Below are 122,014 nucleotides of genomic sequence, written 5' to 3'. Positions count from 1 at the left end.
ATGTTAGACTCATGTTGATAAAACAGACACCCATGGTACTTTCTCGAGTGCAGCCTGAAGACGGCTGATGTAACTCCTAGCGTCACAACAGTTTGTTTTGCTTGAAAGTCGTAAAACATTTTGTCTCATGCCAGTGGGTTCACTTCTAAGAAAAGCCTAAAGGACTCTGTGCTGGTCATATGAAATGAGCTTTATAAATACACTGGATCTGGCGTGACTTCTGAATGTGTGTGACTTGTTTTGATTCTGTGAAATGTGTGCACCCAGCGAGACAGAGAGGGAGTGACAGGATGTATCAGGTTTGTTCCTGCAGAGGGAGTAAACACAGGCAAGAGAAGGTGGAGGAGAGAAAACAGTCTAAGAAGAAGAGAATAAGTGAACAAATGCAAGAAAGAGGAGAGGAATGAGAGGGAGTTGGAGAGATGGATGGCAGGGATGACAAATCTGCAAAATGAGAGAGAAGGAGGGAGAAAGAAAAAAAGGCAGCGAGCAGGCGTGGAGTCGGTCCCCCCGGTAAACACGGCCGGCTGCCTGACAGGGTGACCTCTCCCGCAGCAGCCACTCACAACACATGTGCCTTATTAGGGGTGTCTACAGGAGCGGAGGCAGGGTGAGGAAGGTGGTGGTGGGGAGGGGGGGGGGTATATGTGTGAAAGGGTGAGAAAAGCATCAGACAGATGAGGAGGGAGGAGGGTGAGCCTGTATGTGAGCAAGACGGAGACAGTTCAGAGGCGCGAGGTCACATTTCAGATCCAAGTTGTTTGTTTTCAAAGATCCAGACATCGGGCAGACGGGTCGGTCTCACCTGAGTGGAGGGAAAGGCCGGCATGTCCCTGTGCTAAAGAATGTGTAGCTTCACACTAGAGCTGGGCGATATTAAAAAAGATGTTATCACGATCACATTTTCATATCAGTCGATAATCATGACGATAAATATCAAATCATTATTTCATTTAAATTCAAACACAGATTCTTGCTTCTGAGTTAAAGTTGAAGACAGTTTGTTAGCTTGAATTTGGAAGACCTAGTTTTCTGATAACCTTCTTGAATCCATCATTTCTAATGGTGCCAATCATCCGCCCCTTCCCGTTGTACGGTTCTGAAGCCAAAAAATCCCTCTCCTGGGCGCCGCCATTGTGCAGCCATAACCTGTGAGGCCACTGTAATAAGCTCTACCCTACAGCGTGACGTCACAAGACGCTGTGTCCTTTGAAGTTTCACTCCACGGCGGCTGTGAATCAAAGGAAACCAGGAAGTAAAACCCTGTTTTTTAAACTCTAATAACTAACGAAGAAGAAACTTTTCAGGAAAAAGAGGCCTTGAACACAAAACACTCACATACTAACTACATATCACCACAGCATACGGATGGGAGAAACATTCGTACCACGTGTATTTATTTTTTAAAGTTTGACTGCTCCCCCATTCAAATGAATAGGGGAGACGGATTTTTTGACCTATACTGCAGCCAGCCACCAGGGGGCAGACACACTGCTGAAAGCCTCACCACCAGCCGAGGGAACTTCTCCCTTGGTGCCAACAGGAAACAGGTCTTTTGTGTAAAATGAGAGTTTTAGTTTGTAGATTCTTATTTTTCTCAGGTTGAGGTTATTTGCATAATTTGATTTAAATATCAAATGATATTCTGTGTATCAGTTTATAGAGTATTGTTTTGAGTTATGCTCTCCCCTTTGACATTACTAAGGGTTTCAGGCAGTGATATTGTTTCCCACAGTGCAGTGAATGCATCACGGTTATTCAGTTGTCCTGCCGTTGTAGTGGACATTAAACATGTTCACAGCAGAAGTTGTCTCTGTGCTCTTCCTTTACCCACATCCTGTGAGTATATTTAATGAAGTGTATGAAGTTAATAGTTAACTCAGAGTCGACTCAGTGTCAGACTAACGTCTCTGCTTTGAGCTGATAGGTTTTGAGTTTTCTTCAGTGTTGCTTGTTTCAGCTGTGTTTACATTACGCTCCAAATGTCTTTAAGCCCCGCCTACCTCTCACCCTGCGACATGATAGGCTGTTCAATGCAGTTTTCTTCTTCCGTCTAATGTTTGGTGGCAGCTAGTGTTTAAGACAAATTATCCCCCCTCCCTTTTCAGTGGTTGGGGGGGTGTAATTACAGGTTTATTTATATTGAGAAAAATTAGGTGCCCAGCCCTACTTCACACCTAGGAACATAACAGATAGGTAAACACATGTCCCATGCAACATTACTTTTAAATTAATAAAAAATTGACTTCAGCCTTTATTTTGGAGGGTGGCGTTAACTCTGCTTTTTAATGACATGACTTTTATTTTGAAAAGCGGAAACAGAGCAGACGATTAGACGGATTCATTGATCACTTTTTTTTTCAAAGACCTGTTTATTTGAATTTTTACACATTACATATAAAGATCAATGTAACAATTAAAGCAAGTGATGTTTTTTGTATAAAAAATACAGTAAATGAATGAAAGCAACCAATGATAATAAATGATGATTACATAAAATTAAAGATAAATAAATAATAAGGAAAACAAATAACAGTGAAAATAAAATAAGATAAATAGGTTTATATTTAAAAGTTAATAAGTGGAAAAGTAAAAAAAAAGCAATAAGAATAACAATGAATAAAATAAAAATATATATTAGAATAAAAAAAATACATTATTATTATTATTATTATTATTATTATTATTGTTATTGTTAATATTATTATTATTATTATTATTATTATTATTATTATTATTGTTATTATTACACCAAACAAAAACTGAGAAATACGATTAAAAAAAAAAATGGATCACTTTTTAAAACATGGACATTAAACCCAGGGATGACACTGGTGCCCTCTTTCTCTCAGCAGGCTTTAAGTATTTGTTTATCTCACAACAAGGGTCAGAGCGACTGTGGTGTAATGATTGACCATGTGACCGTTCGGGCAGCGGACGCGTTAACCTGCAGTGCCTCTAATAATCACACTACCTCATGTGATGACTGAGACAAGTGGGATTTATCTTCTATTAGATAACACTGTGTCTGCACCCACTGTGTGTTTACCTCTGGGTTTGAGCCAACCTGTGACAGAAAACTATAAACATATGTGTAAAGTCAGGAAGAAGGGCAGATAATAAGACTTAATTATAGCTTTATCATATTTTAGGTACGTCATTTTTCTGGTTTTGTGTCAAACATTTCATAACATTCAAAAACATGTTATCCATGAAGCCTTCCTTACAGGCGGATCTAGAATCCAGACAAGTTAAAACCTTACCCCTGTAAAGCCTGAACCGTCAAATAATTACCAGATAATTCTGATTCTTTGAAATTAGTGTTTTTTGCACCTTCTGACAAATAATGAAAAAAAAAAAATTAAATAGTAATTTGATATGAGTTTTAATTTGTATCATATTTGATACATCAGGCATTTTGGTGCATTATTTTTGCTTGAAGTTTCTTCTTTTTAAATAAACTAAAACGTATAAAAATAACATTTTTAGCCAGTTAAACTTTGAGTTTCCTTCAAATTAGTAACCTCGAACCTAGAAATTATTTTTTTCCATGATGCACGACAACGTCATACATATTTTGTATCTACTACTCTGCAAAAAAAAAAACTCATTTATTGTGTATTTCTTCTCTGAATTGTTTAATTTTAAGTGGAAATCAATGAGCAAAAGACAAGTATTTTAAATATTTACTAGGGAGTCATTGTGACATTCAACCAGTCCTCAATCATCATGATACAGCAGGTTGCATATATAAAAATACAATATACAATATAAATATCATATGTCTACTCTAAATATACCTCATTATGTCATTTAAACATGGCATTAAATAATAAAAAGACTGTATGTTGCTTTATGGAATGCATAATGTATAAAATGTAATAAAATGATGACTGACAGGTCTGAAAATAAATGTCCTTATATACCTGCTGTATCTATTTTGATTCACATAATTTCAACATGGTTTGACTATAAATTAAGTAAAGAAATATTAATTAGTCTTACATTGCATCAATCCATTAACTATTCCTTTCAGTAACAATTTTAAAGTTTTTTTCATCCAAACTTTTTCAAAGTTGGTAATTAGAAACATAACACATGATTTGCTGTGATGTCTAGAATCTTATAATCTAGAGAAGTCGAGCTGCTCCAGAAGAAGAAGAAAGACTTCACAGCAACATGCTATCGCTTTCATGCTCATGCAATGTGTGGCTTTAGTCTTGTGAAGTGTGATTGGCTCCTGATGTGTGTGTGTTTTCAGAAAAACCATCTGACTTCCAGTAGCCCTGGTCTGGACCCTATACCACCCCCTGCAGCCCTGCTGGCACCCTCCTCCAATCCTGTCCCAGCGTTTTTATCATCAAGGCTAATTTCTGCCTGTAATCTGATTAGGGCTCTGAGCTGCTTTAGCACCCTGCTGTGCTGTCTCTCTCCCTCAGCTCCCTTAGCGGACACACACACACACACACACACACACACACACACAGTGACATGCACACACTCAATCAGACAGGCAGGAGCTCGCCGTGTAGCCGGAGCAGTCACTCTTGTGCTGTGCTTGTCCCTGTGTGTGTGTGTGCACGGGGTCGTGTCACCGCCTCCATCCGTCCCTGCCTGTCTGCTGTTTGCCGGTAGCAGCCCTCGCCTCCACCGCTGCCGCTCCTGTCGCCCACAACAATCAACCAGCGCTGTGACCGGAGGAGAGTCTAGCAGCGGGGCATCCTTCTGTTCTTCTCCCCAAACATGTTTCGAAACCCATGGATCTCTAGTTACCATGTAAACCATGTGCAGCCCTGTGGCCAAGGTAAGGCCTGTGAAGGGGGAAGGTTTGGTCTGGCTATAGGATGACTTACGTAACCCACCGGAGTACCCTTTGCTCTGACTGCATGAGGGACTTGGCTCATGCGATGGAGCTCCTTGCTGGGATAATCAGAGTGTTTAGATGCTTTTGGTGATACAGTGGTCGTGGCGAGACAGAGGGATTCAAGTCACCTGTCTGACTCCTTCTTTTGCTTCTGTTGCTCTGCTGGATTGCGTAAACACAGATTCATGACATAAGATTGGAAGAGTTACTCATCCTCATCGGAAGTATTCACGGCTTTGGAGATAACTCAAATAGATTAAACCGATTGAAACACCTTGACTGCGGGCGTGAATGTTGGATGATGAATGAGCTCATCCAGTGCTGCATAATCAACAGGTGTGTGCTGTTTCGCATTTTCCTGTGTCCTGCTCTCTCATGATCGACCTTTATCATCTCCCGTTCAGATGAAGAAGAACTACTCCAAACAGATTGTGTGCAAGCAGAGGCTAGAGAGTCTATTTTGCACCTCTGAATATTTATAGAAAATCCCTCTCCTCACCGCGCTCTCTTTGGGACCGTCAGCAGCCTAAGCTGCTCTCTGGCACTGCCAGCCTTGAGCCTTGTATGCTGCTTGTTTTGTTGACAGCCTGCAGGCGTTTCCAGGGAATGCCGAGCTGACTTCTGTGCAAGGGGCTTTCCAGAAAGAAAAATAGAATGATTCAATTCATTTGACCCCACAGGAGGGTCGCATGCTTCAAAAACCTTGCCTTATGTGTTCAGATAATGAAAGTAGTAGGAGAATCACAGTCATCGTCTCGTCGTTTTAAAGGAAGAGTCCTTTAAAGTGAAAGTGTGTGACACAACATCGTAGACTGTATAAATAACGGACGTAGTATCCGTGACATCACCCATCTGTTCCTGAGCGCTGTTTTGAAGCCAATCAGCGGTGGCAGCCATATTGGAAATGCCGAACTCAACCAAAAGAGTGTGATAAAGAGGCGGAGTTTGAGCCTCCTAGCCAACAGTTATGTGTTCCTGTCTGTCAGTCAAGTCAGTCATGTCCTTATGTGAGCAAAAACTCGGAATCTTAATATCTTCTGAACCGTCACGTTAGAAAAATATTCACCCCCGTACAGTGTGTGCTGATAGAGAGATGATCTATCCAGACTACACTTGTCTTTTGAACCAGGCTGTAAACATGTTTCTTTCTGCTGTAAAGATCGTCTTCTTTGAATGGGTGTGTATGTGGTTTCTGGTGTTTCTGCAGCCAGACTCAAGCGGATTCTCCATGAATTGCAGTTTATAACACTTCGGCATGGGCTTCATATTTTGAGACCAGAGGTTGCTGCTTGCACAACACAGATTTTCTGAACGTGCATACATCTCATTCTGATTGTTTCATGCATCGCACTTTTAAATCCTTGAATTTCACAGTTTCTCTTCACAAAACACAGCGCAGCTCTTGAACTTCATTAAAAGAGCATTAAGTGTGTGTTTTCACTTCCTCAACGTCTTCCCCCGCCAGACGTTCTCGCTGTGTTGCCACACAGTCTTTGGGGGGGCCAAAATAAGACGGAGGTGTTCTGGAGGCGTCTGGAGCAGTAACAGGATCTGTCTCCTATACCGGGATACAACTTTTACACAAGCTGCTGTTGCTGTGACACGAGAGGGAGAGGGTCAGCTATCAGCTGGGAACTGGATGTAAACCTTCGGAGGGACTTGTTTTTGGATCTCACTGAGGCTGAAAGTTTCCTGCCAGAACTTAGAGGCACATTGTTGATGTTTACCTTGACGGAGGAACAGTGACCTCTCTTATTTAAACCTGAGCTAAGGATTTAAGTCAAGTCAGTCAGTGTATTTATAGATCACATTTAAAACAACAAGATAATGCAGGACCAAACTACTCACATTAATCAGCTGAGTTGAGAAATGTGTTTTGATTGATACGCCTACAGCAATATGAAGATTTTATATACATATATATACCTATATATGTATTTATTTTGGGGCTTTTTTGCACCTTTTTCAGAGAGGGGAGGAATGTGGATAGAGCTGGAAACAGGGAGAGAGTAGGGGGATGACATGCAGGAGGGGGGCCGCAGGCTGGAGTCGAGCCCAGGCCAACCGCTTCATGGGCGCGCAATTAAGCCATTAGGCCAAATCTGCGCCCAAGGTTTTTAATGATTTACAAAAAAACAGAATTTATTGTTAGCTTTTCTGGTGACAGACTTTTAGAAGTTGTAGAATCACTTGCAACCATGCAGAAATATGGGAGTCCACATTTCTTTTACTCTGTGATGGCACCTGACAGCTCATACAGATCCAAAGCCCCACAATGAAAAACACAACATGCTAAACTAGTGACGACAAATTACTGAAATAAGATTAAAGAGGCCCAGTTTGGGAAACACATCTATGAGTTTAAAGGCTTATTCCATGCCCAAACACTGCACAGCAGTTTATAATGCTATTAGACAGGATTTTAAGAGTCTCAGCAGCAGTCATTTTATCCTCCATCTTGGCAATTAGCAAAATAAACAGCAACACTGCAGTTAATGTATGTCAACTTTGTACCATGCTACTGAATCCAGCAAGGCTAGTTCCCTAACTCCTGCATTGTGTACATGCAGAGCTGTGATAAATCAGGGGTTCTTGTTTGTACAGTCGTCCAAACACAGGCGTACTCTTCCATCTTTGTGAGCAGCTACACTTTAAACAGCTTTGTTATGAACCTCAGGGCCAAGTGCAAAAAGTAAAGAGACCGTCTAAATGTCAGAAATGTACTTTTACTTTGTCAAGAATAACATCTTCCAGAACTCCAGCTCAGACACACAGAGAAAGGCCTTTCTGGAGTCAAGACTAATATCTTGTTTCTCTTTTCAGGATTTAAATCTGAATCTCCGACTAGACTCTGCAGCTCAGTCTCTCTACCGACAGAAACCTTGAGGTGAGTTTGTTTTGTTGTTGCGTAACCTGGACAGACACGAGCCAGATGGCGTGGAGTAAAAACATTCCTTTAAAGCTCACTGATGGACTCGTGTCACAAGGACTGTCAGTTTTAGATTCACCAATATGTCGTTTCACTGAGACCATTTACAGCATGCTGCTTTAGCTTACCGTGCGTAGTAAGCATTAAAGGCTGGGGATGCCTGGAGGGGCTTATCCTAAGACATGTTTTGTTCACATGACATTATGCTCCTAATACGTCCTCCAGGAGCACAAAGCCCCCTTTTGCAGAAGTTTGCAGTTAGCCCAGCTTGTATAGCATTTAGGTTTAGCATACTTCACAAATGATATAACAATATATCCAATCCACTTGATTTGTACAGCACATTTAAAAAAACAATCCAGTTTAGCAAAGTGCTGCACAGTGAGGTAAAATAAGTTAAAACACACAGAACATAAAACACTGTCAGAAAATAAAATAGAATAAAATAGAAGAATCATAATAAATCACAAAATAGTTAAAAAACACAAAAATTAAAATAAATACAGTAAATACACAAAAAACACACAAAAAAACAAACAAAAAAAAAAACATACAACACTTAAAAAAATTGTTTGAATACACAAAAAAATAAAACAAAAGAATGCAAAAATAAATAAAACTAAAGCCGCAAGCAGCGATGAACAGGCCCTCGCACAGCCGCGGCCGCCGCCTACGCGAGCCGCCGCCACATGTAAACCGTCGCCTGATATTTACCATCACATGATGCGAAAGCAAGATCTGAGAGTATGTACTGCCTCAGGTGGTGCAAATGTTCCAAGTTTTTGGCAGATTGCCAAGAAAACCTCAAAACTTGACAGTGGGCCACGCCCACAATTTTAGTCTGAACAGAATTCCTTTAACAATAATTTAATAGTCAATATGTCTGCTATAGAATGTGCCTTGTGTGGACTGAATCAGAGAAAAACTCTAGGAGGAGCTCTCAAAAGTATGCACCCTTATTTGGGCGTCATTCTTCACATTCAAAGCTGTATGTGCGTTTGATGCCCCGCCTCAACGCCTCACACGCCAACATTTTTTGTCTGATCAAAATTTGTTCTGATAATTTTTTCTCGTCAAGGTGTCTTCTATAGGTTGACCTTGGTTTGGACTGAATCGGAGAAAAGCTCTAGAAGTTAATAGTGAAAGTATGCACCCTTATTTTGGCCCCGTTTTTCATGTTCAAAGCTAGGTGGCGCTCTTCCTGTTGAGTTTGGGATATGGGTGCAAGAGGCTTTTTTGTGCGTCCTGATGCCATGAATATGGGTAAAATTTTTCAGGCATGTAGCTCAAAATAACCCCTATGGGGAGGGGTTTTTGAAAACTGTAGGGGGCACTAGTGAGCACATTTTTTCGACTTTTTTTGCGAAACCTATAAAATGTCGCAATTTTCCCAGGACTGATGAGTGTGTTGGATGAGGTGAGATTACGTGCATTTTAAAGTCACAAAAATCAATTTTCCGCCGTTTTTTTTTTATGCCCCGCCCCAAAGTCCGACACGCCCACAACTTTTGTCTGAACGGAAAGCCTTTACTTTGTATTAATCGTCAATGGGTTTACTATAGAATGTGCCTAGTTTAGACTGAATCGGAGAAAAGCTCTAGGAGAAATTAGCAAAAGTATGCACCCTTGCACGGACCCATTTTGGCCCCATTTTGGCCCCATTTTTCATGTTCAAAGCTAGGTGGCGCTCTTCCTGTTGAGTTTCAAATATGAGTGCAAGAGGCTTTTTTGTGCGTCCTGATGCCATGAATATGTGTAGAACTTTTCATGCAAGTAGCTCAAAAAAACTCTCTTCCTCTGGGGGGCGCTTCTGAATTTTTTTTTGCGAGACCTATAATAACTTGCAATTTTCACCAGACCCGATGAGTGTGCAAAAATATCTGCGCTTTCATTCACGTTCAGGGGTCCAAAAATGCGTTTTAAGTGGCGGAAGAAAGAACAATCCTTAGGGTTACAATAGGGCCTTCGCCACCAGCGGTGCTCGGGCCCTAATAATAACACTAAGAACAAATAAAAACCAAATAAGAACAGACAGAGACCACACAACTCTCATACTGGGTTAAAAGTCAAGGAGTAAAAATATGTTTTAAGACGGGATTTAAAAGTCATTAATGTTGGGGACAATCTAAAATGGGGGGGGGGGGGGGGGGGGGGGGGCAGCTTGTTCCACAGTTGCGGGGCTACTGCCGAGAAGGCACGGCCATCCCTGGTTTTCAGCCTGGTCTTAGGCAGGGGTTCCCAAACTTTTCATCCCGCGACCCCCAAAATATAGGTACCAAAGACTTGCGACCCCGACTGTCCCTCAAAGTGATTTGATGTGGCTTCATTTAACTGGTCTGCAGAAAGTTAGCCTACCTATATGAGCATATGGCTGTGTTTCCTGTGCTTTTATGAATGAACCTGCTGCTACTGATGCTTTTGATAATTAACTGTTCACTAACCCTAAACTTAGGAGTCATCTGGAAACTAAGAAAGGCAGAAAACTCATTACATTTTATATTTTCAAGGTTTTATTTCAAGGTTAGCTACTATTCTGGAAGACATCTCACGACCCTCCATTTGTGTCTTGCGACCCCCCAAGTGGTCCCTACCCACACTTTGGGAACCTCTGGTCTTAGGGACAATCAAATCTTAAAATTAATCCTAAAATGAACAGGGAGCCAGTGGAGGGAGGCAGGATTGGGGTAATGTGCTCTCACTTACAGGTGCCAGTTAAAAGTCGAGCAGCAGCATTTTGGACTAGCTGTAGGCGTGACAGGGAGGTCTGGTTAACACCTACATAAAGTGCGTTACAGTCCAGACCAGTCGAAAAAAGGCATGTATCACTTTCTGAAAATCATTCAAAGAGAAAACCAATTTAATCTTAGATAAAACAGACAACAGAATTGATCTGTTTATAGATTTAAAATCATCGTCCATTATAACACCAAGATTGGTTAATATAAAAGTAATAGACATGTTGTTTTATACATTTAAGGGACAAGAGATTGATGATAGTGATCCAATCAGAACTGAGGCTGAAGAAACCATTTCAGTCTAAAAGATCACAACAACTTCATACTGTGTGTTTCAGAAGCTTTATGCATGAGAATAATTGATTAGAAGTACTTAAATTAAATAATAATTGAAGTGCTACAACTTCAAGATAGTCATTCAATTGATTAAATATTCAGTGAAGCTTTTTTAAATTACAAACAAACGCCTGTTTTTTTATCCTCATGCAAGCTGTCGATTGTGACAAGAGGCATTAAGAGAAGAGCTTGATTGTCTGTTGCCACTTGGAGGAAAATCAGGACTCGCTGACCGAGTTCTTAAGCTGGATCCCGCTGGCGGTGACACCAGCTGAGCATCACCTTTACCTGCTATCACCTCGTTAAGACGCAGTGTTTGAGACAGAGTGGTTGGCGTGGCTGAAACTAAGCTCTGTTATTGTTAGAGTTTATCTGAATGAGTTGAGGAGCAATGGACTCAAACGCAGCACATGCTTGTTTTCTTGTAGGTATGTTTTTAAGAGGAATTTTACTAAGTTTGGAAATATGGATCATAACATGTCCTTGTTCAGTTTTCAGGGTGACTTCTCCTTGGGTGATCATACCACCTTGGTCAAGAGCGTTTCAACCCCAGATGCCAAACTTCTAGCAGTTCTTCCAAAGGGTATGCATGAGTTTTAACCACCACAGAATACAGCAGTATCGCCTTTTTACACATTGTATGATATCATTTGTACATTTTATGTTTTAACATTCAGTTTCAGAGTTGAAGAAATACTTTGAGGGATCCGTCACACATTCAGGAATGAACAGGTAACCTCAGGTCTCATTACACTATAGTTATACCTAAAGACATCTAAATGTTCTTGTAAAGTACAACAGCTGCTTACTGTTGTTTCTGAAAGGAAGGAGAGGATAGCCCGGCGTCTGGAGGGGATGGAAAGCGATGCTCCGCCTGCACTGGTGCCTGGTGGTTTGGTAGCCAACAGAATGCTGGAGGAGGACCCGCCTCGATACACCCGCGCCTCAGATAACTGTGAGCCATGTGTGATGGGTAAGCATGGCATGATGCACTGCAAGAGTTCTCTATATAATGCTGCTTTGATTGAAAGTTCTCATATCTGTCGCTATAATTGGAAGAAATGCAGTTGGTTTGAAATTAAACTTATAAAATGATTGCATGCTTTTGCATTTTGCAAAACGTTTGTGTTTCATTAGAATATATCCACGTTTCAGCAATGTGGGATTGAAGCTAGCAAACCTTTACAACATTTACCCAACTGTGAGATATCAAAGTTGGTTATGTGTGTAAAAAATACCATGCACTCTATATAACACTAAATGCATTTAGTTGATTACTACCCAATACCAAAAGTTCGGGCACTGAAGGAAATATTTTATTTTTTTAAGAAAAATATATGCTCATTTTAAATTTGTTGCCAGTTACAGGTTTCCAAAGAGTTAAGACAGACATAAGACATACAGACAACAGACAACAGACTTATGTCTGTTTTTAATGCAGTGACTTCAACTACAGTGATGTCTGTTTTTAATGCAGTGACTTCCACTACAGAGTCATGTCTGTTTTTAATGCAGTGACTTCCACTACAGAGTCATGTCTGTTTATTATGCAGTGACTTCCACTACAGAGTTATGTCTGTTTTTAATGCAGTGACTTCCACTACAGAGTCATGTCTGTTTATTATGCAGTGACTTCCACTACAGAGTTATGTCTGTTTTTAATGCAGTGACTTCCACTAAAGAGTCATGTCTGTTTTTAATGCAGTGACTTCCACTACAGAGTCATGTCTGTTTATTATGCAGTGACTTCCACTACAGTCATGTCTGTTTATTATGCAGTGACTTCCACTACAGTCATGTCTGTTTATTATGCAGTGACTTCCACTACAGAGTCATGTCTGTTTTAAATGCAGTGACTTCCACTACAGAGTCATGTCTGTTTTTAATGCAGTGACTTCCACTACAGTCATGTCTGTTTTTAATGCAGTGACTTCCATTACAGAGTTATGTCCGTTTTTAATGCAGTGACTTCCACTACAGAGTTATGTCTGTTTTTAATGCAGTGACTTCAACTACAGTGATGTCTGTTTTTAATGCAGTGACTTCCACTACAGAGTCATGTCTGTTTTTAATGCAGTGACTTCCACTACAGAGTCATGTCTGTTTTTAATGCAGTGACTTCCACTACAGAGTCGTGTCTGTTTTTAATGCAGTGACTTCCACTACAGACTCATGTCTGTTTTTAATGCAGTGACTTCCACTACAGAGTCATGTCTGTTTTTAATGCAGTGACTTCCACTACAGAGTCATGTCTGTGTTTAATGCAGTGACTTCCACTACAGTCATGTCTGTTTTTAATGCAGTGACTTCCACTACAGAGTCATGTCTGTGTTTAATGCAGTGACTTCCACTACAGTCATGTCTGTTTTTAATGCAGTGACTTCCACTACAGAGTCATGTCTGTTTTTAATGCAGTGACTTCCACTACAGAGTCATGTCTGTTTTTAATGCAGTGACTTCCACTACAGAGTCATGTCTGTTTTTAATGCAGTGATATCCACTATAGTCATGTCTGTTTTTAATGCAGTGACTTCCACTACAGAGTCATGTCTGTTTATAATGCAGTGACTTCCACTACAGAGTCATGTCTGTTTTTAATGCAGTGACTTCCACTACAGAGTCGTGTCTGTTTTTAATGCAGTGACTTCCACTACAGAGTTATGTCCGTTTTTAATGCAGTGACTTCCACTACAGAGTTATGTCTGTTTTTAATGCAGTGACTTCCACTACAGAGTCATGTCTGTTTTTAATGCAGTGACTTCCACTACAGTCATGTCTGTTTATAATGCAGTGACTTCCACTACAGAGTCATGTCTGTTTTTAATGCAGTGACTTCCACTACAGAGTCATGTCTGTTTTAATGCAGTGACTTCAACTACAGAGTCATTTTTTTTTTTTTTTAATGCAGTGACTTCCACTACAGAGTCATGTCTGTTTTTAATGCAGTGACTTCCACTACAGTCATGTCTGTTTTTTATGCAGTGACTTCCACTACAGAGTCATGTCTGTTTTTAATGCAGTGACTTCCACTACAGTCATGTCTGTTTTTTATGCAGTGACTTCCACTACAGAGTCATGTCTGTTTTTAATGCAGTGACTTCCACTACAGAGTCATGTCTGTTTTTAATGCAGTGACTTCCACTACAGAGTCATGTCTGTTTTAAATGCAGTGACTTCCACTACAGAGTCATGTCTGTTTTTAATGCAGTGACTTCCACTACAGAGTCATGTCTGTTTTTAATGCAGTGACTTCCACTACAGAGTCATGTCTGTTTTAAATGCAGTGACTTCCACTACAGAGTCATGTCTGTTTTTAATGCAGTGACTTCCACTACAGAGTCATGTCTGTTTATAATGCAGTGACTTCCACTGCAGATACTACTACTTATTAACATTTCACACAGTGTCCAAACTTTTACTGAACTGGGGTTGTACGTTGATTAATGCTTTGGCTAATAAAGGCATGCATATTATTACCTGTCAGGGCACCTCATTATTATTATATTATTTAAAAGGTCATAAATCAGACGTGGACAGTTCTCCGACGTGACTTAGATGTGGCAGAGTAAGTTGTTTTTAAGGAACGTAGTTGATAAGTGTCTCTTCTTTTTAACACAGTAAGGCGCTACAGTCGAGAGGAGCTGGAGGCCCCAAAGAAGCAGCTGTCACCTCAAGACAGATCACAGCAGGTCAAAGGTGGTGTTGGCGGCGCCCGTCCAGAGCCAGTGTTGGTGTATGTTGACCCAGTGACTTTATCCACCACCTCTACACCCACAACCGGCCCCACAGACCCCGCCAGCCTTAGCTCCAAGGCTGAACGCATAGCACGCTACAAAGCGGAGCGGCGCCGCCAGCTTTCAGAGCGTTATGGCATCCAACTGGACCAGGAGCTGGACATCGATTACAAACCACGCTACCGCTCACGGCGTGATCCAGAAGCTTCTGAACGCCAGCCAGCTGCCAGGCGAGACAGGGACAAACAGGAAGTAGAAGAACAAGGGCAGGAGCTAAGGGTGCCGTACCGCTCGGGAGTGGGCCGGGTTTACATGAGGACTCACCCAGATCCTACCCCTGTTTCCACTTCAAGCCCCGCCCACTCCTCTCAAGCTCCTCCTCCAACGCAAGAAAGAGCAAGGGGATTTTCAGAAAGGGAAAGAGAGATGAACATAGAGAACTACCGGCGTGGTGGGGCACAACAGCGCTCAGCCAGATCTAGAACCCAGGAGTACCATCCTCTCCCGACACAGCAGCAGCAGCAGCAGCAGCAGCAGCAGCAGCAACTCCCCCAACAGGATGCAACCCGCCAGGAGCCAAGCCCCGCCTCCACTCGGGATTACAGTATCGCAGCAGTGCCCAGCTCTCCTCGCACTGCCCGCCGGAACTCCCTGCCCTCCACTCGCTATGGCATCTCACCTGGGGATTTATTCATCGAGCAGCAGGCCCAGAGCATCCTCAACAGGCAGGGGTGAGTTCACCTTCCTACTACAACTTTCTCTCAGACTGTGGATAACACAAGATGTCACAGTGCTGATTTTGGACTAATGTTTCAAGGCTTCAAATGTGGCTTTTCATTTTAATATAGAAGAATTGAGAGGAGAGGTGTGACTGGTATGCAAACCATAAATCATCAGCTAACACTAGCGCTAACTTTGCTAGCCAGGTGAGTCTGCAGAGCGAGGTAAAAGAGGTGCTAAGTTACCCTCGTATGAACACAGGAGTCCCGAAAGTGCTTTTAGTGAAACCGAACACTGGACGTAGCTATCTTCATGTGGCGGTGGTTTGACTTTGGGATCATTGAACTTATACTCTGCTTTATTGTCTTATAAACAGTAAATGATGATCTGCATTGTAAGGATTTAAAAAGTGTTTACTGATGTGATGGATCAGGATAGAAGTGGGCTCATTTTCTCATCTGCGTCTAGACAATCAGATGTTTTTCACTACAGCTGCGCCCCCTGCTGTCCACAGAAAGAATGCAGGTTTAAAATTGTGATGGGCATTTCAAGCCAAAATCCAATTCAATAATCACTGGCATCTATTTGGCGTCTATTTGGAATCAAAACGTTGCACGGTACTTCCACTAGATCCACTACAGTCCGGCTCTGTGCTTTCTCGTCCGTCAAAACCCACCGGTTCCGTTTTTTGACCGCTGGACAGCTGGAGTCATGTGACCAAGGTCTTCCCTCAGTTATGACTGAATCAAGGATTCTCCTCCTCCTCTCCTCATCCATGTTGTCTTTCTGGTCCTCTGAAAACCTCTGACCTGTTGACTCCAGGCCTGGCTCCTCTCATCATGACTTTGGTTTGTTGTTGTAGTTAAGTGAAATAGGATCTGGTGATAACACAGAGTGTTTTATTCTGAAAATTTACCGGATGTTTTCATTTTGTTTTGGTGAAACCTGACTTCCTGTCCCGCTCCATCTGCTCTGTTGAGATTGATGCGTCGTGCTCCGGCATCCGGCAAAAATAGAAGTCTTGTGTATCTGATCCGGAGGACTCCGACCTGCCGGATCAGAGACGCAGAAGGAACGCAATGGAGTGGATCCAGTGGAAGTTAACACATTGACTAGAATAGAAACCTATCAGATCTGGTGCTGTGACGGATCAGAGACGGACCGGACACGGATCTGGTGGAATTTGGCCATTAAGTTGAGACAACAGTGACTCACTAGGACGAGGTGCAGCTAGTAGCGGGCACTGGTAGCGTCTGTTTCGACCTTTATGTCGGTGTTTCTGTGACACAGTAGCATGGCGTGTGTGTTTACATTTTAAAGCCATGCTCAGTCTCAGTCAGACTGAGTTCTCTTCTTTTGCTATTTAATGGAGTAAGCATTCTTCTTCTCCTGTAACTTAATTGCGGTTAGCTTTAATTCGCTCTTTAGCAACCTTCTGATGGGAATATAGTATTACAACCGGGCACAGATGGAAATGAGATAATATTCACATTAACTCTTCCATTTTTAAAAAGGGAACGGATATTTGTGCATTCGAAATCATGTCCCATCCCTAGTTTAAAAGCACTCGCCTAGAGACACAAGCTTGTATTCCTGCACAGGTGTCTTTCTCACTACATTATAAACCCCCACTTTGGCTTTGGTTCGACTCACTGGAGGCGTAAGAGTAGCTCCTCATAAGTACCAAAATAACCCAGATCATTATTACAAGCCATTAAACTCCTCTCCAGGTTGTTCTGTCTGCTGCGTATCGCTGCCCGTAGAAAGCTGGGGCGGTATTTTTAGATGAATTGTTGTCCCAGAGAGGATTTAGACGACATGAACCCTGTATTCCTCACCGTGCTTTTAATCACCTGGTTTAAGCATTGGACATTTTCACCATTGCTACTCTTGTTTCTGAATGAATAGGTGCAGTTCTGGCTTGCTGCTAAGCTAGCTTGCCTGCAGCTTTGATTGAAGTCCCAACATGAGGATCTTTCTAGACTGTAGGTGCAGCTCTGTCACGCTTGCCCTGCTCCGGTTTCACATAGAAAGGCGTTCTGGGGAGCTCATCAGGGGAAGGTTGCAGGGTAGATTGCAGGGTTGGTGTTATGAGTTGACGTGACATATCTGCCTGTCCCCTATAACCCCTATTTAACAGCAGCCTGATACAAGAAGACGAGGATTGTAATACTTCTAAAAATGATGAAGGGTTATATTTATCAACAAAGACAGTCATTTGGTCTTAAAGAGAACACACTTTTGAAGAGCATGCTCAGAGAATCCACACCTGATCCCCTCCCTCAGTTATCTCTCTACATGTGCAGTTTGTCTTGCACTGAAGTTTCCCTCACACTGTCCCCACCTCGTCTCATAGCCTGGCCGCCCTCTCAAAGAGCGACTGGTCTCTCAACACAGACCCAGAAAGAGACGGTGAGACAGTCTTCAGCTGCCCTGAGAGGTACTGTGACAGGTTGCCGTCAGTGTGAAGACCTTACACATCTCTGAAGTCCACCGGGTACGTGTGTTTAAACTGGCAGCATCAACGTCATGTTCAAGAGACGTACTGATTCATTCTGCCTTAATCTCATGCAACCTTTTTAATTCTTCTCTCTGATATCTCCACTACTTAATATAGACTCTACATGTGTGATATGCCAGCCTTTAAAAACACGTCCTTGGTGGACTCATCCCAGTAGATAAACCTCATAACTCAGAGATCTAGTTTGAATTCCCTTTCCTTACTTGTGTTGTGATCTCCCGTCTAACAGGTGTTTAAAGTTTGTGGTCCTGTCATCACTAAGGATACATTCACTAATGTTCATATATATACATCCGTCATTATTACTCTCATTTATTCTGAGGTTATCCATACAATTAAAAAGGAACTCAGCTAAAAGAACCTCTTTATAGGACCCTCTACAGAGCATCTTCGTCACAGCTGCTGACTTGTATGTCCGGTGTGACTCAACAAACTCAGGATAAAAATGATTTGAGATATCAAGAATAAAGTTGTGATATTAAAAGATAGCTGTAATAGTTGAAGTTGTAATAGCACAAGATTGAATTCATAGTATTATAAGAATAAAGTTGTAATGATGAATGATTATAGTCATCATATTATAGGAATAAATGACTTGTACGACAGAGGAGTAGGGCCACATTAAGCATTCAAATGATTTGAGATTTCAAGAATAAAGTCATAATATTAAAAGATTAAAGTCGTATTATTATAAGACATATAACATTCAGTTGGAAATATAGGAAAATAAACTTGTAAATTTATAAGATTAAAATTGAAATGTATGTGACAAAAATATTGGTTATGTATGAGAATAAACGTATAAATGAATAATAATAATATTTGTAAGACTCAGAGTGCTTCTCTGGGTACTCAAAGTCACATTACATGAAATGCAAAAAATAGATAAAATACTGAAAACAGAGATAGGGAGGCAGTAGAGGTAAATAAACCTGTAAATTAACATAATTTAAGTTGTAAATTTACAATAATAAAATCTGAATCTTGTGAGGATAAAGTTGGAAATCTAAGAAATGTTAATTTAAAAGAATAAACCTGTTAATTAACGTGATTTAAGTTGTTAATTAAAAAGAATAAACCTGTTAATGAACATGATTTAGGTTGTTAATTTAAAAGAATAAACCTGTTAATTAACATGATTTAAGTTGTTAATTTAGAATAATAAACCTGTTAATGAACATGATTTAGGTTGTTAATTTAAAAGAATAAACCTGTTAATTAACGTGATTTAAGTTGTTAATTTAGAATAATAAAGCTGTTAATTAACGTGATTTAGGTTGTTAATTTAAAAGAATAAACATGTTAATTAACGTGATTTAGGTTGTTAATTTAAAAGAATAAACATGTTAATTAACGTGATTTAAGTTGTTTATTTAAAAGAATAAACATGTTAATTAACGTGATTTAAGTTGTTAATTTAAAAGAATAAACATGTTAATTAACGTGATTTAAGTTGTTAATTTAGAATAATAAACCTGTTTATTAACGTGATTTAAGTTGTTAATTTAGAATAATAAATCTGTTAATTAACGTGATTTAGGTCGTTAATTTAAAAGAATAAACATGTTAATTAACGTGATTTAAGTTGTTAATTAAAAAGAATAAACATGTTAATTAACGTGATTTAAGTTGTTAATTTAGAATAATAAATCTGTTAATTAACGTGATTTAAGTTGTTAATTAAAAAGAATAAACCTGTTAATTAACGTGATTTAAGTTGTTAATTAAAAAGAATAAACATGTTAATTAACGTGATTTAAGTTGTTAATTAAAAAGAATTAACCTGTTAATTAACGTGATTTAAGTTGTTAAATTAAAAGAATAAACATGTTAATTAACGTGATTTAAGTTGTTAAATTAAAAGAATAAACATGTTAATTAACGTGATTTAAGTTGTTAATTTAGAATAATAAATCTGTTAATTAACGTGATTTAAGTTGTTAAATTAAAAGAATAAACATGTTAATTAACGTGATTTAAGTTGTTAATTTAGAATAATAAATCTGTTAATTAACGTGATTTAAGTTGTTAATTAAAAAGAATAAACCTGTTAATTAACGTGATTTAAGTTGTTAATTAAAAAGAATAAACATGTTAATTAACGTGATTTAAGTTGTTAATTAAAAAGAATTAACCTGTTAATTAACGTGATTTAAGTTGTTAAATTAAAAGAATAAACATGTTAATTAACGTGATTTAAGTTGTTAATTAAAAAGAATTAACCTGTTAATTAACGTGATTTAAGTTGTTAAATTAAAAGAATAAACATGTTAATTAACGTGATTTAAGTTGTTAAATTAAAAGAATAAACCTGTTAATTAACGTGATTTAAGTTGTTAAATTAAAAGAATAAACCTGTTTATTAACGTGATTTAAGTTGTTTATTTAAAAGAATAAAATCAGAATCTTATGAGGATAAAGTTGGAAATATAAGAAAATAAACTTGTGCATTAACTAAATTAAAATCATTATTTTTGTGTCAAAAAAACTATGAAAACTAGTGGATTAAACTTGCAAATTAACGTCCCCAAAGTTGTAAATTTAAAAGAATAAAGTCAGAATCTTATGAGGATAGCGTTGTTATTTTAGGCTGCAATTAATCCAAACGTAAAATAACATATAGCAGGATATCAGAGGAGCAGCCACCTGCTCTAAAACAAGGAACATGGATCATGTTTGAAGTAATATTTGAAAGCTGAGGATAAACAGCGGTTTTAGAAGCGTGCACAGACTGCCTCCCTTCTTCAGAACAGGCTCAGCTTGTTTCTAAATCTTTTCAGAATCCTGATTCTTATGGCACCATGGTGCTAATGTGCTAAAAGATTGAGTATTCAGTTACTTATGAAACCTTTACACTTAGAACCACACATTTAGGTGCAGGCGGCTGGCTGCTGTCCTGATGGTCCCCTTCAAATTACCATGTAAGCTAACCATAGCCTAAAATTTAAAATAAATCTAATTTCTTTCTTTTATAAAGTGGCCCTAACACTCCGTCTTACTTCTGAGTTTAAAATCAGAGTAAGGGTCTGTGCTAACTCTGAAACTTGTCTCAACAAGACCTTGAACTTGTTCCAAAAATAGGCACACCTGCCCTCGCTGATGTTACAACTTTGTGACACATAAGAAGGATCTGGATCAATTAGCATATTATCATAAAAACACAAAGAAAGGAAGGAGTGCATTCAGACTCTAAGTAAAGACATGGTAATGTTTGAGAGACAGCACTCTCACCCAGAACTCTGTAAAACCTGCAGCACCCCCTCCACCTGCACCCTTGTGAAGTTAACAGGGCTGTGGTGGGTGGCCTGTGCTTCCTGAGCAGTATAGGGTGGTGTTAGTGAACCAGAGTTGATGGGGTGACAACATTAGTCAGCTAAGTGCCCTGACCCGGTCAGTCTCAGACCCACCAGCTCAGCAGCTGAGACTGCACTCACATCCCCCCTCCTCAGGTTCAAGCGATGAAATGACATCTGAGTCCTGGACGGTCAGTGACTTTCACAATGTTGTTACATAAGACATGCTTTTCTCCTTTTCCCTGATATGATGTGGTGCTGAGAGGAACATATACGGGGACGGGTTAGAGGAAATCTTTGATATTCTCTCATAGGCCTCGTGGTGCTGCAGGGTTTAGAGTTTCAGGTCCTACATGTACTTTTGGTGGCAGACGCTGGCCCAGATACGTGACATAGCTGGTTCATTGATACCCTGTGAGGGGACGGGTGTTCATGTCCAGCCTTTGATGGGTAAGGAGAGGGGACATTTATGAAGGTTTGACTTCCTCAGTCCAACAGAGAGTGTTCATAAAGCATGCATTATCCATCCGCACACACAAAAAGCTTGATTCAGAAGAAATCAGCTCCGTCTGTTAGCTGGTGGCCGGGCATTGCAAGTCCTCCATGCCGTGTCAGATAGAGCGAAGGCCCATCAATTATGTCTGGCTTAGTGGTCTACAATGAGATTAGAGCAACCTTTGGCTACCAGAGGTCAGAGGGTTGGGGATGTAAATAGTTCTGCTTCTGTTACTTTTTTGGCACGCAGTCATCAGAGAGAGAGAGAGAGAGAGAGAGAGAGAGAGAGAGAGAGAGAGAGAGAGAGAGAGAGAGAGAGAGAGAGAGAGAGAGAGAGAGAGAGAGAGAGAGAGAGAGAGAGAGAGAGAGAGAGAGAGAGAGAGAGAGAGAGAGAGAGAGAGAGAGAGAGGGAGCTGTTTGAACCAGGACTCAAATTTAAACCCAGGACATGCCGCCACTTGACCTTGTTGCAATCTCACTGCCATTGGACTTAGGATCTCAAGTTGGCCCTCAATTTTTATGCAACAAGTGGTTTCTGGATATACATTCGGAGTGTGTTAATGCTGAGATTCTTGATTCGTCTGGCTGAAATTTGTAGCGTAAATCAGTCAAATTTGGCGTGTCAGGTTTGGATGTCAAAGGCACTGTGAGGAGTTTTAATGTTTTGATTCTGGGGACCCCCTTTGGATGAAATCAGTCATTTCTTTCTGGGATAAAGACTCTGTTTCCCATGAGCACCGTCACTCTCTGTGGGGCTCTTAAATTATGGAAGCAAATGACTTTTTTTTAAGACAACTTTTCGCAGGATGCAGAGTGATGAGGTCATGGAGCAGACGTACCGGTTTTACGTTACCCTTAACAGCCCCGGTGTCAGGATGTGAGCTCTGGCGTCCCAATAGATGTCTGAATAATGTAAATATGAACACGGTTTGACTCTTCAGTCCTCATATACCTGGGTTGTATTTCCGGGCTGGTGCTCAGGCTGGTTCGGAGCTGGATAAACTTGCGAACCAACACGGCACCCGTTTGTTTTTCCACCCGCTTGAGCCCGTGGAAGAGGCACGCCATGACGTCAGATTTATATGACCGCTTTTCCCAGCAGCGCTAGTGCAAACTTACCCTCACAACAACAACGATGGTGGACAACGTCAGCTTGTGTATTCGGCCGACCACTGCTTTGCCTTGGAATCCATTAGTCTCTTTGATTTTTTCACTGCAGGACAATGGAGGAAACACGTTTGGTTTGTGTTTTTGATCACAGCAACCCCGCCCTTCGCCCCTGACATAAGCGGTTCGTGGTTCTAGAACAGCAAAGAGTTGGAGCCGCTCTGGAACCGGTTTTCCCAGCCGGGTGCCGGTTCACTCGCAGTCGAAACACGAAAAAACAGTTCTCAATTGAGTGCTGGCTCCGAACCGGCCCTGAAACTGCCTAGGTCCAAAAGGGGTAAAGAGCAGTGAAGCATTCACATTTAATCCTGATCATAGACATTCAGCTCTTTTAGCTAGCAAAGCCCTGTACATCTGTTTGATAATCCTGCTCCAGTATCAGCCGTAAGGACGAAACATCGTGTCAAAGGATGATTATACGAAGGAGAAAAACTCCTCCTACTTGATAGCTTACTCCAACGGCCAAACATCACCAGCAGAGCTCTAAGCACACACCTCAGGGGGAGGGAGGAACATCAACTCAGCCTTATACCTGCAGAAAATCTGAATGTGAGTGAGACTATTTCAACATCAGTGAAAAACTCCTCACAGTGCCTTCAAGTTTGACGTGATACCTACACAAATAGGCGGTCACAACTCTCCAATGAAAGCATCTAGTTGAGCAGTGGAAATCTGTCAGGTTCACTTTATCATATACCAAAAAATAAAGGTTCATGCTCCTCAGTCGTCCCTCGTCTAAGTTCAATCAAGAGTTCAGAGAATGAAGCCGGTATCTCAGTGACCCTTATTCATTCCTTTCCCCAAGAATCCGTGTAAGAGAACGATTGTCAAGAGATGAAACTGCTCAGAGGCCTCCTGACTGGAGTCCAGACAGGCACCAGGCTAACAGGCACCGCACTCAAGGGAACGCTGCTCAGTATGCCGCGCAGTGCTCAGAACCCAACCAGCAGAGGACTGTTCCCCAGACTCAGCCGAGCCCCAGTCACCATTCTGCCCACGGCCAAACAGCCTCCGCTCCCTCTGCTGCTGGGTATCAACACACTGGTCCTGCTGTGGACTCTCAGCCCTACATGGCCGCCCCCGCCCCAGTGGCATCCGCCAGATTGTCAGGACCTCCTGAGGTACTACCACGAAGGAGAGTCAGTGCTGATCAAATCCACGCCGCCCACAAGGAGGCGAGACTGGAGGCGAGGCAGGTCCTGAAAGAGGAGGCGCATACAGAAGGTCTGCTTAAGAGCAGGAAAGCTGTGCTGCCCTCAGAGATCCGTCGAAGGGAAAAGAGTGTGGATGACCCCCAAAGGGGCACTCATGAAGACATGGACTGGCAGAACTACAGCCCAGAGAGGAGGAGAAGGAGTCGAGGGGAGGAAGACTGGGATCAGGAGAGGCCGAGGGAAAGAGGGAGGGAGAGAAATGTTGAGAGGATCAGAAACAGAGGCAGAGAGCATCTCTCTAGTCATGACAGCCAAGAGGAGAGAGTGTTTAGGTCTGTGCAGCCTCCCCACAGCTCTGTGACCCAGCAGCCAAGACAGCATCAACCATCAGGGCATGTATATCACCAAGAGCCCCAGAGTCTGCACCAAGAGCCCCCAAACCAGCAACAGTACCAACCAAGAATGAGACAACATGAAGCTGAACTTCAACAGCAAGATCCTCAGAGGCAGAATCAGTACCAACACCTGAGACAGCCTCAAGAGACTGTGAGACCCCATCAGTCCCAAAGACAGCTGGAGTATGACCTCCAAAGACAAGAGTCCACTAGTCAGCTGCAAGACTATCAGAGGAGACCCCGTGAACCCCAGCAGGACAAAGATTCAGCCCTGCAGCAGGATCCATCAGTGCACCAGAGGGCTGACTCAGCCGTCTACCTCCAGAAAGGCCACTCTCTGCCTCAGGCCAGACAGAGGAGCACTGAGGCGAGCGGAGGTCTCAAACCCAAGGTACGAACCCGCTCCATGTCAGACATCGGTCTGAGCCAGCATTCTGCCACGTACCGCATGGAGAGGGCCGCGGCCAGCAGGGAGGCGTCGAGGGCGGCGCCTCCATCGGGGGCCGCTAATGGAGAGACGGGCGCCCTGGACACCAGAGTGTCCGTTGCACAGCTGAGACACTCTTACCTGGAGAACGCAAACCGGAAACCTGAGCTGTAGGTTCACTGGCATGGACTCTGCGTGGAATCGCTTAACTACTAACTGTGCATGTGCTCGCCTCCCCTCACATCCAAGACAGATTGACCTTCATCAACAGGTTTCATGACTTTACAGGGAAGGAAGCAAATTAAGATATTCTTCTCTATCGATGATGCTACTAAAGTCTAGTGACACTTTCCAACTTATCTTTACTTATTATTTTTATTGTGCAAGAAATGTGCTTCACAAGAAAAGGGGGACCAAAGATTGTAGACAGAATAACAAGTAAAAAAGGCACCAATAGAGACAACATAAAAAAACAGACAAACAAAGCAGTGATAATAATAATAATAATAATAATAATAATAAGAAGAAATATGATAATAACGATAATAATGATAATTATAATAATAATAATAATAATAATAATAATAGTACAAATAATAATAATAATGAATATGATAACAATGATAATAATAATAATGATAATAATAATAATAATAATAATAATATAATAAACCATGTGATAATAATAATTATTATAAGAGGAAAACAAAGGTAAAAACAAAATAAAAGAAACAGCAACAACAAAACAAAACAAAAACCAGACAAACAAACAAAGAAAAACAATTGATGTTTATATAAAAATAGAACAGAAACAACCTATAAAAAGTAAGCAATGATAGAGGGAGAAAAGAAATAATAATAATAATAATAATAATAATAATAATAATAATGATAATAATAATAATAATAATAATAACAATGATGATACTAATAATAATAATAATAATAATAATTATAATAATAGGAAAGTAAATAAATATATTATATCAATAATGTCAATGAAACATAAACGGCTGAATGACAGTTTCCTAATCATTAATTTTAAGGGGTTAGTATGAAATACAATACAATTAAATAAATAAATAGGTAGATAATATATATAAATATGTATACAAATAAATAAATTAATAGGTAGATGATAATATATATAAAAACATGAATATGAATGAATGAATAAATAAATACATAAATAAATAAATAAATAAATAAACATGTATATAAATGAATAAATAAACAAACACAGTGTGTCTTGTCCGGGTTAATGTTTGTGTGGGAAGGTTGAAGTTATTAAGGCTTGTGATTTCCGATGTATTCCAAATATGAGAAGTGGAAAGAAGTGGAATTTTTTTCTTATAATTTGTTTCTATTCATTGGTGCTAAACATTGATGTCTTATTGTTATTGGTGTCAGAGGCTTGATAGAGAGGGGGGAGAGAGAGGGAGAAGGAGAGTAAAATAGATTGAAAAAGTAAGACAGGAAACAAACAGAAAAGAAAAAAAGATTAACTAATTATTTAATTCAAAAAATGAGAAAAAACTCTAAAAGTGTCTATATACATATACATAATATGTACATGTATATAGACACTTTTAGAGTTTTTGCTCATTTTTAAATTGTATATATATATATATATATATATATATATATATATATATATATATATATATATATATATATGTATATATATATATGTATATACACAAAATAATATAATAGCTACACGAATAATAAATAACTAAATAATAATAATAAAAAGAGGGAGGGGGGAGTCTGATGCCTAAATTATGATTGTTATTTCCTGATTTCTGCTCACATAACATGACGACCTGTAACACCTTTTTTTTTTTTTTTTACTACAACACTAAACAAAAACAATCCCATTTGAAAAAGGGAGCTAAAAGCAGCAGGATCATGCATTCACAAGCTTTTGAAAATAACTAATTTTTGAATCAACATAATGCTGTTTGAAAGTGACTCTGTGGCATGAAATGAGGTGATGTGAATTGTTTCCATATCTGTTAAAGACATGTTTATTTCAGTGTGTGCTTTTCTGTCAATGAGTAATACTTACGAGCAAAAGTAAACCTGTTCTTAAAGTTTGATCATCATGTGCTGCTGCATGCTCCTGAAAAAGTCTGTGTCTCTAACGATATGCAAACGATATGCAACCTTGTTCTATCTAATGTTTTCTGACTTCCTCTTCTCGTCGTCCTTCTCCATCTTTCTCTTTCGTCTGTTCTTGTTCTAAAAGTGAGCCCGCTAAGGTTGAGCTCTCAGCGATGGAGGCGGACCCGGCGGGCAGCAGCGATCGGGACAGGAGCGCTCGGAGGCCTCGACGCTACATCACTCCAGGAGACAACCGCACGTCGGAGAGGTTTAGGACTCAGCCGATCACGTCTGCAGAGAGGCTGGAGTCAGATCGGTAAGAGAGGGGCTGCAGAAGATGGAAGATGGTTGTAGATTTATGTTAAGATCATGTTAATCATCTTTTCATGCTTTATGTGTATTTGTGGTTTCTGCAGGTCTCGTTTGAGCCCAACACAGCTGCAGGATCCTGAAGGTAAGCTCAAACTTTTTCATGAATGCTCAAAGTATCTGCATGCATTTTTGTTTTTATATAAGGAACATTTTGTGACATTTTTACATAAAGTTGAGGTAAAAGATTAAGTTTCATGCAACAGAATTCCCCGTTTTCCACTCATTAGATGGAGAAACACTGGATGACAGAGCCAAGATGAGTGTGGCTGCTAAGAGGTCTCTCTTCAGGGTAAACATTTCATCTTAAGATCTCTTTCAGAAGACATATTGTGCACCTGCAAGTTTAATTAGATACCTTTGTTTTGGAACTTGAAATATATCTAATATGAGCTTGATTTTTCAAAAAGATAATATTTTCCTGACATATTCTTGCAGGAGCTGGAAAGAACATCAGAAGGAGGCGTTCCCAAACCACGCTCTCGAAACGCTGCGATAGAAAGACGTCTGAGGAGGGTTCAGGATCGCTCGCACACACAACCGGTCACCAACAGAGAAGTGGTCAATGCCTCAAGGTAGGTGATACAATTGATATATCCTCTTCTCCTTTTCTTCCCCCTCCTCTTCATGCCATCCTCTGACCCCTTTGTCATCTTCCTTTGAGTCTTAACCTTTCATCACCTTCTGCTATTTTCTTTGCTTTGCATTCTTAATTCCACCTCCTCCTTACCTCGTTGTCTTCACTTCAAAGTGACCCTGCCACATCTTCACAACCTTTGGCCCTCAACACTAATGCAGCTCGTGTCCCGAGCCCCACTGGTGTCAGCACCAGTATAAGGTACAGTACAGCAGGGCTGCTTACTTACTGTGTGTTTCTGTGCTGTGTATGTGTTTGTGCATTCATATTTAGTTTGTGTGCATCTTATTACATCAAACCATCAATCAGACTTTATTTATAAAGCACTTTAAATACAGTGACATTGTTACACAAAGTGCTGTACATAAAAATAGTGCAAGTAATATTAAATAAATACAAATAATATATTTTATTTATATAGCGCTTTTTAAGACACTCTCAGACACTTTACAAATCACAATAATAGTTATGAAATATAATTTTGTTTTAAAAGAAGAAGACCAGACCCAAAGCCACCCCACAATCCATATGGGGGTACACAGAACATGATATATAAAATAATAATAATAATAATAATAACAATAATAATAATAATAATACTAATAATAATAATAATAATAATAGTTATTATTATTATTATTATTAATAATAATAATAATAATTATAATTTATAATAATAATTTATAATAACAATAATTATTATTATTAATAAAAACAATTAATAATAATAATAATAATATAACTATTATTATTATTATTATTATTATTATTAATAATAATAATAATAATAATAATAACTATTATTATTATTATTATTATTATTGTTATTCTTATTATTGTTAATATTATTTTATTCTTATTATTTATTATTATTGATAATAAAAAAAAATTCTTATTAATAATGATAATAACAATAATATAATACAATTAAAAATAAGAAAAATTTGATCATTATAACAAAAACAAAAACAATAATAGTAATGATAACAATAATCCTAATAACTTAATAATAATAATACATATTTTAAAAAATCATAATCATAGAAATTGAAAATAACTAAACAATAATAATAATAATGATAATAAATAATATTAAGATAAATAAATAATAATATTAAATCAATTAAATAGATAAAAAAAGAAGTTGCCGATGAACTAAAGAAACGCTGTCATTAATGAGGAAATACTGGAGTAAAATAATATGTTAAATCTCAATATTGGAAATGAAACTCACAAAAATTAAATAGATTTATAAAATAATAAAACACTAAAATATTTAACCAGTAAAAGAAACTAAGATGCTACGCTGAAAGTAATTATTAAAATAAATAAAACAGATTAAAACAAAATAAAATATTAAAAAATGTGGATTGAGAATCTGTAAAAATCAGAAGATGAAATTTCATCTAATAATCCACAATAAGGCAAGGCAAGGCAAGGTGACTTTATTTGTATAGCACATTTCATCCATGAGGGCAACTCAATGTGCTTTACATTAAAACATTAAATGCATTGGAAACATTCAGACAGGCATAAAAGAACACAATTAAAATGACAAATACAATAAAACAGAAAAGAAAAGGAAAATTGGAATATATTAAAAAATTACATTAAGCAAGTTAAAATGAGCTAAGATGAGAAAAAAAAAGTCATTAATAAATGAATAAATGAAAATCAGAGATAATCTGAATTGATAATATACATATATGTGGAAAATAATTTAAAATATCACAGTATATGACTAAGATAAGACTCAGATATAGGCTCACATTTTACCACCCATGGAACGCAACAGAATCTGGATCAACTTCATTTCAGTATCAAGGCTCTTCAGTGAATATATTTCTATTGTTTTTCAGAAACTGAGCAGATTATTTATGTTTTTTAGACTCTCCTCTTAATGAATCAAAGTTTATTTTTGAGTGGACTCTTTGCTCTCACACCATAGATTGAGAAAGCAACAGAAATCTAGCACCATGGCCACTTCATTACAGACGTACACTTGTTTCCTTCAGTGAACTCAATCTGTCCTCTGCACTAATCCTGAACTATGTAAATGCACCTCCAAGATATTACACTCTCTGTCTCCCTCTTCTGGCCGCAGTGCTGACCTGCTCCTCCAGCTCATGTTACCTTGTTATTTCTGCCCCCTCATGTGCCGCTCCTCAGCCGTGTGCACCTTATAGGGGAAGGAAGTTGGTGTTTACACAATAGCTCATCGAGCGCTCTCCATGTCCAGTTTACAAGCAATCCTTCTGGCAGTGTATCTCCCGGGCAGGTCACAGGTGTCAGCAAAGAAATAGGTGACAGATCTTATGAAAAGGTCAGAGGTCGAGACAGTTAAAGCCCTCTTCTTGTCATGTGTTCACGTGTCCTGCAGTTTTTTTACCACCCCTGGTTTAGCTTTGCACACTGCCTGATGATCTCTGATACCCCCCCTGCAAACATCCAGGATCATCTCTGTCTCTGTGCCTGGAAGCTGACAGAGCTGACACTCTGTATGTGTTTTTGTTTGATACCTTGAGACTCCATGTATGGTCCATGCTTTAATTGATGACCCTGATGCTGTGATTGTGAGTGGAGACCATAGACTTTATATTAAAATGGATGCATGAATGTTCACTGACTGTGGAGCCAAAAGAGTTAGAGCTCCCCCTGCTGACGGCAGTATAGATCATAAACCCCACCTCCTACATGTTTTTTTTTTTTTAAAACTTTATACATAGAAGGTTTTCAACATTTTAGACAGATACACAACATAAGGTATAAAAATATAGAATAAACATCAGTTGTCACATCTGAATGTCAACTCCCTTTCCCACCCAACACCCATTACAAGGCCATTTAACAACAAAATGATGATAATAATAATAATAATAATAATAATAATAATAATAATAATAATAATAATAATAAAAAATACATACATAAATAGATAATAATAAAATAAAATAATGATGATAATGAAAAATACATAAATAAATAGAAAAATAAAAAATGAAATAAAATAATAACGAAAAATAAATGTTTCTTTTTTTTATTATTTTACTTTTAACTTTTTAGATAATTTAACAAGCCAAACAATGATAATCAAACAAGGGCTCAGACATGTAATTAAATAAATAATAATAATAATAATAACAATAATAATAATAATAGTAACAATAATAATATAATAATGATAATAATAATAATAATAATAATAATAAAAATAAAAATAATAATAATAAAAAATAATAATATAATAATGATAATAATAATTATAATATAATAATAATAATAATAATAATAATATAATAATAATAATAATAATAATAATAATAATAATAATAATTATTATTATTATTATAATAACAATAATTATAATATAGTAATGATAATAATAGTAATAATAATAAATAATAATAGAATAATAATAATAATAAAAAAAATAATAATAATAATAGAATAATAATAATAATAATAATAATATTATTATTATTATTATTATTATTATAATGATTATTATTATAATGATAATAATTATAATGATAATAATTGAATGAACAAAATAAAAAGTTAAATAAATAAATACATAGAAAACACACGAAGAACATTTTAAATAGTAAAAAAAGATTAATTGAAAAATAACTTAAATTAAAATATTAAATTAAGAAAAAAATTATATAAATATACATACACTGCCTCCTCTATATTAACAAAAAATAAAACAGAAATACACGTTGAATATTGAATATAGTTTCTGTCATTATAGTTTGATCTTATCAGGGCGATTTATGTCCAAGTGTTCATTTTTCTGAGAAGTTAAGTTTAAATTATTTAATTGATGTTAAAAAAATATTTGATTGACAGCTCTGTTGACCAATGATTCTTCAGCAGCGTTCTGTACTAGATTAGCAGAGGAGAGGAGCCAATACAAGAGTCATTAAACCCTCCAAAGCCATGAGTGTCTGTTTCAAATCAACTCAAGAATCAGGTCTGCTGTGGACTGGACCCACCTGAGGGATTTGTGAAGTGTTATCTGTAATTTAAATGCATGTTTTGGTTAGCATAAAGGATTTGACGCTCCACCAGCAAGGTATCTTGGCTCTACTAGCGCAATATGTCAGCGCCAGTGGAGGCGGTCTTTTGGCTTCACATCGAGACATAGAGACAGGTTCAATGTCTTAAAAGGTGGAGGACTGAAATGATAGCATGCTGATTGTTCTCCTTGAAATGAAGAGTCTGTTATACTTGCCATATAATGAGAACTAAGTAAAATGCCCATGGGATTTTGCACATTGTTCATGGCATACAAGAGTCTTATTCTCTATAATACTGTCAAAAATCTTCTATCTTAAAAACTAAACTTCCTATGTTTACTGATGCACTCCAAGGAAACAAAGACTCTTTCATATTCGGGTCCAAACGACACTTCAACTCTGAAATATCTGCTGACCTAAAGCTGCAGTGTTGACAACATCGCATGCTTTATTGCTTAGAGAGGATTTTAAATAAAGTACTTTGCACATGTTTTTCATAAGCCTGATGCGTAGGAGAGAAGAGTCCATCCAAGAATGCAAGTCAACTCCCACACACTGTCTAACATGCAAAAAGAAATAGACTCATCGGCACACCAGGTTTTCATGCTGAAACAGGAAACCAATCAACTGATGCTTGTAAGATAGACAGTGTGCATGAGTTTACATGCATCATTATTATTTTTAAGCAGCTGTAAAAATAATAATGTTTGTTCAACACATTGTCCTCAAGATGACTTTCACCCTGACTTACCCGCTGATTTCACCTCCCAGCAATCAGGCCTCGTCCCAGCCCGGCTCAACCAACCAGGACCCGGAGAAGGAGACCCACGAGCAGCAGCAGCAGCAGCAGCAGCAACAGCAACAACTAGCTCAAGCTTTCCCTGCTGGGCTGGAGGGCGACGGGCATGAGCCACTTTCTGACGAACCCGACCTCTCCACTCTCAGCTTGTTCGAGAAGATGGCTCTCTTCAACCGCCTCTCTCTGACGACAGGCAAGCCTGCAGAGGGCGCTCGAGGAGACACCCGGCAGCGGAGGGCTCAGACCCGCTTTCAGACTCAACCCATTACACTGGAGGAGGTGGAGCAGGTAAAAACAACGATGTCATGTCTCAACAAAATCAAAAAGATGAGCAGTTTATTTGAATAAAATGAGAAATACACACAAGATAAAGTAAGATCTTTTATTGCTTTGTGGACTCTGAGGAAACTGACAGTCAACACGGTGAAGGAAAGAAGTTTCTGAGGCACATTTAGACCCACTTGCTAACTTTTGTTGCATTTGTCCCTAAATCCCCAAATAAAAGTGACTTCATTTAAAAGATGTAATGCTTTCTAGGAGAATAGGAAGTGCAGGAAGAAATGATAATAGGAAGTGCAGACACAGACATTTAGCGTGCTGAATAATAAGCATCATAAGAGAGTACTGATGTAGTCTGGTAGAACAGATGTGGGGGATACGTGCCAGAAAAAATTTAGATTAACAGTCCTGCATGTTAGGATTATTCTGATGTTAGATCTCGAAACAGGCCCGAAGCAACAAACGAGTCACTTCCAGGTCAGTTCCATCGCAGCCAGGGTTAGGCAGTGCACCAGTTTCCTCTGGAGCGTGAGGGATGAACGGCATTGTTCCCTTTGCAGCTGGACGACTCTTAGATTCAGCAAGTAGAGCAGAGGTCGCCCAGTTTACTTTACTTTTGCTTTTTGATTGACAGAGACGACAAAAGATTCATATATGGAAGCTCAAGTGCAGAACCGTCAGAGATCAGTATTCAGGACAATCCATCCACGTGTTTCCTCATTTTGCTGCAGTTGATGACGTTGTTGATGGGGGATAATCATCTAATGTGTAATCACCTCACACAGATTTATTACCCTCTATGCAGAAATTGCATTTATCATAAATTAACTCTATAAGCTCTTAGACTTAGACAACTTTGAAATCCTTAAAGAGACAATTTGTTGCACAAACACATCAGACAAAAAAGGTCTATTTCAACCAAGAGTTCCAGAACTACTTTCCCCTGAACTAAAAGGTTCCTGTGCCCCCAGCGTTGTCTGCGTTTCGCTGAAGTCCCGGGTAGATTGTGTAAATCAGGCCAGTGACGTATGGAGAAAAAAACAGTAAATGCACTACACCACCAGACCAGTAGAGGGCAATAAAACAAAGAGGAATGCCATTCATCACAGATGACACCATAGAAGCAGACGGACAGGCAGGTATCATTATAAGCAACACAACAGTTAGCCTGTTAGCATGAAGAGACTCAGCTGGTCTGTTTTAGATGGTGCTATATTTCATCACAGATGGATTCACTGAATCAACACGTGAGAGGAGATAAGCGCGAGTAGCAAAGACGTTTCAACACGGCTTTAAAATCCTTTTGAACTCAAAAAGCCGTGGCAGAAATCGCCCCGTGTTTTGGTTTAAACAGCGACCCTGTTAACTGGAGACTTTCAGCCGGATGCATCCCTCATAAACGTCTTTAGACAATCATTAAATATCTGATGAGGATATTTTGAAATCTTAATAAAAACTAAACTAGTTTGCATTCCCAGGAACTCCCTCTGTGTTTCAACAGCTGTGTAAACTCCACAAACACTGACACGTTCAGCTGAAGGTCTCCAGTTTACAGGGTCACTTTTAAAAGCGGAACACCGGGAGAGACGCATTCATGGTGGGCTGAGAGAAGACTACTGTTACAAGCTGCTAAATCAAGAGAATCACAGCTTCTTCTTTTGAAAAGTACACACACATACAAAAAAGAACGAACAAATAAAAACTAATGAAAGAAAGAGAAATCAAGTGAATCACAGATGTGTGTGATGTTATTGTGGACGGAGGGAGGAATAAAAACACTGCGGTTAATCTACCAATCAGACACGTTCAGCATTGCAGGCCCTGCACCCTGAAAGTCCCGGGACCTTTGAAAAGTACTACGCCCCTAGCAGGGGCTTTTTAGGGGGGAGATTATCTACCCCTGAACTAAATGTAGACCCTGGGGTCACCAGTCAAAACGCAGTTCCTGTGGTTGAAAAACGCCTAAAGACACATATCCAAATAATCCACAGCAGCTGATTAGAGTTGATACCCACTGTAAAATAAGAATTGAATGAACTGAATCTCAAACAGATGGAGTATTAGATGTTTTTAAAGGTGGATGTCTTAAACAGTAAGTTATTAATCACCGCTGTCCACACAGGAGGCTGAACCGCCAGTTACCTCTGAAGTGTGTAACGGTGACTTAGACGCCAATCAGAGAGGACATGTAAGAGCCTGCTGCCCGTGCAGAATGATCCTGCTAGAGACTGAATGAACGTCAGCCAGTGTCTAGTGTCGCCTCGTCTTGGCTGCTGCTTTTTTAGCGTCTCTAAATGCAATGTGCTGCTCTTTGAAATGAGTAAGAGGTAGATATTACTGCAGAGTCTAAGGCGGCTTGTATGTTTCTTGTAGCTCCTTACTCTTGCAGCTTCTGTGACATGCTTGTTCGCTGCATAACAAGCATGGTGTCATTTGAGTGCATGCTGGTTTGTTCAGGCTTCCTCCAGAACCGGAATAAACCAGCAACAGAAATGCTCGTCTAGGGAACGTGTATGTGCATTGATACGTCCTTGATGCTGACTGTGAATGGAGTGAATGGGGGACAATACAAAGTCATGTACTTCAACAACAATAATGGAGCTGCTGGTGAGAGAGATCAGGAAGACTTGAAGCTCTGATCTTTTAAGCTTCGTTATAGATTATTTATTTGCTGCCTGAACCTGAACAATGGCATGCCTGTTTATTTTCCTTCAAGAAAAGAAGGGATGTTTTACACACACATTTTAGAATGTGTGGGTGCAGGGCAACATGAAAATAGCAGCAAAGAAAAGAACACAACCATGCACACACCCTGTTGGTGCTTCGTGCTACAGACACTTTAAAAATCTGAAAGGTTTGATGCTACAAAACCAACATCACCTTATATCCGAGCATCAAACATGATCACTTTAAGTGTTTATGATAAAGCTGCAGACTTGTCTTTTTCATACTCAAAGTACATTTATCGTTACATCGTTGTGTTGCAATTGATTTATTACTATCACAATAAAAATAGTAATTATAATTATTTTTTTATAGAGCACTTTTCAAAAACTGGGTTACAAAGTGCTTTACATGGTATTAAAATAGAACAAGCATGTCATAAAATCACACAAGGCTAGATCAAGAATAAATCATATTTTAAATTCCTTTAAAATAGATATTTTTAAAACAGTTAAAATCTAGTAAATTTTTATTCCAGCTCTAGTTTCAATGATCGAAAGCTCAGATTTATTTCAGCACATCAAAAGAAGCTTCCAGGTTTTATTTAAAGGTGACATATCACGTTTTTTTCATCAACATATATTGGTCTAAGAGGTCCCCAAAACATGTCTTTAAAGTTTATGCTCAAAAAAACAATTTGAAATCAGATTTTGGTCTGCCTGAAAAACCCTCTTCTTCAGACCTCCTCAGAACACTCTGTTTTCTCTCTGACCACGCCCCCTCAGGAAGTGGATGTGCCTTGGCTGTCCAGCACGTTGATCTAATGTTTACATGTTGGCTGAATATACACGGCTGCTCAGAGATCACGTTTCTTCAACCCTCTGAATCTGATCCAGAATCTGATCCTGACGGAGAGGCGCCTGTATCAGGACCTTTCTGAAGGATTGGTCACAGATTTAGTGTTTCTTGTTGTTTTATTTGTCAGTATGTCGACGTGTGTCTTGGTACACAGCTACGAACATGTAGCTATGTGGCTATGCTAACTAGCGCTAGCACTTATCCATGACAAATAAAAATCATCCACTAGATCTTCAAATCTGCAGACGTGGGGAGTCAAACCGACCTCTACAGCAGGACCTTTCTGAAGGATTGGTCACAGATTCTGTGTTTTTTGTTGTTTTATTTGTCAGTATGTAGACGTGTGTCTTGGTACACAGCTACAGCTACAGCTACGACATGTAGCTATGTAGCTATGCTAACTAGCGCTAGCACTTTTCCATGACAAATAAAAATCATCCACTAGATCTTCAAATCTGCAGACGTGGGGAGTAAAACTGACCTCTAGCAGAAAGGCAGCAGGACCTTTTCTGAAGGATTGGTCACAGATTCTGTGTTTCTTGTTGTTTTATTTGTCAGTATGTAGACGTGTGTCTTGGTACACAGCTACAGCTACGACATGTAGCTATGTAGCTATGCTAACTAGCGCTAGCACTTATCCATGATAAATAAAAATCATCCACTAGATCTTCAAATCTGCAGACGTGGGGAGTAAAACCGACCTCTGTGTTTATTAAGTCAGCCTACAACTAGCATGCCTCCCTCCTAAGCTCCTTGTTAGCACACATGTGTGCAGGTAATGAAAAACGGAGGAGGGGTTGAGTTGTATTTTATACAGTCTATGGGCTGAACAAGCTCCGAGCTCTGACTCCGTGACAGACCGGATATTGTTGTTACGTAACAAAAACACTGAAGTCTGAAACGGCTCGTTTCACACACATTTACAGAAAGGTGGAGAAATCAGAACAGGGGCAGAATGGATTCTTTTCATTCTCGGGGGGTTTGTAGACATGCCAGGGACACATATTTCAGGTAGAGAACCATTACAAAGTCCATTTTGCATGACATGTCACCTTTAAAGTTATCTCACACAAACTTTTTTGTTATGTGAAAGCGTCAAAAAGTTTTGACTGCATACTCAACATATCAATTAAGCTCTTTTCATACTAACTATGAAACTAAGTGCTCACCATAATAATAATAATAATAATAATAATAATAATAATAATAATAATATTTTATTTATATAGCACTTTTCAAAAACTGGGTGTCAAAGTGCTTCACAGAAATGTAAAGCACCATGAAGCAATAAAAAAACTTAATAGCATTCAGACTTATAAAACAAACTCATAAAATCAGAGTTAGAATAAAAGCTTTCCTGTAAAAATGTGTCTTGAGTAATGATATAAAACAAGGCACTGACTCTGCAAGTCTGATCTCCTCTGGTAGGCTGTGCCAGATTGTGAAAGCTCTGACTGAAAAGGCCCTGTCCCCTTTGGTTTTCAGTCTGGACCTTAGAACAGCTAGCAGAGATCTCAGACTGGTTCTCCTGCTTCATAGGGGGATGAAAATAGCAACACATTTTGAAAACTGAGACAGGAAATTAAATAACCAATACGATTCAATTATTAACAATAATTATAACTACAGCAGTGGAAACAGAAACATGACAGATGGTTGCAGCATCCTTTCTTGTTTTGTTTTGTTCTTTTTAAGGAGCCTTTTCGAACGTCTGACCGGGGGCTGCAGATGGAAATGAGCCTTTTGGTTGACACGGGCATATTTACAGAAATATTGATTAATGTGTACTGTCCCTTTAAAATAAAAATCAATGAAAACAAAAAAATAATACATATAATTCAATAAAAAAAAATTAATAGTCAATAAAAATAAAAAAGAATCAATAAAAATCAATAAAAATAAATAAATAATGAATAAAAATCAGTAAAAAGTTAAAGAAAAAAAATGAAACCAGGCTTTTTAATTACTCTGAACTAAATTAGATTAAATTAAAGCATTTAAGTGTGAAGTTGAACATTTCTTTTTAAAACATCTGTTCAAATAAACACAATAAAAAATGTCCCTGAAAGTCAATTTTTGACATTAAATAAACAAATGTTGATATTTCTTAGAGGTCTAAATGTCCACGTTTTCATTTAATCAGTTAAAAAAACACAACAAATTAAAAATAATCATACATTTATTCTACCATGACATTATCATGACTTATTAATGTCTGTAGTGTGTGGTGATGAAGTCTCTGATGTCAGTCCTCATATCCCTCTCTCCTCTCTGACTTTATTTCTGCTGTTTCAGCTGAAAAACGGTGATGACATCAAACTGGAGCCCCTCTCCGCCTCTCTGGTCCGCTCTGTGGCAGCCGTCACCTCCCAAGCCTCAGTCACCGCTGTAACCGTCCTGCCAGGCAGCAGCGGTGTCGCTGATGATGACTGTCTCCATCCTGGGAAGTCCACCGCCACCACCACCGCCACCCCCTACATCCCTGCCCAACAACAGGCGTCCAACACCGCGAGCCACCAGGAGAGGGCGGTGAGGTATTTCTCTGTGAACCAGAGTGGGGACCCGGGCCACCCAGAGTCTAAGCTCAACTCCTCCCCTCTCCTACTTGATAGCCAAGAGAGAGTGGGGGCTCCTCTTGCTCCCACCTCCTCTCCGAGTCACAGGCAGCAGGGGGAGAAGGCGGAGGAAGGCTGGAGAGAGCGCCAGGAGGAGGAGGTTCGGGGGAGACAGCAGGGAGGAGCCAGAGAGGACAGCCAAGACGCTACTATTAAGGGAAAACTCCACTCCCCCGACAGGGACCGGGAAGGCAGGCAGCGGCAGCAGCATCCCCAGCCTCAGCACTGGAGGGGCGAGTCAGAGCCTCTGCCCAGCTGGAGAGCCGCAGACAGAGACTCCCAGGAGAATAGGGACAGAGCAGAGGGCGGAGGAAGAGGAAGAGGAGGCTACCTGAGAGAGACAGCTCACATCGCCTCCGCACAGGAGCCGGAGAGGAGCGGCGGAGGCAGGAGCCAGGCTGTCATCACAGGTAGGAGGCTTACTCTGAGAAAGAGATGGAGAGTGAATGTTCAAAAAAGAGGGATGAGGTAGGAGGAATGAAAAGAGAGAGAGAAAAGGGAGTGACAAAAGAACAGAGGAAGCAATGTCCACTGAAGGACCTGTTCTCATTATCCTTATTGTCTTATGCAGCGTGCTCCCACGCATGATCGCCTTCTGCTGGCTGCACACACACTTTTCCCAGCTGGGGGTATTTGATTTGGCTGACACAGAGAGCTTGTGTGTGTGTGTGTGTGTGTGTGTGTGTGTGTGTGTGTGTGTGTGTGTGTGTGAGTGTGAGTGTGTGTGTGAGAGAGAGAGAGAGAGAGAGAGAGAGAGAGAGGGAGACAGACGTCTGAGGGTGCATCTAATTAGCATATTTCTCCATTCATTTGCTTCATGGCTCTCTTTGTCTGGGACCAGGAAGCCCCTTCCTGACAGGCAGTTTGTCACCTAACAGGCGTCAAATGGTCTTAAATCGAGCCGTGTGTGCTCGCCGCCGCCGTCGCCTTTTAAGGGGCTGTGGTCTCCTTGCAGCACATTACGCCCATGGGGTTTGGTCGTGCTCATGCTACAGAATGAAGGACCTGACCTGTTTTTATGTGCTAATGCAGAATGTGTCCAGGGGTGGTCTTCTCCCATGCATGCACACAAACTGCACTCTGTGACAGTGTGGGTGCAGAACAATTGGCCGGCACTTCCATGAAGCAGGTAGAGGACTGGGAGGACACAATGGAAGCCTTGTCTGCAGGCTGTACTCTTATTTAGTTCTGCATGGGTTGATCTTCACTTAAGTCGAGCCCATTATACCTCAGTATCATGAGGCTGGAGGGACTTGCATTGACTTACACTAATTCCCCTGGGGACTTAACCACTACATGCCTAACACCATCCCATACCCTGACCTTAACAAAAGACGGCCATTAAACCTGAGACACTGTGGGGTCCAGTGCTTTGCCCTACATGGGGCCCCAAAACGTGACCATGTGAATAGATACTGTATTTGTCCCCTCAGTCTTAAAGATACGGATACACACAGCAGCATACACGGCCATAACATGTCCTCTCTGCAGGAGCTGCTGCATGTGTGCAGGTGCATGCATGTGAAGCAGATTATGGTCACTTCTATTGCATCCAACTACTAAATAAACCTACATTCATTGTTCAATCAATCAATCAGACTTTATTTAAAAAGTGCTTTTCATACAATGACATTGTAAGACAAAGTGCTGTACATAAAAACAACTTCAAATAGAATAATATATAAAAATAAAAATAAAAATATAAAGACTCCCCATCTTAATCCCAACCCCAACCCGACCCCAAACCCATCCAACAATCCTAAGGTTAAAAACACAATATATGCAACAATAATACTAATAATAATCAGAATAATAATAATAATATTAATGAAAATAGAATAAATTAATTAAAAAATTAAAAACGCTCTTATGATATCTTAATGAAGAAACACTGGAGGAAACATAAGATGTTAAAACTCAACACAGGAAATTAAAATCACCAAAATAAAATAAATTACTAAGATAATAAAACACTAAAATATTAAACCATTAAAAGAAAATAAGATGCTATACTTAAAATAAATAAATAAATTAAATAAATAAATAAAAAGTGACTAAAATTTGAACTAGATAATAAATACATAAAGTAAGGTGAAATAAAACTGTTATAAGAATGAAACTCGGTTAAAGAGACACTAAAAAGGTCGGTCTTGAGTTTGTTTTAAAAATGTTGATGCTCTGTGCAGCCCTCAGATCTTCAGGTAGGGTGTTCCACATTTGTGGGCCGTGATAATAAAAAGCTGCCTCGCCGTGAGTCTTTGTTCTAACTTTTGGTACCATTAAAAGTCCACTACCTGAAGACCTGAGGGCTCTCACAGGCTCATATGATAAATCTGATAAATAAGGAGCGAGACCATGAAGAGATTTAAAAAACAATAAAATAATCTTAAAGTCTAAAAGATTCTTGAAGCCAAGCGGAGACTTTAAAATTGGTTGTTCCTACACACTCTTCTTTAGTGACTCTTTTGATGCCCATATATGGTTTTTCCTACCATATAGTGCGACATAACTTACACACTTACGCGTGACCTCAAAACACCTGATCAGTTTGCAAACCTCAGTGAAATGAACAGCGTGTTCCCGACAGTCGTCCCTTGAACTTATTGGGGAATAATAAATGGCCTTCTCTAACGCTATTTCCTCTACCTCTACTAGGTCTCTGACTGACACAAGCTAATAAAGTTGGACCCCAAAGGAGTAAAAAGGATGCATATACATCTCGTTCTTAATACTCTGTGCAATCAAACCAAGCACACCTTAAAACGTCTATGAGGTAATTTCCATTTGCATCAATTTCGGCCTCCAATATATACAACATGGTAGTTTTAATCTTGTTGTTAATCCACTCCTGTACCTGCGTAAGTAGTTTCATCCTAGTTTCAATGTCAACAAAGGCTGTCCCTGCAGTGTGATGTAATTGACTTTGTCTAACACCTACACTACCAGTCTAAAGTGTGGACACACCTTCTCATTCAATGTTTTTTATTTATTTTAATTATTTTCAACATTGTAGATTAATACTGAAGACATCAAAACTATGAAATAATCTGGTTTAACCATAATCTGGATTACAACAGTAGTCAAATAGGGGTATCCATTGTGTACTAACCCTACCTCTGAACAACACAACTGATGGTCTCAAACACAGTAAGAAGGCAAGTCATTCTACAAATGAACTCTTGACAAGGCTCATGTTCATTAGAAACCATTCCAGGAGACCACTTCATGAAGCAGACTGAGAGAATACCAAGAGTGTGCAAAGCTGTCATGAAGGAAAAAGGGGTCTACTTTACAGAATCTAAATTATAAAACAGATTCTGCTTTGCGTAGCATAGTTTTATGTATTTGGTGTTAATCTACAGTGTTTACAATAATTAAAATAAATACAAACCCTTGATTGAGAAGGTGTTTCCAGACTTTTGACTTGTAATGTAGCTGACAATGTTTACAAGCATCAAAAATTGATACACATGAATTATCAGTCTTGTCGCTCATGGCCTTGTTTGCTTCTTTAAGTCCTAAACTTTGACTTCAGTCAGCTTCTTAACTCCTCACAGGAGCTTTAATTAGGTGATCAACTCAAAGCTCCTGTGAGGAGTTTTTTGCTGGTTATAAAACTAAACAAAATTAACAGTGATGCCTCTGTATGACCCACAAAAGCAAACAAAACCATCACTCAACAAGTATTAATATTTCTATTTTATAATTTTCAATGTCTGTAAACGCTGTGAGGGGTCGGTGTCCGACAAATGATTTACAGCACTCTGAATTAAACCTCAGGGAGAGTGATACAGTTCACTGTCAAAAGAAAGCAGGATAATATTTTTTTGTTAAAAATACAACTTAAGCATGTACAGGACAAAATCAACAATTATGTAATGTACCACTTTGTCCACAGGGGGCACCAAAATTTACACAAACCAGAAGTTCCTCACAGGTGTCTCAAACAATACAGTTATTTTCAATGCAACCCTTGAGTTTCTAGATTAAAGCATGTATTTCCACAATGTTCATCTTTATTTTGAACTATACTGTACATCTACCTTACAAAGCCCGGTTGTACAGCTATATATACATGGCTTGGGTACAGGCATACATCCACAGTGAGAGCGCCCCTAAAACTGACTTCAGTAACAAAAACACAGCGCCATCTAGACATTGCTCCTCTAATAACTTGACTTTGCAACTTCTTTGGAAATCAGGTTTGTCCTGCAACCCTCTCTTAAACCCTTCTGTCTTTACCACAGGGGTACAGGTACAGGTTCATCAGACAGGCTGCAGACTTTCAATCAAAGATAAATGTAGTTAAAGAAGATAGATGTTCAAAGCTGCTCGCTGTTTTATGGCAACAAAAATAATAAATAAAAACAACATACAGGGGCGTAGTTTCTCTAATCTATAGAAGTGCAAATGCCAATCATTAACCTTAATCTTGTGAGCCTGTGGTCAGTGACGGAATGCGCCCTCACCACCTTTGGAAGACAAATAAAATGCACCAAAATTAACAAACTGTGTCAATAAAAATAAAGTAAAATGTTGCGCCGAGTTTTCCACGAAATGCTACTGCAGATCTCTCACAATTAAAGCCTCAAAATAAAGGGACCCTATCCACTTATATTCAAGGGTGCTACTGCTTTTGGCAAATACAATAGTGCTGACTTTGTATAAACAGAGGTATGATTTAACTGAAACAGTTCAAACAGGAGTGTGTCAAAATAAAGTGAAATGGAAAGGTTCGCCACTATTACAAGCCTGCCTCAAATAAAGGCCTGATACCTTCTGCAGGTAAAAGAAACAAAGGTTCCAGTCTTTGTTTAAGCAAGCAGTCTTTGAGTTTTATGAGATAACATAAAGCTTTTTTTTGTCTTTCAAAGAGAGCATTTCTTATTAAGTTCTGTACTCTTTTCTTTCAGACTCGTTGGATCATCCTGCTCCACTGAGACCGCTGGTAGCTGTAGTCTCATCCAGAGCAGTATCTCACGTCTCAAGCAGCCAGCAGCAAACACCAGTCCAGCCCCCTGCCACTCTTCCAAAACCCTTCACACATCAGCCTCCTCCAGCCCCACCCAAACCTTCATCAGACCTCCAATCTCACCCCCAGCCCCCACCGACATACCCCAAACCGTTCACTCAGCCCCCTCAAATCCCTCAAGCTCCGCCAAAACCTCAGGGATTCGTCCAGCCTCTCCCCAAGCCTTTCTCACACACAGCTCCTCCGCCTCCACCCAAACCCCAGGTGCCTCCACAAACACCACCCAAACCGCAATCCTTCCCTCAACCACTGGTCAAGTCCCAGTCCATGCCTTTGGACCACATCGAGGACTTCAGCAAACATAGTGTCCATTCTGGAGATCTGCTGTCCCCCACAGATTCTGGAGACCTGCTGTCTGACGGCATGTCCAGCAAACAGATGTCCATCAGGGAGAGGTACTATTATTATTATTATTATTATTATTATTATTATTATTATTATTATTATTGTAATTATTATACTAATATTATTATTTTACTATTATTATTTTACTATTATTATTCTACTGTTATTATTATTATCATTATTATTATTATTATTATTATTATTATTATTATTGTAATTATTATACTAATATTATTATTTTACTATTATTATTCTACTATTATTATTCTACTGTTATTATTATTATTATTATTATTATTATTATTATTATTATTATTATTATTATTATTATTATTATAATTATAATTTGTATTATCATCATTATTAGTATTGTTATTATACTATTATTAATATTGTAATTATTATACTAATATTATTATTTTACTATTATTATTCTACTGTCATTATTATTATTATTATTATTATCTGCTATCATTTTTTATTATTATTCTACTATTATAATTAGTTTTAACATTATTATACTATTATTATGATTATATTATTATTATTATTATTATTATTATACTGTTGTTATTATTATTATTGTACTATTGTAATTTTAAGTACCATTATTTTTATTGTTGTTATTTTTATAATTATAATTTTTATAATTATTATTATTATTATTATTATTATTATTATTATTATTATTATTATTATTATTAATAATAATAATAATAATAATAATGATCTATTATTTGTCATAGTAATAGCAAACCATGTCACCACTCAGGTTCTGCTTCTGTTGCACTCTTTGCCAATATAATAAAACAGCCTTTACATAATTTGAAGATTGCAAAAAATACACAAGAGTTCCAAAAAAATCTAAACTGAGCAAATTTTTCTGACACTGTCAGTAAAAGCTTCTTATTCGTGGCTGGCTGCACATGAAATATGTTGATCCTGTCGGGCATTTCATCAAATTTGGTAACTGTTATTGTGTAATGCTCGGCTTGTGTGTGTGTCTGTGTTTATTCCGCCGTACAAAGCCCTTGCAAGCTGGGAACATTTCCCACCAAGGCCACAGGGACACAGGATCATTTGGAGGAAAATCTTAGTAAAATTATAACATTTGAATTTTAATCCAGGCACTTTTTTTAAGCAAGGAAGGTAGGTTTATTTATGAAACACCATTCATACAAAGAAGAATTTACAGTGCTGTCAACAGTAAACAAACAGAGCAATAATCATTTTTAGAGCATTGGAAGAAACACAAAACAATAAGACAATAGAATACTAAATATTCAAATATATTCAGAGTTTTTGCTTTCATTTAATTTTAGTTTCAGTCAACTCACATATTGATCAAAACTTATTTCAGCAGCAGAGCATTGTTTGTTTTTGGCCTCAGGGCTCTGAACCTCGTCACTCCAGTTAGATTAGGTCCTCCTCTATTACAAGCCTGCCTCAAATAAAGGCCTGCCTCAAATAAAGGCCTGCTACCTTTTGCAACTAAAATAAATCAATGTTTCCAGTCATTATTTGAGCAAACCTAGTCTTTGAGTTTTTTAAGAGCACTTGAAGCTTTGCTTTGTCTTTTAAAGATAACATAGATTATTAGATGTACTCTTTTCTTTCAGATATATTGGATCATCGTAATTATCTCTACCAAGATCACACATTTTGTGTGGCTGATAGTTTTCTTAAGCTGACTGCTTCAAAATGGTGTTAAAGTATGGCCATCATAAGATCAGATAAGATAAGATGAGATGAGATGAGATGAGGTGAGATAAGATAAGATAAGATAAGATGAGATAAGATAAGATAAGATAAGATAAGATAAGATGAGATAAGATGAGATGAGATGAGATGAGATGAGATGAGATGAGATGAGATAAGATAAGGTATTACTTAATTGATCCCCGGGGGGAATTCAGTTGTTGCAGCAACCCAAACACAAGTACAATCAAGAAAAAGTCTCAATTAGTAAAATAAAATAAGTAAAAATAAAAATAGATAAATAAAGATAGAATACACTTTAGATATATACAAATGTTACAAATTTAATTTATATAAGTACAAATGTTACAAATGGATTAAATAGCAGTAATTACAGGCAATATTAAAAATGTTTCAATAGGGACAGGTTGACATGGTGTGATTATGGTTTGGCAGTGATGAACAAAGTACACAGCTTCATTACTAAGGTCAAAGTATAGATCCTCCATGTTAAATATTACTCCAATACAAGTAAAAGTTGCTCTGTCAAATTATTACTTAAGTTAAAGTCCTGGAGTACTTCCTTTTAAAAATACTGAAGTATTCAAAGTACTCCTTAAAATATCTTAAAACATTGTATTTTCACAAAGCATGAGGTCAGTCAAGAATAAATAGGAGTACATTCTGTTACATTCTGTTTATTTAGAAATCATTACTTGAAATCTCTAAAAACTACCATGTGATAATAACAGACACTAAGTTACTCCAAGAACAGACACCTTAGTTTGAAATGTTCATCTGGAGTTAAAGAAACGTTACGTAGCTCAACACGCTCTCTCAGGTTGGACAGTGAATGTTTGTTTGTTTGGGCAGAGTGGGAAACAAGGAGAACATTTCAAACCATACGTATCATTCTTCATTTCAAAAACCTCTAACACGGGCTGAAGATATGACCATGGGTGCACAGGTGGAGAATTAAAGCCATCATTACCACCTCTACATGAACTGACTGATCTGAGTGATGCTCTGTGTTTGCTCCACGTTCAACCGTGGAGACGCACGATATACAGGTACGACTAAACCACTGAGACAAACAGAACTTCACAAACACAGTTTACTGTCTTAGGATCAGATTTCAGAAAAGAGAAGGACATTTGTGAGCTGACTTCAAAGATAAAGTAGTGAGTAACTAGAGCACTGACAGAAATGTAGTGGAGTTAAAAGTACAATAATTGTCCTCTGAATGTAGTGGAGTAAAAGTAATAAGTACCCCCAAAAAATAATACTGAAGTAAAGTACAGATACTCAAAAAATGTACTTAAGTACTGTACTCAAGTAAATTTACTCAGTTACTGTCCACCACTGTGGTTTGGTAATGACAGATTAAGCAATATAATAAATAAATATGGGTATGTAATATGATCGTTAGTTGTAATAAACAATAATAATGTAATATAACATAATATAATATGATAAAGATAATTATATAATTTAGTGTAATATATGCAATCTAATGTCATCAGCAGTCAGAGAGTCAGTACGAGATGAGATGATGGAGTGTGACAGACAATACAGGGATGGTATGGATCTGTTCGGGGGGGGCGGCGTGGCGTCAGTTGTCAGCGTGATGCAGTCTGTGGCCTCCATTACTGTTGAACAGTCTGATGGCGGTGGGCACAAAGTAGCGTCTGAAGCGTTCAGTCTTGCACCGTGGTGGGATGATGCGTTGACTGAACGAGCTCCCCATCAAACCCGGACCTCCATCCAACAGGGAAAATGTTCTGTTGTTTACAGATAATCAGATGTTTTATTCACTGTGATGAATTAAAGGCTGATCTCAGATGAAAATTCAGGGTTTAATGTGCTCCTTAAATCCTGCAGAGTGAAGCTGCAGGCACAAGTCAACCTTAATCCCATTCACAGATCCAGGATCCAATCAGAGCTCACTGCTTACAAGGTGAAATCTAAGATGTCAGCAAAGATTAGTCACTTACACAGATTCCTGCTGGAGCTTCATAGGTTTACAGACAGAATCAGGGAGGAGTCACTGTCTGCCTGATCCTATACAATATAGGTTGAATCCTCCCTTCTTTTATATTTGGAGGTGACAGAGGTTTAATTTTAGTCACGTAGTGTTTCTCCTCCCTGTCTGCAGAGAGCTCATGTGGACTGTTTGAATCCTCTGAGGTTTGGTCAATCCCTCATATTGCCCTCATTTCTGCCCTGTCCACACTCAGGGAGCAGAGATGACATACTTTTTGTTACCCCTCAGCCATCCGTTATCAGCGCTGTGTAGAGCTTTTTTTTTAACAGCCAAGTTCAAGCTCGCTGTGGTGCAGAAATCCCTGACCTGGTTTTTCACCCTTGAAGGAGTTTCATACCTCTGTGCCTGCGACAGCCAGGCGGGAGGAATTATGTTTCCAGGTCATGCGTCTGTCTGTTCCTTTCTCCTGAACGCAACATTTCATACATGCATGGAGGTCTTCTTTTTTTACTCGAGGTTAAACTGATCAGATTTTGTTGGTCAGAGGTCAGAGGTCAAGCTTACAAAGACCTTAAGACCTCATAATTCTTTGCAAATCAGTCCTCTGAAGAAATGCATGTAAAGACAACTGGAATCAAACATTCAGTCAGTTTAGTGATAACATCAATTTTGCGAAACAAATAACATCATTAATGTTTTATAGTACCTTCAAAGCCTTAACTACTGTTGAATAAGAGTCACTGGGATATTACAGGCAGTCAGTTCTTTGGGGTGTCCCACAGAGAGAGAGTTTACACCGTCCTCCTCCATAAATGTCCACAATGTTCAGTTTTTGTGCAGCTGTGTAGCTTGTACACATTAGGCATTACACCTAGTGTATTTATACCAGGCGTTTTATCCAATAGTTGACCCACATACAGTTTATACATTTACAGTGATGTGTCTGAGAATTGACTGGCTGCAGAGCCTAAACTCACATGACAGATCTGTCAGTGGAATCGTGAAGTTGAGGTGTAATCCCAAACTAAACATGTGTTCAGGGTTGCTTCTCAGTCCGATATCAATCAATCAATCAGACTTTATTTATAAAGCGCTTTTCATACAATGACATTTGAACACAAAGTGCTGTACATAAAAACAACTTCAAATAGAATACATTTTAAAAAAAGAAAGATATAAAAATAAAAAGAACCTCCATCCTAATCCCAACCCCAGCCCCGACCCCAAACCCTCCCCACAATCCTAAGGTTAGGAACACAATATATGCAACAATACTAATAATAACAATAAAAAATAAAATCCATAAATCAATAAAAAAATAAAAAAGAAGTTGCTCTCATGATATCTTAATGAGGAAACCCTGGAGGTAAAATAAAATGTCAAAACTCAACACAGGAAATTAAACTCACCAAAATAAACATTTCTAAGATAATAAAAGACTTAAATATTTAACCATTAAAAAAAGATAAGATGCTATACTTAAATGAAATGAAATAAAATAAAAATAAATAAATGAATAAAATAAAATAGAATACAATAAATAAAAGTGTCTAAAATATGAGATTATAAATAAAAACAGATAATAAAAAACAAAAAAACAAATATTAGATAATAGATAAATAAATAAAAGAATAAATAAAGTAAGGTGAAATAAAACTGTTATGATAATAAAATTCAGTTAATAGCAAGACTAAAAAGGTTGGTCTTTAGTTTGATTTTAAAAATATTGATGCTCTGTGCAGCCCCTCAGATCTTCAGGTAGTGTGTTCCACAGACATGATGGATTTTATGATGATAAAAGGCACCCTCATCGTGGGTCTTTGTTCTAGCTTTGGTACCAGTCCACTAAAAGAAGACCTGAGGGTCCTCGCTGTCGTGTGAGTCAAGCTGTCATTTAGTGTCGTATTAAAACGCCTTCTATGTTGTTTTGTTGCCAGGGTGGCTCTGCTGAAGAAGAGCGGCGAGGAAGACTGGAGGAACAGGATCAACAAGAAACAGGAAGTGGTTAAGGATGCGTCCACCGAGCAGCAGACTCAGCTGAAGGAGAACGAGCAGACCAGTCAGAAGAAGGTGAGTCTGATCCAAACGCAGGCTGCAAATGATCTTATAAGACGTGTAAAAGAAGTGTGTACCATGCCAGGATTTCTACACCCCCGATGTGATCTGAACATAAATTAATATTTAATGCCTGTTTGGTGTAGGTTTCACAGTGAGTGATACATTCAGCTGTTAGAAGAATGCAGGATGAGATATTTGTGACTGGAAACACTACTTATACTGTACATGAACAGGACGAGAGCTGCGAAGAGGTTAGAGGTCACACTTTGTCCACAGGGGGCGCAAAAATGTTGCAAACTGAAAGTTCCTCACAAAACTGACTCAATGAGCATCACTCTGTTTGAAAAGGATCAATCAAACATGATGGAGAGGATACACTTGTTGTTCAAATGTTCACTGAAATAAATTGAGAAGTATTGTGATTGGACTCTGGAGTGCAACCTGTGAAGATCGCCCCCTGCTGGCCGTTGAAAAGCAGTGTTAACTTTTCCCAGCTATTTTAGATTTAGTCTTTGTCTTTAGACGAAAATGCCCGTTTTAGTCCTATTTTAGTCTTTTCAGCCCTTTTTAGTCTAGCTTTAGTCTTACATGTCTAATGTAGCACCAAACTGGAATTAATTAAGTTTGAAACACACCTTTTTACGCTTATAGCGGCAAAAACAGCAAATAGTAACGTTCCCAGTTTGGTCTTTGTCGCTGAAACACACCGGGGGGTACAAATCATCAAATGAAAGTGAGACAGATGCATGGAGGCGGGGAGAGCTGGTTCACACAGCACACCTGCTACAGGTAGAGACCAAGCTAACACTGCTAACCCTCAAATAATAACGCAGCCTGTCACAGGAATGGATCGCTGTTATTTTTAAAGATTAGACGCACAGCGGGGGGAAACATGGATTTTGAATGTTTACTAACGTTTTTGTTTCATCATCCTGTTAACAAAAAAACATACTTTGTCTGAGTCTTTACCATCAGTGATGCACTTTAGATCGTCTTCGACATGAAAAAAAGGGTCATTGATGAACATTTATCGTCATTAACGACATTAACATTGTTGAAAAGAAGGTTTAAAGATACAGTTCAGTATTTTTGAAGTGGGGTTGCATGTCACCAGTTTTTCAAAAATTAGGTAAATTAAGTGGCAGATTTGGCCCCATCTGCAGAACACTGTAACCTAGCTTGTGCGCTGTTTCTCCCTGGAGTTTAACATTAAAGGTGACATATCATGCAAAATGGACTTTTTAATGGTTCTCTACCTGAAATATGTGTCCCTGGCATGTCTACAAACCCCCCGAGAATGAAAAAAATCCATTCTGCCCCTGTTCTGATTTCTACACCTTTCTGTAAATGTGTGTGAAACGAGCCGTTTCAGACTTCAGTGTTTTTGTTACGTCACAACAATATCCGGTCTGTCACAGAGTCAGAGCTTGGAGCTTGTTCAGCCCATAGACTGTATAAAATAATACTGAATCCCTCCTCCGTTTTTCATTCCCTGCACAAATGTGTGCTAACAAGGAGCTTAGGAGGGAGGCATGCTAGTTGTAGGCTGTCTTAATAAACACAAAGGTCGGTTTTACTCCCCACGTCTGCAGATTTGAAGATCTAGTGGATGATTTTTATTTATCATTGATAAGTGCTAGCGCTAGTTAGCATAGCTACATAGCGTAGCTGTAGCTGTGTACCAAGACACACGTCGACATACTGACAAATAAAACAACAAGAAACACAGAATCTGTGACCAATCCTTCAGAAAAGGTCCCGCTGCCTTTCTGGCAGAGGTCGGTTTTACTCCCCACGTCTGCAGATTTGAAGATCTAGTGGATGATTTTTATTTGTCATGGATAAGTGCTAGCGCTCATTAGCATAGCCACATAGCTACATCTTCATAGCTGTAGCTGTGTACCAAGACACACAAGAAACACTAAATAAGTGACTAATCCTTCAGAAAAGGTCTCGCTGCCTTTCTGGCAGAGGTCGGTTTTACTCCCCACGTCTGCAGATTTGAAGATCTAGTGGATGATTTTTATTTACCATGGATAAGTGCTAGCGTTAGTTAGCATAGCCACATAGCTATATGTTCGTAGCTGTGTACCAAGACACACGTCGACATACTGATAAATAAAACAACAAGAAACACTAAATCTGTGACCAATCCTTCAGAAAGGTCCTGCTACAGGCGCCTCTCCGTCAGGATCAGATTCTGGATCAGATTCAGAGGGTTGAAGTAATGTGATCTCTGAGCAGCCGTGTATATTCAGCCAACATGTAAACATTAGATCAACGTGCTGGAGAGGGGGCGTGGTCAGAGGGAATACAGAGTGTTCAGAGGAGGACTGAAGAAGAGGGATTTTCAGGCAGACCAAAATCTGATTTCAAAGTGTTTTTTTGAGCATAAACTTTAAAGACATGTTTTGGGGACCTCTTAGACCAATATATATTGATGAAAAAAGCGTGATATGTCACCTTTAAAGGGTCCGAGAGCGCCGGCATACATTGTGTCTAGTACAATAACTTGTGACTTGTAACTCATACAACCCTACTTCAAATATATTGAACTGTCCCTTTAAGGCACTGAAACATTTGTCCCTTGTTGGACTCCTATCATGAAGGTTATTCCACATTTTGCATCCTCAGATTCAGTGTCTTCTTCTTACGTTATTATATAAACAATTAAGACAAATTCGTTGAACCTACCCTGTTTCATGTAAGAGTGCTTCCTGGTGTTTGTAAAGCTCTTGTTTGTTAACATCTCTGCTATAGTTCACCACCACAGTAGGAATAGTGGCCATAAAACCCGGTTTGATTCTCTCCCTTTCAGCCTGTACTATTGACTGTGAATGTTTGAACAGGGCTCCAACATTAGCCATCCTAAGCACCAGTGCCACATTTCATCCCCCGTCCCTCTTGGTTACCATGCCAGCTCCTGTCTCTGCTCTTTTAGCTAAGTGCCCCTTTCATTTCCTCCTTTAGTCCATCTGTTGTTTGAGCCCAGTGGTCCAGATCAGAACATCATCCAGACCCCTGTACACTGTAAAACGGGGAGCATATGGGACCATCTGCTTGTAGAATCAGCAGTCTGGGGGTTTGGCAGTAGATTCCCTCGTTTTTTTTAACACTATCAGATTTGGAAAGCTTCATGACGTCGAGTAATGGTTACAGAAGTCCAACTTAGACGCTCTAAGATCCTCTATTCCTGCTCCTCATCTACTTCACATTAGTATTCTGTTGGGCGAAACAGCCTGCCTAAACCCTGGACGGTAACCCTTCAGGCACTCTCACCACCAAAACCCATTACATCAACAATGCCCCCCCCCTCTTCCTCCCTCTGACTGAGTCCCTCCCCTGTGTTTAACCCCTCAGGAGGAAGGGGGGGTCGTTCAGGACTACTCCGCTGTGTCTGTGTCTGAGCAGCTATGGGTAAGATCTGTTGGCAACTCCCGACCAATCAGCTTGCGTGTTGTCCAATCACAGTTTTGTGTGGGTGTTGTGTGATTGCTGCTCCTTAGTTTGTTGTCCTCTGGATGCTCTGCACTTTGTCTGACTTTAATGCTACTGAAACGGTGAGATAAGAAGAAAGTTGCCGATGCAGTTTCAAGCTTTCTTGATGACCTGTCAGGATTTATGTAAACGTTAACCCTACAACCGTATTGCTTTGTCCTTTGGAAAAGCCTCTTTAAGTGATGCTGTTGTAAAATGACATAGACTGTTTTCGAAACCGTCCCAGTGCGTACTGATTTGACCAAAATTCAGGATGTAGTATGTGAACAAGAGCAAAATCTGCAGTATACCAAAACTCCCCTGATGTCTACTGATTCAGGATCATTTCCCAGTCTGCATCGGACCAGTCTGCCTCACGTACTGTTTCCCACAATGCACAGCGCTCGTTCTGCTTTTTCTCTTTTCTTCTTTTTTGACAAAACTCAGTTATTAGGTGATGTGAAAATTATTAAATTCCATATGAACCACTTCTTAACTTTTTAAAACACAAGTGATGCTAAAGAAGCAGTTTCTCTATCAGCTTGGCCTTTATTTACCTCCACTTTCTGAAACTGGAAATCCAGTGACATCTCGCTCAGCATCCTGCTGATATGATGCAACAGAACAGTCATACTACAAACTAAATTCAAATGCATACTGCCTATATAAGTAGGCAGTAGGTACTGCCTACTACATACTGCATTTAAATCTAGTATGTAGTCTGACTGTTCTGTTGGATCTGGTCTGCAGGATGCTGGGTCAGGCGGCGTTGAATATCCAGTTTCAGAAAGCAGAAGTAAACAACGACCAAGCTGATAGAGAAACTGCTTCTTTAGCATCACTTATGTTTTAAAAAGTTTAGAAGTGGTTTATATGGAATTTAATGATTCTCTCAGCACCTTAAAAACTGAGTTCCCCCCGTCAAAAAAGAAGAGAAAAGAAAAAGCGTAACGAGCGCTGTGCATTGTGGGAAACAGTACGTGAGGCAGACTGGTCTGATGCAGACTGTGACATTTTCCTGAATCAGTGGACAACCTGGTAGTTTTGGCATACTGCAGATTTTGCTCTTGTTCACACACTACATACTGAATTTTGGCCAAATCAGTATGTACTGCTAGTATAGTAGGCGGTTCTGAAAACAGCCTAAGTCTGCAAAAATGCAGACTTAAAAAAGGGCTCCAAAAGTCTGAGAGAGATCCCTCACACACTTGATTTGACAGTGGGATAGACCTAAGCCCTCACGGACTGAGCGGGGACGCGCCTCAAAGTCAGTGAGTGTGTGAGTGTGGACATGGAGATTGGGCCGTACATTCCAACAAAGGACAGGGGAAACAGAGGAATGAAATACATAGAGTAATCGACACAGGTGAAACTAATGAGGGTAATCAAAAAAGGAGGGAAACACACAAGAGGTGCACAGGAAGTAAAACTAAGCTGGAAACACAGGGATCAAGAACTACAAAATAAAACAGGAAACACAACAGACCAAACTAAGAGACACAAAAAAATACACAATAGACTACAACATGAGACATGGGCTGTTTTCCGAAATGGCCTGCTACATACTACTTACTAATGTAGTAGGCAGTAGGTATTGCCTACTACATACTGTGTTTGAATTTAGTATGTAGTATGACTGTTCTGTCCGATCTGTCATGCAGAATGCTGAGCCAGACGTCACTGGATTACTGGTTTACTGAAGTAAACAACGGCGAAGCCGATAAATAAAATGCTTATTTAGCATCCATTTATGATTTAAAAAGTTAGGAAGTGGTTTATATGTAATTTGATAATATTCACAGAACCTAAAAACGGATTTCCTCCCGTCAAAAAATGAGGAAAAAGAAAAAGCAGAACGAGCGCTGTGCATTGTGGGAAACAGTACGCGAGGCATACTGGTCCGATGCATACTGAGATATTTTCCCGAATCAGTAGACATCCGGGGAGTTTTGGCTTACTGCAGATTTTGCTCTTGTTCACATACTACTTACTACATACTGAATTTTGGACATATCAGTACGTACTGCTAGTATAGTAGGCGATTTCGGAAACAGCCATGGATCACTAAACACAAGGAAGACAGAGGATGACTAACACAGAAAACAGACTGGGAGGAAACAAGGCGAAAACAAACTAAAGATCAACTCATGACAATGAAGCAGTCAGATCATTTTAAGTGCAGAGGAACAATATTCATAACCTAGCATCAGTTAGCACTCTGAAATTGAGATGGTGGGCGCCGCAGGAATAAAAAAATGCTGTCAGTGGACACAGGCCCTTACTGTCAGAATAACTTTGAATTAGTGGCGAGGGAAAGCAACGCGAGAAGTTTTTCGTCACAGTCTTTATCCTCTCATAACAACAAGTTTGTCTCAGTGATATCAAACGCAGTGTTTCTGCTTTTTTATTTGTAAGAAAATAAGACTCCCATCCAAGAGTCCAGGCCTCAAAGTGCATTTTGTCAGACAGAGACCACCTGCTCATTTCTTGAGCAGGTATACTCAGTGGTTGAGTGGGTTACAGAAGAAATCAGAGGAAAGATTGGTTATAATAGGATTTTTATTTTTGCACATTTATTTGGACTTTTTAACGTCCTCTTAAGATTACTCAAATATAAAAGAGAGGCTGTAGTCCTTGAGGCAGTCGATTGCAGCATGTCACCCTCACCCTGTAGTCCCTGCTTCCTGCTCTGTGCACGGATCAGTCCTCTCACTGAAGGCATTAAAAGTCCCTCTAACAAAATATAAGTCAAGACAAACTTTAACATCATGCTTCTTAAATCCGTCACTGTGTTTGACTCACACTCCTTGTGACACAGTCGTCTAAACTAAGTGTCAGAGAGGCAGTGGCTGCAGTTTGCTTCTTGGTTACTAACAGTGAACATGACATAGACTTCAAGCACCTTTAGGTATCTTTACTGCATAACTTCTAAATAGGATCTTGTAACAGTTGAACAAAAGTCATGTTGCGTTTTCAGTTTCTTCTCTCCTTTGCATCCCTCCCTCATCCTCCCTCCTCTGCACGCCCGTCATCTCCTTCTTTCCATTTCTGTCTTTCACTTTTCCATTGAACTCTTCATCCTCAGGAGCCTGTCTTCTCTTCCACCTATTCTCCTCCTATCCCCCTCGGACAAAAGTGTCAATATATTGAGCAACATGGTCAGGTAAGGACACGCAGATAGCACGCTCGAGTGCGCTACACCGCATCGAGTTTGATCTTCTCTGCTTTGTTTGCAGCATCTGGTGTGAAGGGTGTTTTGGGTGCTGTTGATTTGTATCTGCATGAGTTCATCTCTGTCTGGAGCCATCGCTCTTATTGAGGGATGGATAGGTAACAAAGCCTGGAGAGGACTTGCTTTTACGGCCAAATTCCACCAGCTCCGTGTCTGGTCCGTCTCTGATCCATCACAGCTCCAGATCTGATAGATTTCTATTCTAGTCAATGTGTTAACTTCCACTGGATCCGCTCCGTTGTTTTCCGCCTGCGTCTCTGATCCGGCAGGTCGGAGTCCTCCTGATCAGATACACAAGACTTCTATTTTGGATGCCTGAGCACGACGCATCAATCTCAACAGAGCAGATGGAGCGGGACAGGAAGTCAGGTTTCACCAAAACAAAATGAAAACATCCTGTTAATTTTCAGAATAAAACACTCTGTGTTATCACCAGATCGTATTTCACTTAACTACAACAACAAACCAAAGTCATGATGAGCGGAGCCAGGCCTGGAGTCAACAGGTCAGAGGTTTTCAGAGGACCAGAAAGACAACATGGATGAGGAGAGGAGGAGGAGAATCCTTGATTCAGTGATTACTGCAGGAAAACCTCGGTCACATGACTCCAGCTATCCGACAGTCCTGCTCCATGTTACGTTCTGAAAATGTAGCCGGGGGGTGTTGACAGACGAGAGAGCATGGAGCCGGACCGCACGGACCGGACACAGATGTGGTTGAAGTCCTGTGTAAGAGGGCTTGAGTGCATCAGATCTTTTATATCGGCTTGCTTTGATGCTGCTTCTTCTGATGGAAGTGTTGCATCATGTAAAGTTATAGTGAAAGTTTATTATAATGCTGTTCTGTTATCCTGGGATTCAGCCTGTTGTGTTATTATTTATCTCAACTCTGAAAAGGTGGAATAACGCTTAAATGACAGCTGTCAGTCCGCCTGCTCAGCATGCAAGCCTTGGCTCTATCCGAGTACTCTTTCATTATCTAACCACTTCTTTGGTTCCCTCTTCTCTGTGCAGAAAACAGCAGTAGAGGACAATGACGCCCAGATGACCATCGAGGAAAGAAAACAGATGATTTCCGTTCGTGAGGATGCCTGGAAGACGAAGGGTCATGGGGCAGCTAATGACTCCACACAGTACACCGTGGCAGCACGCATGGTCAAGAAAGGTCAGACCCCGAACCTGTTTCTATCCCACTATATTTGTTCTGTGGAGCTCTGTTTGAAAACGCAGGGGCCTTTTCATTTAACGAAAATGTTCTACAACCGACAGTTTCACCTCAAAGCAGCAACATAGGGCTAACATAAAACCCACATCAATCAATCAATCTTTATTTACATGCCAAATCACAACAAATGTTCTCCTCAGACTCTTTCCAAACAGAGCAGGTCTAGACCGTACTCTATGTTCTATTATTAACAAAGACCCAACATCAAGACAGGATAAGACCCAGTCCCATCTTACAGACAGGACTCAGTCTGATCTCATCTTAATCCACCATGAGCAGAGCACTTTGCAGCATTTAGCAAGTTACAGTGGCAAGGACAAACTTCCTTTAACAGGCAGAAACCTCCAGCAGGACCAGACTCATGTAGACACACATCTGCTGAGACCGTGTTGGAGAGAGGGAGAGAGGGAGATGAAGAGAGAGAGAGATGATAGTGGAGAGACAGATACTAGTAGTTGTAGCAGCTGGAGTCTGGCATGTCCACAGCAGCAGAGATCCAGAGGAACCTACAAGACAAGGGAGCTCAGGGACTCCAGAAAGGTCTATGGTTAGTAACTTTAATGGGACAGGAAGAGTTAAAGTAAGTGATAGAGAGTAGAGAAAGGATCCCTGTGTCAGTGTGTTGGCTGCCCCAGCAGTCTAAGCCTATAGCAGCATAACTAAGAGCTGCTCCAAGCCTGATCCAGCTCTAACTATAAGCTTTATCAAAAATGAAAGTTTGAAGCCTACTCTTAAAAGTAGAGAGGGTGTCTGCCTCCCGGACCCTGACTGGTACATGATTCCAAAGGAGAGGTGCAGCTCTCTATCAGATGGTAATGACCTCATATTTCGATGTTAGCATGACTCTTCAGTTGCAGTAACAGGTCATCCCTCTTTCTCTCTTCATTGTGTCCCACATTTCCTTCTGCCTACTGTGAGTCATGTGTGTTTGTGTGTCTGCAGGCCTGGCAGCCTCTTCAGTTATCAGTCCCATACTGTCACCGGTCTGCACCAAACTCAAGAGCAACATGCCTGCTGTCAACAAACCACAAGAGGGTGAGACAGATCTACACGTCCTCTGTCATCACTGCCTCCTCGGCTACAGAAATATCTATCAGAGAGCGTTTGAGCTCACATTCACTGATATCACATCCTTCATTTGCAGAAATTGAAGCCAAACCAAACATGGAGTCTGATAAGAAACTTGACAAGTTGGAGAGCTTTTTGGGACGCCTGAACAGCAAAGGTGTGTTGAATGATTCACCTTCATCATTAGACCTCTCTGTAATCTGTGAAGTGATACATGTGAATTCTTTAGCCTCTCTTTTGTTTTCTTTGTTGATCAGTGGCCGGTCTGCAGGAAACCACCTTAACAGTGACAGAAAAAGCCGTGAAGGAAGTGATGAAGCTGGACGATGAAATCTTCTCCAAGTTCTACCGACACGTCGCTGAGTTTCCTCGCATGCCCACCAGGATCGAGATCAGTGAGGATTTTGACTCCATCTTTGGGTCTCAGAGTCCCAAGTAAGGAAACAACGGAGCTTCCACATAAAACTCATGCACACCCCCTCCGTGCACGCCCTTACATACATTTTTTTTCAACAGGTTGGCTTCGGCCATGGTGCAGCATAAGCGGATGGTGCGCCCCTCCAGGAACGTGCAGTCGTCCAGGAACCCTCTGAAGATGCTCGCAGCCAGAGAGGACATCAGACACGAGTACACTGAGCAGAGGCTGAATGTGGCTCAGCTTGAGAGCAAGAGGATGAAGGCTGAGAAGCGTGAGTGTGAAGGCGACAGCTTCACTTCAAGTTTCTGTGTTCCCCGGGGGAGGAGTTAGAAATATTATCATTATTTAGGACTTACAAAACTGCATAAACTCACTTACCTCTTATATCATGTAAACAGAGCTAATTAGAACGAAGCCTCTTTTGACCCATTTCTGTAGCAGTGTTTACATCAGGGACTCAGCTGTGCTACATTTTAATGAGGCAGTTTTTCCTCCACCGCCTGTTTGACTTTAATTTGATCAACTCTTCCTCGTCCCAGTGAATAAAACCTCAGAGTACTCGGAGGCCGCTCTGGCAGGACTCGCCAGCAAAGAGAACTTCAGCAGCGTGAGTCTGCGCAGTGTCAACGCTTCAGAGCAGATGTCCAACAACAGCGCCGTGCCGTACAAGAACCTCATGCTGATGCAGATCAAAGGTAAACCTCTGATTCTGATCTGCTGGTAGAAGAGTGAAGAGCTCTGTTTCACTCCCGACCACATCAGTTACTACAAGAGTTTCAAACACATTGATTTAATATATAGTGAAGTGAAAGACTAGACAACAAGTGAACATTTCAGAGACAAACTAGTGACTAGCAACAAACGAATGCAATGTAATATTAAGCATTGAGGAAGTTAAAAAGCTCTGTGTGTGTGTGTGTGTGTGTGTGTGTGTGTGTGTGTGTGTGTGTGTGTGCGCGTGTGCGTGTGCGTGTGTGTGTGTGTGTGTGTGTGTGTGTGAGCTAAATTAAAAATTAATACAGAGACCAAATATTAAATGAAAATAAATTAATTGATTAATAATAATATTAATAATAATAATAATAATAATAATAATAGATAAAGAAATAAAAAGAAAGAAAGGAAAATAGAATTTAAAAAAGATATATAAATACTACTACTAATATTAATAATAATAATTTGTATTATTATTATTACTACCATGACATACAAATTAAATAAATTAATAAAAAAAAAACGGAATAGTTCTGTGGGCAAGTAAGAAATGGATACATAATACTACTATGTATAATAATAATAATAATAATAATAATAATAATAATAATAATAATAATAATAATAATAATAATAATCATAATGAAATAATAATAATAATAATAATAATCATAATCATAATGAAATAATAATAATAATAATAATAATAATAATGAAATTATAATAAGAGTGATAACAATAGTTGTAAGTAGTTTGATACATTACAATTTTAAAATAAGTAAATAAAAATACTATAACTAAATACTAAATATTCATGATAATGACAATAATAACTGTAATAATAGCAGTAGTACGAACCATAATTCTTAGTATCATTTACACCAGGGCTTTTAGACATACGGCACGCCGGCCAAAACCTGCCCGTCGGAGCTCCGATCCGGCCCCATTGGATGACACTGCAAAGTGAAAAAATGATAGAGAAGACCTTTCAATAAAAGTAACTACTATTTCAAATAGATCCTCTGGGGGTCGCAAAAATCAGTGCTGAACGGTGCTCTGGGACTTTTTTTCCCTCAAAATGAGAAAATAGATGACTTGCTGTTTGCATAATCCGGTTAAGATTCATAAAGACTTTTTAGAGCGCTTCATGATCCAATTAGCGATAAAGTTTACACATGTGTACACTTGTCACAGCAGGAGTGGTAGAACCACAATCTTCAAAGGAGCCACATATTGTGTGCGTGCTTACCATACATGTGCATGCGTCACAGGTGCGCTCCTGCACAACTAGCACTACACCCCTGCATACAACACTGTCCAGCAAGCAAACTGTTCATGCTGGAGCTGGGGGGTCAAGAAGAGTCAACTTTACCTTCTCTATTATGATTTATCTGTTTTTCATTTCACTCTGTGTCAGGTGAATGGGTAACCTGTATGTTTGGTGTGTTCTCAGCAGGTTTCAGGGCTTAGGGAATATAATATTTGGCCACACTATGAGACTCATCATGATTCAAAATACAACAGCTGTTTTGTAAAAATATAGTTCATTAAATTTGAACATTTTCAGAATGTAATTTTTTGCACTAAAACAAAGGGAAACATTTTGAGTTGTCATTATTTATAGGTTATTATGTTCTGATTTTACTAGTCCGGCCCACTTCAGATCAACTTGGGCTGTATGTGGCCCTTGAACTGAAATGAGATTGACACCCCTGATTTACACCATAACCATCATCATCATCATCACTGCGTCAGAATAGATATAAGAAGTAAGATATAGTGAACTTCATTTGACTCATAAACAGGTTGTTTTTACATGGTTTAAACACAGATTGTGTTACCCTCAGATAGAGCTGGTCTACTCCACCCACTGGTTTTTAAAAGAGGCATTATGAAACCCAAAGATGGCGCAAACTCAAACTAACTTTTGGCTGATTTAGAAATCGGGGAAGATGTGGAGCTGAGGTCGGACAATTTTGGAAACAACAGACAACAAGTAACGTTTACTTCAATGAATAAATGAGTGGCGTTCAGCAGTAAAACAGACGACACACTTCTTTTAGATGATCTTTAATCCTAGTTTTTAAATCCTCCAGACTAATAAAATAATCCAGTGTTACCTTAGAGCTCAGTCCAGTGTGAGGAGCAAAAAGACAGCAGTTCATTGAGTAAGGCCTTTTAGAGACAGTATACCAATGCTTCATTCTTCTGTTTTTTAAGGGAGACAAAAGCACTTTATCGTACAAGACACAGTGATGTGTGTGAAATCCTAAACCAGATACAATTTGAGCCCAACATTCTCAGAGAGGCAGAGGCCGCATGCATATAAAGAACCGTAGTCAAGCAATTCCCTCAGTCTTTTAGTCAGTCTTTCCCATGAGCCTTGCTCTCAGTTAATAGGCTCAAAGAAATGAGGTGTGGAGACCTGTTTTTGTATCAGGCTGTAAACATGTTTAATTCTGCTTTTATAAAAAGTGGATTATGGACACTGGAGGGTCTGCAGTTTGACACTTACTCGTTGCTGCAACCCTGGAGGTTGCTGCTTGCTTTGTCCCTTTCTTCCAATCTTTGTGCTAAGCTAAACTAAGCTAACTGACCTCTAGCTTGTATCCTTGTGTTTTAAGTGTATTTCTGAATGTGCAGAGTGCGTATCGAGCTTTGTTTTTAGCCTTTATAGCTTTGTTTCATGACACAGATACAGTTACTTTAATTGAATATGAAACGCATTTTTGTTTACATGCACTGAAGAAAGCCGATGACTAAACTTATTCTCTCCAGGTCGTCGTCACGTTCAGACCCGATTGGTCGAGCCCAGAGCGTCCTCACTGAACAGCGGAGACTGCTTCCTGCTGGTCACTCCTGAGCACTGCATCGTCTGGATGGGAGAGTTCTCCAACGTCATCGAGAAGGCCAAGGTGAGCTCTCTGATGAATCTGATCAGAGATGATTATGTCTCAGTTTCACACACACACTTACACTGACACACACTCACACACACTGATGCATAAACCCATCTGTGCTCCTCCTGCTGCACATGATCTCAGGCTCTGCTGGCTCTCCAAAGGACGTCTGTCAAAACACTTCGTCTCCCTGCTCTGCCTCCTCGTCCTGAGCGGTGCACTGAAACTTTCCCTGCTGTCATTTTTAAAGCCAAAAATCTTTGTTCCTCACCTGCAGGCGGTAGATTTGGCCACCTTCCTGCAAACGAAGAAGGACATGGGCTGCAAGTCAACACAGCTGACCACTATTGAGGAGGGCGTCAATCCACAGGGTCCAGAGACCCAGACGTTTTGGACCATCCTGGGAGGACAGACTGCTTATCAACGTGAGTCATGGGCTTCTAGTTTCTGGAGCGCCAAAGCTTGTTTCCTCTGAGTGAAGCAAACTGTGAGAATACAACACATCAGAGCTTGGACAGGAGATGGTGACGTCTGAAGCATCGTGCTGCGTCTATGAACTGTCCCATGAATATCAGCCGTTAAGAAATATGAGCTCAGAGAAGCACTTGAAACTACCAGACAGATTTCTGCATGTTTTGAGTTCACAGTGCTGCCTTTATGACTGAAAACAGCATGCACAGGCTTCATGAACTTCTCTTACACATATGAGACTATAACTGAGAGTATTAGAGAATGTGATGGTGCTTCGGCTCTTCTTTAAGACGGCTGCAGATGCTACAAATCCTTTCTCTGCTTAATCCTCCCATCTAGCCCGACATCCTGATTGCACTGACTGTTTTTGTCCGTCTTATCATGCTACAGCGGCAGGCCCACCAGAGGACGACGAGCAGTTTGAGAATGCGATCGTAGAAACAAACTGTATCTTCAGGCTGCTGGACGACAAACTGGTCCCCGATGACGACGCGTGGGGGAAGGTCCCTCGCAGCTCTCTGCTGTCGTGCAAAGAGGTCAGTGGGACTCTGTGTGAAGCGGTAACCTCCGGTCTTAAAATACGAAGCTGATGCAGAAGTGTTAAAATTGTACTTCCTCAAGTGTCCACTAGAGGCTGTCTGCAGAAACTACATACACACCCATTCAATAAACATGATTACAGCCTGATTCAAACATACAAGTTCTGCCTACATAACGGTTGACTTGATTGAAAGGGGGAACACTGCAGCTGTTAGCCCATAGACTGTATAATAAATGGACGTAGTATCTGTGACGTCAACCATCTGTTTTTGATGCTGATTGTCAGCGGCCGCCATATTGGAAATGCTGAACTCAACCTAACTTCATCTGAGCTAGTGTGAGGTAGAGAGGCGGGCCTTTAGTCTCCTCGCTAGCAGGTACAGGGTGCCCGCCTGTCAGTCAAGTTAGCTGTGCCTCTCATTGGAAGACTCGTAATCTTAATATCTTCGAAACTGCAGTGTTATGAAAAATGTAACTCCTGGATAGAGAAGTGAGCTATCCAGACTAACATTTTTTGTACCAGGCTGTAAACATGTTTATTTCTGCTGTAAAGATGGTCTTCTTTGAATGGGTGTGTATGTGGTTTACAGTGTTTCTGCAACCAGCCTCAAGTGGACACTCGAGGAACTGCAGTTTATAACACTTCTGCAATGGCAATTGGCAGCTGGAACTTGCCAATCTTTATCTCAGTGTTTTATGTCCGTGTTTCTGTGACGCAGCGTGGCGTGTGTGTTTACATTTTACACCCATCCTCAGTCTCTGGAAATACATGTGTAGTAGTCTCAGATTCAGATATGGAGAAAATCACAGCGACTGTCACTATTATTTTCTTCTTCTATTGCTATTTAATGCAGTTAGCATTCTTCTTCTTCTCTTCTTTAATGTGGTTAACAAACAGCTTTAAGACGCTCTATATATCGCCACTGTGTGGTGGAATACCGTATTACATCCAGGAACCTGTAAAAACGATGAAAAACTGTACTTTTAAAATGAACGAATATTAGAATAGTCAAAAAATCATTGCCCACCCCTAGCCTCCATTCCACCTCCTTGCCTCAAGGTTGACTGAAAAGGCCGCCGCCGTCAATAGGCTTCAAAACTCTGCTTCAGAAACCAGTAGCTGACATCACAGAGACCACGTCCGTGTATTATACAGTGTATTCTGTCTGTGATCATACCAGAGCTGTGACACTGACCACAGGAGACACTTTCATTAACTTTCAAGGCCTCAAGGTATAACTGAAGGTTTTTACAGCTTAAACACTCGGATGGTGTCACTTTCTCTTTCTATCATGTAAACTATACCTCAAGAAGGAGGAAGTAACCTGTTTGTAACATGCATCATGTGATTGTTTTTAACCTGGAGAGGATAGATTTTATCTTGTTCTCATGCAGGATTGTTCAGCTCTTACTCTTCAGCTTTAATTTGATGAAACACCACCTCTTCTCTTGTGTCAATGTGCCTTAAAATGTCTTGCGAGGCACCGAGCTCTGCATATTGATATTTGCTGTATCTCAGTTTAGCAAGCTGGTTTTAATTTGTTGCTTAGCAACAGCAGGTGCCATGGCAAAAAAAAAAGCCTCCTACATCCATCTGTGCTGAGCGGCTGCTGCTGACAAAATTAAATGGGTTCAGGACACCAGGCCTCAAAAAGGATCTGCAGCTTCATCGCTCATTTTGCATATAAATGATGAAACATCCAACATTTTCGCTTTAAACTGCTCACTCTTCTTTGTTGGTCTGTCTTCTTCTTCTGTGGTGGAATTAATGACAGTTTCCCCCTCATGTTTCTTCTTTTCTCATGTGTTTAGATTCTGAGTTGTATTTTATACCGAAGGAAGGATTGTCCACACGCTGCTTTGAGAGGCATTTATCTAAAACAAAACACCCGTGTGTTCATCATCATGGACTCATTTATGCTTTCTCTCGGTCTCGTTTCCTGCTGCAGGTGTTGGTGTTTGACTTTGGCAGCGAGGTGTACGTGTGGCACGGGAAAGAGGTGACTCTGGCTCAGAGGAAAGTCGCCTTCCAGCTTGCCAAACACCTCTGGAATGGGTTGTTCGACTACACCTGCTGCGACGTCAACCCGCTGGACCCTGGAGGCTGCAACACACTCATACCTAGGTGAGGGAAATAAAGAGAGACACACACATAAGGGATAGTGTATGATTAACAGGTAGTTATGGGGGAACCCTGCTACTAGCTTCAAAAACAAAAACATTGATTAAAGATGATTTTATTGATCTAAATGATTTATGTTTAAAGTTTTTAAAAACAGTCCCAGTGATTCCTCGTCAGTTAGCGTTCCATGATGATGGATTCTTCTCTGCCTGTTTCGGTGGATTTCACATGAAACTTACTTACAGTCCATGGTGTCAACAAGCAGAAGCTAAATGTGTCTGAACTCTTTTCTGTGGATTGATTTGACATGACGTGTGATCAGTTTGCCTCTGCCGTTGCTCATATTAGTGAAAGTTAATAACCATTGTCAAGGGGTTTTGACCAATCAGAATGAAGTATCTTACACAACCAGAAGATCAGTAAGAGAGCCTGGTAATAAAAACATTCAATTCACTGGGATTCTTTTTCTTGAGGATTAATCTTAATCTAAAGTCAAGTGTTGGTGTCTGTGAGAGGTGCAGGACCAGGATACAGATTTAACCTAGGTGCTCTCTTTGTTATTGCTGTTCATCATCGCAAAATGAAACGATACAGGAGGAAGTGAGAGACTAAATAGATGAGGGAACACTACGCTCCTTTTGTGAGTCATAGTCATTGTTAAAAGGTTTTTATTTTGACTTTTAATAAAGAGATTCTTTTGACTAAACGGTCTATACCTCTGCAAACCTCACATAGAGCCACGAATAAATGGCTGCAGAGAGAGAGCGTGAACAGTGTCCACTAACAGCACTCAGCGTAGATGCAAATTCTTGTTACACTTCTTTGACAACCAATCAGAATCAAGGAGTGGAACTTAGTCAGGCTGGTATTTTGCAGGTCTGAGCTGCTGCTAACACAAGGACATGATTCCTTTTCATTGTCTTTGTATAATAATAATAATAATAATAATAATAATAATAATAATAATAATTATAATAACTTTATTTATATAGCACCTTTAAAAACAAATGTTTACAAAGTGATTTGACAAACAAAGCATGGTTCAAATAACAAAGTGGGAGGAGGAATTTTAACAATGCAAAACAGAAAACAACATGAGGTTAAAAAGAATACATGTAAATTAAACAGAATGAAGTGGTGTGACAATGGACCAGTAAATCATTGTTTCAGAGGTTTTTCAAGGATAAATAAATAACGTAAATAAATTTAAAAAAAAAAACACATAAAAATAGATAAGTAAATAAAAGCATTAAAAGGACAATAAAAGAGGTTTTCAAAATAAGAGGAAAATTAGAAAATGAAAAGGATAAATTAGGAGCATCAAAATAAGGAAGGAAAAAAATAACAAATTGAAACAATAAATAATCAAATAAAATAATCAAATGAAATTGAAAACAATTAATTAGTTGGATAAAAAAAGATAGAAGTAAAAACAGTTATAACGATGAAGTCACATAAAAGCAAGTCTGTAAAAATGGGTTTTAAAGCTAGGGTTGGTAGTCACAGGAAAGCTAGCATGAATTTGAATGTAGCATTTCCTCAGGACTCCGTCTAACCCCTCCCCCCCTCCCCTCGGAGCTCACCCATAACAACGCCCCCGCTCACATGCACGAGCGCCGCTGATTCATGACCATATGATGGTGACTGATTCAAAACCGGTCCTCAGCACATGGTTTGTGTTTTGCACTACATCAACTCATGTCTCACTCAGCAGTAAGAAAACACCAAAACATTCTCATAGTGAAAGTTAAAAACACAAACAAACATGAAATGTACGCTCTGCAGGAGGCGGGCAGAACGGCAGGACAGGATTTGATTGGTTTCATCATTTGGCTCCTGATGGCAGGGGTTGGTTGGTGTTTTCGCAGGTTTACTCCAGCTGTAGATAGAGGCTTGTTTCTGCAACACAGAGCACTTTAACGCAGACCTATCAGTCAGAGAAGTGCTGTGAGACAAATTTTAAAACCGAGCAGCGCTGAGAAGTGCTCTAAAATGTAGGTCATGTGCACAAAAACCACCGTCAGTGGACACAGGCCCTAACTACTCTGTTATGGCTCAGCGTCGTGTCTGATTCTTTGCTGTCTGTCTGCATTCATTGACAGGAAGGGACAGGGCCGTCCTGATTGGGCCATATTCGGCAGGCTGACAGAGCATAATGAAACCATCCTGTTTAAAGAGAAGTTTGTGGACTGGACTGAAGCAAAGCTGCCGTCACCGAAGGAGGTCTGCGAGATCGTACCTGAGCTGAAGGTGAGTCTGATAGAGTCAGTCTTTGACCCACTGAAACAACCGGTCCCTGTTTGATGAAGCTTCAGGACACTTTTCTCATCAACTTATGATCTTTCTAATCTTTCTCAGGAGGCCCCCGGGAGAGACTGCCGGCCCTACGACGCCACCCTAATGCTACCCGTCCTCCAGTCCTTTATTGCCACCATCCTGGACGGCGTAAATGTCGGTCGCGGCTACGGCCCCGTGGAGACCGAAGACCACATGAGGCTCCAGGAGATCACCACGGCCTCTGTGGACGTCTGGCACATCCTGGAGTTCGACTACAGCCGTCTGCCACGTCAGAGCATCGGACAGTTCCACGAGGGCGACGCCTACGTGGTGAAGTGGAAGTACATGGTCACCACTTCAGGTTAGTCACCGCTCCATTCTTTGAAAGTTTCAGTGCACAGGAGGACAATCATTTTGTTGTGCATACTACTTCTGACAGTTCGGTGTAGTGTGTTCACTTTCTGTCGTGTGTGTCCCAGTTGGTCGTAGGCTCAACCCTGAGGCGAGGAGCACCGGGCCGGGGAAGGAGAAATGCTGTTACTTCTTCTGGCAGGGTCGAAACTCCACCGTCAGCGAGAAAGGAACGTCAGCGCTGATGACGGTGGAGCTGGACGAGGAAAGAGGAGCACAAGTAAGACAGACAAGACATGTAAAACATAAACTAGATGTGAGCCTAACTGAGTTTAAAATGTGGGAGAATATTAAGAGAGGTGTTGAAATTTCAGAAGAAGCAGGAAGAAGATGTAGAGACACTTAAAAGTGGAAGATTCAAGAACGTAGACTTCATTCTTTTGGAGAGCATCTTAAGTTTAGACCTCTCTGGGTTTGTGTCACAGGTTCAGGTGCAGCAGGGAAAGGAGCCTCCGTGTTTCCTGCAGTGCTTCAACGGAGGGATGATCCTGCACGCCGGCAAGAGGGAGGAGGAGGAGGAGAACACTCAGAGTAAAGATTACAACATTTCTGATTTCCTTTGCATCCTTTTTTTTAACTTTATGTATGAAGTTTTGAGCTTAGACAACATATAAAAATAGACACACACATACCAACATACTAAACTTTTACAGACAATACCCCACATTAACACCACTCACCCCCAAGAGCACACCCTAGATGCAGAGCAATAAAAGAGATTCAGGAAGAGGAATAAACAGAGTAAACAAAATTACAAGCCAACAGATGGTAATAAGAAATAATAATAAAAAAAGATTTAAAAAAAGGAGAGATACTCTGACATCAAAGGCCCTGGGAAACCAAATCAACAGAAACGTTCTACCTATGATATTTCAGACCATATGTAAAAACTAAAAACTATGTACATGTTCAGTGACATTTTTTAACACGTTTTCACACTGGGTTTTAAGGGGGCTGGTTTAACCTGATATTTATTAACAAATATCCAACCAATCAGAAATGAAACACTGAGTCACGTGCACACATGTTCAACAGAACTACTCCGCTCCTGCTCAGACCGTCTCCTGACGTCTCAGCCAGCTCCCCTCAGTGTTGTCTTAGCTGTTAGCTTGTTTGCTAATCACGTCATGTCTGTAATCTGTCTGTATAGCTGTCTCTCTGCTCTTTGCACCGCTGTGCTCGTGTGTCCCTGTCTGCACATCCACTGCTGAAGATGACAGCTTGTTGTCATTCTTCTATTTTCTAACTGCGGTGGATTTGGGGAAACTTTTGGACACGGTTGAGTTGAGTCGCGGCCGAGGGGCTAAAGCAGTCCCGCATATGCTCCGCTCATTTCCCTCAGGACCAGTTCACTAACTTTCCCCAGGACCGGTTCACTAACATTCCTCAGGACCGGTTCTCTAACTTTCCCAAAAACCGGTTCACTAACTTTCCCCAAGACCAGTTCACTAACTTTCCCCAGGACCGGTTCACTAACATTCCTCAGGACTGGTTCACTAACTTTCCCAAAGACCGGTTCACTAACTTTCCCCAAGACCGGTTCTCTAACTTTCCCCAGGACCAGTTCACTAACTTTCCCCAAGACCGGTTCACTAACTTTCCCCTGGACCGGATCACTAACTTTCCCCAGGACCGGTTCACTTACTTTCCTCAGGACCGGTTCACTAACTGTCCCCAGGACCGGTTCACTAACATTCCCCAAGACCAGTTCACTAACTTTCCTCAGGACCGGTTCACTAACTGTCCTCAGGACCGGTTCACTAACTTTCCTCAGGACCGGTTCACTAACTGTCCTCAGGACCGGTTCACTAACTTTCCCCAAACAGCTCAGAGTTTAAACAAACAGCTCCGTCTGACACACAGAGCCGAGCTCCTCTGCGTCCACATACTACACTTCAGCCTCCTCTGCTCCGGGCGTCCCATGGTCCTGATGCCCCGGAGACTACAGAGTGATAAAACTAATAAATGATAGAAGTCCTGATTCTGAAGTGTTTTGTGACTCAGCACTCAGTGACCATTGTAAATGAATCATTTTCAGATTCTGGAGTTTTGATGTCTTTAGATTCAGAGTCAGACGGCTCAAACATGCAGGCTGTGAACTCTCTCTTGACCTGTCAATCAAAGAGTTAGGCCACGCCCACACAGTCCTGAGAAATGCTCTGACCTGTACAATAAGCTGTTTTTGAACAGAGTTGTGGATGTTTATTGTCACTCAGATTTTTGTTGAAGCTTGATTACACATTACATTTTGATATTCTATGTGAATTTGAAATATTCCATTTACGTTTCCAGAGGCTTTAAAAGGGAAATATAGAAATTGGCATCTATTGATAAGTAACATGTAAGATAAAACTCAGATTTATTATGAAAACAAAATAGATATGAACAAATAAATAAATAAAGATCCAATGTAGAAGCATCGTTAACAGCTACAAACAGGCCAACCAAGTGGGCATCAATCAGCAGGCATCAGAGTCAGCTCCTTTACAAGCTCAACAAATGGAGACCATGTTTTTCTTGTGTCGAAGAAGCTGGTTGAGGAAAATTAGAAGAAGCCAACAACACGGCTTTATTTGTCTTTTAAAAAAAAAATCTGGGGCATTTTTGCCTTCATTTGATAGGACAGCTGAAGAGAGACAGGAAATGTGGAGAGCAGAGAGTGGGGGGCGACCTCTGTGATGAGGACTATAGCCTCTGTATGTGGGGCGCTTACACCGCTAGGCCACCAGCACCCCTTCTATTTTTTTAATAAATATTTATTCCTAAAACTGAAATTCTGTCTTTGAAATTTTTCCTTTCATGCTGTATCTCATCTGTTCATCTCCTCCGTCTGCAGGTGAGTGGCGTCTCTACATTGTGAGAGGCGAGGTGCCAGTAGAAGGCCATCTGCTGGAGGTTGCGTGTCACTGCAGTAGCCTGCGCTCCAGAGCCTCCATGATCCTGCTCAACATCAACAAGGCTTTGATCTACCTGTGGCACGGCTGCAAGACCCAGCTGCACACCCGCAGCGTGGGGAACACGGCCGCTCTCAAGATCAAAGAACAGTGAGCCGGGCGTTTATGAGGAAACTGTTGTTAAATCGTAGCCGATAATAAACGAATCAGCGGTTGAGGTTTCGTTTCTCTTTGTGTTCCTCTCAGGTGTCCTCTGGAGGCGGGTCTCCACAGCAGCAGTAAGGTCACCATCAATGAGTGTGATGAAGGAATGGAGCCACCGGGCTTCTGGGAGGCTCTGGGGAGAAAAGACAGGAAGGCGTATGACTGCATGCTGCAAGGTACAAGCTGTGCTCATGATTACAAACTCTGTCTCATCTCAGATAAAGAAAGCATTCATGCATTTTGAAGGCCGGACTTTCAGACCTTGAATTTGGTAAAATTTTAAGCATTTTTAGAGAACAGTTTCACTTAAAAGCCTCACATCAGACTTTTTTCATAGTAGTTTAGTTTTTGATTCAGTGATTACTGAGATGGGATCCATAGCTCCACACCCGGTGGTTTCATTGTCAACTTTTTACTGATTTTCAGATCCCGGTAAATTCAACTTCACCCCGCGGCTTTTCCAACTGAGCAGCACGTCCGGAGAGTTTATCGCAAATGAGTTCTTCCACCCGTCCCGAGCTCCCGACACGGTCAGCTCACTACCCTTCCTGCAGGAAGACCTGTACAATGCAGCCCAACCTGGTGAGGCCCAGACACACACTACAGCACAACTTCTTAAGGGGAATGCTGTAATCCTGCAACCTCACAGCCTGTCGTTTCTCTCCCTGACAGCGCTCTTCCTGGTGGATAACTTCCACGAGGTCTACCTGTGGCAGGGCTGGTGGCCTCAGGACAGCGAGAGCACCGGCTCGGCTCGTATCCGCTGGGATGCAGACAGGAGGTGTGCCATGGAGACCGTGCTGCAGTACTGCAAAGGTGAGGAGGACGGACAGACAGTACCCAAAAAGTGACTTTTTTATGCTGCTTGTGTTCTAAACTTGTATGGCTGCAGATTTTGGGGTATTTTTTGTATGTGACAGGGTAGATTTTGGTGGGTTCTGGATCTGTTTTGGTATTATAGTATGACATAAAGTACAAATGAATTATTTAAGCACAAGTAATAATGTTTTTGATATTATTTTGATTCAAAAAAAGACAAGAAAGCACAAATGTCTTTACATTTTGGCAGAGATTTAGTGGAAAAGTAATGTTTTATTTTATCATTTTACAGAAATGTCTTTTTCTGGGCTGTGCACTTGAACACATCTCCAATAAAAAGCATGAAACTGAGAGTTTGTAGATTTTGAAAGTTGCCTACTTGCCGGTTTGGGCCTTTCCATTTACTGTCATTTACATTTATTATAAAACTCAAGAGAAACTGGAAAATCCTCACAAATTTGAATCAAATTTGAGTTATCAGACAGATTCAAGTCCCATCAGTCATTTTTGTGAATCATTCTGTTTATTTTCTCCTGCAGAGAAGAACGAGAAGAAGCCTTTGAAGTCGTATCTGATCCACGCCGGTCTGGAGCCGCTCACCTTCACCAACATGTTCCCCAGCTGGGAGCACCGAGAGGACGTGGCTGAGATCACAGAGCGGGTCAGCACCACACACACGCTCATGTTTGATCTTTTGTTATATCTTAAACCTTTCTCAGTCAATCATTCAATGAATCAATCTTTATTTCTATAGCACCAAATCACATCAAACTTTATCCTCAGACTCTTTCCAAACAGAGCAGGTCTAGACCGTACTCTATGTTCTATTAATAACAAAGACCCAACATCAAGACAGGATCAGATCCAGTCCCATCTTACAGACAGGACTCAGTCTGATCTCATCTTAATCCAACATGAGCAGAGCACTCTGCAGCATTTAGCAAGTTACAGTGGCAAGGACAAACTTCCTTTAACAGGCAGAAACCTCCAGCAGGACCAGACTCATGTTAGACACACATCTGCTGAGACTGTGTTGGAGAGAGGGATAGAGGGAGATGAAGAGAGAGACATGATAGTGGTGATAGTAGTAGTTGTAGCATCGATCCAAAGGGGAACCTACGAGACAAGGGAGCTCAGGGACTCCAGAAAGGTCAATGGTTAGTAACTTTAATGGGACAGGGAGAGTTGAAGTAACTGATGAGGGGGTTGGGGGGAGATGGTTGAGATAGGATCCCAGTGCGTCAGTTCCCCCGGCAGTCTAAGCCTACAGCAGCATAACTAAGAGCTGGTCCAAGCCTGATCCAGCTCTAACTATAAGCTTTATCAAAAAGGAAAGTTTGAAGCCTACTCTTACTCTGACTGGTAGATGATTCCAAAGGAGAGGGGCCTGATAACTGAAGGTTCTACCTCCCATACTACCTTTAGAGACTCTCTCTATGTATCTGTCCTTGTTCTGCCACCGTGTTGAATCTCTCCCACAGCCCCGTTCTCCTCTTCTAATTTTTCACTCATATATTCTGCCTCACGTGTGAACTGAGTGTGAGAACACCTGCTGTCACTGTGAAGCCTCTGATGCAGTACCCACTGTTCCTCCAGCAGGAGGCAGAGGTGTGTAACCAGATCATCCTGGTGGAGGACGTGTTGGCTCGGCTCTGTCAGAACACCTTCCCTCTGGATCAGCTGCGGGCCCGGCCGCTCCCGGACGGAGTCGACCCGCTGCGCCTGGAGATCTACCTGTCCGACCAGGACTTTGAGGTCAGGAAAACTGCCACTCTAAAACGTGTTTATTCTTTAAAGTGTCAGAGGGAGGAATTGATACGACATAATGTTTTAGGTTTCCGTCTGTTGGTCAGACTATAATAAATGTTGACAAACTGACCCAAAATAAAAAAACAAGCCTGAAAACTGAATATCTCTTTTAAAAACCACAGAAAGATCATCCATCCTAACTCCATCCAACTCTCACTTTACAGACGAAGTTGTAGGTGGATTCAGGTAAGTAGAGCCACTCATGATATCCATCAGCATTGAGCCTTTCCTCCTCTCCAGCACGTCAGCACTGTGATTTCCTCTATGTGGATCTAAACTCTCTAAGCCTCTCCTGTCTCCCTCCCGTCTCCTCACCCTGGTGCTGGGCGATGAGGAAGGTTTTGTGCTCGGCTGCACAATTACATCTGAAAAGATCGTCCCGATTACTCTGTTTGGGCTTCACAGTCACGTCCGATTTGTCAGCTGCAGACACAAAAGATTCAGCTCTGCAGGTTCCTCACAACGTGGACACGAATATAACACAGCGGGACACACAATCCAAACCTAGACCCCAAACCTGCTGGGAGAAAAAGATAAAGACACTAATGGAAGGGGTCAGCTTCAACTTTAGTGACTGAAAGTGATAGTTTATGTAAATCTGTTTTATAAGTCACAAGTCATCATTAAAAGCACGTACTGAAGACCATATCTTATTTTTATAAAGAAAATAACAATTTTAACTGAAATCACTTAAAGGAAAGACTTCGAAAAAATGAGGTAGGTTTATTTTAACACCTTTTAAATAAAAACAAAGCTTTAATTTCTTTTTTTTTAGTTTTTTTTTTATATATTTAATTTTGCTTTTTCAAATGTAAGCACATAAACAGAAAAAAAAATATATATAAATATATGAAGGGGGAAAAGAAAAATAGAACTGCTGTGTAAAAAAGAAATATATAACAGAATAAATACAGACAGGAGGTCGTTCAAAAATAATACAAATTTAATGTAAAATATTAAAAAAAATGAATGTCTTTAAAAAAAAAATTTTTCTTTACATTTAAATGGAATAAAAAGTGATCACAGTATCTGTATTTGAATACCATAATAATTAAAATAACCTGCAGTCTATTGGATGGATGACATTTTTAACATTTTAAAAAGGTCTTTTCGTGCACGCCATCTTTGGACTCCGTGACCCTGCTGGACTAAAACAGCATCCTAACTCTGCCTCAGTTGTTGATTAACTCCACCTATTTTTGGGACACTGGACAATCACTGTGTCTCTCCATCATTCATCTCCCTGGGCTGTAGTTGTGAGTGACAGCCGGCATCAGTCACGTGCGTTCAGATCGCTGTACAGATCAGACGGCCCGTCCACTGTTTTGGCATTTGATTACTCAACCTTGAATATAAGACAACCCCTGTCTTATATTGGGGAATCTGTAAGGACTATTTTGACTTTTTAGTAACAGCAAAAATATTTTACTCTCCTCTGAAATCCTAGTTTTGATTTAGTCATTACATTTTCAGAAGTTATCCAATTGAATTGAAACTTTCTAACAAATGCAAAGCTGTTTGACAGAAAATTAACCAGTGTCTGTTTATGAAGCAATAACAGTTCAAGACAAAATATTAAGGAAAAATACTTTAAGAAAATATTTGTTGGATGAAGCTTGAGGAAATATTTTTTTTTAAATGTTATAATTGACTTTTTATTGTTTTTGAAACAGGCACTACACAGAAGAGGAAATAAAATGTATGAAAAAAAAAAAATAAATAATACAGAAAAAAGATACTGTCACATAAAAAAGAAGTAATGAGGCCATCAGGAAAAGACAGAGAAAATGAAAAAAAATAAGAAGTACTAAAAATGTAAAAACATTATTATTATAATTATTAAATAACAATTGTATAAATGGCAAATGTAATTCTAATTCCCTTTCTAAGATGATTTTTAAGTGTTAATTAACACAGGCTTTTGTTACTCTCAGCCCTCAGTGAATGTCTTGGATTCAACAGTTTGTAGCACACCTACCTGAGATTAACAGCTGCAGTCATCTCATCACAAATGTACACCTCTGTGATAAGTGAAACATTAAACTGTTCAGCTGTTGTTCCTCTCTTCTTCTCCTCTTCTGAAGGTGTTTATTCCACACTTTCTGTAATCCCACACTCCTGTTCACTCTCTCTGCTGCTGCCGCTGCCACTCTTCACCACACACACTCGCACACCTTCCACCTGAGACTCCCTCCTCTCTGTTCAAATACACGCCATGCTCATGATTCACCGTCAGCTTCACTGCAGTCTGACTCACTGTCTGCCTGAGGAGCACAAAATGGAGGCATGAGAACACTGAAACAACTAAACCATCCTCCAAAAGATGAAAATGGTGTGTCCACAGTAACAACCCACGCAGCTTTGGACCGTTATTAACACCACATCAGTGTGTTGGTACCTGCATCGCCCTGCAGTAACCATTTAACAAGTGTGTTGTTACAGACGTGGTGAATTAACGTTGACAAATCAGCCTGATGAGTCTGAAGTGTTCATGAGAGTTCTTCTGTTCCCCTTAATGAAATGTAATGAGGTCAGGAGTGACCGTCTCCTACAGACGAGCTGAGCATGTATCCTGATTGAAAGGTTGCCAATCACAGAAAGCTCTCCTCTAAAGCATATCACACGTAGTATCCTCTTACACTCAACATGGGACCAGAAATTATAACATGAACAGACTTTAAACCAGAATTTAAAACTCGTGATCTCGTTTGCCCAATCCCAATGTCCCCTCTGAAGCCTTCCACCAGATCCGCTGTGGTCCAGCTCCGTGCTCTCTCGTCTGTCAACACCCACCAGTTGGGTTTTCAGCATGGAGCTGGACCGCCGGACAGCTGGAGTCATGTGACTGAGTAATCACTGAATCAAGGATTCTCCTCCTCCTCTCCTCATCCATGTTGTCTTTCTGGTCCTCTGAAAACCTCTGACCTGTTGACTCCAGGCCTGGCTCCGCTCATCATGACTTTGGTTTGTTGTTGTAGTTAAGTGAAATACGATCTGGTGATAACACAGAGTGTTTGATTCTGAAAATTAACCGGATGTTTTCATTTTGTTTTGGTGAAACCTGACTTCCTGTCCCGGTCCATCTGCTCTGTTTAGATTGATGCGTCGTGCTCCGGCATCAGGCAGAAATAGAGGTCGGAGCGCAATGGAGCGGATCCAGTGGAAGTTAACACATTGACTAGAATAAAAACCTAACAGATCTGGTGCCGTGACACACCTCCCTCACACAACCCACTTCAAAAAATCTGAACTATCCCTTTAATGTTTATCTCTAAATTAGACTCATAAGAACTGTAAGAAGCCATTAAACTACACTGTGCTAACTTACCAGGTTGCTTATTTCGTGCTTGTTTTGTTTCAAACTTTATTGACTACTTCTTCAAAATACAAACATTTGCTTACATTTAGTAGGGGGCTGGTTCTCTGGGTAAAGGCTGATTTATACTTCTGCGTCTCCCCTACGCAGCAGGGGCTGACGCGGACATGAGCCCCACATACTTGTGCGTCGGTGTGTCCGTGTCGCGCAGCAATTCTCCGCCGAAACACCTGAGGGCAGTGTGGTCTCTCTGATAGCTGGTCGCCTGCTTCCGGCCCCGCTACGATCTCTGTTTCCTTTTCCACAGAGATTCAGAGTGTGTTAAGTTAATCTACAGCTGATACATGTTGCTGTTTATCATACAGACATGATTACATGAAGAATAGAGAGGAGGAGATGAAATACACGGCCGATGTGCGGCCGATGTCCGGGATCCCGGAAGTGTTGTAAATGCGGGAAAGACAAAGCCGCCGAGCGGACCAATCACAGAGCTTGCGGTCCGCGTCGGCTCTACGGGGAGTCACATTTTGGAGGAGGTGCACGTCAGCTACGTGCGTAGGCCACGGCGTAGGTACGGGAGCTACGCGGACCCCCGGCGTAGGGTACGCCGTTGATTCAACGCAGAAGTATAAATCAGCCTTAAGTCCACACAGTGCAGACTCACAGATGTCTGCATCAGAGAGCTCACGCACTTTATGACGAGACAGTGAGACCGCACGAAGCACCTCGAAGACTTTCAGTTTGTGTGCGGCGTGTGGGATTGGGCAACCGACTTCAGCTTCTTTATGCAATGAGTGGAGTCGCCCCCTGCTGGACATTAGTGGGAGTGCAGTTTTTGGTTCCCTCTTCTGATAATGAGGCAAAAACAACTCCTGTTTTTTTGATCCAACACTGGACGATGAGGTCATGTTTGTACCTTTGTCTCAAAGAGAAGCAGATCATGTGGAGGGAATAAATACTCAGGGTGTCTCTTGTCATTTTCTGTCAATCCTTTGTATCACTTTATTTAAATACCACTGAAGAACACTTCCCTTTGAACTTCTCCTCACGATTCACCAAGACTTGCCAGATTTGCATGCATCACGTTCTCCCAGAATAATGAACTCTGCATGTGTCTGTTTTCTTCTGCTCACAGAGAGCGTTGGACATGAAGAGAGAGGAATACGAACGTTTACCAGGGTGGAAGCAAGTGAACTTAAAGAAGGCCAAAGGACTGTTTTAAGCAAGTTTTCAATCAATAATGGTGTGTGAAGGGAATACAGAGTGGATTACTGAGAGGAAGACGCAGGAAAATGTCACATTGGGATGAAACTCCACAGAGGAATCATGAAGGATGTGACTGGAGATGCACTCGCCTTGCTTATAGTCATGTTTTACCTTTCATCTTTGTCATTACGTTACAAAATTAAGATTCAAATTGTTGAAGAGAAGTTAAAAACACCTTGTTTTGGTTCATACAGGGTGTCTTTGTGTATCACTGAAATCATGGACTTGCTAACAAAAATGTGCACACTAGGACGCTTTGTGTCAGAGTGCCATGCTATGGGTGTGTATGTATGTGTGCGCGGTTGTATATAATGTTTGTGTGTAATGTTTATATGTGTAAATGTATGTGTAGGTGCGCTTGTGACTTTGTATCTATGTAAGAACAAACTCTGTCACGTCAGATGTTGTGAGGAAAGTTGTTTCTCGTCTCGATGCCGTCAGGTGACTCGTGTTGCTCGACTTTGTTGAACTGCTGAAGCGACTCCGACTCACCGAGCGACCGAGACGTACGAGATGTAATTTTAAAAGTTTGACTTTTACAAGACAGACAAGCAGCAGCTTTGATGAATCTGAATGTATAGTGCCTTGCTTTTTGTGTACAGTTTATATACAGAAATTCTAGTCTGCATTTTTAAAGACTTTCTTTGTGATATAAGACATAGTGAATAAATCACAATAATGCTCAACTTAAACCAGGCATCTTTCTTCTTCTTCTGCTCCATGCTTTTATGTATCGTTACATTTTTTATTATTATCTCCTTTTTTCTTCTGATGTGCAGCTTTAAGGAAGGTTTTATTCCACTGAGAGTTCACAGTTTACCTCAGGATCAGGTGAGCTGATAATAAAGTATATAAAAGGGTTAAATGTGGTTTAATGTGTTGACACATCAGATCATAACATCTCTTTGAAATCTGCTGCTATCAAAAACACTTGACTTTGAACCTCCGGTCTTGAAATATGAAGCCCATGCTGAAGTGTTAAAGGTGACATATCACGTTTTTTTCATCAATATATATTGGTCTAAGAGGTCCCCAAAACATGTCTTTAAAGTTTATGCTCAAAAAAACACTTTGAAATCAGATTTTGGTCTGCCTGAAAAACCCTCTTTTTCAGCCCTGCTTAGAACGGTCTGTTTTCTCTCTGACCACGCCCCCTCAGGAAGTGGATGTGGCCTCGGCTCTCCAGCACGTTGATCTAATGTTTACATGTTGGCTGAATATACACGGCTGATCCTGACAGAGAGGCGCCTGTAGCAGGACCTTTCTGAAGGATTGGTCACAGATTTAGTGTTTCTTGTTGTTTTATTTATCAGTATGTAGACGTGTGTCTTGGTACACAGCTACTAAAATGGAGCTATGTGGCTATGCTAACTAGAGCTAGCACTTATCCATGACAAATAAAAATCATCCACTAGATCTTCAAATCTGCAGAAGTGGGGAGTAAAACCGACCTCTGCCAGAAAGGCAGCAGGACCTTTCTGAAGGATTGGTCACAGATTCTGTGTTACTTGTTGTTTTATTTGTCAGTATGTCGACGTGTGTCTTGGTACACAGCTACAGCTACAGCTACAGCTACAGCTACAGCTACAGCTACAGCTACAGCTACAGCTACAGCTACAGCTACAGCTACAGCTACAGCTACAGCTACAGCTACGACATGTAGCTATGTGGCTATGCAAACTAGTGCTAGCACTTTTCCATGAAAAATAAAAATCATCCACTAGATCTTCAAATCTGCAGACGTGGGGAGTAAAACCGACCTTTGTGTTTATTAAGACAGCCTACAACTAGCATGCCTCCCTCCTAAGCTCCTTGTTAGCTCACATGTGTGCAGGGAATGAAAAAGGGAGGAGGGGTTGAGTTGTATTTTATACAGTCTATGGGCTGAACAAGCTCCAAGCTCTGACTTCCTGTTAAAGACCGGATAGTGTTTCTTGATGTTTTATTTGTCAGTATGTAGACGTGTGTCTTGGTACACAGCTACTAAAATGGAGCTATGTGGCTATGCTAACTAGCGCTAGCACTTATCCATGACAAATAAAAATCATCCCCTAGATCTTCAAATCTGCAGACGTGGGGAGTAAAATCAACCTCTGCCAGAAAGGCAGCAGGACCTTTTCTGAAGGATTGGTCACAGATTTAGTGTTTCTTGTTGTTTTGTCAGTATGTCGACGTGTGTCTTGCTACAGCTACAGCTACAGCTACAGCTACAGCTACAGCTACAGCTACAGCTACAGCTACAGCTACAGCTACAGCTACAGCTACGACATGTAGCTATGTGGCTATGCAAACTAGTGCTAGCACTTTTCCATGAAAAATAAAAATCATCCACTAGATCTTCAAATCTGCAGACGTGGGGAGTAAAACCGACCTTTGTGTTTATTAAGACAGCCTACAACTAGCATGCCTCCCTCCTAAGCTCCTTGTTAGCTCACATGTGTGCAGGGAATGAAAAAGGAAGGAGGGGTTGAGTTGTATTTTATACAGTCTATGGGCTGAACAAGCTCCAAGCTCTGACTTCCTGTTACAGACCAGATATCGTGACGTATTAAAAACACTGAAAACTGAAACGGCTGGTTTCACACACATTTACAGAAAGGTGGAGAAATCAGAACAGGGGCAGAATGGATTTTTTTCATTCTCGGGGGGTTTGTAGACATGCCAGGGAAACATATTTCAGGTAGAGAACCATTAAAAAGTAGATTTTGCATGATATGTCACCTTTAAAAACTGCAGTACATCGAGCGTCCACTAGAGACTGGCTGCAGAAACACCAGACACCACATACACACCCATTCAAAGAAGACGATGACTTTAAAGCATTGATAAACATGTTTACAGCCTGGTTCAAAAATGATTTTAGTCTGAATAGCTAATTTCTCTATCAGCACACAGGGCGTGATTTTTTTTATAACTCGAAGATATTAAACTTACGAGTTTTGCCCAAATAAGGGCGTGGCTGACTTGATCGACAGGCCGGGCATCTTGTAGCTGTTAGCGAAAAGGCTAAAGGCCTTTTTACCTCACACTAGCTCGGACAAAGTTAGGTTGAGTTCAGCATTTCCAATATGGCACCCGCTGACGATTGGCTTCAAAACAGTGCTTCAGAAACAGATGGGTGACGTCACAGATACTACGTCCATTTTCTAATTTAGTGTATGGTTTGTTCCCATCAAGTAATTCATTCTGAGTTTTGTTTTGTTTTGTTTCATGCAGAGTGAACTCTTCTCAAACAGAGGCTGTATTTGGTTGTATTAGTTATCAAAACTTAGAAATGGTAAATGAACTTGTACTTATATAACACTTTTCTAGTCTTTCTGCCCACTCAAAGCACTACACTACTCACCACATTCACCCATTCACACCACATTCACTCACTGGTGGTAGAGGATGCTATAGTAAAGGACCATCAGTATTAGCTAATCTCATTCATACACATTCACAAAATTGTACAAATGTAGGAGACACTTAATGGTGAAAACAAAGCTTTTAGAAAAGGTAAATAGTGCAATATTTTCAAGATTATGTGACTTACAGATAGGGCCCCCAAGGACCTTAAAAACCTCTCAATATGACGCCTTAAAATGAGACCTGGAATTTTTAATTTGAGCCTACAGATATTTGGATTAAGCACACTCTCTCTCTCACAGAGCTTCTATTGGTGTAGTGAAACGTGACCGTGAAACAGTAGAGGGTCCAAAGTTTCAACAGTACTGTGATTGTTTTACCGCCATGGAAAGTAAATGTGTGATAGACAACATAAGACAGAGTGAATCAAAAGTGGGTTTGGATTATTCCTACAACTAAAGGTGAGTACATTTACTCTTCAGCTCTTTAGATCATATCATACTACTAAACATAAACACATGGCAAAACTACAGCTGATTGCAAAAAATGTTGACCAAAACAAAGAAGTCTTCTTTTGTTTTAATAATCAAAATGTAAACAAAGTCATTTGTGCTGATTGAAATAGATGTGAAGTTTGCATGTAAAAAAGAATCTTTCTACTAAATGTAATGTAAGACATCCTGTGGAAGCACTGCTGTTTTTATATTGTGCATGGTTCCTTTTATTGAGTTAAAATAGGCCAGTTCTGTGTACGTCTTTCCACTGTTAGGCCATCCTTGTTATCCCCATCTTTCTCTGTTTCTTTGTGTTTTTCCTTATTTTGTAGCTGAAGCGATTCCAGGCTAATGTTTTCATTAGCTTACTGTGGCTCTGCATTACTGCATCCAACGGCGGTCGCTTCCAGGCAATCGTTAGCTAGCTGCTCATCCTCTGTTTCTTCGGCTTTTTGGAAAAAGCTACTCATAAGTGGGACATTTTTCATCACTGCTGTGTCTTTTTCATCTTTTTCTTTTAATTTCTTTCCCTTCGCAGCTCCGCTGGGCTTTTGGATGTCCATTTGCTGTCCACGTGCATATTTATTACAACCTATAAAGTGCATTGCAGTTTGCTAATTAGTCATCACTTTTTTTAGCCATCTGATAGGATAGAAATGCAACTTTTTTTTTCTCCCACTCCCATCGTGCAGGGACCTTAAGTGCTCAGGGGCCCCTGGGCAGTGCCCATATTGCCCATATGGTAGTTCCGGGGCTGTGTCTAACACATTCTTTCTGTAACATATAAATAGGAAATAAATGGTCAAATAAGCATCCATTAGCTAGCAATTTGATAATAGGAGTGATCTGATAGCCTATAGTGTAATTGATAATGCTAAGAGTTGGTGTATTTCTCATGTTGAAGCACCGCAGGTTGCCTCTCGCTCTTTTAACAGTGAACTGTAAATATATGGTTCGCCCTCCTGACTGCTAGTAGAGATGTGATGTCGAGAACGAGTCAGTCTTTTGAACGGCTCTTTTAAGTGAACAATGAGAAACATTTCGAAGGTGGGAGCCGTTCATTAGGGAGCCGTTTTTATATGTGGATTGCCCACGCTTCCTTCACGTGTCACCGGCGTGCCCCGTGAGTCATTGATCACACTTATTGTCTACACTTTGTTGTTGTTTACATTGTTTTGATGTGGATTCGAGTCTATGAGCTGAGCTCCTGTTTGTAAAGTAGTTCAAGTATAGAAACACAAGGTGGGGTAGTACAATTTTGCATTCACATTTTTATAATGTCCTAACTTTTATTCTAGTTGTATTTCTATTTTTGATATACATATATATTTATTCTTATTTATTATTTTTATATTTTTTTCTGTATTGTTAAAATGTCCGTGTGTTGAAAGTTTGACAGTAAAGTTGTTTTGCATGGAAGTTATCTGTAGCCTGTGTAGTTTTTATAGTGCCACAAAGTTTTTTAGGTGAGAGAAAATTCAAAATAGTGATCTCACTGTGGAAGCATGGGGATATGGCACCATCTTATGGAATGTTTACAATGCCAAATTAAATGATATTCAATATTTCAGAATAACTCCCACCAATAGAGCATATATATTGGTGGGATGTGTAAGTTTGAATGATCTTATCTTACCATTGATTGTTTCCTTAATAAAAACGAGTTACCTCTGGTTGACTTCTAAAAAATAAATAGAACAATGAGCCAAAGAGGCAGTCTTTTGAACGGCTCTTTGAAAGGAACGGCTCCTCAAGATCCGGTTCCCTTCAAAGAGCCATAAATATTCTGGTCATGTAGTAAACTATCAGTGTACTGGAAAAACATCTTTTGCTGTTTGTCTGAGGCTTTTGGAAAATGTTGGAAACCTGACCCACTGGTGGCCATCCTTGGAGCTACAAGCTCCTTATCTTTTACTGATAAGTATGAGAAGAAGGCTGTTTTGTTTGGAATGGTGGTTGCAAAAAAGCTAATACTAAGAGTGTGGAAGATGGACTGTGTGCCCACCTTTGATCTGTGGCTGGGAGAAATGGCGAACACTCTGAACCTTGAGAGACTGAGATTCCACAAAGAAGACAGAGGAAGTGTGTTCAATAAGATCTGGGACCCTTTGCTGAACTTTCTTCGTGGCACACATTAATATTCTGTGTCATAACTGCACCATCCTGCTGCAAATGTGTCTTTGTTTTTTCAAGTTTTTCTTTTTTTTTCCTAATAAGAACTGCTTAAGATAAGGTTTTAATGTGATCAAGGCTGCTATTGCAACAGACGTGCTCTTTCTTGTTGTTTTTTTATTTTTCCTTTTGGGAGGGGGGGGGGGTTAGCTTTTATTTTTTAAGTTTTGCTTTGTTTGTGTGTTGTCAAGTCTGTATTTTCTATGTTTATAAAAGCAATAAATATATTTTCAAAAAAAAAAAAGAGCCATAAATCCCATCTCTATTGTAAATACTGTATATGGTTCGCCTCCCTGACCGCTAGGTGGCGGTAGAGAGTTCGAACGCTGTCCACTAACCGTCGTTCGGCCATGAAGAAGAAGAAGAGGTGAGTCCAACAATCACAACTTCATTGACAGATCTGAAAACTTCTCGGAGCTCTTCTCTTCACAAGTACTCCTCCTGAAGTAAGTTTCGTCGTTTTTCAGGGACTAAACCGACTCGTCCATGAGTTGATCTAGTATCCTTCCATCGAGCTCCTCTTACTGTCACTGAAAACTGCAGATCATCCAGTTAATCCCTGAACGAACTGAAGGGTCTCGATTTCTGCATGCGCTCTGTTTAATATGACTGTCATGTTTTCAGCTCCAATAACTCTTCATGTGCTTTTTCCTGCAGCATGTCATATGTTACAAACACAACAATCACTCTTGATCTTTATTTATAGAGCAAATGTCAGACAAATCAAATGCAGTTCAAAGTTCTTTGCAGTGATTGAATACAAAATCAAAATAAGTAAATAATAAATCAAATAAATAATGACTCAATATTAAATAGAAATTGATTGAGAAGTGGAGTCCAATGCACCTAAATTGTAAAATCAAAAATCAAACAAATGAAAATAGTTATGAGATAAGTAAAAACAAAAAAAGACAAATCATAAAAATTAAGGAAATAAAAAGGGGTAATGATAAAGTATACAGTGAATAAAATAAGTTAGAGTTAAGAGATAGATGAAAAGAGTAACAAATTTCTATAATTTGTACTGATCTTTTTTTTTATAATATTGAGAACATTTCACAATCATGAGCAAAAATGTATTAGTTCCACACTTCTGTATTTTATTTAACTCACTTTATAAGTCCCCGGCCATGGTAGAAAATGAAATAAGTAAAAGCATTTTTTTAGTTTAAAAAAAATATATTCAGTATAAAACAATATGAGAAATCGTTTTCATTAAATTAATTTATATTTTTTTTCAATGTATGTATTGTAAAATATATTTGCTTAGTTTTTGTATTTATAAAAAATATATTGTTGTTGTAACTTGTTTTATCATGTGTAGTTTTATTTAATTTTGAAATAGTTTCTATAATTATTTTTCATTCTATCACATCCTCTGCTACTGCTGTATGTTGTTATTTTGAACAGCTCTCATGTGTTACATGTATTTTTTTTGCCTATAATATGTAATATGTAAATTGAGTTTTGTTAAATAAAGTACAGAAAAAATAATTGCACACTGCCAACGCTCAGGAAGTAATATTTAATCAGTGATATCTATAGGAATATCTGAATTTAGTGAATTTATTATTGTTTTTCTATCTCTTGGAGAGAACAACACCAGCCATGATCATTAAGGTATTGACAATCACGTGCTCTGCAGAGGCACATTGGAAAATGTATAAAAGAATATATAATAATAGCTAGAAATAGAATGTAATAAAAACACAAAAACAATAAATGATTTATTGTTCAAACACATGAAGAACATCATCCTGCTGCTCACTTTTATTCTGCTGTTTTGCAGAGTGAGCTCTAATCGTGTGAAGAACAGATCTAACTCAAAGACGAGATGTCCTCTCAGGTCAGACTGAGACTGCTGCCGAGTGCCAGGTGTTTGTTCGACGACCCGGTTCAGGTGACCGTGGCCGGGCTCAGGTCCAGACAAGTGGTCACCATGAGAGCCAGATCAACTGACGAGAAAGGAGTGGTCTTCAGCTCCTCTGCGACCTACAGAGCTGATGGAGACGGAGACATCGACTTGAACAAAGACCCCTCCCTCAGCGGGACGTACGTCGGGGTTGAGCCCATGGGTCTGCTGTGGTCCATGAAGGCGGACTCTTTGCACAAAAGGTTTCAGAAAATAAAAGCTCTGAATCCACACACCGTGAAGTTCTCTGTGCATGAGGAGGAAGGCAAGATGCTGGCAGAGGCGACCAATGAGAGAGTTCTGATGGGAGACGGGGTCAGCAGGATACCTGTCAAAGAGGGGAATGTTCGTGGGGTCCTGTTTACTCCTCCAGGTTAGTGATTGGTTTTTAATGCTTTAAATCCTTCCTGTCCTCCCTGCACAGTCTACCTTTCTACCACTTTAACTCCATTGAAAGATGTTTCCCTGTAATGATGTTGTCTGTGCGTCTCTTGGTCCAGGTCCTGGTCCTTTCCCTGCTGTGCTGGATCTGTACACGTTTGGTGGAGGTGTCTCGGAGAAAAGAGCGTCTCTGCTGGCTAACCGAGGGTTTGTGGTCCTGACTGTCGCGCTGTACGGCCATGATGACATGCCCAAAAATATATCAGAAATCCATCTGGATTACTTTGAAGAGGCGATTGAGTTTTTAAGAAACCATGAGAAGGTGAGATTGAAGAGTATCAATCTTTATTTGTAGAGCGCCAAATCACAACAAACCTTATCTTAAGACGCTTTTACAAACAGAGCAGGTCTAGACCACTCTATGTCAAATTATGAACAGAGACCCAACACCAAGACAGGATAAGACTCAGTCTGACCCCACCTTAATCCACCATGAGCATTGAACCTCGCAGTATTTAGCTAGTTACAGCAGAGAGGACAAACTTCCTTTAACAGGCAGAAACCTCCAGCAGGACCAGACTCATGTTAGACACACATCTGCCTTGATTGAGTTGGGTCTGGAAAGAGGGATAGAGGAGAATAAGAGAGAGAGGGAGCGGTGATAGTGATGAGACGAGTTGTAGTAGCTGTTGTCGCTGGAGTCCAGCACGTCCGTATCAGCTGGAGTCTGGAACATCCACAGCAGGAGGACGTCTACGGCAGCTCAGAGGAACCTACGAGACAAGGGAGCTCAGGGACTCCAGAAAGGTCTATGGTTGGTAACTTTAATGGGACAGGAAGAGTTAAAGTAAGTGATGGGGGGAGATAGGATCCCAGTGTTACAGTTCCCCCGGCAGTTTAAGCCAATAGCAGCATAACTAAGAGCTGGTCCAAGCCTGATCCAGCTCTAACTATAAGCTTTATCAAAAAGGAAAGTTTGAAGCCTACTCTTAAAAGTAGAGAGGGTGTCTGCCTCCCGGACCCTGACTGGTACATGATTCCAAAGGAGAGGGGCCTGATAACTAAAGGCTCAACCTCCCATACTACTTTTAGACTGTGGACACATTTTAAGTTTTTATCCCCATGACTCTAGGTTTTGTTTTTGTTTGTGCACAAAAGAATCTTGTGGTTGTATCACAATGAATCCTTGAAAGCAGCTCATGGTGTGAACATTTCTCCTCAGGTGGGCGGTAAAGGAGTCGGTGTGATATCGATTTCTAAAAGTGGAGACCTTGCACTTTCAGCAGCGACCTACCTCTCAGGTGTCGAGGCCACCGTGTGGATTAACGGACACTCTGCGAACACCATTTACCCTCTCTACTACAAGAAGACTTTAACCCTTCCTCCGTTAATGTTTGACTTCGACAAGATCATCCCCGCTGAGTCAGGAGCCTGCATTATCAAGCATGGAGTTCATGATCCCACAGCGGAGGAGAACAAAGCCACCCTGGTCCCCATTGAAAAAGCAAAGGGTCACTTCCTCTTTGTGGTTTCTGAAGACGACCTGAACTGGGACAGTAAGGGTTACTCAGAGGAGATGGTGGCGAGACTGAAGCATCATGGGAAGGATAACTTTGAGAGTGTGTGTTACCCTGGAGCGGGACATTACCTGGAGCCGCCGTATGGACCCTACTGCCCCTCCGCCTATCATGGGGTTGTGAAGAGAGTAGTGCTGTGGGGGGGTGAGCCCAGGTCTCATGCTGCAGCTGAGGTCCACATGTGGAAGAAGATCCAGGAGTTCTTCAGAGTTAAACTGAGCTGTGATGCTTCAAAAACTCAAGCCAAGTTATAGAAACAAACATGGGAGGTTTCAAAAAACGCAGCTGTCTGGACGGCTGCAAAAACACTTTTGTTCTCTTGAGTTTATTTTCTCACTTGTGACAACAACACTGAAGCTTTTTACAAATAACTCACTATCCCACATTATTTTAAGACTTTAAGTTATGCATTTGAGTTAAACACAAGGTATTTGTGCTGAAAGAAAGGATGAGCGCTTCAGTGAAGAAATCCACCCCACTATGCCCTCTGCTGATGAGTTTTGTACCTACCCCATGGCTCCTCATGTCCCCCCAAAGCCTGAGATAGAAAGGACAGATGGGCAGCGAGAGCCAGCACATCACTAGGGTTATCAAGTGGGCTCCTCCCTTCACTGATGTTTCCTTTAGTTAGGCCCACGACACCTCAGAGAGGCTAAACAGTTAACTCTGGCATCCCAGAGCAACCCCCCTCCATGCATGCTCCCACTGTCCATCACATCCACTACACAACACCCCACTTTAAAAACCCAACCCATACAGGATCACCACATTCAACGGACCCAGGCTCCCTACATGCAAGCTCCAGGTAGTGACAACACCGATACTACCTACTCTACCACCTGGACCCGAGCAGCCCCCACCACCCAACACACAACAAGAAGAGTCTGCAGCTAGATACTAGAAGACAGGGGAGGCGGAGCCTTGATGAGTTGCCGGTCTAAGCTATAACTCACCCCTGCTGGTCTGCATAATCTGTTTGAGTAACCTCTGGCGGTATGTTTGGAGTCACTTTAGCTAATTCAGTCCATAAGTTTTCATGCATTTTTTTGATACCTGAGTTTCTATGCAGTTAACAGTGCGAAGCCCAAAATGATGGACTTCAAAGCTAGCTTCAAAGTGCTCAAGTCCACAAACCAATGGGTGGCCTCACATTTTCTACCTTTTCTATATAATCAATGAAGCAGTCAGTTTTATTGATCTGCTCTGAAGTGATTAGCTAAATGAACTGATGAATGAACTGATAAATTGAAAATTGTGGCAGAATAAAAAGGATGTAGAGGTAGATATCTTGTTTTCATTCATGTGCATATGTTGAGATAAATAACTGATGTCATTTTATTGTAATGTCAGAAGTACGGTTCATTGAAACAGTGCAAAGTAATAATAATATAAAAGAAAATCTGTTGTTAAATGTTAGAAATTCTTTGCAAAGTGATCAAGCAGAATAAAGATAATAAATAATGAGGAAATATTATTTATGCATCTATTTTTTTTATCTTTTTTTCATCGTACATATTAAATGTTATCTGGGTCTACATGTTTCCTCATGTTATATACAGTTGTGCTCATAAGTTTACATACCCTGGCCGAATTTGTGATTTATTTTTTGGCCATTTTTCAGAGAATATGAATAAGAGAAAAACTTTTTTTTCACTCATGGTTAGTGGTTGGGTGAAGCCATTTATTGTCAAACAACTGTGTTTACTCTTTTTATATCATAAAGACAACAGAAACTACCCAAGGAAGCATACATTCTGCCAGGGTATGTACAGTCATGGCCAAAAGTTTTGAGAATGACACAAATATTACATTTTCCCAAAGTCTGCTGCTTCAGGGTTTTTAGGTGTTTTTGTCAGATGTTTCTATGGTATAATGAAATACAATTAGAAACATTTCATAAGTATCAAAAGCTTTTATTGAGAATTACACAGAATTCATGCAATAAGTCAATATTTGCAGTGTTGACCCTTCTTTTTCAAGACCTCTGCAATTCTCCCTGGCATGCTGTCAATCAACTTCTGGACCAAATCCTGACTGATGGCAGTCCATTCTTGCATAATCAATGCTTGGAGTTTGTCAGAATTTGTGGGTTTTTGATTGTCCACCCGCCTCTTGAGGATTGACCACAAGTTCTCAATGGGATTAAGATCTGGGGAGTTTCCTGGCCAAGGGCCCAAAATCTTAATGTTTTGTTCCCCGAGCCATTTTGTTCTGACTTTTGCTTTATGGCAAGGTGCTCCATCATGCTGGAAAAGGCATTCTTCATCACCAAACTGCCCTTGGATGGTTGGGAGAAGTTGCTCTCGGAGGACGTTCTGGTACCATTCTTTATTCATGGCTGTGTTTTTAGGCAAGATTGTGAGAGAGCCCACTCCCTTGACCGAAAAGCAACCCCACACATGAATGGTCTCAGGATGCTTCACTGTTGGCAAGAGACAGGACTGATGGTAGCGCTCACCTCGTCTTCTCCGAACAAGCCTTCCTCCAGATGCCCCAAACAATCGGAAAGGGGATTCATCAGAGAAAATGACTTTACCCCAGTCCTCAGCAGTCCAGTCCCTGTACCTTCTGCAGAATATCAGTCTGTCCCTGATGTTTTTACTGGAGAGAAGTGGCTTCTTTGCTGCCCTCCTTGACACCAGGCCTTCCTCCAAAGGTCTTCACCTCACTGTGCGTGCAGATGCACTCACACCTGCCTGCTGCCATTCCTCAGCAAGCTCTGCACTGGTGGTGGCCCGATCCCGCAGCTGTAACACCTTCAGGAGACGATCCTGGCGCTTGCTGGACTTTCTTGGGCGCCCTGGAGCCTGTTTGGCAACAATTGAACCTCTCTCCTTGAAGTTCTTGATAATTGGATAGACGGTTGACTGAGGTGCAATCTTACTCGCTGCTATAAACTTCCCTGTTAGGCCCTTTTTGTGCAATGCAATGATGGCTGCACGTGTTTCCTTGCAGGTAACCATGGCTAACAGATGAGGAACAATGGTGTCATGCACCATCTTCCTTTTAAAGTGTCCAGTCACTCAATCATGACAGATTGATCGCCAGCCTTGTCCTCATCAACACCCACACCTGTGTTAATGTGTGTGACACCTGTGTGTCATTGAAATTATGTTAGCTGGTCCTTCTGTGGCAGGGCTGAAATGCAGTGGAAATGTGTTTTTGGTGATAAAGTTCATTTTCAAGGCAAAGAGGGACTTTGCAATTAATTGCAGTTGAGCTGATCACTCCTCATAACATTCTGGAGTATATGCAAATTGCCATTATAAAAACTGAAACAGCAGACTTTGTGAAAATTAATAGTTGTGTCTTTCTCAAAACTTTTGGCCATGACTGTAAACTTATGAGCACAACTGAATGTGTAAAAGACTTCAACATGTACACTCCTGAACAGTGGGAGGCGATGGTGCGCACTAATGCTGTTTATCAAGCGCACAAAAAATACAAGAAAAATATCCTTTCCTGTCATAGCTCTGCAAAAACTATAGACTGTATGACAAAAAAATGTTGTCACAGGAGTTTAAAGCTTGCACTTCACTGATTTAAAGCCAACTCAACATGAAAACTATTGAAGACACCACCTGGACTCCTCTCCTGCAGGGCTGCAGCACCACGTGTTTATATGAAGCTGTTAGTCTGCACAAAGGTGAGTCACACGACTGGAGCAGAAGCTGCAGATTTCACTGAGTAAGCATGCACCCTGGTAGCTCTCCGACAGGTGAAAACTACAACAAACTGATCATTAATATATATATATATTCCTACTGAAGATTGTATCTCAACGTGGAGATGCACAGAAACGTGTTTTTTAATTTGACCATGAACATTGAATCCAACGCACCTACAGAGCTTTAACTTATATCTGTAACGTGAATATAACTTTGAACCTACATAACAAACACGTAATACACTAAAGCTAGTTGGCACACTACTAGTGAGCATAGCAATAACTTTACATTCATTCAAAAGTAGTGCAAATTTAAAATGTCATTGGATTTATACAGAATATATAATGTATCAAATTGACGTTTATCATATTTAACATTTAATATTTCAGTGGTAAATAACAGGATATCAAGGGGAGCTGAGAGATAAGCTATCAAATGAGACGTTAGCTTAATTTTGAGCTTTCTTTAAAGTTCATAGTTCACAAAGTTTCTACCAGAAGCTGAATTCGGTGGTATTCTCTTAAAGATAAACTCATATAGTGAATTAAATAGTTTATTACTTAACTCATAAGAACCTGGACCCATTTCTCCTCAAAGGAAATTATAGGACATATAGACCAAGTGGACCACATAGATGACATTTCTGATATATTTTTTAAATACTACCTCTTAATGTCCAAGATCTGAAATGTGACATATCACATGGGGCGTTTATGATGTACTTATTTTGCATTTGAAAATAAGTAGAGACAATATTGGTTTTTTTTGCTTAATAACAGCTTAATTATACAAATTTGTCTTTTTATTTACATTTCCATAACATGTATAAAATGGTGACTCTGGACGTGCAATTTAACAACAAATATTTTTTTCATAATGGCTCAAAACGTCACAAAAATAAGCAAATTAAATAAAAATTATTAACACTGCCTGCTTGGGGGACTTCTCAATGAGCTACTGTATAAAACTGAATAACAGACTTCGGTACTTAAAGGCCCTGTGAGGAGTTTTGAACTGGCTGAGAAACAGACTGAAAATGATACTGATGCCTCTTTATGACCTTCAATAGCAGACAAGACCATCAGCAGCAACACTGACACCTTCTCTGTTGTCATTTTTAATGCCTGAAACTGCCCTGAGGGGGTAGGTGTCAGACCACATGATGGACATCTTGCTTCAGGAACAGCCTATTTGACTGTTTTCATGGAAAATAATCACATTGCCTGATAAAGTTGACTGTTAAAAGACAACAGGCTGTGGTTTTTGTTGAAAACACTACTTTTGCATGTACAGGACAAGAGATAAGAGGTATCACTTTGTCCACGAGGGGGCGCCAGAATCGATACAAAACAAAAGTTTCCTCACAGCAGCTTTAAGAAAAGATACATAAAGCAAAAACCCCCCCAAAAAACTGAAGGGAAATAAAACCTTTGTGTAATTAGAGCCATGTCTGAACCCATTTCCTCAGTTTTTATCATAGACTGTATAAAATATGGACGTAGTATCCGTGACGTCACCCATCTGTTTCTGAGAGCTGTTTTGAAGCCAATCGATGGCGGCAGCCATATTGGTAATGCGGAACTCAACCAGGCAGAGTGTGATGTAAAGGGGCGGAGTTTGAGCCTCCTAGCCAACAGCTATGTGTTACCCATGCGGCAACCTCCGGTCTAAAAATATGAGTCAGTGTGGAAGTGTTAAAAGCTGCAGTTCATCGAGGATCCGCTTGAGGCTGGCTCCGGAAGTACAGGAAGTCACATACACATGAATGGGGAAAAGCCGATCTTTACAGCAGAAGTAAACATGTTTACAGCCTGGTACAAAAGATGAGTGTAGTCTGAATAGCTCATTTATAGATGTGCTCTCACTGTGAGGGGGTGAATTTTTTTCTAACGCAGCAATTTTGAAGATATTGAGATTACTAGTCTTCCAATGAGAGGCACAGCTGCCTGCAGGAACACTGCAGCTGTTGGCTAGGAGGCTCAAAGCCCGCCTCTTTACGTCACACTGGCTCAACAGAAGCAATATGGCTGCTGCCGACGTTTGGCTTCAAAACAGTGTTCAGAAACAGATGGATGAAGTCACGGATACTACGTCCATATTTTATACAGTCTATGGTGTTACCGTCCGGGAGTCACGTCAGTCACATCCTTATTTGGGCAAAACTCGTAATCTTAATATCTTCTGAACCGTCACGTTAGAAAAAAAATCCCCCCCTCCCCCGTACAGTGTGTGCCATTAGAGAGATTAGCTTTGTAGGGTCAAGCTGTTTTTTGAACCAGGCTGTAAACATGTTTATTAATGCTGCAAAGATCGTATTTTTCCCATTCATATCTATGTGGTTTCTGGTGTTTCAACAACCAGCCTCAAGCGGATTCTCGATGTATTGCAGTTTATAACACTTCCACATGGGCTTCATCGTTTGAGGAGGTTGCGGAGGTTGCCGTTTGGTTTTTACGTCTGTTAAGTAGCTTCGCCAGTGTAGCATAGGCCAAATTATAAGATTTGAACTATTTCTTGCTTCTGTCACACAAAAGGCAAACATATCTCTCTCCCAGAGGGTAGTGATTGCATTGATTTTGCAGAATTTTTCATTGGTCATACTTGTCACATTTCAGAGGCCAATGTGCTACCTGGTCAGTATGAACACCATCTGGACCTCCAACACACACCCTCTTGGGCAGTAATGGTGGTGGAGGTGTGGTGTGTTCCTCTGAATGTGCACTTGGGGGCTTCAAAGGTTTCTTTCTCCATAAAAATTAATTATTTTTTCATAGTTAAGTTCCTTGTTTTTGCCCTTGAACAGTTTCCTGTTTTTTCCTTTAGCAGTTGTATTTTGTTGTCCTGGCCTGGGTCCATATTTGATTGTGGTACCTCATCTAAATCCCCTGATTGACTACTGTCTGAATCCCCAGACTGAGTTGACTCATCACTCTTCAAGTATTTGTCATTGGGGGTGTAACTAGGGTGATATTGGTCTTCATTGAAGCTATTGTCACATCCCTCAGACTCACTATCATCTCCCAAGATGACCTCAAGTATGTTCAAAAGAGTGTAGAGCTTATTCTTAGTCATACTACAAATTATAATATAAATAATATGTAATGAGAATAAATCAATTACATTAAAATGGGACCAGTAAAATTATGTTAATTTTATTTACAGATGTGAAAAAATTGTTTTGTTATATATTTATATAATATCTACATAATTTGACATTTTTTTTTGTGTTTATATTTGTTCAAATGTAATTTGATTTGACAACAGAACATGTTTAAATTCAAAACAATTAAAACAGCTAAATGAATTGTTATTGTGACACAGAGGTCACTTCAGATTTTTCATGAAATTTTAAGGCTAAAAGCCCGATGTGATGTATATGTCACAGCGATTTTTCCCTAACTTGTTTGATATTAATTTGTTGAAGAAATATGATCAGAACTGGTTTACTATAATACAAGACTCACTGTTAAAGCAATACAAGTGTCAAATGGCTTTCTACTTACCTATAGTATCAAAAACAAGCTTTTCAAAATTAGCTAGTTCCTTCACTTTTGTTTACAAGTCACATCACCTTTTTTGGGAAGTCACATCCTGTCCCAGTCACATGACTGTCACATGACAACCACACCAGGATGTTAAGTACATTTCAGGGTATTTAAAGTGTATGTTACACCCGTGGGTTCTTATGGGTTAAAAACAGTTATAAATGAATAAGTAGGTGTTTCTCTGACGGTCTTCATTGGACGTGGGGCTGTGAGGCTGGCTGCGGTTAAAGCAGTTAGCTAGCTCCTTCACGTTAGCATTGTATTCTGTATTTCTACCAGAAGGCGATTTTTAGTGAACATATCTCAAAAACAAACAGAAACTGCAAATTAAACTAGTTTAATCACTAAATTAAGTAGTTTTATGAAAGAGTTTCTCTGCCCCCATCTTCATTGGACGGTGGCTGTGAGGCGAGCTGCCGCTAAAGCTACTAGCTCCTCTTTTATGTTAATATTCCTGAAGTGTGAAATCACCAATAAGGCAAACGTTACAGATATACTCTCCAAAAATAAACAGCTGGAGTGTCATGTTGAAAAATAACAGTTTTTGCTAACATGCTAACATTGACTTTGCTTGTTTTCCTCCCAGCTAATAGGCATTTAATGTCTAAAATTGAACATAATCTATATGTTTCTGTGTGACAGGCTGCTACATGTAGTAATATTGAGTAAACATGTATTTTTTTCTTCTTAAAACTATCAACTATCAACAACTGTGGACCATAAAACAGATAATTTTATTAAAAAGTAATGATTTCAGTCAACAGATTATATGGAAGCTGTAATAACATAGGACTAGGAAGTTGTGTGTAATGATGTAGATCCATGAATCATTAGCTTTATTTGTGTGTTGTTTATTTCCTATACTTGTCTTTCAGGTCAAAGTCTAAACTTGTGAGGAAGTGATCCTCATTCTCAGGAGAGATGTCCCCTCAGGTCAGACTGAGGCTGCTTCCAAGCGCCAGATGTCTGTTTGATGAGCCCGTTCAGGTGAAGGTAGCCGGGCTCAGGTCCAGACAGGTGGTCACCATGAGAGCCAGATCAACTGACGAGAGAGGGATGATCTTCAGCTCCTCTGCGACCTACAGAGCTGATGGAAACGGAGACATCGACTTGAACAAAGACCCCTCCCTCAGTGGAACGTATGTCGGGGTTGAACCCATGGGTCTGCTGTGGTCCATGAAGGCGGACTCTTTGCACAAAAGGTTTCAGAAGAACTTTTCATTAAACCCACACGTGGTGAAGTTCTCTGTGCATGAGGAGGAAGGGGGCAGAACGCTAGCAGAGGAGACGAGTGAGAGAGTTCTGATTGGAGACGGGGTCAGCAGGGTACCTGTCAAAGAGGGGAATATACGAGGAGTCCTGTTTACTCCCCAAGGTAGGTCCAAGTCCACCACACTTCTGAACCCTTCAGCTTGTAAAGTTTAAAGAAAATGCAAAACCCCAAAATTTAAGAGAATGTAAAAATCTGTTTCTTTTTCAACATTTTGATGCCATTAACTAAGTGTACTTGTGTCTTGGTCCAGGTCCTGGTCCTTTCCCTGGTGTGCTGGATCTGTACACGTTTGGTGGAGGTTTGTCAGAAAAAAGAGCGTCTCTGCTAGCCATCAAAGGATATGTGGTTCTGACTGTCGCGCTGTACGGCCATGATGACATGCCGAAAGAAATACAAGAAATTAATCTGGATTATTTTGAAGAAGCGATTGAGTTTTTAAGAAAACATGAGAAGGTGAGATTGAACAGAACGGCTTTTCAACTTGCTTTTTTGGACACATTTGGTTGTTTACTTTTCTACAACAGGGACTTTAAATTAAGGAGCTTAAGTTTATAAAAGTACCATCTGTATGTTTAAGAGTGTGGTAATAGAGGCTGTTCATTCTTCCTCAGGTGGGCGGTAAAGGAGTCGGTATAATGTCACTATCTAAAAGTGGAGACCTTGCACTTTCAGCAGCGACCTACCTCTCAGGTGTTGAGGCCACCGTGTGGATTAACGGACACTCTGCGAACACTATTTTCCCTCTCTGCTACAAGAAGAGGCAGATTCATCCTGCCTTACTGTTTGACACGGGCCGGATAACTCCCACTGAATCAGGAGCCAGCATCGGGAAGCACGCCATGAATAATCCACATCTGGAGGAGAACAAGGCGACACTGATTCCTGTTGAGAAAGCAAAAGGACGTTTCCTGTTTCTAACGTCGGAGGACGACCAGAACTGGGACAGTATGACAAGCATGGACATGTTGGTGGAGAGACTGAAGCATCATGGGAAGGATAACTTTGAGAGTTTGAGTTATCCAAGGGCGGGACATTACCTGGAGCCGCCGTATGGACCTTACTGCCCCTCCAGCTTTCACGGGCTCTGGGGTCAACGAATCAAGTGGGGGGGTGAACCCAGGTCTCACGCTGCTGCAGAGGTCCACATGTGGGAGAAGATCCAGGAGTTCTTCAGAGCCAATCTAAGCTGCAATGACGAGATAAATAACAACGTATCGGCCTCTAGTTAATGACAAACACAGAAATCATGTCTAATATTTGATTGAACATTGAATACTGTGGAGTCGACACAAGAGTTAGAGATCTTACTAACCTACTAAAAATGAAAATAAAGAATGAATATCTGATCTTTATTTAAAGCCTTAATAATTAAATAACATTTTTAAATTTAAAAAGTTTTATAGCGATCATTTGACTTGAATTTTGTTGTGAGATCTTATTAAATCCCTTGGATTGTTCTCCTTCTGTCTCTTTTTTCCCCACACACTCATTTCAGCAGAGGTATTTTTCAAGAGCCTGTCAGCCTTCACTGCAGCCACTAGATGGCGATGTTATTCCATCTAAATCAGCAAATGTCAGCCAGTGACACAAAGTTTGGAGACATTTAGCTGTCCTCTTAAAAATTAATATTAATGAGTCAATCTGAAAATTCAAGTTTTGTTTTTATTCTCTTTAGCACCCATGGATAATTCTCAATTTAAGTCATTTAGCATTTAATTGGCACAACCCAAAGTTTTCTTTCACCACTCTTCAATATAATCACGTAAATCTTCTCTTAACCCGAGTGTGATTTTATTCAATTAAAGGTCTGACATGTCTGGAGTTAAGAGTAATAGAAGAGAGAAAAAACTTGACTCATGTGAAGTCAAAATAATATGAAAAAAGTTGAAATAATCTGATAAAAATGTCAAATATATGAGATAAAAAGTCATTCCATCAAAATTGAACATAGATAGTAGCAAAAACCTCAAACAAACATTTCCTGTGGATCAGATCAGACCTGCACCACGGTCAGGAGGAATTTTGGACCATTACTCTTTACAAAACTTTTCAGATCAGGAATATTTTTGGGATGTCTGGTGTGAATCGGTCTCTTGAGGTCATGCCTCAGCATCTCAATCTCTCTTTCTGACAGAAGTCGTATTTTCATCTGTTGAAGCCATTTTGATGTTGGTTTACTTCTGTGCCTTGGGTCGTTGTCCTGTTGCATCCCTCATCTTCTGTTGAGCATCAGTTGATGCAGGGTTCCCACGCGTCCTGGAAAACCTGGAAAACAGTTGACCAGTTTTCCAGTACTGGAAAACACCTGGAAAATGGGAGAAAAAGGATAATGTCCTGGAAAATCACAGATAGTCCTGGAAAATTATTCCAACATGACTGTGTGCGACCTGACAAGGTTAAAAAAACACATCCCTATTCAACATTTGTGGCCATTTTTGTCATTCAGTTCTATTTAGGTCAGTTTATGCTCTGATCCTCTGAATTTTATTATTATTTATTTATTTATTTCAGTGAGGCAGCTTCCAGAGTCCTTTGCTGGCTCTTTTGTTTTTTACTTTGCTAATTTTATATTTTTTAACAAAAGAGAAAGCTGAGATGAGAGTTGCCCATCATTGTTACTTGGTTGCACTAATAAAGTAAAGTTCTGTACATCTGCGGTTGCATTATTCTATAATCAATTTGCCATAATTTTTAAGCATGTAAGAGATGATTTCATGGATAGCCATAGACTGCATGTCTTCAATGTAGACTTCCACTGAGAGGAACATATTAGACTATTTAGGAACTAAATTTAGACTGTCATACCAGGGAAACATATTTCAGGTAGAGAACCATTAAAAAGTCGATTATGCATGATATGTCACCTTTAAGGTACGATCAGTGTGAAAGTATGAGAGTTTCTTTGAACAAATCAAGTGCTGGTGACCCTTGAACACACAGCTTCACTTCTCATCAATGATTAATCAATCAATCAATCAATCAATCAATCAATCAATCAATCAATCAATCAATCAATCAATCAATCAATCAATCAATCAACCAATCAGACTAAATGTTCAATCTTATTGTTGATTGTCTTGTTTGCTTTTGTAGGTCATAAAGAGGCATTACTGTCCACTTTGTTCCATAATCAGTCAAAGTCAGTCAAAAATCATCGGGGCTTTAATAAAAACAAACATTGATATATTCAGCTGATTATACACATTTAAACACATTAATGAATATTATATTCAATTTATATCGTCTGTTCTGTTAAATCCCTCTAAAAATGACACACTGCACCTTTAAGACATTCAGCACACAAACTCATAATTTTTAAAAAACCTCTAAAAAACTTTGATTTTATGATACATCATTATTTAGTTTCAACATTTATGTTGTTACCAGTTTGACCCACACACACCACTGAGTGTTGTAGGTTATGGCTCCTTATTATGATTATGACTAATAATAGATCTGTTTATTTCAGTACCTCAACAACTTTAAAGTTCTTCTCAGTTATTTTCTGCCGTAAACTGATCAACATATCTGAAGACTTTGGTCTCAAGCCAATGGAGAACTGCATGTGGTCCACAACCTCGACCATTTGCCTCAGAACACCTTTAACTTTAGACTCTGAAACAGCAGGGATGTAACTTACCTTTATTCATTGTTCTGTTGTGTTTGTACAATCTGGTGATGTAAGTAAAGATATTTCCTCTAAAGGAGACATGAAACCTGGGCTGAAGGTAACCAGTGTGTCACTGCCCCCTTCTGTCTGGTTTGAGGTATTACATCAACAAAGGCTGCTGCTGAGCATCAGAATAAGATTTGAAGAAGCATGTGGTCAAATGAAAGTGCCTGACAGACTGAGACAAAAGATTAAAGAGGCAGATTTCAGTCACGGATCAGCATCTTATTTTACAGTTGAATATAAATTCAGAAGGTCAGAATCAAAATAGCCGCTCTTCTCCAGACCAGACACAATAAACAAAGAAAATCAGCAAAAGTCCCCAAAGGACAAATTCAGCTTATAATTCAGATAAATATTTGATCTGTCCTAAAGTTAGGTTGGTGATGAGGGTGAATATCGAAGTAACACCAGATCTGTTATTTTCAATCAATCAATCAATCAATCTTTATTTGTATAGCGCCCAATCACAACAAATGTTATCTCGAGACGCTTTTACAAACATAGGAGGTCTAGACCACACTATGTCAAATTATGAACAGAGACCCAACTTCAAGACAGGGTAAGACTCAGTCTGACCCCACCTTAATCCACCATGAGCATTGCACATCGCAGTATTTAGCTAGTTACAGTGGTGAGGAAAAAACTTCCTTTAACAGGTAGAAACCTCGAGCAGAACCAGACTCATGTTAGACAGACATCATGCCTCGACCGAGTTGGGTCTGGAAAGACAGATAGAGGGGAGTAAGAGAGAGAAGTGATAGTGATGAGACGAGTCGTAGAAGCTGTTGCCGCTGGAGTCCAGCAAGTCCGTATCAGTTGGAGTCCAGATCGTCCGCAGCAGGAGGACGTCTACGGCAGCTCAGAGGAATCTACGAGACAAGGGAGCTCAGGGACTCCAGAAAGGTCTATGGTTAGTAACTTTAATGGGACAGGCAGAGTTAAAGTAAGTGATGAGGGGGTTGGGGGGAAGGGGGTGAGCTAGGATCCCAGTGTGTCAGTGTGCCAGTTCCCCCAGCAGTCTAGGCCTATAGCAGCATGACAAAAGCTAGTCCAAGCCTGATCCAGCTCTAACTATAAGCTTTGTCAAAAAGGAAAGGATTTTCTTATAAAACAGTATATAAGAATAAAACAACAACAAGAATACTACTACTACAACTACTATTACTATTACTACTACTACTACTAATAAAAATAATTTAAAAAATAATATTAATAATGTTTTTTTCATTAATTTTGTTTTTAAAATTATAATTATTATTATTTGTATTACTCATAACGTCAATGTCGTTATTATAGCAACACAATAAGTGCAACATAATAAAATAAAAATATTAAAGTAATAATGATTATTATTATTTTTATTTTTTTATTTGAATTTCTAATTATGTAAAATAATAAGTTAAAGCAGTCTTTTTCACATAATCTGGGTTCATTTATAGCCAGAAAATGACTGGTCAATAAAAATAGAAAGATAATACAACATATCTCTGTAATGATTTTTTTCTCTGTGAGAACAACACATAGCTGAACACAGGTGCCTCTCAATAAATTAAATATTGTGGAGAAGTTCATTAATTCAGTAGTTTAATTCAAAAAGTGAAACTCATGATATGTTGATTCAGTACACAGAGAATTCAATATTTGAAGCATTTCTTTCTTTTAATTGTGATGATTATGATTGATGATAGTTAATGATAACCCAAAGCCCAGAATTAAAGAAAGATAAGAATACTACACTAGACCAATAAAATAAGATGTTTAAACAGAAATGTTGGCCTTCTGTAAAGTATGATGATTTATATGTGTTCAAGACTTGGATATAGCTTCTTTTGAATGAATTACTGCATCAATGTGATGTGGCATGGAGGCTATCGGCCTGTTGCTATGCTGAGGTGTTACTAAAGGACAGGCTGCTTTGATAGCTGCCATCAGCTCATACATAATTCAGTTCGGTATCACGTCATAATTCAGGTATTGTGTCAGGTCATAATTCAGGTATTGTGTCAGGTCATATTTCAGGTATGGTATCAGCTCATAATTCAGGTATGGTGTCAGGTCATAATTCAGGTATGGTATCAGGTCATAATTCAGGTATGGTATCAGGTCATAATTCAGGTATGGTATCAGGTCATAATTTAGATATGGTATCAGGTCATAATTCAGGTATGGTATCAGGTCATAATTCAGGTATGGTATCAGGTCATAATTCAGGTATGGTATCAGGTCATAATTCAGGTATGGTATCAGGTCATAATGCAGGTATGGTATCAGGTCATAATTCAGGTATGGTATCAGGTCATAATTCAGGTATGGTATCAGGTCATAATTCAGGTATGGTATCAGGTCATAATTCAGGTATGGTATCAGGTCATAATTCAGGTATGGTATCAGGTCATAATTCAGGTATGGTATCAGGTCATAATTCAGGTATGGTATCAGGTCATAATTCAGGTATGGTATCAGGTCATAATTCAGGTATGGTATCAGGTCATAATGCAGGTATGGTATCAGGTCATAATTCAGGTATGGTATCAGGTCATAATTCAGGTATGGTATCAGGTCATAATTCAGGTATGGTATCAGGTCATAATTCAGGTATGGTATCAGGTCATAATTCAGGTATGGTATCAGGTCATAATTCAGGTATGGTGTCAGGTCATAATTCAGGTATGGTATCAGGTCATAATTCAGGTATGGTATCAGGTCATAATTCAGGTATGGTATCAGGTCATAATTCAGGTATGGTATCAGGTCATAATGCATGTATGGTATCAGGTCATAATTCAGGCATGGTATCAGGTCATAATGCAGGTATGGTATCAGGTCATAATGCAGGTATGGTATCAGGTCATAATTCAGGTATGGTATCAGGTCATAATTCAGGTATGGTATCAGGTCATAATTCAGGTATGGTATCAGGTCATAATTCAGGTATGGTATCAGGTCATAATTCAGGTATGGTATCAGGTCATAATTTAGGTATGGTATCAGGTCATAATTCAGGTATGGTATCAGGTCATAATTCAGGTATGGTATCAGGTCATAATTCAGGTATGGTATCAGGTCATAATTCAGGTATGGTATCAGGTCATAATTCAGGTATGGTATCAGGTCATAATGCAGGTATGGTATCAGGTCATAATGCAGGTATGGTATCAGGTCATAATTCAGGTATGGTATCAGGTCATAATTCAGGTATGGTATCAGGTCATAATTCAGGTATGGTATCAGGTCATAATGCAGGTATGGTATCAGGTCATAATTCAGGTATGGTGTCATGTCATAATTCAGGTATGGTATCAGGTCATAATTCAGGTATGGTATCAGGTCATAATGCAGGTATGGTATCAGGTCATAATGCAGGTATGGTATCAGGTCATAATTCAGGTATGGTATCAGGTCATAATTCAGGTATGGTGTCAGGTCATAATTCAGGTATAGTATCAGCTCATAATGCAGGTATGGTATCAGGTCATAATGCAGGTATGGTATCAGGTCATAATTCAGGTATGGTATCAGGTCATAATTCAGGTATGGTATCAGGTCATAATTCAGGTATGGTATCAGGTCATAATTCAGGTATGGTATCAGGTCATAATTCAGGCATGGTATCAGGTCATAATTCAGGTATGGTATCAGGTCATAATTCAGGTATGGTATCAGGTCATAATGCATGTATGGTATCAGGTCATAATTCAGGTATGGTGTCAGGTCATAATTCAGGTATGGTATCAGGTCATAATGCAGGCATGGTATCAGGTCATAATTCAGGTATGGTATCAGGTCATAATGCATGTATGGTATCAGGTCATAAGTCAGGCATGGTATCAGGTCATAATGCATGTATGGTATCAGGTCATAAGTCAGGCATGGTATCAGGTCATAATGCATGTATGGTATCAGGTCATAATTCAGGCATGGTATCAGGTCATAATGCAGGTATGGTATCAGGTCATAATTCAGGTATGGTGTCAGGTCATAATTCAGGTATGGTATCAGGTCATAATTCAGGTATGGTATCAGGTCATAATTCAGGTATGGTGTCAGGTCATAATTCAGGTATGGTATCAGGTCATAATGCAGGCATGGTATCAGGTCATAATTCAGGTATGGTATCAGGTCATAATTCAGGTATGGTATCAGGTCATAATGCAGGTATGGTATCAGGTCATAATGCAGGCATGGTATCAGGTCATAATTCAGGTATGGTATCAGGTCATAATTCAGGTATGGTATCAGGTCATAATGCAGGCATGGTATCAGGTCATAATTCAGGTATGGCACTTGATCAAACTTTTCTGCAGGGACTGGATGTTGAACATTTATGTTGATTATGGTACCATCTTGAATGAACACTGATCAGTCTCATTTGCTCAGGTGACACAGATGAATTATGTTTGTCAATAAATGGAAAAATAAAGATTAAAAAGAATAAAATAATAATAATAATAATTTAAAAAAAAAATAGATAAATAGATAAATAAATAAATAAATAAATAAAGGGGGAGAAGAGTAAATAAATAAAGTGGTAGCAAACATATTCTGACTGTATCAGACTCACCAGCTCTTCTTTTGTGTCGAAGAATCACAGAAACCAACAAGAAGACGCCCACAGTAGATCCACAACCAGCAACACCCACGACAAACTTCAACATCCAGGGTTCTGCCTTAAACACCAGAAACCAGCAGACAGAGTCAGTTTGGCTCTTCTCTCAGGAATACATGAACACATAATGACAACATCTCAATACTGTCATACATGATGCTGACACGTATGCGTTTAAATCAAGTGCTGCCAACATGGAAATAAAGGACAAACATAAAAACTGTGTGTAACAAGCTATGAAGTGAGTGTGTTGTGGGGCTGGAGAGTGAAGGATTTCATCACATATAATGTGGTATTATTTCAGGTAAAGTTGTTACAGGGTCAGAGACATCTTCGGTAACAAACACACTAACAGTCAGACCTAAGTGCACACAACATTTTAAATCATCCACAGAGATTATTCTGAACATTTTCATGCAGCACAAAGAATATTGGTCTACCTGTCATTTCATTTCCAGCTGATGGATCTATAGAGGTCATGCTAGTACCTACATCTGAAAGACACAAGAAGATTTGAACATTAAACTCTGCGTTCCCTTTGTACCAATGTGAAGAATCACAGGCCGAGTCAGAGTCTGGTTTGAAGAGTCTCTCATACAGGAACGTTTCTGACTGGCCTGAATCTTTCTGACAGTGAACACAAGAAAACACATGAACAGACAATAGGTGCTGCTCAACCAGAAGTACCAGGAACTTTAGTGCCAGGAACCTCTCTTCAAAGAACTAAATGGGTCCTGTGGCCCGTTGTTGTTTGTGTTTCCACGAGGCCTGAATTCCCGTTGAAATGATGCAAATCAGGCCAGTGACGTATGGAGACGCACTTCAGCGCCAGACCAGTAGAGGGCAGTAAGAAAGAGACGAAGGCCATTAAACAAAGAAGACACCATAGAAGGCTGAAGGTCTCCAGTTTACAGGGTCACTCTACAGACTGTAACACTGGGACAGAGACGCATTCACACTATCAGGCACAGAGAAGACCAATGTTCAGGAGGATCAAGTGACTCTCAGCTGTGTGAGATGTTATTGTGGACGGAGGGTGAAATGTAACACTGAGGTTACTCTACCAATCAGAAACATTCAGCATTGCAGTCCTGCCCTCCAAAGTTCCTGGACCTTTGTAAAGTACTACGCCCCGAGCAGGGACTTCTACTACCCAGAACTAAACTGAGACCCTGGTTCCTGCTGTCGAAACACAGAGTTCATCAAAAAGTTCCTGTGAAAAGCTCCTAATGTTGAAAAAGCCCTGAGTGATGTGATCCAGAATGACCTCTGAGGCTTTAGCTGCTGCCTGTGTGGTTTAGAGAGCGACTGGAGAGGTTGGTGGAGCTTGATAAAGTCTTGTGGCCTGTTGCACCAGCTCTGCATGAGTTGAGTCCTGAGTTAGGGTGTAAAGTCCTCCCTAAACCATACGTAGAGACCGGTTAGTTTGTAACTTAAGTCATGTCATTGTTTGGTTTCAGCCTAGTTTTCCATTCTCACACGTCTGTACTCACCTGGGCCTGCAGGTGAAGTCTGAACAGGAAGTGAAGTTGTTAAAGCGCCTCCACTCTCTTTGTTTTGGTTTGTAACACCTAAAAAGAAAAAAACCACAGCTGAAAAATACACTGCAGGACCTCTCCTCTGCTGATCCTGCATGAAGACAAGATGATATCATCAGATGAGAGGAACAGTCACTTACACTGAACACTGATGGAGGCTGGGTCACTGTGTGGAGATGGAGAATTTAAGTCTCCAAGCTTTACAGTGTAAAAACATTTGACTTTGACCTCAGCAGGTGATCTCTGATGATCCATGTGCAGCAGCTCACTTCCTGTCAGTGTCTGAACACATGATAATATCCTCACAGTTCCTCCACTTAAAGTGGAGTAATAACACTGAGACACAGACACAGATGATTGAGTCTGACAGTTCAGAGTGACGCAGTCTGATCCCAGCTGAAGTCACCACCAGCTGAGGTCGATGAAGAGCTGGAATTAACAAATGAAAAGTGAATTGAGTAAATGTTAACACTTTTACAATGACACCATAAGCGTTTCTTTTTTTTTTGAGCTCTCTCAACTGTCTCAATCTAACCTCATCCATTTGTTTTTGTCAGACTCAGTTTTTGTGTCTCAAGTTGAGCTCAGATGGAGCAAAGAAAGAGCCTGAGCTCATCTTTTCATGAACATTTATAGTGCCCTGCAAAATTAACATTTCAATGTACTTGTCCACAAACTTACAATCCTCATTAAAACATTTGAACCACTTCAAGATCAGCTATTTAGATGTGAAATGATCTCTTCTTTGACTTCACAATATGGTCCTTCCTTGACAAGTCTGTTTGGAACAACTTCACAAAGATTTAGTGGATTTGAGAGAAATTACAAAAGATAGAGATTTCATACCAGGTATGACCGACCATTTATTTAAAATATGGGCAGCAAAAGGGCCGACCAGATTTATCCAGATTGTTACAATTAAAGGGGTGGTCTCTTTTGGGCGCTGGTGGCCTAGTGGTCTAAGCGCCCTGCATACAGAGGCTACAGTTCTCATAGCAGGGGTTGCCGGATCAATTCCCGGCCGGTCGACCATTTCCTGCATGTCTTCCCCCGCTCACTACTCCTCATATTTCCTGTCTCTCTTCAGCTGTCCTGTCAAATAAAGGCAAAAAGGCCAAAAATATATTTTTTAATAAAATAAGGAGAAAATGAGCCATTAATGAGATCTCTCATTTAAGTCTCAAATAAGACTCATGTCATGGTCTCAACTATTTCTCCTAGTGAATTTTAGGAGAAACTAATGAGAACAATTTGAAACTTGAATGAGGCTGAAGTGAGAATCTCAGTTTTGTCTCCAGAGACTTAGAAGAGAAAGCCTTGAGCAGGAACATTTTCCTCTGGGAGGGAAGACATGCAGCAAATGGTGAACCGGCCGGGAGTCGAACCGGCGACCTCTGTGATGAAGACTGTGGCCTGTGTACATGGGGCACTTAGACCGCTAAGCCACCAGTGCCCCACCACAGGCGTTTCTAGCCCATTTGAAAGATTATTTAAATTCCCTTTTTTACTATACCTATGTCCTTTATTTATTAAAGTGTCAGCCCCCCCTTGCCTTAAAATGGTTTGATCCAACTCATTCCACCCACCTTTCCCCAACTCGGGCTCTGATTGTCCACCTGCACAGGGCAATGTGCTGCCTTCCAGAGTGGGTGTTACTATGCAGTAGTGGCTTAAACCAGGATATGTGGCACATTTCTTAACTTCTACCTCCCAATACCTACACATTATTATCATTACCAGTCCTCATTTTTGCTGCATTTAATGTGGATTGTGCATTCAAGGTGCTACTGACAAGCTAACTGACTAGGCATTATAACTCCTATTGAGTGTGCATATATGTGTATGTGTGTGTGAGTGTGCACGTGAGTGTGTGTGTGTGTTTGTGTGTGTACAGACAGATAGATGGCCTCATCATGCATATAAGGTTTTTTGTTTTTTTTAAAAGAGCCAGGTTCAGGTAAGAGTGCAAGATCAAAAGTTCTACCTCTCTAGAATGATGTTGTAAGTTGGGTCAATGTATCAGTTTATATCTATTATTAGATATAAAACACAGTGGGTCTCATTCATGAAACGTGAGTAAATCTGTGTGTAGATTTGCACATAAAAGCTCACGCTACTAAAGCTCTACACTGGATTCATGAACGGCGAGGGAAACTCAGATTTGAACGTAAACACGTGTGTAAGATCAGGAATGCCAAACCCATCGTAAATTGACAGCGCGCTCCCGGTGATCATCAATTAGCATAAATCCCCGCCCATGAATAGCAAATAACCACCATATAAGGACACAGACCTGTGCATCTGGTCGGCCTGCCCTGCAATCATGGCGCAAGGAAAGAAGGATAGAGAGCCAAAAAAGAACTTCTCAGAGGCGGAGATTGAAATTATTTAAAATATTGTGTCATGTTTAAATGACGTGTATCAAAGGCATCTGCGTATTGTGTACATAACAGAGAGCAGTACATTAAAATTGTAATTTCTGACAGTGACAAGCAGTATTTATGTGTATTCCTACAAGCTCTACACACAGTCGAGAGCAGGTGTAGATTTTGAGTAGTTACTCACAGATCAGCTCTACTAAAAGACTGATGAATGCGGAAATCAGCGTAACACAAATTCGTGCTGCTCATGTTTCATGAATGAGACCCTTTGTGTGGTTATTTGCCTTTTGGTTGACAGTACAAAGAGAGAGAGAGGAGCAGAGAGGGGACTTTATTTCTTAGTAATCTTATTAGTATTTTTCATATTTATGTAGTTTTTTATCAATTTGAATACAATCTATTTGTGTTTAATTGTCAGTCCAAAGAGGGAGAGATGAAAAAGGGGAAGGCGAGGAAAGAGTGCAAGATCAGGAAGAACCAGGTAAGAAAACAAACAGAATAGTGGCACGCAAACAGCAACTGTTAAGCTGACGAAGAAAAACATTCCATTCATAATATAATTTAAATATACGTCATAAAAGTTATGTGTTCTCCTCAAATTAAATGCTTTCCAGAAGCACATGTACACTTTATCTGTATACATCTTGCCTGGCTGGGCAGCTCTCCTGGTGCTCAGCACCTCTAAACCTCTGATCCTAGAATCGACCCTGAATGACACACTCAAGCATTCCTTGATTTTCTGTCAATACTATAATATAAATATAAAACTGTATTATACAAACACAAGCTTTAGATTTTCAGATTGCTGCAAAGCGTGAAGTTGTTCTAGTTTTTATTGTAAATGAACATCAACATGGTTCTCTAAAGCTCCTGTTAGGACTCTGATCTGGTCCTGAGTTAGACTGAAGTTCTACTGATGCTGCTGCATGACATACAAGAGAAAACCAGACCATCAGAGACTATATTTATCTTTTCACTGTAGGTATTTTGAATGGCTGCTGCTGTTATTGCCACAGGGTCAGAGTCAGAGAGTTTCACTCTGCAGAAACAGCCTGTGTTTATGTTTCCTGCAGTGAAGATTCAGACTGAGTGATACGTGGTTTTCAAACAGAGAGCTGGATCAGAGATTTGATTACAGGAAACACTTCTTATGAATGTATAGGACAAAATCGTGAAGCACAAAATGAGAGCTATCATTTTGAGCACAGCGTGCACCAAGACCAACACAAAACCAAGGTTCCTCACAGGAGCGTTGTCAAATGTCAAAAAGTAACCATGAACATAGTTTTCAATCAAACCATAAAAACAGTTACATGTTGCATGTAGTCTGAGCCGACCTCCACACAGTGATCACAGTTTACAGTCTACAATAACCAATCAGAGACTGACCTTGTGTTTGAGTGACATCAAGTGAACCTGTCAGAGTCACAGAGTGAAAACAGGGTTAGTAGAAATGATAATACGAACCTCTTTATATCATAGGTAAAGACTGAGATCAACAGAAATGAATATTTAGATTCACATAACATGAAATACTGTTTTATACTTTCATGTACGTTCATCAATAAAAACCACAGAGCAGCCAATAAAAACACACACAACATAAACACACTAGCTACACAAACTATGACAGACACGTGTGTGTCACGACACAGACAGGGGAAGGACTCAAGCGCGGCACCAGTAGTCGTTTATGCAAAAATCGTGGTCTTTATTTCGGAAAAAGGTCGTCACCAGGTGTCAGAGGATCAGGCAGAGGTACAGAAACGGCAGGCAGAGGGGTCAAAACGAAGAATCGGAACTGGTCAATACACAGGAGTTGATACTAAGACTAATTGCTGGAACACTACGAACGTAAGTTGATCTGGCACCGAGTGAGAGGACACAAAGAGAATATATAGTGGCAGGGAGTGCAGGTAACCAGACACAGGTGAAACACATTAGGGAGGGGCCAGGTGATCACACAGGAGGGAAACAGGACGGGAACTGAAAAAGAGGGAGAGACAGATTAACATAAAACAGGAAACAAGACCAGAATGACACAATAGGGAACATGACAGACAACCATGACAGTGTGGTGCAACATGCTGACATGTGATGGCTGATATTACATATTGATGTCAAGTGTTGACCTGCAGAGCTTTCTCTAAATGTACAGTGATGGTTTTTAGAACGTGTTCTCAGAAAAGCCATGGCGTCAGAAATAAAAGGCTCACAAACAAAGTTCAGGTTTGGCAGGGCCTTAGTGTTTGGCTCGGCCCTACTCGTTGGGGGTCCATCGGGCTGGGTGGGTGGCTGGTGTCCCTGTCACCCTCCGTCCCCCTGCTGTCCCCTCCCCTGCGGGGGCCTGGTCCGCGGCCGTGGCCGGGTCTCCCGGGGGTTCCCTCGCGGCCCTTTTTTGGGGGGTGGGGTGGGGCACAGCTGGGGGGGGTGTTACTATGGCAGCCATTGGGGTGTCCCTCCATGCCCCCGCGGCCTGTTCCATCAGTCACGGAGAGCAGGTGGGGGGCATGGCTGGGGGGAGTGGTCGGGCCGGCTGGGGGGGCGGGGGGGATTGGCCCTGCCGCCTCCGCCCTCCCCCCGCTCCGGCGCGCCGGTTGGCGGGCTCTGGATCTGGTCCTGCCTGGCTGCCTGGCTGTCTGCTCCTGGTGCTGGGCCCCCTTGGCCCTGGTGGCTCCTTTGGCTCTGTCTTGGGGGGCCGTGGGGGCGGTGTTATGGGGGTGTTCCTTGGGGGGACTGCGGGATCTCTCCCCCCTCGCCCCCCTTTCCTCCTGCTGGGTGACCTGGGGGTTGCCCTGGGTACCTGTTTGCTTCCGGTCTGGGTCCTTGGCTTGTCCCCTGGCATGGGTCTCCCGCGGCGCGATGGGTCCTACGGTCTTACTGCTCTCGCGGCCCGGGTGCTGGGCTGAACCGCTCGGCTGATCTGACCCAAGTGGTTTCATCTGCACCAGTGGTGGTCTTGTTACACAAATAGAACACAGCACGGCGGCAACCCTCTGCGACCCAAGCTTCAGTAATGATTGTGGACACTAAGGGTTGCTTCATCATTAGGATCTCCGCACAGAGTGTTTTTTTTTTTTTTGGCGTCATGGTGAGATGGTCCCTCTCCATCTAAGTGTCTTAGGTCTCTCCTTCTCTTTCCCTGTCCCTTTGTATATCCTTATGTAATCTTTCTTTTACTTTCTCTTATTTTTTTAAATTTTATTTTATTTGTATTTTTTTTGGTCCACCTAAGTGTGCACCTCTTTTACAGAACATGATATTAGCTGTCAACAAAAGATAGGCCAGAGTTCTAAGAGGGATGGTGATGGTCGCATGCACACAGTCACAAGAATAAATTGCATTAATATTTGACAGTTTGTGATGAACATGACACAAACCAGAAATATATATGCAGACAAGAGTAAAGAGAAAAAAAAAAAAATAAATAAAATAAATAAAAGGCTCAAACAGAAATAACACATGAACACGTCACAGCCTTTATAAACACTGAGTGTGACGGCCTCTTCTCAGTGTGTCAGTGTGCCTGTTAGACTCTACGCTGATGACTCTTTACACACATGAACACTTAGAGAGAGTGAAGTCTAACAGCTGATGGAAACTAAAACCACGACCTGACTCTGAGTCCAGTGTGTCAGCAGGGTCAGTGTCAGGTTAAAGGAGCTCATACCAAAGTAGATGTCCGTGCACAGCTCTGTCAGTCCTTCTAACTTGGTGCAGGTGATAGCAGGAATCATCAAACCTGACAGAAGATAAAGAGACTCACTGCACTCTGGAAAAACCCCTTGTTGGAGGGAAGATGAGGATTAAATCAAAAGAAGAGATTCAGTGAATCTCTTTATTTAGGGCACATAAGAGGACTGAAGAGATGATATTCTGATTGTCACAGGTTCAGTGATGTTTGATTGAAACCCACATACACCATTGATGAGTTTAAAAGCTTTATGATTTATAGAAACCTGATCATTGGACCAACACTGATCAGAACAGAAGCTCTAGTTCTGCTTTAAGAAGTTAAAGCAGGTTGAGTTGGTTTTGTTCATGAGGGTGAAACAACAGTCAGGCTTGTTAGTTCAAGAGGTTTCTCTTCATGTGTAAGTGAACATGTACGCTCAGTACGATCAATGCCTTACATCAGATTTACAGCGTTGCATAAACAATACACTACATACACTTTAAGCCTTGATGATTGTTCCTCCTGCTCCTCTTCATCTCATTGACCTTTCCCCTCACACACACACACACACACACACACACACACACACACACACACACACACACACACACACACACACACACACACACACACACACACACACACACACACACACACACACAGGGACATGAGGAAGCATGAACAGTGGAAGTAGAAGCAGTTGTAGTGAACTGAAGAGTTTGGAGCAGTGTGTGGAGCAGACACCAGGGGGCAGCAGTGTGCAGGTTTCAATCTGAACAGGATGGAGTACATTTCTATTCACTGTAATACGAGCTGATAACTGCAGTAAACTACTTCAAGAGAATTGAACATGTGATTAAAAATGTGCTTTAATATCAGCAGGTGTTAACAAATACATGGAGGTGAGTTTAGTCTTTGCAGAATCAGGACATGTGTGTCCTGCAAACAGCTGAGAACAGAGATCCAGTCTGCAGGTTTCTCTAACATCCACTGATATAAAGGAACAACTCAACACATACAGGTGAAAGAACTCAGACTGAAGGTCAAAGCTGTGTTTACCTTTAGTTCAGTCACTTTCAAACATTTGACTGAATCTCAGAGTCAGATAAATGTGACGTTTGTTTTGTTGAAATGTGACATCTTTTTAAATTGACATGGTTTTAAATGTGCTCTGAACATAAAGTTGACTTGAAATAAATCAAACTGAAGTTTAAATCACAAAGTGAACTTTAGAAGCAGAGTATAACAGCTTTCATTTCCTGGTATTGAATTTATACAAACATTTAAAACAGAGTCATTGAATGAATTAAATAAAATAACAAATGTAATCAGATCAGAGCCAAATATTCAGGAAGGAGAGAATATTTGAAGAGAAGAAAGATATTTAATAGATAGAATAATCTGATCTCATCCTCAGCCCTCTTCTAGTCCAAAAGAAATAAAGATGACAAAAAGTGATGTTTGAAAAACACACAGAGGGTTTTCTGTTCAGAACCACAAAGAGTTTCTTTATCCGGGGGAGATTCAGTCATTCCAGCTGCTCTTAAACACAACACAGAAAGAATATCAGAACATGAACAGAAAGAAGGAATACAATAAGATATAAACACTAATAAATAATAACAATAACAAAATCAAAGTAAGTACAGAGTTCAGGGTTTTCTGTTCCTTTGAGGTCAATTACAGGTCCAAACCTACATAAAGGAATCAGTGGGATCATTCAGATTTCATCTTGTTCATGTTGCAGTTTGGAGAGAAAAAATATCTTTACACAAACAAGAGACAAAAACAACCAAGACTGACCCAGAGATTCACAATGTCTATAATAATAATAATAACAATAATAATAATAATAATAATAATAATAATAATGATAATGATAATAATAAAAAATTAATGAAAAATAAACTGATGAACTGAGGAAACACTCAACGTAAAATAAGATGTTAAAACTCAATACAGGAAATTAAACTCACCAAAATAAAATAAATTATTAAAATAATAAAACACTAAAATATTAAACCAGTAAAAGAGACTAGAAGATTCTCTTCTTTAAAAAGTGACTAAAATTTGAACTAGATAATAAATGAATAAAGTAAGGTGTAATAAAACTGTTATAAGAATAAGACTCAGTTAAAGTGAGACTAAAAAGGTCGGTCTTGAGTTTGATTTTATAAATGTGGATGCTCTGTGCAGCCCTCAGATCTTCAGGCTGTTCCTCAGACGTGGGCCGTGATGATGAGAAGCTGCCTCACCGTGAGTCTTTGTTCTAACTTTTGGTACCATTAAAAGTCCACTACCTGAAGACCTGAGGGCTCTCACAGGCTCATATGATAAATCTGATAAATAAGAAGGAGCTGATCATGAAGAGATTTAAAAACCAATAAAATAATCTTAAATCTAAAAGATAAAGGAAGCCAATGCAGAGACTTTAAAACGGGTGTAATGTGGGCTCTCGTTCTGGTCTTTGTCAGCGTTCTAGCAGCTGAAGCTGAGAGATTTTCTTTTTGAGAAGACCAGAAAGAAGAGCGGTACAATCATCAGTTCTACAGGAGATAAAAGCAGACAGCAGACCTCCTGTGTTTCCACCCTGTGTGTGTTTATTTCTGAATCATTGTGAGCCACATATTTTATTCTGCAGTCAAAAACATTCAAAATGAAATCATAATAATTCAACAAAGAAAACAACAGAACATAAATACATCCCCTGTTCTGTGAAGTCATCTTCTCTTTCATGAAAATAAATATAAAGACTTCTAAATATTAAATACAGAGTCACTTTGAACACTTCAGATACAAAGAACAGCCTCTCCCTTCAATCAAATATTCTGTTCAAATCTTTGAGTCCTCTTTCTTTGTTTGTTTTTAACCCTAAAAAACATTTGAACAAACATGTTGACTAAACTTTGTTTGTTGATACTTTTACTGAACAACAATCACTGAAGTTTGTGTTTTTGGTTTGAATATGTAGATCTAAGATTCATGTCAGCGTGGTGTTTAACGTGTAATGTGATATTTGACCTGAAAGTGTTGAAGTGTCTTTGGGACACTGAACCCCAAACCAGCTGTGGTGTCTGTGCTGGTCTGAGTGTGTGTGTGGATCAGTTCAAACTGAGGAGCGCTCTGCACAGCAGCCTCTAACATGTGGCTGAATGTGACATGTAATGTGAAAGTGCTTTGAGTGGTCAGAAGACAGAGAGAGCTCTAAAAACACCGTCCCTTTAACATTTGGTACCACCAGGAAAAACCTCTTCAACAGGCAGAGACCTCGAGCAGAACCAGACTCATGTTAACCTGAGACCTGCTGAGACTGGACTGAGAAAGAGGGACAGAGGACAGACAGAGAGACAGAGACAGACTGACAGAGCAACAACAACAACAACAACACAACAACAACAACAACAACAACAACAACAACAACAACAACAACAACAACAACAACAACAACAACAACAACAACAACAACAACAACAACAACAACAAACACTACAGACAGTAAGAGTGAAACAAAGATGTGTCCAGTCACTGATACAGACATGATAACACACATATGACTGATGGTGATGGTTGTAACAGCTGAAGTCAACAGGTCTATTATTAATGTTTCACAGCAGCACACAGGAAACTGTCCTCTGTCTCCATGGTAACTGTGTTCTGTCTGTGGCTCCTCCTTCAAACCTCAGACTCTGCAGGAAACCACACACCTCCAGCCCAGCTGTCAATCATTAGCAGGGGCCTTATCTGTGTGCAGCAGGGGCTGATGGGAGCTCTGAGGACCTGTGAGAAAGCACCTGGTCCTGGTCTCTCAGCTCGACCTGGTTTGGCCTCACTCCTCCTCAGGTTCACCAGAGGAAACACTGCTGCACAGAATGCTTCTCCTCCCAGCTGCAGCTCTGTGCTGTGTGTGGTCAGGTGAGTGTTTCCAGCTAATCAGGAGCCAGCAAACTCCAGCTTTAACAAATGAGCCCTGTCTCCTTGAAATGAAGTTAGAACATTGAACCTAACATCTTGGTGGTAGAGACGTGATCACTGTCTACAAAATGTATGAACATGTTCTGAGCAAGCACCGTCACACTGACTCCATCTGACTCTCTACAGCACTGGTCGTCATGGCAGCAGAGCTCCAACAGGACAGCTTATCACTGACCAGGAGAGCTGGAGAACAAGTCTCCCTCAGCTGTGGAGGCACTGACCAGTGTTATAATGATTATGTGCTCTGGTACCAGAAGAAAGACACAGAAACATTCAGACTGGTTCTGAGGATTGATAAGAGTAATGGTGTATTAGAGAAAGGCTACAATCATCCTCAGAAAGAAGATTTCTCAGCTGTAAAGAAACAGAGAGGCTGTGAGTTACAGATCCAGAGAGTCAAACTCTCTCATTCAGCCACCTACTACTGCACCTGCTGGAAATCCCCACAGTGAGAAATGATCTGAGCAGGCTGAACAAAAACCAGTAGATGAACAGATGACAGATCATGTTTGTGTCAGGGGAACAGCAGTGAACCTAAGAAGTAACAAAATAAAGTGTCACATCTTAAAAAAATCACACTCCAGATAAAAAATAAAATAACAAACAGACTTTCTTCTTACTTTTTTTGTAATAATTGATTTTAAATATGAAATCTGACTTCTTTGTCTCCTAGGATCTATTCCTTCTCCTTCATTTCACTGATCTGCTCTTTAAAAAGGTGGTAGACTTATTTTAGTAGATTTCACCAGATGTCTCTTTTTTAGGTTTAAATCTTAATCTGGAGAACATCAGGTCAGGATTTTAAACTTGGAGCAGCAGGATGTTTGGACGCTGATCTTGTTGCCAGATTTCCTCTGAGTTTAGGTTGTTTAGAGGATTAATCAGAACTTTGTGTGATATCTTGACTTTTCTTCCAGCGCCATCAAAAGGACCGCAGGAGAATGTTGACCCTTGTCCTCGTGGCAAGGTCAGCTTGTTTGGAGGAAGACATGCAGAGTGTATGTGGCTTCGGTCACAACCTCATTGGTGCACAGGTTCTGGTAGGGAGGTGTTTGAAGCTTGTGGAGCTCTCTCTCCCAACTAGACCGAGCCTTGAGGATATCTGGAGGGAGGTTTGGTTGTCCCAGTTCCCCCCGTCACCCAAAGCTTCTGGATCTTGGCCCTTGTTGTGTAAAGAATAATTACTCTGAGAGGATCATACTGGAGGGCTAGCACCACGTGGCACATTGTAGGGGTCTCGCTCTCTTGAACTTTGGACCTGTAGCCGAATCGACCAGTTGGACAAACCACTGTAGACCCAGAGCTGACCCCTCTATGAGGCGCCGTTTGTAAAGTTGTGCACACTGAAAATAACAGCAACATTTCTCAACAACGCTCAGAGACAGGACTGACCAGGTCTGTGGTACGGACAAGCTAAGTTACTATTGCTAAGTCAGTATCGCTTTATGAAGCTTTTATTTTGGTGTTTCCGCTCGGCGGCAGTGTGCATTTACATATTAGCTAAATATTTAGGATGGCAGAGCAACATTTAACATTTAGATTTAACATTTAGATTTAACATTTAACATTTAGATTTAACATTTAGGTTTAACATTTAACATTTAACATTTAGATTTAACATGTAACATTTAGAATTAACATTTAGAATTAACATTTAGAATTAACATTTATATTTAGCATTTGCATTTGATTGAACATTGATTGTAACTGAAATATATTCTTTACAACAAAATTAAATGTGAAGAAGATCACAAATATTGCTCATAATGTAAAAGAGAAGTAACTAAAAATGTCCCACCATGTTTTTATGATGTTTTGGAGCTAAATATGGAGAAATGTTATTTTCAGTGTGCACAACTTTACAAACAGCGCCCCATACTCCTCATTGCTTGCCCACTGCTGACTTTCAAACTCTCCTGAGAATAGACGCTGTCTGATTTTGTCAACAAAGAGCTTAGATACAGATCAACTTTGTGGACAGGTGTCTACATAGTATGACTGCTCAACAGACTGCAGGATGTCCTCATTCCCTCTGCATGGTCTTTGATTGGTCTTTGCAATGCAGATGTGGTGCAGCATGGACTACTTGTTGAGCCAAATGACAGAACTTGCTGTTGGTAGACATCAGGTGGTGCATCTTGTTTCAGGTTTCTCCAAACAAAACCTCTTCAAAGACTGGTCCTCAGGTAGGAGACAAACCTGATGGACCATCCCCAGAATGTCTTCACTGATGGCATGAGTGTACTGCCAGTACTGCAGGAGGACCCCAATGAGGGACGGTCCAAGGGTCAGACCTGGAAGAAGTTGCTCATTCAGGGAGAGAGAGGGTAGACAAAGGAGCAGTCACACACCAAATGATCCTCACCACTGTGAGGGACCAGGTGATGGGGGATGAACCAGGACTCCCTGGAACTGTTGACCTCTTCTGAACTGAGCTTGATGACACACCCTCCTTCAATAAGCTTTTTGATGGTTGCTTCAGATACTTCAGCCTGAGCTGGGTCTTTAGCAAGTAGTGCTCAGTATTACAGAGCATTGGAATGACAGAGTTTGCTTTCAGTTGTGGTGTGTCTCTAAGCAGAGGCGTATCATACCAAAGTATGTCATCAACCTTTGCTCTCTCTGTGCGTGCTTCCAGGATGTTCACACCCTCTTGGTCCTGATGGGACTGTTCTACTAGCCATTCAGTGGGAGCACATTGAGCTGCCAGAGTCCTTCAACATGTTGGTCGAGATCATCTGACATTGGACTGAGAGAAGTAAAGTAGCAAGAGGAGGCATGAAACGCCAGGCCATCTGGTCACTGGAGGGCTCAGCCAAGTGCTGTGTGGACCGCTGTTGGTCCACCTCTGGGGCCAAACTGTGAAGGCTCCTGACCGAAGTTCTGAAGCTGGAGGCCCCTCAGATGACAGTAATGCTTCTGAAGTGCATTCACGGGGTAAGATTGCTCTGACAGAGACAGACAACTCGCTGTGAAAGCTCCCTTAACCAAGTACTGTTCTGTAGGAGTCAGGGAGGCCACGTGGAAGTCAACCGACTGGCCAGTGAGGCAGACCACCTCTTGACGGATGGCCCACAGAAGGAGGGACTCTGTCTCACCTCTGAGGCCCAATCGTCAGTCTGCTTCTGGTTGTATAATTGTCTGTTCAGCCCCATCATCCAGGATAGCGTATGTTTGAAGAGACTTTCTCTCTTGAATGATCATAACTGGCACTACCTTGAGGTACACCTTACCTCCTTGCTTGGAGTAGGCAATGTTGGCACGGTTGGCACGGTTGATATGCAGGCTGCGACTGTGCGGCTGGAATAGGTTGATATGTTTGATACTCAGGTGATGTGGGTGTAAGCTGATACTGAGTCTCTCCCGCTGTAGCAACACTGCTGTCTATGATATCAGCAGATGAAGACACAGGCTGCTGCATGTGGTAGACAGGCTGATATCCTGATGCTGTCAACAAAGGTTCCCCAACATGCTTCACTGCTTGAAAGTTGGACTGTGGGGTGACACATACGTGGGGCTGTGGGTGGCAGCCTAAAAAAAAGTTCCCTACAATGTTGCAGAGATTACTGTGGCCGGTAGAGCCTGAGTCCACACAGAGCTTCCCTGCCTTTGGCAAGTGGTATAAGCTGTTGTCAGTTAGACTGTAATACTGCAGTTGTCGTTCACAGCAGCGGTGTTAGTGGCAGGGTGTCATGAAGCTGGGGAGCTGATCCCAGCTGTAAGGATGATAACTGCTGCGAAAAGGCACTGCACACTTGTTATGTAACACAAAAAAAGTCAGTAGCCTGTGACTAGTTTGCTAAAGAAGCTCCATCCTGTGATGGATGAAGAGGGCCTGCTTTGTGTAGGAGGGTGTATCCCTCATTCAAACCTACCTGCGGATGAGACTCACCCTATCCTCCTCCCTGGTAAGCATCATGTTGCTGTGCTGCTTATTCGTCATCACCATGGAAGGGTCGAACATCAGGGAAGGCACTTCACTGAAGGCGCAGTGCGAGCAAGTGGCCTATGGATAGTGGGAGCCAAGCGAGCCATCAGTTGTCTTATCTACAAGTGTGTGATTTGCAGGAAATTGCGTGGTAAGTTTGAACAGCAGCAGATGGTGGACTTACCCACAGAGCGTCTACAGCAAGAACCTCCATTTACCTATGAAGGGCTGGACGTCTTTGGACCTTGGGAGGTTGTAACTCGACGGACTGGAGGGGCAGCGCTAACAGCAAGAGGTGGGCGATATTGTTCACTTGCATGTCTACAAGAACGCTCCATGTGGAAGTGATCGAGTCAATGAGTGCTTCAAGCTGTGTGAATGCCCTTCAATGTTTTTCTTGATCAGGGGTCCCTCAAAGTAACTAAGATCAGACCATGGTACTTTGTGGGTGCTACCACAAATCTGAAGCTTG

The 122,014-nt window shown here is 40.3% G+C and overlaps 3 protein-coding genes across 5 annotated transcripts; all 3 read left to right on the top strand.

Moving 5' to 3' along the window:
• Positions 1-4,701: 4,701 nt before the first annotated feature.
• On the top strand, positions 4,702-80,090 carry LOC117826709 (supervillin-like). The gene is made up of 38 exons (XM_034702966.1): positions 4,702-4,804; positions 7,688-7,751; positions 11,356-11,447; positions 11,542-11,596; positions 11,689-11,837; positions 14,483-15,329; positions 23,600-24,940; positions 27,022-27,192; positions 27,293-27,330; positions 27,476-27,537; positions 27,684-27,820; positions 27,997-28,083; positions 32,676-32,991; positions 38,800-39,529; positions 44,033-44,546; positions 50,116-50,248; positions 53,597-53,653; positions 57,959-58,109; positions 59,112-59,204; positions 59,314-59,394; positions 59,495-59,672; positions 59,754-59,926; positions 60,195-60,350; positions 63,148-63,284; positions 63,547-63,694; positions 64,131-64,276; positions 66,230-66,405; positions 68,505-68,652; positions 68,761-69,040; positions 69,159-69,310; positions 69,516-69,621; positions 71,927-72,134; positions 72,231-72,364; positions 72,615-72,770; positions 72,861-73,004; positions 73,547-73,668; positions 74,607-74,762; positions 79,268-80,090. Exons 1-38 carry the CDS (start codon positions 4,744-4,746, stop codon positions 79,352-79,354), a joined length of 7,986 nt encoding a protein of 2,661 aa, XP_034558857.1. The 5' UTR covers positions 4,702-4,743; the 3' UTR covers positions 79,355-80,090.
• A 5,632-nt stretch (positions 80,091-85,722) lies between these two features.
• Positions 85,723-90,756, top strand: LOC117826720 (acyl-coenzyme A thioesterase 1-like). 2 transcript variants are annotated; one of them, XM_034702995.1, is made up of 4 exons: positions 85,723-85,779; positions 87,202-87,697; positions 87,825-88,027; positions 88,928-89,911. In XM_034702995.1, the coding sequence occupies exons 2-4, from the start codon at positions 87,247-87,249 to the stop codon at positions 89,534-89,536; spliced, it is 1,263 nt and encodes a 420-aa protein (XP_034558886.1). In that variant the 5' UTR covers positions 85,723-85,779; positions 87,202-87,246; the 3' UTR covers positions 89,537-89,911. The 2 variants fall into 2 exon arrangements, with proteins under 2 accessions (XP_034558886.1, XP_034558885.1); XM_034702994.1 differs by having other exon boundaries at positions 85,751-85,858; positions 88,928-90,756.
• A 1,940-nt stretch (positions 90,757-92,696) lies between these two features.
• On the top strand, positions 92,697-99,225 carry LOC117826719 (acyl-coenzyme A thioesterase 1-like). Of its 2 annotated transcripts, none has more exons than XM_034702992.1 (4): positions 92,697-92,928; positions 97,371-97,870; positions 98,019-98,221; positions 98,380-99,225. In XM_034702992.1, exons 2-4 carry the CDS (start codon positions 97,417-97,419, stop codon positions 98,995-98,997), a joined length of 1,275 nt encoding a protein of 424 aa, XP_034558883.1. In that variant the 5' UTR covers positions 92,697-92,928; positions 97,371-97,416; the 3' UTR covers positions 98,998-99,225. The 2 variants fall into 2 exon arrangements, with proteins under 2 accessions (XP_034558883.1, XP_034558884.1); XM_034702993.1 differs by having other exon boundaries at positions 92,697-92,969.
• Positions 99,226-122,014: the final 22,789 nt, after the last annotated feature.

Source organism: Notolabrus celidotus, chromosome 15, assembly GCF_009762535.1.
Source record: "Notolabrus celidotus isolate fNotCel1 chromosome 15, fNotCel1.pri, whole genome shotgun sequence".
Taxonomy (NCBI): domain Eukaryota; kingdom Metazoa; phylum Chordata; class Actinopteri; order Labriformes; family Labridae; genus Notolabrus; species Notolabrus celidotus.
Note: the sequence above shows the minus strand (reverse complement) of the source record. Positions and strands in the feature narration are given on the sequence as shown.

What these genes read in the sequence shown, in the direction of transcription:
- LOC117826709 (XM_034702966.1), top strand. Translation starts at nt 4,744, where the DNA reads ATGTTTCGAAACCCATGGATCTCTAGTTACCATGTAAACCATGTGCAG. An exon ending in CTCTGCTGTCGTGCAAAGAG is followed by an intron (nt 64,277 to 66,229) that starts GTCAGTGGGACT and finishes TTCCTGCTGCAG; the next exon opens with GTGTTGGTGTTTGACTTTGG. An exon ending in AGATCGTACCTGAGCTGAAG is followed by an intron (nt 68,653 to 68,760) that starts GTGAGTCTGATA and finishes AATCTTTCTCAG; the next exon opens with GAGGCCCCCGGGAGAGACTG.
- LOC117826720 (XM_034702994.1), top strand. Translation starts at nt 87,247, where the DNA reads ATGTCCTCTCAGGTCAGACTGAGACTGCTGCCGAGTGCCAGGTGTTTG. An exon ending in GGTCCTGTTTACTCCTCCAG is followed by an intron (nt 87,698 to 87,824) that starts GTTAGTGATTGG and finishes CTCTTGGTCCAG; the next exon opens with GTCCTGGTCCTTTCCCTGCT. An exon ending in TTTTAAGAAACCATGAGAAG is followed by an intron (nt 88,028 to 88,927) that starts GTGAGATTGAAG and finishes ATTTCTCCTCAG; the next exon opens with GTGGGCGGTAAAGGAGTCGG.
- LOC117826719 (XM_034702992.1), top strand. Translation starts at nt 97,417, where the DNA reads ATGTCCCCTCAGGTCAGACTGAGGCTGCTTCCAAGCGCCAGATGTCTG. An exon ending in AGTCCTGTTTACTCCCCAAG is followed by an intron (nt 97,871 to 98,018) that starts GTAGGTCCAAGT and finishes GTCTTGGTCCAG; the next exon opens with GTCCTGGTCCTTTCCCTGGT. An exon ending in TTTTAAGAAAACATGAGAAG is followed by an intron (nt 98,222 to 98,379) that starts GTGAGATTGAAC and finishes ATTCTTCCTCAG; the next exon opens with GTGGGCGGTAAAGGAGTCGG.